This window comes from Osmerus eperlanus, chromosome 14 (assembly GCF_963692335.1).
Source record: "Osmerus eperlanus chromosome 14, fOsmEpe2.1, whole genome shotgun sequence".
Taxonomy (NCBI): domain Eukaryota; kingdom Metazoa; phylum Chordata; class Actinopteri; order Osmeriformes; family Osmeridae; genus Osmerus; species Osmerus eperlanus.
The window spans coordinates 6,621,544-6,743,439 of NC_085031.1; the positions used below are offsets into that span (position 1 = coordinate 6,621,544).

The following is a 121,896-nucleotide window of genomic DNA, read 5'->3' on the forward strand; positions in this document are numbered from 1 at the left end:
TTAGTTTCTCAACATTGTTTCCTACTGACAAAATAACAATTATATAATAAAATATCATAAATGATAGGCTAATAGAAGTTTTTGTTTATAAGACCATTTGGCTAATATCACATAATCTCAAGGAGGCCTGCACTTTCATCACGACATATAGTTTATTCAAAGCATCTCAAGTCATTCATCTGTACAAATGAATTTCCCTCATTCTTAGCAGTAGTCTTCTCGGTTTTGACTCCCTCTAGTGTTTGGTTGGTGTTCCTGTTTGAGAAATCAAGAGAAGGAGGAGGAGGTTAGATGTTAGTTTGAGGCGGGACTTGAAACTGTATTAATCAAAGCGAATCACCATCTGTCATAGACTGGTCGAAGCTACCGGAGAGAACACGGCAGTTTCTGCCATAGAGTACTTGCCTCAGTACTGGATAGCAGATGTCGCACGCGATAATGAGGGTCGGACTATTAATCTTTCTATCAGGTCTGTATAATACGGAGCCGTTTTTTAAAGGTTTGTCTATCTGCGTAATTGTGTCAAAAGAACAGTCGGTAACCAAAAGCTTGAGTAGGCTATACTTTCATTTTTAAGTATGAGTTTAATTACGAGCTTAAGTACAAGTTATTTACCGAATAAATTGTTGTTTAGATATTTATAACAATCTAATTTGTAAATGACTGATGTTATACCTGTGTTATTGAGCGTTTGTCTATTATTCTTGCAGGGTGGTTGTGTCTGGTTGTACCAGGTGTTACCAGTACATCAGAATCCCCAGAACCCCCAATTGAGACATCCTTCTTAACAGAACCCCCAATTGACACCATCTCCACACCAAAACCTCCATCTGAAACCACCTCCACACCAATCACCACCAGTGAGATTATCTCCTCAGCCACCCCTTCCTCACCCCCACCAACAACCCCAGATTCTTTATCCTCCTCCACCACCCCCAACTCCACGACTTTCTCCCCAGTCAACATCACCACCATTATTCCCCAGACCAACTCTACACAGACCACCATTCACACACCAGGCCAGGAATCAGGAGCGACCTCACCTGTAGCCACCACATCCTTGCCAACCCAGACTCCATCTGAGCAGAGCACGACACCCATCCTGACATCCCAGCCCACCCAGCCCACTCAGCCCCACCAGTCAACTGTGAACGGGTCCACAGGAACCACCAGCAGCCAGACTCCAGCCACCAGTCTGAGCAATTCTACTGGGTCCTCCACCTCTTCCTCCACCTCTTCCTCCACCTCTTCCCCCACCTCTTCCCCCACCTCTTCCCCCACCTCTTTCTCCTCCACCACCTCCTCCTCCACCTCTTCTTCTGAGCCGCAGTTCTCCACCTCTGCTGTGCTGCTGACTACTACGGCAGGATCCAAACCCACAACCTCTCAGTCAGTGTCAGGCACCATTCATCAGACCACCGCTACCGTGGACAGCAAGAGTCAATCCAGGGCTTTCAGCTCAGGTGAGATAGCACCATGTCTGGAGGCTCTGTCTGCATGGCAGACAAATTGTATTGTGTGGCTATTCACCATTCCATATGATGATCTGTGCTTTTGTGGAGTTGGTGTGTATCAAATTACTCTCCAGTACAAACCTTTGGAACCAGGGGAGAACTTGGAAAAGTGTAGGACACCAAGGAGAAATTCCACTGATAGATTTCCCATGATAGGCATAATTTTTTGTTTGCCTATGGTAGTCACCGGCCACAACTACCTGGCATGGCCTACTTTACAACTGTCAAAGTCCACCACAGACTATTTATAAGTGTATCATTAAACAGGTTACTAACTACCCTGACTTCCTATAGGGTTAATTTGTAAACATTCGATAAGTCTGTAGAGCCAGGAAATTTAGTTCACATGTTGTCCAATCCTGTTTTGCTGTAACTTCCTTGTCAGTGGATAGAGGTCAGAAGCCACAGATGGGTGATGGTTTGTCTAAAAGGTGATTTATTTGTTAGACAGGTGACCTGTTGGTCCAGTGATTAGTGTAGAATGTGTCCAGTAGCTCCCCTAAAGTTTGCCAACTCTCTCTTTCTCTTTTACCTCAGGAAAAGTCGCAGCCATCGTGCTCGCATTCATTGCTATAGTGATCCTGATGTTCGGAGGGGCCTACTACTTGAAGTGGAGGTGAGTAAGGTCAGGCAGGATAGGACACCCTCTCTTTTTCTCAATACTACCTAACTCTTTTCTTAACCCCCCCCCCCCCCCCCCTCCTCTCCAGGCGTTCCTCCTACGGCCGTCTCCTAGACGACAACGAGTATGCGTCATTCCACAACCCTCTATATGAACACTGACCTCCAACGACAGCCTGTGCTACCGCTGTTTGACCCCCGACACCCGGAGAGAATTTCTTGATGACCAGAAGGAGAGAGAGAGAGCCCACTGAGCCTCAGACAGAGCCTGTATGACCCCTTACCCTGGGCTAGCTGGACCACCTCATGGATGTCCAGATAGAAAGGTGTCCCCTAGCGGGGCTCTTGAAGGACGGTGTGTCTGGAATGACCAGGAGACTATCCAGCACGCATCAGGCCCATTCTCTGATATCCCATTCGCTTGCACTAAAGAGTATATGCACAGAGTATATGTTGATAATATATAGATCGCTCTGGAGTGATTTGAAATTGTTCACGACTGTGATTATGTTCTTGTGAAGGTTCTTTAAGCAAAGTTGTTTCTGTTCCTTGAAGCGACTGCTCACCCTGGCAGTCGACTGTTTGTTGTGATCACTGACGTGTGTTTGCAAGGAAACAGTTGTTCAGTGTGTTTTTCTAGACAAAAGCCAGTACTGTGACAATCCCTATGTGAAGGATCCTCACCTGACCTACTCTGACACACTGTTGTTGATTCGATTTTATGATTTTTGTGACCTTTCTAGAAGTTAATAAATGTTACTGCACTGTACCTATCAGTGATCACATTCTTTCCTTTTTCACAACAAGGTTCAGATATACTGGGTGTGATACTTGGTGTGTTCTACCTCTGGGGAGGGAGAATAGAAGGTGTGTGTCATGTGACCTAACACCTTTCTAATACTCATCATGACCCCCTGGCAGTTACATCTTTCACTTCTAAAAGAAAGTTGTGGGGAGGGAGGGAGGGATGTGGGAGTAGCAAGATGATAAGGAGGAGGGGGTGTGTGGAGTGACCTCATCATTGGCACTTGATTGTACCCCTGTCACTCCTCACCATCCTTCCCATCTCCATATCTCTCTCTCTTTCTCTCTGTCTCTTTCTCTCTCTCTGTCTCTCTCTCTCTCCCCCTCTCCCCATCTCTCTCTCTCTTCCTCCCGCACTCTCTACCCCTCCTTCCCAATCTCCCCCCTTTCTCCTCCTCACTTTCTCCCTCTCTCTTCCCCCTTTCTCTCTTTCTCTCTTTCTCCCTCTCTCGCCCCTCTCCCACCAGTGTGTTTGGCTCAAGAGCCTCAGAACAGCAATGTTATCCTGTAATGACAGAGGGGCAGCACTGTGTTATTAAAAGGCTTTAAATATACCAGAGGGGCCCGTGTGTGTATATGTGTGTTGGTGTGTGTGAGTGTGGGGAGCTTACAAACTGCATCTGGCTCACTCATGGTGTTCTTCAGAAACAAAGCTTTGTGTTTTGCCTCAGAGGATATGCAAACCCTGGCTTCTGTATTACCCATAGTCTTCTCAGCCCTTCACAGGCATTTGTGGTGTTTAACATTTTTTAACAGTTCAACCAGGAAACCCGAGTGGTTTACTGATCATACAGGTGGGTCAACAACTTCTGCTTCCCGCGTGCAAATCTGTGTTTGTTCTGTGTTCTCGTTCAGAGCGCTTACCTGACCACAGACACCAGTACAACAGAACAACACAAAGGCTCATTGCCCCACCCTCACCTCCACCCCTTCAAATGTCTCTCAGTGGAGATCATTCAACTGTAAGTCAATACAAAAAGCTTTGGATTTCTTTTCTGGATATTATCAAATGTGGTGTGACGTCATTCAGTTTATGAAGACAAGCAAAGGAAACACATTCCTGCTGTGAGCTGTTTGAGGTTTCAAGAGTGAGTTTTTTTCCTCACCCTGCAACACCATGACTCATATCTGTTCAATACACACTTCCTGCCACAGACAGGAGGTGTATCAGTGTCAGACAGACTTGGCCAACGCTGATATTTCAGTTGATTTGGACGCATATACTAACTGTCAAATCCAGTGAAATTAGAAAATGTTGCACATAGGGGCACCTTGGAGGGCACTTTCAACAATTCGTCACTGAATCAAAGGCATGTTCTTGGCAGCCATAAAGGGCACTTTATCATGTATTATCTACCCTAGAGGGTGACACAACCCTCTAACTTGGGTTAAACCCCCCCCCCCCCGTGTCCACCAGTGGTCAGATCACACCAACACACACACACCTTAACACACACACACCAACACACACACCTTAAGACACGGTTGACCGCCAACACTGGATGTTTACTATTTAAACACTAGATGGAGCCATCGACCAACATGTAAACCTAGTTACATCACCCAAGACACAGAGGCATCACAAGTCAACTACATTAAAACTGTACATCAACATCATTGTTGTCTTCAACTTTATTTATGACTATCAGAGCAAAATACCTCACTCTATACAGACAGGGAAATGTCCCCCCCCCCCCCCCATTCAGAGCATGCTCAATTGAGTTTGGGAAGGCTGATGACGATGGGGGGTAGGGTGTATGCACTGAGGAAGGGGTTGGTGTAGGGGGAGGAGGGGTAAGAGGGGTAAGGGTATGAAGGGTAGAGGTTGTAGGGGTTGGCGTTGGGGTTGGGGTAGTTGAACGGGTAGTTGTAGTAAGGATTGGTTGGACTGAGTGCAGTCTCTGGGCGGGGCACTGGGTAGTAGATGGTCCGAATGGTGTTACTGGCCTGGGCCTGTGGTGGACCAATTGGAGTGACTCTCTGGGAGGGAACAAGAGAACAAGCACCAATGAGATGGGACGGTTATTGCCATCAATGATATGAGAGATAAAGCAGAGTGTCCTATGTGTAGAACTACATGGCAGTACCTCTCTCTGCTTCTCTCTCTCTCTCTTCCCCTCTCTCATTTCTCTTTCTCTATCTCTCTCTCTCTATCTTCCCCTCTCTCATTTCTCTTTCTCTTACCTCATGTTCCTCAGGCATCAGAAGAACCTGCTCCACCTAAAGGAAGATAGACAGTATCTTAACACACAGTAAGAACTCGTCTCCCCCTCTCTCTACTGTCAACACATATTTGAATTGTTTTCTCTCTCCTTCCTCTCTCTCTCTCTCTCTCTCTCTCTCTCTCTCTCTCTCTCTCTCTCTCTCTCTCTCTCTCTCTCTCTCTCTCTCTCTCTCTCTCTCTCTCTCTCTCTCTCTCTCTCTCTCTCTCTCTCTCTCTCACACATACACACACACACTCCATCTCTCTGACTTACCTCAGGCATCACAGGCACCTGCTCCACCTACATAAAGATTAAAAAACATGGTTTCATCCACTGAAGGATTCAGTATAATCTGTCAACATCTGGAGTCATGTTGTAAGAAGTCACCACAAGTCACAACTCTCCCTTCTGTCCACAGATGTTATGTTGACTTCCAAACCTAGATCCAACTATTACCTGGAATCCTTTGCAGTGCTTATAAACACCTGAATGCTCTTGTTCTTGCACAAATTGAACCAATAAAGTTCCCCCAATTAAGCAAGCTCCACTGACCCTACTCACAAGACTCAAGCCAACACTAACCTAACTGAAATGATTTGGTATGTGTTTGGTATGTTTAGTGAGCATGCTGTCTTCAATAAAATCTTACAGGAGCAGCCAGACACACGCTGAGCAGAGCCATCAGGACAGCGAATGACCTCATCTTTAAACTCTGGTTCTCTGCAGAAACACCCGGACACTAGAGGCACAGAGACAACCATCCACAGTTAAAGACACGTTAAACACATATGTCCCACCTCAGCTTGACAAGACAATGAGTTAGCTCAACATCAAAGTGCAATGACCAATAACGTGCAGTGTTATAACGTATCTTGCAGCTTGGTCAGGTTCACTATACAGACATGAAAAGTAGCATAGGGCAGAGGTGTTTGGAGAGGTGGTGAAGTGTATCTTACCTTTTAGTTTGTATGCAGTCACCAATCTGAAGGATATCTTTCAGATGCTTCTTTGGCTCTGGGCTTATAAGTCTTGCTGTTGGGAGACGCTGGCGCTTTCTGGTCCAATCAACTTTCAGCTTCACCATACCAGGAAGTAACCTCGAACCACAGGGATCTGATGATGACATCTTATCATAAATCTCACCACATTTCAGGTAAACAAAATCACCAAATGTCAACATCTGACGGCGAGCGTTTATGGTTTGTGTATGAGCGGCACTCCCTCAAATTAGGTTAACGGGACTCCCTGTACAATATGGTCAGGATGAAGAGTTTGTCTAGTGCAGATAATCCAGATTGATTGCTGGATGCACCAGTGATTTTTAAATATGCTATTTGAAATGGATCTTTACCTTGATATATTCAGTCATACCAGATGTGTTCTACGTGAGGCCTTATGTCAGGAAGTCACTGTTCATTACAAACGAGATGTTCATTGGCTTGTCGGGAGAAATCCAAACATCATTGTGGAACGATGAGGCAGTTGATAAACACATTCCAACAGCACCTGCGTATGGCGCCAAACCCTGAAGACACACCATCTAGACTTGGCAGAAGTCTTGTCAACCTCAACGCCACAATCTCATCGTTCCTTAGAATCCCTCACAGTGTGTGTCTGTGTGTGTGTTTGTGTGTGTGTTTGTGTGTAGTGTTGTATCAGGATTTCTCAATAGTGACCTTAATAGATATCTCAGTGGTTGTCTGCCTGGTTGTCTGCACACCACTGGCAAAATGAGCTACTTCTTTCTGTGGGCTAGAATGGTGATAAACATATTTAATTAGATCTCATCTTTTAGACAAACTTTAACCATGCTATTTTAACATCTGATCTCCTCTAGCATCTAACATATGACATCAGAGTTTCCATTGGATTATCTAACATTCGGAGAGTTCACATTACAAAAGCATGCCATTCTGAGAGTTGACATAACATCACATAACATTCGAGCCTCCATATAATGTGGACGCAGAGACACCATGAGCCGAGAGCTTCGTTACCCTGTGGGTTGTGGATAGCTCTTCGTCACATCTGTGCTCTGATGAAACACGTGGGACACCCAGACTCTAATCCAGACGGAGACATTTAGTGGGAGATCCAACCCAGCTGTCTGAACCTGACCTTCATATCTGTGGCCACACTAATTGAACACACATGAAATGGAGATGTTTGATTGGATGATCCAGTGCAGGTTGGACCATCTATAAGGTGTCTTCGAGATGTAAGCTCACACAGTAGGAGTCACTTTATCAGGTAAGTTAACTGATAGATCAGCTTTCGGTCTTATCTGTGCTTCTTTTCGTTTGGCATGATTATTTGGGAGTAGAAACCTTCCTGTGCTTAAGGTTCAACTGTTTATCAGAAGAAGGTTGACTTGTTTGTAAGACTGACGGTAACTGCAGGAAGATAACTAGTCAGATCGTCAGTGCAAAGAAACTTTTGGAACTGACAACTCTGTGTGTCTGTGAGACCAGTTCTGATCGGGCTGGTTCTGGTTCTGAACAAAGGGAATTTGCACCACAAAGACTGCTATCCAGATGATGAAGATGATGGCGATGGCGATGGTGGTGGGGACCAGCCTTCTGAGCTTCTGTCTCGCTGCACCCGTGAGTACCCGTGTGCTAGGATGATATATCACCGTGTTTATCACATGTCACCTCTGAGGACATGAGTCTGACAGTCAACTGCCTCCTGTGTGTGGACGGCGCATCCTGATCCTGCCTTTGTACACAGGTGGTGGAGCAACAAGAGGAGGAGCCTGTTACCGTCGGGGTGAGTGTGCTCGTGAGTCAGTGTGTGTGAGTCAGTGTGTGTGGATAATAATGTGACTCTGAACACTGTGGGACCATGTACTGACAGCATTGTGATTACGCAGTCAGTGTGTGGGTGTGTGGATAATAATGTGACTCTGAACACTGTGGGACCATGTACTGACAGCACTGTGATTACGCATTGATTCCATGTCAGAGTCTGACTTTCACCCGTCGTCCCCTGGAGCAAAACTCTTCCACCAGGACCGTCTCATCCACCTACTTGTACCCACGCCCACGGCTGGAGCAGTTCCTCAACCCCAACCTGAACCCTCTCATCCACCTGAACAGACACAACTCTCTCAGTTACAACAACGTCGGTTACAATCCCCTTAGTTACAATCCCCTTAGTTACAATCCCCTTAGTTACAACCCCCATGGTTACAACCCCCTCGGTAACAACCCCTATGGTTACAGCCCCTATGGCAGCCAGTACTTCAACTCACAGTTTGGGAGCCCTCAGGTGTACACTCACTACCCCTACCTCAGCGGGCCCCAGCTGCCCCCCACCCTCATCAACCTCAGTAACATGTCATAAACTGGGGGGGGGGGGGGGGGGGGGGGGTCTCTTCACACACCCATCTCGCTCCCATCTGTGCTGAAAGCACCTCAGAAACCAAGTTAGGTGTTTTTAAAATGTGTCTGGCTTATTTTATCAGTGAAACAATAAGTGTGAATAAAGATAATCCTGGAGGGATGCAATATAATGACAACCATGTGTCTGTGTATGATTATAACCGGAAAGCAACAACATTAAGGCAGTAATTAGCGCCACAAAACACAACTCCTTTCCTTCACACCATCCTTCTCCCTTACTCACACAGAGAAAACATCAAAGCATCAAACCCAGGATACGTCATAGGGTTGGGCTTAGCACCGAATGTTTATAACGTCTGGCTCCGCGCCTCATTAACACTCGGATCGTTAAGCAGACTCAAAAATGGTAACATAATGGTAATATAAAACATTATACGATCCCTTTCCATAATCATGATACCCCCCAGAAATGTTCACTGCCCCCCCAAGCAGGCTGCATCCGGCCCTGATCTAGAGGCAAGTGTTTCTCGTTAGCCCTCTGTCGTTTTCCACTTTGGGTATTGTTTCTCCGCAACAAAACCCTCAGGATTTGAGGGTAGTGATAATTACACAAACAGGTTCAGACATTTGTTGCATTGCTTCCTATGCAACTTAGGGTGCCGCCCCTCTGCGTGGGAGAACTTACACAATGTAAGATTCCCTAAAATACACAATCCTTTTCATCCCATTGCATCATTGCGTGACAGATTTATTCGTCACTGTTGGTTTAGTTCGTTTTTCGGATAGGGCTGGGGCTGGGCCTGGGTTTGACCATTTAGAAGGCTGGGTTTTGATCTGATTTATTCTGTTTACTCTGCAACACACTAGGAAGTTTGGGAGTGATGCATTAACAGAGTGGTGTCACACGTCAGCAAGATCAGAGAAGTCGATTCACCATGCCATCTCATCCTGTGGGAACATTCCATGGTTGGGAAAAACCAACCGTCTCTCTCTCTCTCCTCTGCCTATATCTACACTCCTGTCCTGAGAGGACCTCAGACTGTGCTGGACATCCTCAGAAGCCTTGCAGAGACCTAACCATACCACAGCACCTTCCAATAACCGTGTGAAGACCATAATACAACTCCGAGATAACTTCTGTTTTAGACTACAGAAGGCAAGATAACAAGCTATCAAGGTAACACCGCTTTCTCTACTCCTCCAACAGTACCGTGAAAAGGACTGCGTATGAATGAGTAGCTAGTATTCGGAGAGTCCTGATATTTGTTGTGTTATCACTGCATCCAGGCTGATGATGTTGTTCACTATTTGTCCTTGTCGTTGTTTGTGCATCAGGCTGAGAGATGCGACTCCTGCTCTGTGGTCTCTTCGCCGTCCTTCTCACAGCGTCCTTGTGCAGCCCTGTAAGACTTCTCTGCTTATCTTTATTATGATTTCATTTTTCCTGCTGTCAACACTGATGTGTGGTGCTAGTAGGAGCTGATGTGTGGGGCTAGTAGGAGCTGATGTGTGGGGCTAGTAGGAGCTGATGTGTGGTGCTAGTAGGAGCTGATGTGTGGTGCTAGTAGGAGCTGATGTGTGGGGCTAGTAGGAGCTGATGTGTGGTGCTAGTAGGTGCTGATGTGTGGGGCTAGTAGGAGCTGATGTGTGGTGCTAGTAGGAGCTGATGTGTGGGGCTAGTAGGAGCTGATGTGTGGGGCTAGTAGGAGCTGATGTGTGGTGCTAGTAGGAGCTGATGTGTGGGGCTAGTAGGAGCTGATGTGTGGTGCTAGTAGGAGCTGATGTGTGGTGCTAGTAGGAGCTGATGTGTGGGGCTAGTAGGAGCTGATGTGTGGTGCTAGTAGGTGCTGATGTGTGGGGCTAGTAGGAGCTGATGTGTGGTGCTAGTAGGAGCTGATGTGTGGGGCTAGTAGGAGCTGATGTGTGGGGCTAGTAGGAGCTGATGTGTGGGGCTAGTAGGAGCTGATGTGTGGGGATAGTAGGAGCTGATGTGTGGTGCTAGTAGCAGCTGATGTGTGGGGCTAGTAGGAGCTGATGTGTGGTGCTAGTAGGAGCTGAGGTGTGGGGCTAGTAGGAGCTGATGTGTGGGGCTAGTAGGAGCTGATGTGTGGGGCTAGTAGGAGCTGATGTGTGGGGCTAGTAGGAGCTGAGGTGTGGGGCTACTAGGAGCTGATGTGTGGTGCTAGTAGGAGCTGAGGTGTGGGGCTAGTAGGAGCTGATGTGTGGGGCTAGTAGGAGCTGATGTGTGGGGGTAGTAGGAACTGATGTGTGGGGCTAGTAGGAGCTGATGAGGTGTGACCGAGTCTGCTGTTCCCTCCACAGGATTTTGAAGGGTCTGGGGACCAGAGTGGCTCATTGCCTGATGAGTGGCAACCCTCTGAAGTAGTCTCCAGTCACATCTATGGAAGGTCAAGGTACTGGAAATCTTCGGAATCTTCGGAATCATCCGAATCATCCGAATCATCCGAATCATCCGAATCATCCGAATCTTCGGAATCCTCAGAATCCTCAGAATCCTCAGAATCTTCAGAATCTTCAGAATCCTCAGAATCCTCAGAGATCACGGCAAAACCACTGACACCTAAACCCACAGTTCCAGTGACCCGTCCCACTGCTAACACAACTACCACTACAACAAGAACCAGGCCAGTCACAAATTCAACAACGTCACCGACCCCCACAATAACGTCACCTAATTCCACAACAATGCAAACCAAACCCACAGTTCCAGTGACCCATCCCACTGCTAACACAACAAGAACCAGGCCTGTCACCAATTCAACAATGTCACCGACCCCCACACCTTCCTCCACAACAATGTCACCTACCACTGCAAAGATGTCCACTGAGGGACCTCTAGAGACTCCCTCACCAGGGACAACAGCTGGCATGACGACCAGCGTGACAGATGAGATGCCAACATCTGCTCCTGTCACCGAGAGCAGAGGGGACAACTGACATGGGACTCATCGGGAGACCAATCAGAGATCAGGGTTAAACGACAAACTGAATATGAAGATGTCGTTTTCCTCGACAGCCTGATTGTGTCATGTTCTGCCCTACATGTCCCATATAATTGATTAAACTTGTATTCAACTGAAGTGGTCCCACAGATACTGAAGGGCCATGGCTGTTGTAACTGTATTGATTGCACTGAGGAAGGTAAAGGTGCTTCCTGTTATGAAGTATCTTATCAGTGGGTTCTATCTGATGTGATGTCGAGACCTGTTCTGATCTTCATGTTGACACAGGTTACTGGGAGATGTGTGGTGTTGTCTGGTTTGGTTTCAAACCCCCGACCACAAGAGCTAACTGCTAGAGGGGACTACTGCATCTGGGTGTTCTGTTTCCTCATGCTGCCTGCTGTGTTGTGGATGTGTTATAGGTCTGTGTTCCTCTCATCTCACCCCTGAACTACAGATAAACACACCCGGGAAGTCTTCAGTGTCTACTCTTGTTTTTACAATAAAGGATTGAAAGAAGACTGTTTGTTAATGCTGCATTTGAAAGTAAAAAAGGCGAATAAAAAACTATTTGTTTTCAAGTACGTTTTGTTCAATTGGGCATCTCAAATGTATCCTGTTGTCGAAATAGTAGTAGTCATAGAGAATATATCCTGTCTAAACCAGGCTGAGGCTGGATAGAGGCTAAACCAGGCTGAGGCAGGATAGAGGCAGCTCTGCCCTCCCACTGCAGGCACCATGCTCTGATTCAGACTGACAGTGCCCCCTAATGGCCATTAAGCCCTACTGCAATGCCCATCTCTGACTGCCCGTCTAAAACATCATGTTCTCACTCCAGGTCTGAGCTTTAAGCTCTTCATCCTGTAGACATCATCCTCCTCTTCCCCCATCTCAGGGTTCTCCCAGGAGTCATAAAGCATTCAGCCTGTGTGATCTTCACCTCTGGGGGACAGCTGCTGTCATCTCCGTCTGGAGACTGTGTCTGTCTGTGTTCAGTCTTGTCATGGAGCCAGTCAGCGTAGCTAGAAGGCACATTGTTGCACATGAAAGCAAGCAAGACACTTGGGATTCAGCAATGAATATCGGCATGGTAAAGGATTTCAATGTTTCAGAAGTTGTCATTGGACACGCTCAGCGGTAAAGTATTAGACTGTAAATCAAAAGGTTGGAATCCCCCCTATATGTTTATATATAAAAGTGTCTGCTAAAGGAGTGTACTTTTATTATTCTCCTAAATGTTTACCTTTCTGTACTGCTGTTGTTGACACACTTGGGCTTCAGATTATTGCACATGAAGAATAACGTTTTATGAAAAAAGGAACTTTATTTATTTAGAAATGTTACAATATGATACATTACAGTAAACAAACTGGGGACAAACAACATGTAGTGTAAATAAGGATTGTGCAATGAACAAGACTAACTGTTGTATGTCATGGCTGGAAAGTGAACCATTAGACCTTGCAGGGCCCTGAGTTTGGCTCTTTTACCCAGCATCCACCCTAGCATGCAACATAAGCCCTGAACTCATGTACCCACAATGCACCCTAATTCATCTACGTTGCCGTGCATGCAGAGTAGTATGATAGAGTGGACATCAGGAACTCATTCTCCCTGTTCTTAGTTTGCCTGTGACCCATCCCCTCTCACAGATGACATGTAAAGGACTCTGGGTAAAAAGGCTAAGCCACTTCCTGGTTCAGGCCTAGGATCAATATATCAAGGATGAGACACGATGATTACCCACTAGCTTTTGAGTATTTTGCATAAGTAAATTGCTCATGGACACTGACATGGGGTCAGCTTTGGCATGGGTAGAAGACAAAGTAAGCTAACTTTGACCTCAAAGTGGATTTATGTCTACAAAGTTGGTTGTCTCTATGTAGAATTTCAATTTTCATAGAGATTTTATTACAAATTGTGTGATAAGGTCCGCATATTTTGTTTGTTTTAGGGAAGGACAGTCAGCTGCCGTTAGCTCTGTTGCTATAGGGGACAAATTACAGCTGGTTCCATGAAATCCCAACTTTCATGTTGTGATGCAGTTTTTGTCTCAGCCTTGACATATTCAACCTAGGCTCAGGCGTGTGCTACTCTCTTGGCTACTTGACGAGAATGACTGTAGGGGTCACGACCTCTGCCTCCACCGGCTCCTCTGCCTCCACCGGCTCCACTGCCGCCTCAGCTGAGTCACCCTCCTGACTCTCAGCACTCTCGTCTGACTCACTGTCAGCTGCCCCGGGCGTCTCAGTGGCCTCCTCGCTGCTGTGGCTGGCATCAGACTCCTCGCTGGTGCTGGCGTTCTCGCTTTCGCCCTCTGCATCGCTGGCGCTGGAGCTCTCGTCCGGGCTGGAGCTCTCGCTGGCGCTGGCACTCTCCTCCCCCTCCTCCTCTGCCTCCTCTCCCTCCTCTGCCTCCTGCTCCAGGCTCTTGGAAGGGCCGGCCTCCTGGCTGACGGGGGCCGCGCGCAGGGCCGGCTCCTCCTGGGAGGAGCCGGATGAGGGATCCACACCCATGATCTCGTCCAGTCCCAGCCCCTGGCTCTCCACCTCTGGGGTGCTAGTGTCCTCATCCAGCAGCTGGTGGACCTGCAGGGCCTGGGGGGGGGGGGGGGGGGGGGAGGTGGAGAAAGAGGGTTGTGTGTTATGATTGAATGTGTGTGTGTGATGCATGTATGTGTACGTGTGTGTATTTGTTTGTGAGACTAACCTGTACCTTATACACCTTCATGGTCTGCTTCTCGATATCATTGCCAACGCCGTAATCAGAGGTCTTGCCCATCATCTTGCCCTCATAAGACTTGAATGGGGAGGGCACCTGTGGGCACAGAATCATGTTGGTCATTGATGTTTATCCTAACCCCTGACCATAACTCCGACCATGACCATGACCCTGACCGCGACCCCATCCCTAACTTTATTTTTGATCCTGACCCTACCCATGACCTTAACTCTGACCTTGATAGGCACTGTCTGGATTACAAGAGGAGACGGCAAAAATACAGTAAGTGTGCTATCTCTCTTTCTCTCGCACAATTTCCCCCCAGCGGATCAATAAAGTTCTCCCGTTCTCCATTCTTTACCTTTTCCACTGTGTTTGTGTCATGGTAGCTCTTCTTGTAGTCACTTGGGTACCCCATGCTGTCCCCTCGGCCGTCATCATAGATGATGGAAGGGCTGGGCTCCACAGTGGGCTCCACAGTGGGCTCCACAGCGGGCTCCACAGTGGGCTCCACAGTAGGGGGGGCCAGGGTGGACTCGGCCTCCCCTGACTCTGAGCTGTCACTGGACTCCTCCTCCTCCTCCTCCTCCTCCTCCTCCACGTCCTCCTACACACACACACACACACACACACATACTGTACTTATACTGTATACTGCATGTGACTGTATAGTGAGCATACTCAAGTGTGGATACTCTGTGGTCTGCTACTCACGTTCTTCTGAGCGTCCTCCTCGCTGTCCCCGCTGTCTGCGCTGTCATCGCTGTCCACAGAGGCTGTGTTTGAGGCTGTGTCAGAGGCTGTGTCTGAGGCTGTGTCTGAGGCTGTGTCTGAACCCTGAGACAGAGGCAGACATATGTACATGTTAGGAACAGTATGAACACAGTACAAGTACTAGTGTCAGTACACGTCTCTCTAAATAGTTAGATAGATGGCTGTTCTACATGTATGGGGGGGAGGTGGGGGCGCATTCATTATCCATGTAAACATGTTACCTTTACTTCATCAGAGTTGTCTGAACTCTCATCTGATGCTGCTGCTGCTGCTGCTGCTTCAATATTCTGGAACAAAAACACACTGTTAGACAACACCCCAAAAAAAAGAATGGATTTTCTTATGGGGGAAAGACTGTGTGCTGCTTTACAGTGTGTGTGTGTGTGTGTGTGTGTGTGTGTGTGTGTGTGTGTGTACAGCTTGCAGGCTGTTACCTGTACAGGTTCCAGCTCAAAGACAGCTTCTAACGCTTTCCTCAACACTTGGGCTGGCTTGACCTGGAGACAGGAGCAAAGGACATGTCTTTCTCTCACGTTCTCTCCCTCTCTCTCTCTTTCTCTTACTTTCTCTCTCTCGTCTTTGGTTGGTCATCGCTTCTCCCTCTCTCTACTTACCAACTCCTCAGAGCTCTCGGAGCTGCTGCTTGAGCCTTTCTTCACCTGAGGAACAGAGCACAGAGGCTGTCACTATCACGAGGCAGCTCAACGCAACTCACGTCTCACACACCAAGTTCAAACACCCCCTGCAGGACATGGAGAGGAACTCACCGGTCGGCAGAGGACCGTTACAAAGAGAAGGGTGAACAGAAAGACAGCCTTCATGGTTGCAGTTCGGGATCTGCCGACACAAACAAAACACAACGGACCACAATTCAGAACAGAACAGAAGATGACTCAGAGCAGGGCAGGACATGACTGATAGAAAACCACAATTGGTTGGACGGATATGGTTATAAATGTGTAGAACATGGTTCCATCTCCAAAACAGACATTTTAAGGAGAGGAAACCCAGACTTAAGAAAACACTCCTGTCAGCAACTCCCATCCTGAAGCAGGGCGTTTCTGTGTGACTTCAGCACTGCAGTGTAAGTGGACATGATTTAGGCCATAATTATGTTGAGGAGTAGAACCATATTCCCTTCTGAATCCAGCCCTATAGGAAGGCGCTCTGGAGGAAGGAAGCCAATTCCTTATAAGGTCGGCGCAGCCAGACGTCTGAACGTGTCTTCCCTGCGAACCTGACCTCCAACCAATCAACCATCTCCCTCCCAGCTTCAACAACATAACAGAGGGCATAGTTCTGCTTTTCCTGCTGCCTGTGTAATTCTCGTAGTTAAAAGTGGAAGCATGTAAGCCACAATGGTAGCAGCGCAGCACCAACAGCCCGTTGCCCTGAGCGGTGCTTTATTTAGGAAGCTGCTGTGCTCTCTCATTACAGCTGTGTGGGGGAGGCCTCAAATTAGGGGGGTCGATGGAAGAGAGTGGCAGGTGAAGTTGCAGGGAGGAGAGGAGGAGAGGAGAGGGATGTTTGGAATGGGAGTGTTTGAGAGGGAAATGAGAGGTTGTGGAGGGAAGGAGGGAGGTTGTGAGAGAGGGAGGAAAAGGAGGAGATGGCGAAGAGGGGGACTGGGAGGGAATCTTTGAGAGGAATCGAATGGGAGACGAGGATGCAGATGGAGGGATGGAGGAGGAGAGGAGAGGAGACAGTGGGAGGGCAGACGGTGGATGAGAGGAGAACAGGAGGAGGAAAGGGTGGTAAACAAGGGAGAGGGTACCAAGAGGAGAAAGAAAGGATGGAGAATGGAGGAGGAGAATGGGAGAGAAGGAAGAAAGGAGAGAGGGAGGAGAGGAGGTGGTTAAGGAGAGAGCGTCAACTGCATTTCAGGGTTTTGTTTGTTAGCAGAGTTCTGACAAGTCGTGGTCAGGTGGTGGTGTCACTCAGACAGAAAATTAGCCTGAGGTTTGTTTCCTGTTTCCTGTTGCCCACAGCTTCCGCTTCCTGTCCCCGTCGTGAAAATCATTTATAAAACCGCCACACTGCAGTCAGCTCAACCAAGCGAGTCTGGCATACCAATACCCTCAACCAATCAACTTTGGTTGGAGACTTAACCAGCATTGTCGGGTAGAGCCATGCTATTACTGTAACACAACCCACGGGAGCGTTGTGACATACTAGCTTAATCTAGACTCAGTTCTGTTCTCTCACTACTGAAACATAATTACATGCTGCTGAGGCAACAATAACTTCATCTAAACTGAGAGGAACACAGACTTGCAGACGCCATAGCTTTCCGAGACCCCATTCCACTCCTTGTGCTTCAGATACAGAGCTGATGGAGTGTAGATAGAGCAGAGGGCTACATGTTCTACTAATCTCTGTGCATCATCGACACACCCATAAACCCTGCTGTGCACTGTTGTATCTCTACGCATCGAGTCTCAGCCGAAGGCACCGTTGTGTATTTGACATGTCCACACAGGACAGCTTCAGCACTGGTGGAAGTACATGGTCTGTCTGTTCCTTACCTGGCTCCGGTTCTGAAAGGATCCTTCTGTGGATGGTAGCAGGAAGGTGGAGATGATCGGGATGGTTGGAGCTGCTAGTCTGAGCCCACGGCAGGCAGGAAAGATAGCGAGTGTCAGAGAGGAAGACACCGAGAGAAAGAGAGAGAGCTGCTGTGGTCCGTACGCTCCTGTCTGTCAGTCTGTCAGAGGGAGGAGGATCTGCACTGTGAGGATGCTGCTGAATCCTGCTGTTTGGTTGGCTTATAAACCCTGCTGCCTCGGGGGACAGCCAATCGGAGCCTGGGTTGTGATGTCATGAGGTCAGCCACCACAGGCCCACCTCTCCTCTCCCACTCTTCCTGTGGTCGGAGAAGCCACAAGCCTGGCACTGCCAGCACACACACACACACACACACACGCACACTCACACACATGAACTCACAGACATAGGGACTCACACACACTCACAGACACATGCATGAAGTCACAGACACATGCGTTACTAACTCACACGCGTACCCACACGCATACACAAACACGCATGAACTCACACACACATGCGTATGCACTGATTCACAAACACATGCACACTCAGACACGCATGACACACACATTAACTCATTTACACACACAAACACACACTCCTTCCGTTTTGTTTTACTGGCTGTGAACTGCCCAGCCCTGTGTGACTCAGAGACATGGTCCATGTCTAACTAGGTCCCAGGGCCATTGTCTCATAAACACCTGATGGGTGATTCAGTCAGAATAGATGAAGAGGTTTATCTGTTGAGACAGGACCGAGTCAGTGAGGAGGGACGTTAGAACGTTTTACAGTGTTCTTGAACCTCCAGACATTCAGAAGTGCATACTCTGAATTCTAGAATGTTGTTTCATCTCATTAAATGTGGGGGCTGTCTCAGAAAGGTGGTATTTTAGACAGGTACAGGAGCACTTCTGATTGCTTTATGACTCAATCACTCCCTCAACGTGCAATTAAACTGTCTGGATCTGACGCTTAATGTTTGACAGCAGTCTGACACACTGACTGACTGGCTGACTGAAAGGTTGACTGACTGACTGACTGACTGACTGGGTGGCTGACTGGCAGAATGACTGATCTCCACAAGGGTATTCAGACCTCAGAGGGAAGTTGAGAACTGTTTGTGTGTGGGTGTGGGTGTGTGTGTGTGCGTGCCAGCATGTGTGTGTGCGTGTGTGTGTATGACTGGGCGTGAAAGACTGTGTGTGACTGAGGGGGAATTTCTGCAGAGGAAGACTGAACAGCAGACATGCAACTGATAAATAGACAGTCTGAACAGCCTGTGTGTTTGTATACGTGTGTGTGTGTGTGTGTGTGTGACCATGTGAGAGAGTGTATGTGTGTGCACCTATGTGTTGCCAGACACAAGGTGGTTCCCCCAACAGGTGAACACTACGGACTCCTCAGACACCACAACATCACCACAAGCCCTTCCCTCTCACTCAGAGACGAACAACTCCTCAACCACGGCCGTCTCAATCAAGCCATTAAGTTTTGTTATTATAAAACTCTATATGAGAGTGTTAGGCTCCGAGGCTGAGGTCATACATGGTTGGACTGCTTCTCTCTGGATGCACTACTGGAATCCACACACACTCTGGATCACTGGCTGTTAACTGTGGAATCAGTGGAAGGAGGCCAAGGACTGCGTGTCTGAGTGTGTTCTCAGTTATGTAACACATTTCCAGACGGCATAGGTGTACCGTAACACATCTTGTCAGCTAACAATGCGTAGTCAAAATACATGCAGTGCCTTCACTGACAATAAGAGAGACAGAGAGAGAGAGAGAGAGAGAGAGAGAGAGAGAGAGAGAGAGAGAGAGAGAGAGAGAGAGAGAGAGAGAGAGAGAGAGAGAGAGAGAGAGAGAGAGAAAGAGAAAGAGAGAAAGAGAGAAAGAGAGAAAGAGAGAGAGAGAATAAAGTCAGATATTTGTCTGAGATGGAGCTATGCACCCAAGCCCAGACTAAGTATATCTCAAACAACAGGCAATTTCGAGGCAAAGTATGTCTGGAGGAAAGAACCATGGTAAACATTGCTGAAGAGCAGAAAGTATTAAGTACCCTCACCACCAATTCATCAACATCAGTGCCTGTTACAAAGTCTCTGTATGGCTGCATGTTACAGTGTCTCTGTATGGCTGCATGTGACAGTGTCTCTGTATGGCTGCATGTTACAGTGTCTCTGTATGGCTGCATGTGACAGTGTCTCTGTATGGCTGCATGTGACAGTGTCTCTGTATGGCTGCATGTTACAGTGTCTCTGTATGGCTGCATGTTACAGTGTCTCTGTATGGCTGCATGTGACAGTGTCTCTGTATGGCTGCATGTTACAGTGTCTCTGTATGGCTGCATGTTACAGTGTCTCTGTATGGTTGCATGTGACAGTATCTCTGTATGGCTGCATGTTACAGTGTCTCTGTATGGCTGCATGTTACAGTGTCTCTGTATGGCTGCATGTGACAGTGTCTCTGTATGGCTGCATGTGACAGTATTTCTGTCAGTGTTTAGAGGGATGCAGTATTCTTCCTGACATCATGGTTATTTTCTGACCCCGCTGGTTGTGGCTGGTAATTGTGTTGGTTAGAGGTTCATGAACACAAAATCACACACACAAACACACACACTGACAGATCTTACTGTATGTCTACTGCTTCCACCTCCAGTTTCCACAGTGACTAGACAGCCTGCGTACTTCCTGTCTCTGGTTTGAGCCCCTGTGCCTCACTTCCTGAGAACACCATGATATGAGTTTCCATGAAATCGCTGATGTGTATACCCACAAAAATAACGTTATTAGCACACATACACACATTCATTCTTAAATAAAGCAAGGAGCATGTAAGCCCCATGCACAATGTCTGGAGTCACATATCATGTGTGTTATCGAAACAACTGGATGTCAGTCAGGAACATCAGAACTTGTTGACGACTCGAAATGAGACAAAGGCAAAGTGAGAGAGCCAGCAGCAGCATCAGGTTCTCAGGCACACCCAGGGTGCCGCCCCTACCTCCACACCCAGGGTGCCGCCCCTACCTCCACACCCAGGGTGCCGCCCCTACCTCCACACCCAGGGTGCCGCCCCTACCTCCACACCCAGGGTGCCGCCCCTACCTCCACACCCAGGGTGCCGCCCCTACCTCCACACCCAGGGTGCCGCCCCTACCTCCACACCCAGGGTGCCGCCCCTACCTCCACACCCAGGGTGCCGCCCCTACCTCCACACCCAGGGTGCCGCCCCTACCTCCACACCCAGGGTGCCGCCCCTACCTCCACACCCAGGGTGCCGCCCCTACCTCCACACCCAGGGTGCCGCCCCTACCTCCACACCCAGGGTGCCGCCCCTACCTCCACACCCAGGGTGCCGCCCCTACCTCCACACCCAGGGTGCCGCCCCTACCTCCTCACCCAGGGTGCCGCCCCTACCTCCTCACCCAGGGTGCCGCCCCTACCTCCTCACCCAGGGTGCCGCCCCTACCTCCTCACCCAGGGTGCCGCCCCTACCTCCTCACCCAGGGTGCCGCCCCTACCTCCTCACCCAGGGTGCCGCCCCTACCTCCTGCTACCTGTTTGGGGCCGGCGGACCTACCTGGCTCCCTTACCATCCTCATCCAGACATTCCTGCTCTAATTGCCTGTGATGAAGACGTGTCGTAGCCCCTGATGAGGTTTGATGACGGGGCCCGTTCTCTTGTCCCAGATCACCCGTGGAACAGTGCTGCGCTGTTTGACTTGGCTTGGCTGTGTGTCTGGGGCCGCCCATGAAAGCTGCTGTTTTCCTTATGTCTGAGGATGTCATTTATGTTCCTGGAGTTGGGACATTCAGGGCGAGGTTCCCCTCCTCCTCTACGCGCCCGTGGCAACGCTACACTCTACTCCCTGAGATAAAGTTGCTCCATACAGGCTTTATAAACATAGAGACTTTATTATACAGCTCCGGTTGTTAAAAAAAACGTTTATTGCATTTGTTTGAGGTAAAGCTTTGGGGTTAAAGGAAGGCATGCTCTGGGTACCCTGCACTGAATGGGTCCTCTGGTCTAATGGAGGATGGAGGATGGTTAGGTAGACCAGGGGTTAGATCTATGCTTGCTACTATGCACTTTTGTAAAGCTCTCTCTTGGAAGTCGCTTTGGATAAAAGCGTCTGCTAAATGAATAAATGTCAAATGTAAATGCTACACGGAGACAATGAGTTGGATTGTCGTACTTCTAAAGTTTGCTGCTGGGTTGCAGTTCATTCATAAGAATGTCCTCGTTACAATGTGTACGCCCTCGTTATAGGGAGAACCCATACGTTGGTGTATTTCAGTAGTTATGTTTATATTTCATGATTATGGGTTTCTTTACTGTGCGGACTGCCCTTGGCAGTCTTTCCGCCAGACCTTGACTCCATGGCATGATGGACCTCTATACTGTATACTGCGTACTCTGTACTGTGTACTGCATACTCTGTACTGTGTACTCTGTACTGTGTACTGTTTCCTCTGTACTGTGTATTCTGTACTGTGTACTGTTTCCTCTGCATTCTGAACTCTGTACCGTGGTTAGGTCTGTGGAGGGGCCATAGTATTAGATCAACCCAGGCAGAAGTCCATGTGCTAATCCTGTCCATGTGGACGAACGCTGAGTCAACACCATCATTAAACACAAACACTGTAATGACAGCCCTCTCTGGAGGAGAGCACAGTGGAAGCATGACTGCCAATGAGGAGGCTTTACCACATCCAGAGACATGGATCTCACTGCTTCAGGAAGATGCTTACTGATCTGTCCGTTCGTCTTCGGAATCAAACATTCAACTATTTAATTGAAGCACACACACAGAACCTGTTTCCTTGACACACACCCATAATCTGTGTTCTTCAAACACACACATGGCCTGTTTTTTTTTCAAACAGACAAACAGCCTGTTTTCTTCAAATGAACAAGGGTGATCTGTACCTTCTCACCATTCCAAGGCTCCACAACTTTCCACCAGGAAGGGCCCAGTTTTTAGTTGCTTTGACCTGCCTGTCTGATCCAGCATCCAAATACCTCAATCTATGGCATTCACTCACATAAGTGAGGCATTTGACATGTATACCAGAAACCCTCTCATTCAGTCCTGTCTCAGTACTGGTGCTGGCCACTGTGCTGGAGGGTGTGATTTTGTGTTTTGGGGTATTCTAATAATATTTAACAAGTTCTCTGGTAAAACAAGTTGTTAAGTTTGCCCCGACATCGTTCCCTTGTACGGAGACGGTAAGTAGCGGGAAAGAGTTTGTGGTGATATTAAAAAGATTTCCCACTGCTGCCCCACAGCACTTCAGTCTGTTATGCAATCTTTGTGTTTACTGTTATTTGTTTTTGTAATATTTTCAATTGGAGGTCTTTGATCGTGGACAAGACGTGCTGTTTTTGAGAACTGAAGAGACCCATAAGACATGTTTTTGAAACAATAAGAAAGTACTAGAAGTAGCAGTGTTTGTCCAGGCTTGACCTGGTTCTGTTTATGCACTATGCTCCTATGCTGGGAGACACCACTACCCCCAGCTCTCATTAGAGACTGCTGGGAGACACCCCAACCCCCACCTCTCAATAAAGACTGCTGGGAGACACCCCTACCCCCACCTCTCAATAAAGACTGGAGCTTCTGGACGGAGCCTCGTCTTGATGGCTCTCACACCTCATTCTGTGCCTCACTGTTGCTTTGCTAGTCATATGTTGATAAGTAAGGGTAAAAATCTGGTCGGAGTGGTTATTCTACAGATAATAGTTGGGTATATTTTGCAATGTTATTATATATCTAATTCATTTCCCTTTACTTTGATCATTCTTGCTCTGATTTAACCTATAGAGTCAAATAACTGTAACTCCAGCATATTTGGTTGATATTAATGCACTGTCCAGTTTACCCCTCTCCCTTATAACACTGGAACCCGTACAACATGAGGACTGCTGTATGTCTAGAGCTCTATTGCTTCATATTCTATGGTCACCTGTCTATTGGTCTATATCTCTGGTCTGATATTGGTCTAAACTGGTACAATGTAAACAACTGACTGCTGGTATATCTCTGCCAGGGGTTTCCAGTGCTTGTCAGATCCTTACTCAACAAACCGCTCATTTACTGCATCATAAAGGCCTTTTACGAGCTGCTCAAACATAAACCATGTTCATTAAACATTAATGAATTAACTGGAGCAGAGCTGGAGGGGGATTTAGAACAGATGAATATCAAGCACTGCTGTGTCCCCTGTGTCTGGTCCTTCTCTGCAGCCACCAGAAGGGAATTCTGGGAAGCCAAACGTTTGCGGGCTGTACGTATGAGGACAGGATCTATACATATCTGGGACGAGGGAAAATACTCTTGGTTTGTCATTTATTAGATAAACACTTGCTAGAGTGGATCGTTAGGCTTATTTTACAAGCCTGTGTAAAGTCTCTGCAGAGAGCCAGAGAACCCAAGAACTATGTGCTGTAAAAGACACAGGCTCTGGAGCTGGATGACCTAGGATGGACCTGAGGTGGACCTAAGGGAGACCTGAGGTGGAAACAGATTCCACGGAAAGCTTCCTGCTTCATCATCCTTCACAGGAATCCAGCTCAAACTCCCTCACATAGAAAGACTACATTGCGGTTCAGTGTTGTCCAAAGTGTTGATTCATGAACCACTCAGCACTGTATGTTCCTTTGTGTCTGGCTCTTAGACGGTGACTAGATAATGATGCTCCTAAGTCAAGTTTGGTTGGTTCAGGTGACTGACCCCAGTACAAGCCCAGCATACAGACCCAGCACAGGGACCCAGGCAAGGCTGTCCTTTCCCAAGTCTGTGGTCCCAAAGCACATCCGACACAGAGTCACACAGTCTGGCTTCCTGTCATGTGTGGCTAGAGTGGTGGTAAGTGCTGCAGATTCATGTCTGGTCTGGGTCAGGTCTGTTTACGCACACTATAGAAGTTCTGCTGACTTCACTGTTATCGATAAACATCTACAACTCAGCCCTTTTCTCAGACCTAACCATCCTCCCAGCCCCAGAGGTATCCAGTCCTCCAGACCTCCACCCCCCCAGGCCTCCATCTCTCCAGTCTTCCAGACCTCCACCCGCCCCAGGCCTCCATCTCTCCAGTCTTCCAGACCTCCACCCCCCCAGGCCTCCATCTCTCCAGTCTTCCAGACCTCCACCCCCCCCAGGCCTCCATCTCTCCAGTCTTCCAGACCTCCACCCCCCCCAGGCCTCCATCTCTCCAGTCCCCTAGACCTCCACCCCCCAGGCCTCTATCTCTCCAGTCCCCCAGAGCTCCACGCCCCCCAGGCCTCCATCTCTCCAGTCCTCCAGACCTCCACCCCCCAGGCATCCCCAGGTCTCCATCCACCACTGGACTCCCTCCTGCTACATAGGCCCCAAGTACCCAGTCTCAGTCCAGCACAGCAGGCCCCATCTGACCCACTCAGACCCAACCTTGACCTGAACCACGGGCCCCTGTCTCCTGCAGACCAACAACACCAGGATATTTGAGGTCTCAGTTGACATAGAACACTGGGCTGTGTGGGTGGAGTCTTCAGCCTGTTTACAATTTCAGTTCAATTCTTTGAAAGAAGCAAACATTAAAACAGGACACGATTTCCACGGAATTGTTGCGAGCCCACTTTTATATATTTAGTCATTTGTTTTCAGACAGTCTGAGACAGAAACACATAGTTTCACAAATATGTTTTACTAGAGTCGTTTTTTCCACCAGGAGACCGTGCAACAACGTTATCCTACCCTGGTAGTGCCAGGCCTAATGACTTGACTGCTATTTCAGACTGCCATTAAAGCCACAATCCGTGATATTTCCTGCTATTTTTCTAATAGTTATTTCAAGTCTTGATATTGTTGGTCAGGCTTGGCATGGGTCACTGTTCAGGGAGAAACATCATACAGTGGACATGTGAAGACATGTTGAGTTCAACTGGCTTGTCCAAATCAGAAGATAAACCAGCCTGTACTGTTCTGGTAAAGTCTGGTGTGACCTGATCTGGTTTGATACATTCTGGCCTAGTCTGGCCCAGTCTAGTCTGTTTTGGTCTGGTCTGTACCAGTGTTTAGGCCTACTAGAGAATAAAGCGATAACTAGGAGGTATTCCTGTTTAGACTGCTATGTTAATTAACAACATGAAACACTGCAGCTGTCTAATGGCCCTAAGAAACCACACTTTGACATTTCACTGTATGTGACTCACTAGAGCTAAAATGGCTCATTCACACACACAGACGCCTACACATGAATTGTACTGCACACACACAAACTGTACTGCCCGCACACACACACATGCACACACACAAACTGTACTGCACACACACGCGCACACACAAACTGTACTGTCTGCACACACACACACACACACACACAAACTGTACTGCACACGCACACACACAAACTGTACTGCACGCTCGCACACACACACACACAAACTCTCACAGACTTTACTATAGACAAATAATAAATACACTTTACTGCCATCAGCACCATCTCACACACACTGAAATTACACTCAATATACTGTACTGCACACACACACAGTCACACTGTCAAACACACACAAGCGCACACACACACACACACACACTCTCTCTCCTCTCTCAGGGTGTTTACAGAGACTGGAGCAGTGGTAATGAGTTCAGACCCTGAGGTGGCAGAAGATATACTCTGGCAGTAATTCACCTGTCTCACAAGGTTTTATGTAGGTGTGCTTGTGTGTGTGTGTGTGTGTGTGTGTGTGTGTGTGTGTGTGTGTGTGTGTGTGTGTATGTATGTGTTTGGCATAGAGAGCTGATGTCTTTGTGGATGTGCCGCTTGTGTGTATCATAGGTGTCGTGCCTCCCGGGCCTGCCTCCCACCCAGACACACACCTCCCCATCACGGCCTTCTCCTAACAGTCACCAGATGGACTCGAGGGCAAGCAGGCTTCCTTATAAATCATCCCTGACACGTCCAGACGATTTACAGCCGCGTCTCGTCGTGTGGCGTGCGTGCGCATGTGTCCGTGTGGATGTCAAAGGGTTCGTATGTGCGTGTGTGCAGGAGCGTTCTCGCGCGTGTCCACCGCCGTCCCTGTCCCCCCGCTCACCCCAGACAGACAGAGGGGCGGCACACGACATGGCTCTTTTACGAGAGCAGCTCCAGGACGGAGCGTCTTCTCTGTCTGCTTGAAGACGCATGCAGCTCTCAGGACTATTTACGTCCCGGTACGTCACGGTGGGTCTGCTCAAGGCCTGGGCGCCGGCTTGGAACGGTGTATGTGTGTGAGTGTATCAAGTTCAAGTCTTTTATTGTCAGACGCACAGAACAACACAGGGTCAGACTGGGCACTGAAATTCTTAGGACAAGACAACGCAAAGCAACCTGGCATAACATATAAGTACGCAGAACATAGATTACATCTATGATAAGCAAAAATATAGTAAACCTCCTAATATACAATAATATACAGTATTCAATACGGTATATTAAACCTCTTACGTAATACGTGGAAGTCAGGTGGGAGTCAAGTGGCTGAGCGGTGAGGGAGTCGGGCTAGTAATCTGAAGGTTGCCAGTTCGATTCCCAGCCGTGCAAAATGACGTTGTGTCCTTGGGCAAGGCACTTCACCCTACTTGCTTCGGGGAGAATGTCCCTGTACTTACTGTAAGTCGCTCTGGATAAGAGCGTCTGCTAAATGACTAAATGTAAATGTAAACCTTATAAACCTATACAAACCTAAGACAAGTGAAGTACAATAGTGCAGTATTGCTGACAGTGCAACCAGTAGCTGACAAAACCTATACTAACCTTATAAACCTATGCTAACCTAAGTCTGTGCAAATGGGTTGAGTGTGAGTGAGTGCGTGCACGGAGGTGTGTGAAGCGACTGTGCACCTCGATGAGATCCGAATGATGGAGAGAGAGAGACGGGTCTGACCTGTCTTGCTGCACAGAGGTGCCACTGGTGGTTCTGATCTGTCTCACAGCACGGACCATCTCCACCATCCCCAACACTGCCAATGGTACAGCTCGACCAGTTCTGTAACAGTGACCACAATAAGGTCAAGCTGGGGTCCAATCCTGCCAGTCTGGGAGAACATCAGTGGGACTGAGTGAACTGGATCCTGACCAAGCCAGGTTAGAAGTGGAGATCTGATAACTTGTCAGTGGAGTGGAGAGGTCTGTAGTAGACAGGGGTCAGTTCTGTGGTCTGAGGTATGGAGCAGGAAGTTGTGTGTGTCAGTTGTGTGTTCCCTTCCAGAGGTAATTATAGACTGCTAGTGGAGGTTGATGCTGCTGGAGTCCCGGCCCAGCTCCAAGGTCCTCTGTCTGCGACGGAAGTGACCGTACATGGGCAGGCCTGGAGGCCACCTTCCCAGCCCAAATACTGACCAGTCTTACTCACACAAACACACACACACACACACAGAGGCCCAAGCACACCGGCACATACTCACACACTAGCACACACGTACACAGCCCACGCACACTGGTACAAACCCACGGCCCAGTCCTTCTCTCCAAACATGTTGTTCTCTGAGAATGAGAGTTCCTCTGCAGTCACTCTGGTCTATTTCTGGACGCTGTCCTCCTGATCCATGTTTTCCTGTTGGACCACAACCGTGGGTTCAAGAGATGTTTTCCTTGACCTGGTGCCTCTGCTCTCACCACCCGAACTTCCCCCCCACCCCCCCCACCCCCCGTCTTTGGGTGGAGGCAGGGGGCAGAATGAGGCCTGGGTGGAGCACAGTATGTTCGTGTAATCGAGGTGAGTTGGTGAAACGTACTTGGTGTAAACACCGCCCACCCATGTCACAGAATTACTGGGCATGCTGTGTTTCTGGGAGGTGGTCACATGGGTTTAAATGTCAGACGACCCTCAATCCCATGATCCGTAACATCTGGCCTGTTTCGGTCTCAGAGACCACTGTGTTTGAATATCTTGATAACGGCTCTGTCCATCCAAAATTTTGGGCAAGGGTTTGTGTGTGTGTGTGTGAGAGAGAGAAAGAGAGAGATTGTGCGTGTGTGTGTGTGAGTGCAGGCTCTATGTTTCACTGTGCCAGAGGACATACCTGAGGACATATCTCCTCTCAACCAAACTTGTTTTGGTTCCTTCCAGCATGTTTTAACCGTTGAGTGATGTGGGCCAAACCATCGAGGCCTCGTCAAGCTGCCAACCCTAATGTTGTGAGAACATAATCAGTAAATGGTTTTGTTTGTAGGAAAGCATTTACATTGCAGACGATACACAGATCAGATGAAACTGAGACTACACATCTAACTTCCACCCAAGCAGGGTGAATTGTCACACTCTCCAAGTTGAATATAAATAAACACGTACAACGTTTTGAACAGAACAGATTTGTTGTTTTATAAATGGGCAAAGCTAGTTCAGGAACTGCTCTCAAGCAGGGGACTTTATCAGCTGACATCTGGTTCACCCAATCAACTGCAGGTGTGTTCATTGAAGCTCATTGGTCGTCCTCTTCAGGTTGCATAAACGCTGTATGCTTTCACAGACACTTACATCAGGCTCACAAGTTATGCATTGCCATGTACCTGCATATCGCGCACCTGCTGCCACTCTCCACCATCACCTGATCCTCCATGCTGTCCGTATGAACCGTTCAAAAGGCTATACCTCGTTTTATTTAATTTCCTGTCCACTGGGGATTTCTGTCCTGTGTCTTGTTTGTTGTGTGTACTTGTGCAATGATAGGCCTAGCTGTTTTAAGGCAGGGAGTTTTCCCTCAGTCGACCAAAGTCAAACCTATTTCCATCGGAAGAAAGGGTTAAATCAGTACGCGAATCAGTATCACATGCATCAACTTCTCTGCTGTGCTATCTGTAAGGGTATTTCACTTTCAGAATGTTGACTTTGTTACATACAGTGTCATGCTCATTTCTGTGCATAGTCGTGCCATCAAAGTGGAGTGATATCATCCTATGAAGGGAGTTGGAGAACTTAGTGGACTAGGATCTCCCCTGACAAGTTTCAAACAAAGATATGTTTTTTTTGCCTGCTGTAATACTAATAAAAGAACAAACTTAGCATGTTAAAGTTTAAGTATAGGAATCTCTGTCCTTTTCTAAGACTTTTATATGGCTTTGTCTTTTTATTTGATGCTATACTTGTTCCCCTCAGCGTCTATTTTCTCCAGCGTTAGACTCCAATAGCTTTCTTCCATTTCCTGACCGGTTCGCGAAGCTCGTAAACTCAGTTGTAGTGTCTTTATGGAAGAGAGCGAGGGAGTGGTGCGAATCGTCTTTATGTCGGAAACAGAGACAGGGTCTCAAAGAGTCTTTTGTAAAGGGAGCGAGGGAAACACAACCACGCACAGACACATTTGCACTGCAACTTTGTGCACTGTTTAACGCACATCATTTGATGTGAGGGTCCGTTATTGCTGTCACAGTAATTCTGCTTTAATCCAATCTGAGGGTCTTTTAATGTGAAAGCTTCGAGAGCTGTTGAACAACGCTCCAGAGAAAACAACGTTACATTTCGTGCATCCACTGATTGAGGTTAACAATGTTATCAACCAGATGTGTGTCTTTAGGTTTTACATGGCAAAGACAGATAAGTCACCTGAGAAGGTTTGGTTGGTCGAAATATCAAAATGTGTGTTTCGCTGTCGTCAGAATATGTGAGTCTGACACACCAACCAAACCATCTCAGGTGACTTATCTGTCCTTGTCATGTAAAACCTAAACATGATCACCTATCTGGTAAACAGCTACACCTGGGCACAAGAGGTCACACTATCTGGATAAAATGTCAGCCTTCTGGGCACTGGCCATTCATTTGATGCTATATCTGGACAAAATGTCAGCATTCTGGACACTGGTCACATTTTTGATAGCTGCCGTCAGAATATATGACCTCCCAGTTACATGGCTTGAAATGTCTGAAGCACCAACCAAACCATCTCAGGTGACTTATCTGTCCTGCTGGACATGGGCACAAGAGGTCACTTATAAATGGATACCTCAGGTTTTTGTTTTAAAGTATTTTTTTTGTGGATTGGATTGAATGGAATTAGCTATATAAATAAACCTAGTTTTGTTCAATGTGCACTTTTGCAAAACTGTCCTGACTGGATATCCGTGGTGGTGTAGCTGGCATACGTAGCGGGGGTGTTTATAAGAGGTGGTCAGTTGCGTGCGTCAGAGGACCCAAGATCAAAGCCTGGAGAGGAAGTGAACTGACAAGTACTACAATTCCACCCATGACCCTCTCAGTATCTCTGACGGTCCACTATGTGTCACTGTTCACCACTATACTGTGGAGTGCTCTGTTAGGAGCTGGGGCCCTGGCTGATCCTGGCAGCAAAGCAGAAATCCCTCCACAGCCATGTGTCTCCACTAGGTGGCAGTGTTCCACATGCCAGTAATGGATGTCTCCTCTTTGGACCAGTCTCGATGTGTTCTTTTTAACCAAGCTGTAATGACCCCTACTTCACCATGCGTCGCAGGAGTGAGATCAAGGTTGGGGTCGAGTTCAGGGCCAGATTCTAGTGATGCAGTCAGGGTTAGGATCAGGGTTTGGAGGTTGGGGACATGGTTCAGGTTTGGTCAGAGTGATAGAGAGATGGATGTAGTGCACCAGGGCTCAATATAGAGGGACGTTCAGGAGGGTATAAGTAGCTAAAGCTATACACATATGCAAGCATTTGATGTTAGAAATGTGTCGGTGTCGTGGTAATATCTGTAACAAAATGGAATATGTCAAAATTAAGATGTGTTTATCTGTGCGGACCTGCAGAAAGGTACCTGTCTATCTTTCCAGTTTGTTTGTCTCTCTAACCTGTCTGTCTGTATAGCCTATCAGAGCCTACCTATCTCTGCAGGTTTTCCCTCAGTGTTACAGTAATACTATTTTATTCTCTGCTGCGTGGAAGGGGAGTGGCCGTGTTACCACGGTGACATGAGCCATCATTCACTAAAGAGGAAATAACTTATTCTCCGACACATGCAAACTCATTTGCGCACAAAAACAAAAAACCAAGAAGTAACCTTTCACTCAAGCAGAGTCATTTGAGGAACTGGAGCTGCACTTCCACATGTGCTTCAGCTGTTCAACAACTATTCAATTTTCTGTGAAATATTCCTCATGTAACACACCAGAAACACACATCAACTCGTGTGTTTCTGGTGTGCGAGGCAACACAACATCCGCCGGGCAGGCTGTATATCAAGTTACTCATTCACAGGAATGACAACACACATGACCTTTTGGTGAGCCGGGTTGAGTGGGTGAAATGAGACATTTGAAACATTTCTTTCCAGACTTAATGCAAAGTTGAGTGGGTTTACTGAGTAAATGTGTGAGTGATGAAGCGTGTTCGTGTGTGCAAGAGAACTGACAGGAAATACAACGGCTGCATATTCGGAACAAGGCACACAGCCCACTCTGGTCACATAGTCATTCTCTGACACTCACTGTGGCCCTCCCTACCACCTCTGGCATCTCTGCTCCCCTCTGCCTCCCTCTGCTCCCCTCTGCCTCCCTCAGCCCCCCTCTGCCTCCCTCAGCCCCCCTCTGCCTCCCTCTGCTCCCCTCTGCCTCCCTCTGCCTCCCTCTGCCTCCCTCTGCTCCCCTCTGCCTCCCTCTGCCTTCTTCTGCCTTCCTCTGCTCCCCTCTGCTCCCCTCTGCCTCCCTCTGCCTTCTTCTGCTCCCCTCTGCTCCCCTCTGCCTTCCTCTGCTCCCCTCTGCTCCCCTCTGCCTCCCTCTGCCTCCCTCTGCTCCCCTCTGCCTCCCTCTGCCTCCCTCTGCTCCCCTCTGTCTCCCTCTGCCTCCCTCTGCCTCCCTCTGCTCCCTTCTGCCTCCCTCTGCCTCCCTCTGCTCCCCTCTGCCTCCCTCTGCTCCCCTCTGCTCCCCTCTGTCTCCCTCTGCCTCTCTCTGCTCCCCTCTGCCTCCCTCTGCCTCTCTCTGCTCCCCTCTGCCTCCCTCTGCCTCCCTCTGCTCCCCTCTGCCTCCCTCTGTCTCCCTCTGCTACCCTCTGCTCCCCTCTGCTCCCCTCTGCCTCCCTCTGCCTCCCTCTGCCTCCCTCTGCTCCCCTCTGCCTCCCTCTGCCTTCTTCTGCCTTCCTCTGCTCCCCTCTGCTCCCCTCTGCCTCCCTCTGCCTTCTTCTGCTCCCCTCTGCTCCCCTCTGCCTTCCTCTGCTCCCCTCTGCTCCCCTCTGCCTCCCTCTGCCTCCCTCTGCTCCCCTCTGCCTCCCTCTGCCTCCCTCTGCTCCCCTCTGTCTCCCTCTGCCTCCCTCTGCCTCCCTCTGCTCCCTTCTGCCTCCCTCTGCCTCCCTCTGCTCCCCTCTGCCTCCCTCTGCTCCCCTCTGCTCCCCTCTGTCTCCCTCTGCCTCTCTCTGCTCCCCTCTGCCTCCCTCTGCCTCTCTCTGCTCCCCTCTGCCTCCCTCTGCCTCCCTCTGCTCCCCTCTGCCTCCCTCTGTCTCCCTCTGCTACCCTCTGCTCCCCTCTGCTCCCCTCTGCCTCCCTCTGCCTCCCTCTGCTCCCCTCTGCTCCCCTCTGCTCCCCTCTGCTCCCCTCTGCCTCCCTCTGCTCCCCTCTGCCTCCCTCTGCCTCCCTCTGCCTCCCTCTGCCCCCTCTGCCCCCCTCTGCCTCCCTCTACCCCCTTCTGCCTCCTTCTGCCTCCTTCTGCCTCCATCTGCCTCACTCTGCCCCCCTCTGCCCCCTTCTGCCTCCTTCTGCCCCCTTCTGCCTCTCTCTGCCCCACTCTGCCCCCCTCTGCCACCCTCTGCCTCCCTCTGCCCCACTTTGTTGGTCTGTTATGTGTCATCTTCCCAGATGAGTTTCCGTTTCTCCTTGCTGCAGCTCATTTCACACTACAGCCTCCACACACCATGGTGGGAGTGTCTGAAAGTATTTTCACTGTTGATTTAAAAACCACAGTCATACTTAACCCTTGTGCTGCCTTCGGGTCACATGACCCAAAGGTTCATAACGAACCATCGTTGTGTTTACCCAATTTTACCCAATACAAAAACAAATAAAAATAATTATCTTTTAACCTTCGCAATGTGGAGGGTCTGAGACAGCCCGACGGTTAAAAGAAAATGCTTCACTTTGTTTTTGTATGCAGTAAAGTTGTCGCAATACGACGGTGGGTCACAATGACTGATGGGTCAGAATGACCCGAAGAGAACACAAGGGTTAATTGATATGCATACACCAAGTGTGTGTTTGTGAGTGTGTGTATGCTTATGCAGCAACTAACCATATGCTGATGTGTTCACTATGCTATGGGGTTGAGACTGGACAACACAGGAAGTGCTTTGTGTGGGCATCTGTATCCTGTCTCTCATAGCGCAAACTGGCATAGGTCTTTATCCCACCCACCTAACTGTCCTTCATTTATGGCTGCATCATTAGATCATCATCATCCTCAACCCAATCATCCTCGTCCTCCTCGTCATCTTTGTCGCCATGTGCTCTGCAGCCTGAGGTAAACAATACAGGGGTGTACTGAGGAGCTGACCACCAAGGCTAACCATTTCTTGAGTTGCCAGGGGTCAGGGGTCAGGGATGAAGCTGACCAACACAGGATGACATCATAGGAGAGGTCACCCCTGGAGGAACGTCCTGGACGAGCCTGGACGAACTTCATGTTGGCTGTGGAAACCAAAGCGGCTTTGAGTATGAGGGGGAGAATGGGGGAGGAGAGGGCCTGGTCTTCCCCTCTTCTTCTACTTGTTGGTGAAGACCATCAACCATACATGGTTTTTCACCCACACATTTCAGCAGAAAACTGCAGCTTTTGGAACCCAGAGGTTTGTTTTGCATATCTCACCCACGGTCCTCAACAAACACTAGAGCACTACCCAGCCAAGGCTGGGTAGTGCTGTGAAACCTGTGATCAAAGGAACAATGGGAGAAAGTCCCACTGACTATGGAGATAAAATTAACAACCCCTCCGGTTTGAACCTTTCAAGGGAGGGATTTGAACAATCAACCATCTGGCATCATGTAAAGTGCCCTTCAGAAAAGTCTTCAGAAACCTTTTTCTGAAACCTTTTTCTTTCATTTTGATCTGTTAAATTTCTTTTTTTAATCTATGAAATTATTGGCCTAAGTCCCAAGTCCTGTCTGCCACTGAAAACTGATTCCGCTCCTCCCCTGAACTGCAGACAATACATTGGGCACAGCAGACATTCACACATTCATGAGTTCAAGGGAACCATACTACAATTCAAACCTTTTAGAGGTTATCTGGTTCTCTATTCTCATGGTTGTATCATATTCAGAATGCACAGAATTCAGGGAGGCGGATGGAGGAGAGAAGGAGGAAGGGGGAGGAGAGAGGGAGGTACGGGAGGAGAGAAGGAGGCAGGGGGGAGGAGAGAGGGAGGCAGGGGGGAGGAGAGAGGGAGGCAGGGGGGAGGAGAGAGGGAGGCAGGGGGGAGGAGAGAGGGAGGCAGGATGAGATGGGACATTCTACAGTGAGAGTTTTCAGTTTGAATACTCAACTAACTGCTTCCTACACCAGGGCTAGCTACACCGGCACCTGGACACACCACTGACAAGGTAGGTGAAGCACTTTTCAATCATTATGTTGTAGTGTTACCCTGTTCCTCTGTCTGTCTGTAAGTGAGTCTTCCCATTGTTATGTCCCATGAACTTATGTCTTTCTCTTAATCTTTGAAAAACGGTGCTGTCAGGTGTATTTTCATTTCTCTCTTTTAGTCCATCTGACATTGTCCTCCACTCTCTCTGGTACACCTTACACATGGGTAAACATTACCCAGGTTCTGTATTTTCAAGGATACATGTATTGTTGTGTACTGTTTCTAATTAGTTGTCTCTGCTGAGATTCTGTGTCTATTTGACTCACTGACTTACTGACAAGATATTGAAAAAAACAGCTGTTTCCTTGTTCAACCCATTCCCCATTCTCTCCGCTTTGCTCTCTCTTTCTCCTCTTTCTTTCACTCTCTTTCTACACTGTTTCAGTTTCTAAATATTCTCAGTCAAGAATAGTCAATTCTTAGTCAAGTCATAAACTCAGCGGAAACAGTTTATGCTATTTCCCCTTGTGGTGTACAAAGCAGTATTGGTCTATATAGAGCCCTGTGCAGGGCTGTTTCTTTTTGTCTCATATGTGAGCTGAAACCACACACAAGCTCTGAGTGGCTGTATGTGTTATCCCCAGACATACCCTCCACACACAACCTTTCGGCTTACTCTGCAGAGATCTGGTGGGCCACCCAGGAAGTATCTGGAGTTCATAGCTCTCCTCAGATGACAGGGAGAAGACTTCAGCTGCAAACGGGTTACCTGGGTAAGCTACCTGTTCGTGATCAGAGTGTTTTGTAAAAAAAAGAGGAAATTATGTATGCAGATTAGTTTCCCTTGGTGAAACATATTGTCTTTATTGTTTTTAGGAGGTTGAAGGTTAGTGTCGTTCGTGTGGTGTGGTGTGAACTGGAGATACATTGTTAACTTCTGATAAGTTGTGTGTGCAGTAGCCTTTAGTGCTAATCAGGGTCAGCTAGCAGCCTTTAGTACTTGCCAAGGTTAGCTAGCAATGTCTAGTGCTAGCCAAGCACTACAGCAGGGGCCAACAATGAACAGTTTAAACAGTCTGAACAACCAGAATAGTCTAAAAGGTCACAACAAATTAAACAGTTTGAACAGTATAAACCATTTCAACCAGGGCCGTAATCATAATATGTATCGGGGGGGGACACATCCCCAATATTAAAATCTGGTCAAAATGTAAATAAAATATAAATGTGCTACGCTACGACAAGCAACCACGCACGCTGTCCAAAATTATCATAAAAAATGTATTCAAACTTAAAAAGTTTTCAGGGGGGGACCCTCAGACTCCCCAGCAGATCCCCCCCAGCCCCCCCCCCCCCCAATGTTGACTCCATGGCTATGGTCTTGATTTCAACCCTTTACATTTCATTTATTTAGCAGACACAAATTTGCACACGCGTGCAAATACACAAATAGTGCATAAACTTCGGAACAGTTTAACAGTGTGAACAGTATGAACATATTAAACAGTGTGAACAGGATGCCAACCATGCCTCTCTTCAGAGAAGCCCTTCAGAGCTCAGCGGTGGCTGCTCACTGGCTGTGGTGGTGACATACTTGACTGTTGGACTTACCATGCAGAAGACTTGCTGGGAAATTACCCCTCACACTGGGGTGGACCGGGCTTTCACCTTCTTAACGGACGCTGTGTGTACGCTTGGTGGTCCCTATTGTACTAGTACTATCTGTGCTACAAAACTGTCAATGTTTCTTCTACCCTGTGAGGAACACTTTGTTTCTCCTGTCGTGTTTCTCCCAGACGTTTGCTTTTCTCCTTTCGTTCACGCGGGTTTTACTGAGGGAGGTTTTCCTCCGCCTGCCTGAGGGTCTCAGGTGCTGGCCCCTCACCCGTACCACATCTCACCCAGGGTTTCAGAAGATGACATGCTTGATCTTTAATAGTCACCTTTCTTGCTTTCAAAATTCGGCACGGATGGTGTGAACGTTTTAGCCTTCACACCTGTGTTGGAAAAAGAATCGAGTGTGTTTCACAGATAGAGACAGACAGACGGGGTAGGGGGGGGGAGAGGGGGGGTACGATGGATGTCAGCAGACAGGATGATGTGCTGCTGTGAGGTAACTGTAGGGCGACAGAGTTGTAACGTCAGGTTATTTCAACAGTAAGTCTGTGCCCCTCATTGTTCCATTGTGGAAGCGGGGGTGGGGGGTGGGGGGGGGGTGGAAAGTCCCTTCATCTCAGAGGTCTGAGACCATCGCCAATCCGTCAACCTATTTCAGAGAACAGGAAGTAGTGGTTAAGGCCCGCCGACCAATGAAAAGTGAAGGCCTGCAGTCAGAGTGCCTGGAAGCCCGCCCCCCGGAACACAATCAGACCAACAGCTCTCGGAGTAGCGGCAGCGCCACGCTTTCTCTCTCTCTCTCCATCAAATGCGAATTTATCCATTGTGGGACTAATAAAGGATTATCTTATTTTATCAATCTGATGTTCCTCCATCCGTCTGTGGGCTCCGTCTTTGTAGTAGGATGGTAGAGAGGGCTGACCTGAAGCTGCCATGGCTTTGTCACTGAGGAAGAAGAAGTTGATAGTCCTGGCTACTAAGCCCTGTGTCAGGATATGTGTCAGGAAACCCAGCCACATGTAAGTCTTTCTGACCCTGTCTCGCCGCTGGAGTTTACCTGTCTGTCTCACCACTGAACTTAACCTGTCTGTCTAACCGCTGAACTTGACCTGTCTGTCTCACCGCTGAACTCGACCTGTCTGTCCTACTGCAGGGGTACCTGTCTGCCCGCAGTTCTGGTGGAAGGCAGGTTCAAGTGAGGTTGACCGCTTGGTTGATATGTAGAGGTTTTTGCAGCATTAACATTGATTGCTTTTTAGTTGATTTGAGGTTGATTTGATGTTGATTTGAGATTTGTCAGGTGTTCAGGGTTATAAGACGTTTTGTTTTAGATCATGTGTGGCTGATGTTTAGTTTCCCGCTCTGCTCCACTCGATGTTTCATCGTTTATCTGCAGGTGTTCAGAAACAACAAACTGGCCCTAGAAACGCCTCAGACAGGAAACACCTAACCTCTCTCATCATTCCCTTCTGGACCCACACGTACACACACACACGCATGTACACACACACCCACGCAGGCATGTACACACAAACACACAGAAACACGTACGCACATACACACATACACTCACACATATAGACAAATACACACCCACCCGCCCACCCGTGCACAAACACACACACATTCAGTATATACCCCCACACACACACACACACTCACTCACATCATCTTCATCATCTTCCACCATGTCATCTAAATCTGAGAAGGAAGTCACTTGGCTGAAAGAATTCACTTGGATCTTAGTGGTTGTTTTGTTCCTGGCATAGCAGGGTGCTGGTGTAGAGGGAGCACCCCAGGTTTGCGGTTCATGGAACAGCCCCAACCATTAAATACAACCATTAAATGGCCACATGTGGTAAAAGACCATGTTAGGGTGGTGCCCTGTCACCGCAGAGAGAAACTGGAGACAGGACTGGGCCTTGGTGTTTGGTCTGCTGGGAAAGCCTTGTTTCCCTCTTTCCTGTTTGCCATGATGTAACTGTGTAATCTTTTCAACGACTTCCTGTTCACAAAAGTCATGCTCATATTAGGATGAGGGAAGTATTGCATTGTGGTGTGTGTCTACATGCAGTGTGTGTGTGTGTGTGTTTGGGGGGGGGGGGGTATCGACCAAAATACTGAAGTGAAACTGTACTTTCAGAGGTAGACAGAAAGAATGTATGAGGTGTGTGAACTTAGTTTGGAGTATGTTATTTTATGTATTTGTTGTGACAGTAACATTGCATCCCAGAGGAAAAGGAAGGCCAGTCTGTCACCTATCAAATGGGATGGGTGAAGAACAATAGGCTTGGGATTGGTGTCAAGGAAAAGGTTTACAGGAAGTTATCTTTGAAGAAAATACTTGATACTTGATACTTACAAATTGGGTGCAACTGGTTTGTCAACAAGTTGAGCTGTATGTGTGTGTGTGTGTGTGTGTGTGTGTGTGTGTGTGTGTGTGTGTGTGTGTGTGTGTGTGTGTGTGTGTGTGTGTGTGTGTGTGTGTGTGTGTGAGAGAGAGAGAGAGAGAGAGAGAGAGAGAGAGAGAGAGAGAGAGACACAGACAGACAGACAGACAGACAGACATAAACAGAGAGAGACCTGTGAAAGTAGGTTCTGAGGTTGATAAATGTGCCGGAGCTGGACCTGTGTGACTTTAAACCTCTGTTGTCATAGAAACCCATGCAGTGAAGGCTTCCATCTGGGGCTGGCAGCTATCTGGGTCGGCCTGCTAATCTGCATGCTCGAGATAGATCATGCATGACCCTGTTGGGTTCATGACGGGAACCCAACAAGAATTCTTGAGCTGGAATCTTTTGGGTTCCTTCCCTGTTCCTCCCAGAACTCTTCAGGATAAATGGCCACTTGATCACTTGCTGCTGTGTCCAGTCTACACAAGTATATTTTTGCTTGTAAATCTCATCTTGAAGGTGGTTTGTGTGTTGCAGTCACAGTGGAAACACCCACACAATACACATGTAGGTAGGCGAACACACACGCGTACACTCTCTCTCACACACACACACACACACACACAGACTCGCCATGCCACACAGAGCAGACAGGAAGCACAGATCCTGTGATCCAATCAGCAGCTTGGAGAGCGCATGCACATTCCAGAGGAAACCTTCCACTTCCTGTCATTTAGTTTGCCCTAGGGTTGAGGTCTGAGATAGTAGGTTGTGTGTGTATACTTGTGTTTGTTTGTGTGTGTGTGTCCTTTGCCCTCCATGCTCAGTCCTAGCCTCAGAAAGTTCTAGCTTTCAGACCAGGGTTCAGTAGGTAGCAGAGCAGTGCAGAGTGAGGAGGGTGCAGTCATGGACCTGTTGCCGGTGCTGCTGTCCAAGGCCAGCCAGCTGAGAGAGAACCCAGTGCTGCAGAACCTGAGGAAGAGGATAAGCAGGAGGTAGGACTGGCCCGCAGAGGACCGGCTTGGACCCCTTTAATGGAGCAGAGCAGCGGCTAGTCAGGGTAGCTCCACATCCACCGTGGCTGCAGGTGGTTTTACTGGACACTACAATGTCCAGGTTTAGAAGAGGTTGTGGTGTGGTGGTGGTCTATTTGCATTCCACTCTCTTCTCAGAAAGTACTTGAATGTTCACAGGATTCAAGCGTTGTTTGTGTGTTTCTGAACAGTATCCAAGAGATTCAGCTTGTCATGTTTCATTAGAACTCTCAATGTTTCACATCGCTGAGGGAGATGGTGCTTGTTTGTTGAACGCACGGTGCTACGGTTAATAGACTCCAGTTGTCCAGCTGTGGGTGGCATGGTGACTCAGTGCCTTTCACTGCTGCCTCAGAGCCAGAAGGTCCTTGCTTGGATTCCTGCTGCGGGGCCTGATGGGTGCTCAGGAGAGCAATCTCCGGGGCCTTTCTCTGTTAAGTTTGTATGTTGTCCTCGTCCTCACATGGGTTTCTTCCACAAAGAACCCCAACATGAAAACATGCAGAACAGATGGTCCTCCGGCCCATTTTCCAGGCAGGACATGGGGAGAACTTGGACTTGGCCCCCGGGCACTGCTGATGTGGCTGCCCTCTGCTCATAGCTGCCATAGGATAGCAGTCCAATTACTCCGGCGGAAGCTCTGTTGGACGCTATGGCGAACGCGCGTGTGTGTTTGTGTGATGATTGTTAAGACTTAATAAAGGTTTATTCGTCTTCCTGTCTAACATCTCTACTCCCTATAGACTACAACCCTCTGAGAGTGTACGATCTGAAAGTAAATCTACAGAATCCATTTCTGAACTGTGGTTGAACCTGTACCTTTCTAAACAGATCAGAGTTACAGCTTCCTTGAAGATCAAATCTTAAAGATGTGATCACAGTTTTGGCCTTGTTTTGAGATAGGAGCTTTGAGGCTGATAAAACGGAGTAACAAGATACGACGTGAAGATGTCTCTTGAGGCCTGGATGAGGCTCTGAACTTCACTAATCATTTATCCTCCTCTCATCTCCTCTCATCGCCTCTCTTCTCCTCTCTTTTCCTCTCCCATCCTCCAGCACCATGGCTGCGGTGGAGGTGTCATGGCCGATCCCCATGAGGGCTATTGGGGCCCAGAACCTGCTGACCATGCCTGGGGGAGTGTCCTGCTCCGGGTACATGCACAAGAAGGGAGGCAGCCAGTTCAGCCTCAGGAAATGTGAGTTCACACCAAACGTCTCTCTCCAGTCCATTGACGCCTTGGACACACTGCTCGTTCTCGTTAAGATGATAGAGTGGCTAACTCACCTCTTCACAGGGCCCCTGCGTTACATCATCTTGCACAAGGGGTGTCTGTACTACTTCAAGAGCAGTACCTCTGCTGCACCACAGGGGGCCTTCTCCCTCAACGGGTACAACAGGTCAGTGCACCCCAAAACCTAACCATAAGCCTTACACCACCCCACTCCATTTCAAACCTAACCCAACCTCCCCCATTACACACGTACACAGACCCACCCCCCCATTACACACACACCCTTCCAACCTAAACTCAACCCCCCCCCCCGCACTCCTAAACATAACAGACACCCCCCTCACTGACTCAGAAAACCCCCTGACCTAAATGTCAATTCAACAGACAGTCATAGCACTCTCTTCCTGGGCCTCCTTCCACCCATCTCATCTTCTCACAGCAAGACACGATCAAACCACTTCCTGGTACAACAAGGTCGCCCTCACACCCAGCGGTGGGGACTGTGTCTTCATAGTTACTGTACGCTGCTCTAAGCCCAATGAGCAAAGAGAGCGGTAAACAGCCCCAGACATGTCCCACGATCTCTCAATCACCCTGGGATCTGCAACGGTGACCCCTTCATCCTCTGCCAGGAACCTTGGGGTTACCATGGACGACGAGCTCTCCCTCACGGCCCACATTGCTGCGGTCTCCCGGTCGTGTAGATTCACCCTCTACAACATCCGGAAGATCAGGAGATACCTGTCTGAGCACTCCACCCAGCTGCTAGTCCAAGCACTTGTCCTCTCCAAGTTGGACTATTGCAACTCGCTGCTCGCTGATCTCCCAGCATGTGCAACCCACCCTCTTCAGAGGATTCAGAACGCAGCGGCCCGCCTGGTCTACAATCTACCCAGACGCTCCCATGTTACCCCGCTCCTCATCTCTCTCCACTGGCTACCTATCATGGCCCGTATCAGATTCAAGACCCTGGTATTGACCTTCCGAGCAGTGAACGGGACTGCACCCGTCTACATCAAGTCTCTCCTGCAGCCTTACACCCCCACCCGTCACCTACGGTCTTCTTCAGACAACCGCCTGGTGGTCCCACCGCTCAAGACCGCCCGGTCCCAACACAAGCTCTTCTCCTGTCTGGCCCCCCAGTGGTGGAATCAACTCCCCGCCTCCATCAGAGACACTGACTGTCTCTCCACCTTCAAGAAAAGGCTCAAGACGCACTTGTTCCGGGAGTACAACGGTACTTAGGAATGGTTCGCTTGACCCGATGTTAGTTTCCTCAAGGATCACAATGACTCTTGCTTAGAGACTTGTTGCTCTTGTGGTTAGTGGTAACTGACTTAAATTTTTGTACTCGCTGTGATATATTGTTTTTATTATTGTTGCTTGCTTTTTCCACAGGTACACTTGCACTTATAGCAGTTCATGTTGTTTAATTGTAACTTGTTTAACTACATGCTCTTATGGTTCTTCCCTTTGGCACTTATTTTGGTTGTTCACAATGTGTGCTTCATGTTTTGGCTACTCGCAATGTTTTGTGGCTATCTCGTTGTTATGATCAGTGACCTATGCACTTTGTAAAGCTCTCTCTTGGAAGTAGCTTTGGATAAAAGCGTCTGCTAAATGAATAAATGTAAATGTGAGCGTCCCAGCGTCAGCGTCCGTGTCTCTCTGGTCTCCAGGGTGATGCGAGCGGCCGAGGAAACCACCTCCAGCAACGTGTTCCCCTTCAAGGTCGTCCACTTCAGCAAGAAGCATCGCACCTGGCTGTTCTCCGCCGCCAGCGAGGACGAGAGGAGGGTGAGGACCCTTCTGCCTTTGGTCCACTCCATCGGTCTGCTCGCTCTGCTTTGCCTTGTGAAGACGGGGCCCTGCTCTGCTCCCAGCTCGAGGCGTTCCACCTGCCGTATAGCCCCTGACTGTGGTCTGTGTTTGCCCCCCCCCCCCTCTAGAAGTGGATGAGGACCCTGCGCAGAGAGATCGACTACTACAACGACAGGACGGACTCCTTCACTTCCAGGTAACCCTGACCCCTGACCCTTAGCCTGACTGTTACCCTAGATTGGGTTTTGGAGAACAAAAAAGTGTTTTGGTGTTTCTCCAGAGCTTGTGCACGGCTCTTTCACTTACTGAATAAAGTTTTTTTGGAAATTGGAAATACTTCCTGCATGTCACCGTCACAGTGTCTTTCACACACGCACGTACACACACTCCTCTTTGTATCTCTCACTCCCTTCACCCTTCCTTCCTAGAATCCACTGTCTTTGTGTTCAGTATATTTCCAACTTCCTCATTCTCATAAACTCACTCAGTTATTGTAGCCAGTACCATGGTTGAGGGTGATTTATGGACTGATATGGTATGACAGGTCTCTCTTACTGGCAAACAGGGTGACAGCTGCTGACACGTCTAACTGCTTGGTCAGTGGAGCACTGGGGCAGGAGGCTGACTGTGTGCTTATACAGAGGTTCTGGTCAGCCATGACAGCAGTTTTGTCCTGCAGTCTGGCCCTCACTTATGACCCTAGAAAGGACGTTGCAGAGGTGGTTTGGGTCAACACTGTTGTGATGATTATCCCTGTCCACAACTGAAAGAAGCTATCTAGGTTACCATGTTAGGCAGAGGTGGGTTGTTCCCTAACTCACCCCACTGTTTGCAGTCAACTTCCTGTCAGAGTTTGATAACAACTCGTCCATTGTGAGTTATTCATCATTAAAGTCACATTGTTGATTTCATAATGTAATGACAGCCTTTTCTGTTGCCATAGCGATCCAGACTCTGATGCAGACAGTTTCTATGGGTCAGTTGAGCAGCCGCTGAATATAAACCACACCCCCCACAACCCTGAGGACGGTGAGACACACCAGCCAATCTCTGCAGTGCAAACAGCAGCATGTGGTTGCATCAACCAATCACATGGGTGCAAACAGTGACACTGTCAGCCAAGTGACTTCCTTCTCTGATTTAGATTACATGGTGGACGATGATGATGATGAGGACGATGATTATGAAAAACCAGACGATTCACCTACTTCTTCAGGTATGGGCGGGTTCTCAGGTACACACACACACACACACATGCACACACACATGTTCCTGTTCTTACCATGTTTGAACTTCCTGTTGTTGTTGCAGGCAAGCCGACTGCTCCGCCCCCCTCCTACCCTCCTCCGCCAGTCCCAGGCCAGAATAGACAAGACTCAGCCTCTTCTTACCTCTTACATAAGTCCCTCCCCCCTCCCGTGCCCTTACCCAACAGGACCTCCACCAGCACTGTGTTCAAGAAACCCCCCCCACCCAAGCACACAGAAACACCCATCAGCAAAGGTCCCCCGCCACCTCTGCCCTTTGCCCCCCATCTCCCTAAGCCCTGTTTGGACAGGAGTCCCCCCTCGCTCTCGCCCAGCCCCGCCCCCCCTCCGCCCCCCCCGGCCAGTCTCAAGAAGCCAGCCTTGGGGAGAATGTCAAGCACCTTGCCTGTTGGGGGCGATCAACGGGACCGGGTCGCTGTGAGCGTGAGCCTCAAGTCCCCCGCCACCCTCCCCATCTGCAATGACCTGAAGAACAGGATGGTCCTCGACGACCTCGCCCCCACCCCCGGTTACCACGGCAACAACCACCGAAGCTCCCCGGCGCCGTCGCCCCAGTTCTGCTATCCAACCCACCTCCCGCCTCTTACCCCCTCTCGGCACACCCTCGCTGTCCCCAGGATCAAGCCTCCCGGGAGCCCCAAGCCCCCCCTGCCCTCAAACAAGACCAGGGGATCCTCCATGCAGTAAGTGATCTTCATTCTTGTTCTTCATTTACTCCCCCCCACCCAAGTGTTGGCCTGTTCCCCTGAGACTGTTTCTCCCCCCAGAAGAGCTTCTCCTGAAGGGCAGAGCTTCAGAGCCTCCATAGAGGAGAAGCCTTCCTGCAGCCCAAGCCCCAGGATCCAGCCCGACTCTGATGAAGACTATGAGAATGTAAGCCCACGAGAAGCCCACGAGGAATACTGGTGTGTGTGTGTGAGTGTGTGTGTGTGTTTCTGTGCTTGTGTGTTTTGACTGGTCTGTCTTTTCCTGTTACGGTTTCTGTCTGCAGGTCCAGCTGCCGGACTCTGTATTTGTGGACACCACAGAGACTGGCAGTGTTGAAAGGTGAGACACACACAGGGCTCTCTAATCTCACACATTCGCAGTGAGACTCACACATTCCACCCATTTCTCACGCTCTCACACAACATCTTGTATTTTGTTCTTCAACTTGTTCTTACTCCTGATATATAGTGACAGTATACCTGCCTCCTTCAGGGGAAATTCCAGAACAAGTTTTCTTGTGCGTTTCTGGTAGTTTAGCACAGCCCCCTGGTGTCGTGTTGGGGTACTGCAATCAGAGGAATTCCCAATATCACAGAAGAGATCCTTAACACATAATCCTGTCCTTAATTTTTTTTATTTGTATTATATCATTAAACAACTTTGTCTCATAACAGGATGTTTAAAGAAAATTGTGGATTTCCATCGGATGGTCTCTACTGTATCAGAAACTCTGGAACAAAAACTTCAAAGGTAGACACACACAAACACATTTACAGCAAACACGCACACACAAACGCATACCTGTACAGACACACACACAGACACTTTTATTATCATTGTGAAATTATTACTTCCAGGAAGATGTTCATTAGATAGGGGTCTGAGTTATAAATCATTTTGATGTTGGTGGTATGAATCCTGTTGCTGTGCTTTAGGTTCTAGTGGTGTGGGACGTCAGTCTGAAAAAGGCCAGAAACTACCGTGTGTTTGAAGAGGTAAAACCACACTGGTCCTGTGTGTGTGTGTGTGTGTGTGTTGATTTAGGATTATGTCCCCCAGATCACACTGTGTTCAATTATATTTGTTATTATGTCACATTACATCTGTGTTCTTGATGTTGGCATTATAGTGCCTCTGTGTGTGTGTGTGTGTGTGTGTGTGTGTGTGTGTGTGTGTGTGTAGATGTCACGCGTGTTCCTGGAGACAGACATGACCTTCCCATCTCTGGCAGCCCTAGTGGAGCACTACTACATTCACCCACTGCCCAACCACGGCTCCCTGTGCCTGCAGCAGCCCTACGGATACACTGTCCCCAGGTGACCCGGACCCCGGATCCTCCATCCATCCCAACCACGGCTCCCTGTGTCTGCAGCAACCTTGCAGATACAATGTTCCCAGGATACACTGACCCTTGACCCCACACCAGGTGTTGCCCTGCGCTATCGACCCCAAATCCGGAGGACCAACCTGGCATGAGGGCGTGTGGACTGTGAGAAGTAAATGACTACTTCCACACCAAGCCTGAAAGTGCCTTGCTCAAACACAGCAAAGGTCCCACACATTTCACATCATTGAAGTCCAAACACATTTCGCTTGGAGAGTAATCACACACACCAACAGGACCAGTCAAATCTTGCAGTGTGGATGGCGCCTCACCAGGGGGACCTTGGGTCTTACGGGATAGTCTTCAAACCACCTCAGCTACCTGTGCTGACAGCAGCCAGCCCCGGACTTGCTGGCAGTGCAGCAGGGAACCACCAGGGAGCAGCCTGGAGCTACAGTAAACACAACTCCAAACACAACTCCAGTGACTGATTGATACACCTCACCTTGGTTTGTTATGGAAACAAACCCTATAGAAGTCGATGCTGTTAAACCAACTAGGGCTGTAGAACACAACAGAGCTAAATGGACTCTACTGGACTTCTACAGAAACACTGTTTCAAATTATATCTGTATTCACACATTTACTGTTGCACTGTATACTGCTGTATATCTTTGACAAACTGTTCCTGTACATGCTGTAAAATGACATCTGTAAAGTTGTAAATATACACTTTTTATATTCAGTGTGTAGTTTCATTATCCGAGTGAGTGAGGTTCAAATCACAGAACAACAATCAGTTAAAGGTCTATGTGCTCCACCATCCCTGTGCAGGTAAAGGTCTATGTGCTCCACCATGCCTGTGCAGTTAAAGGTCTATGTGCAGATAAAGGTCTATGTGCTCCACCATGCCTGTACAGGTAAAGGTCTATGTGCTCCACCATGCCTGTGCAGGTAAAGGTCTATGTGCTCCACCATGCCTGTGCAGGTAAAGGTCTATGTGCTCCACCATGCCTGTGCAGATAAAGGTCTATGTGCTCCACCATGCCTGTACAGGTAAAGGTCTATGTGCTCCACCATGCCTGTGCAGATAAAGGTCTATGTGCTCCACCATGCCTGTACAGGTAAAGGTCTATGTGCTCCACCATGCCTGTGCAGATAAAGGTCTATGTGCTCCACCATGCCTGTGCAGGTAAAGGTCTATGTGCTCCACCATGCCTGTGCAGGTAAAGGTCTATGTGCTCCACCATGCCTGTGCAGGTCAATTACACTCATCTCTTCTGCTCTGTCCCTTTCCTCACTACCGCAACACTCCTTCCCCCTCTCTCCCCTCTCTTATCTATCATGGATAGATGGATAGATGGATGGATGGATGGATCGATAGATGGATGGATAGACGGACTCACGCACACACACACACACATACACACACATACACACACACACACACACACATACATACATACATACATACATACATACATACATACATACATCTGCCCTGTTTGATGATTTTGTACAGCACTTTGGTCGGCATTGGCTGTTTTAAAATGTGCTCTATAAATAAAACTGACTTGACTTGACATACACACATACATACATGTACATACATACATACATACATACATACATACATACATACATACATACATACATACATACATACATACATACAAAGTGAGAGAAAGAGTTAGCATGACAGACAGAAAGTTAGAGAACATTGTGTAATGTAGTCTATGTGTGAGAGACAGACAGTAGCAGAGAAAGAGGATGTGTATCTTGTTTTTGGGGTGATGAAATCTAGGACAGAGAATGCCTCAGGTCTGAATCACCGGTATGTACACAATACAGCCAATGACTGCTCCTTTCCTTCCCTCTCCTTTCTTCTCTTCTCTTCTCTCCTCCCCACACTTCCCAGTCCAGATACCCTCCATCTTGGTAACAGGGGCGTCATTCTATCACAGAGGTGGTTTGTACCCACAGGTGACTGTCTCTCTCCCCTCTCTCTCTCTGTCTCTCTCTCTAGGTCTCTCTCTCTGACTCTGAGTAAGAAGAATGCTGCTGGAGTAATCTCACACCTGGTCAAGAGGTTATGCATTGTCACCATCTCTGAACCTATCCTACAACTGGCACTGTAATCTCTCATGGTGCTCTGCCTTTCGATTCTAAGGACTATCCCTATATCCTGATACAATAAGACATTCAGCGTTATTGCTGCATTTTATTTCATTCATTCACATGGCAGAAACTCTGGAATTATAACACCCATCTCTGGTATTGCTGTGGTGTGCAACTGTTCGGCAGTGGAAGAGTTAACATTGTGTTAATGACATGTTGAAGCAGGGGGGAAAACGCTCCGTGCCGCCCCAGCCAACTAGCGTGCGGATATTCGCTGCAGGTTTACGCTATCAGTAAATTAGGACATGGCAGCCTCGCGAGCAGCTTGAGAGGTGGACGAGCGACGGACGGCGTTGCCTAAATGAGATAAAAGCGCGTGATAGTGGCGGTTTCTGTTTGCTCTCCGTTGACGGAGGTTGTCGGTACAGACAGAAATACCAACGAGGAAAGACGAGGCTAGCACAGTAATAGTAGTCTGCTCCGCTACACCGCGAAATGCTCTCTTCTATGCTGAGGATCTGTATCCTACTAATATGTCTGCAACAGTGCGGTTATGTTCACGGTAAGTAGTCGAAGAAATCAGTTTCGTTTGCTGTATTAATACTCTTCTTATGAGTAAGACAGCAAGACCCAAGGGGTTTTGTTTTCACTACACCTGCAGTTGCCTCTCCCTGGGAATCTCATCGTTAATTCCCACTTCAACCTTGATATCTTTCTGTAGGGATCCGCACAGTGGCAACATGTAGGCTATTGTCAAGGCAATTCTGTATGGTGCGTATAATGCTTTATTAATAGGCTCAGATGATCATTTGGCCTACATTTGTCCCGTCACTTTAATATAGCTTTCTATACGCGGGGAAGGAAGGCGACTGGGCCTATGTTTGTCAAGGCTTTAGCGGGACAAATTATTGCATAATTGGCTATTTAAATAGTCAGCGTTAAAGCCATAGGAAAAACCGTGGCTCGTGAAGCACCGTTTTTGTATTCGGTGTGTTCACAAGCAGCCAGCCGCAGTAAGTAGACTGGATTTGTCATTGCATTTAAAGTAGGGTATGGATGTATTCCTTAGCTGTAGGCCAAGGCTTCTCTGGTTTAGTGTGGTCTATGAAACAACTGGACGAGGCCGTGCAGCACTGCATCCCCCGCTGTGGTGACAGGGAAAGGAGTGGGGGTAGGGGTAGGCAGCAGTGAATTTACCCGAAGCAGGTGAAATCAATTATTGGCGGAGTAGCGGTGTCCTAGTCTGTAGGCTACGACATGTATCCCATAGTAACCGGGTCCGAGATAGCTCAAGCTTATCTACTAGATGTGCTTCCAGAGCGAATTGGGACATTTTCTAAAAGCCGTGAAAAGGACATTGGTTACAGCGTCATGATGAGATGCGCTTTTTGTTATGGTCTGGCTCACACGGACTGCAGCCTTGTTGGTGAATTGAGGGAGACGCTACGCAGATTACATCCCATTCCCGCTGCTCAGCTGGTTCGAATGGAGATGTAGAGGCTGTTCCTCCTGGTGTATTGTTGTGATGCTCCGCTCCAGGCTTGCCGCTGTGGAGGAGGTGCGCTCCCAGCCCCGGCTCGTTGTCTGCGGGCCCGGGGCTGAGGGAGGGAGGGAGAGGGGCGGGTGAAAGGGGAGGGGGAAAGTTACAAGCGAGTAGCCACTGTGACTGGAGAGGGTAAAATGTCAAATGGTTGCTTTGACCCCTAATATAAAGTCATAGCCTACAAACAATTTATATTCGTTTTATTAGGCCCATTAAACGGACATAAACCGTTTTGAAAACTGCTGTGATCAAAAGCAGGCAGCCATAAAAGCATCAATGGAGCTAGAATCCACTGATAGACGGCATAGTCTCTCTTTTCCTCCCAGTCACTGTCAATTATACTCTATTGCCCTCGTGTCTTTCCCATTTTGATTTGACCAAAAAAACAATACCCCTGAGGTTGTCAATACCCCCCCCCCCCGCCCACACCCCCACACAGTGATGTGGGGGTGGGGAGGGGGCATGGTCAGGGGGGCTGGCCGGCATGTTCTCCTCTCTGTAGCAAGCACAGCAGCACAGGAGATGTGATGAGTCGTCTCTTTTGACTGTGCGAACATGCCTGCTTGCACAACACACAAGTCCCACAACACACACACACACACTCCACCACACAGCAGCCCCACTCCCTCCCCTGTAACACCCACCCCATCCTCATGCTATCCTCACCGTCCTAACAGCTGCGGAGGAATTCGGAAGTTTCACATCAGGTTGTGTGTGTTGGTGGGGGGTAGGGGTGGTTGGCAACACACATGTTTCAGGGTGAATTTGTCCACATCAGCACCTTGGCCTGTGGGCCCTCAGGACCTGTGCCTGTCTTCATTACCCAACTCGTGTGAACGTGGTGACCTCAGTGTAGGACCACTCGCCGTCAGGTGGGAACTGGTCAGGTTCTGGCTGCATCTGTCCTCCTGTGTGCGTGTGTCTGGACCACCTCTGCTGCAGGGGTCTAACCCGGGTCTCTGTGTGTCTATCAGGCTCCAGGGCAGAATGTGACCCCAGCCAGTTCCAGTGTGGGAACGGCCGCTGCATCCCCTCCGTGTGGCAGTGCGACGGGGACGAGGACTGCTCCGACGGCAGCGACGAGAACACGTGTGGTGAGGGGAGCGCCCAATGGCTTTCTCTTACACCATCTTTCCAATTGAGAACGTTTCCCTCACACACACACACACACGTTCCAATCTCAGTACACCTTTTAAATGTCAGATATTATTACCATGGAGACACACCACTGGCAGCATTTTCAACCAATGTTAAAGCTCTTGTGATTGGCTGTGTTACCTCCTCGTACTGTATATCCCAGCATGCCTCAGTTCTGTGTGACCTGGCACGGCGGAGGTTTCCAGAGCTAAATATGGCTGTGACACAGACCTGTCTCTGGAGGTGTCTGTGCCCCCTCCTCTACACCATCGCTCCCTCTCTTTTTTCCTCTTCCTCTTCCTCCCATTCTCTTCCTTCTCCTTTTCTGCCTGTATCTGGGTCATGTGAGACTGGATGGATAGATGGAGGGAGAGAGTCAGAGAGGGGAGGACTTGGCACAGAAAATGTATGCACACTCTTCCTGCAGGACTAACAGAATGATGTGTTTGGTAACAGTTGGATTAACTGCCCATTTGATTGGACCATGTCATCTCCCTCTACTGCCTCACCTCAACACATCCACTTAGGACCCTAGGTTTGGGTTTAATTGCACTGGATTGTCTCCTGAACCCTCTGCACTGTGAGGGGAAGGACATGAGGATGCAAGGGAGGGGGACATGGTTTTGGTTTGGAACACAGGCTATCTGTCTGATTGTGCTGCATGCTGTGTCATCCTAACGCGCGTGTGTGTGTATGTGTGTGTGTGTTGCGTTGCCTAGTGAGAAAGACGTGTGCAGAGATGGACTTTGTGTGCCAGAATGGCCAGTGTGTCCCCAAGAGGTGGCACTGCGACGGCGAACCGGACTGTGAAGATGGATCGGACGAGAGCGTGGAAGTCTGCCGTAAGTTCTCCCGGAACATTCCTTTTGAACTCTGTCCTTCAGTCAGACCCTCTACCATGTTATACTGTTCTAAATCTGATCCTGCCTAAAGTGCCAAGTATCTCTCTCAGACAGATGGTTCCAGAGCTGGCAGTTATACTTTCTGTGGTGTATGTGCTTCTCTGGTGTACACACACACACACACACCCACACGTACACATCGGTCAGCCCACACATTCTGATAATTCAGCTTTGTTTGACCAGCTGTTGGAACCGTTCTGTCAGCTGTGTGTGTGTGTGTGGGTAACCTTTATAGTAAGTTGCACTTTCTATGAACTCTGAGCTGTGCTGTGTGCACTGCCTGTGGCCACTTGTCACCATGTCCCTCATAACTCATTCATAGTGTGTGTCCATGTCCTGTCTGGGAAGGAGACTTCATGTCAGAAGCTGACCCCTTCTGACTGGATCCTGGAGGAGACGGGGAGAGACACGGGTCTGGTTCAGTGAGCTTCCGAGCTGTTTCTCTAGTGTTCCCCCTCTCCCTCCAGCCCTGTCATGTCGAAGGCCTTCCAGACCATCAGTCCTTGTCCTGTCTGAAGGCTAACTACCAGGGATGGTGTGGAGGATCAATAGATCCATACCCCTCATCTGGGAGAGGGGATCTGATGCTCCTCTGAGCATGCTCCTCTGGGGTCTAATGGTCTGGCACTGGTGGATGTAGCCGTACCAAAATCTATAACACACACACACACAATCACTGTAGGGATTGAGAGCGCTCTACCATCTCAGTCAAGACCTTGGTGAAAGCATATACATCAATCAGCATGCCCACTGCTGTATTGATCCTGTAATGTATCACATTGGCTTGATAACATGCGTTTGCTGGATTTCTTGGAGTGGATGTCCAACTCGATGCATTAACTCTGTGCTCAGCTTGCCTGGAACACGCTCTCAGACCAGTGATTCAGTACTTCCTGTCCCTGTGTTGCGATCAGATGCCAGGACGTGTCGTGTGAATGAGTTCAGCTGCGGCGCAGGCTCCACCCAGTGCATCCCCGTGTTCTGGAAGTGTGACGGAGAGAAGGACTGTGACAACGGAGAGGACGAGTTTAACTGTGGTGAGTCTCTGGTCTGTGCCTGTGGACTGTCTCTGACCCTACGACTTCACCCCCTTATCTCTTTCTGGGTCGTTTTGGTAGGAAACCTTGTGGCTGAATGGAATGTGCCGGTGAATGTTTCTCCTTTTCTGAGTTGCTCCTATTTTTCGTCCCCCTCTCCTTCCCCCCCCTCCTCCTCCTCTCCAGGTAACATCACCTGTGCTCCCCTGGAGTTCACCTGCGCCAGCGGCCGCTGCATCTCCCGCAACTTCGTGTGCAACGCCGAGGACGACTGCGGGGACGGCAGTGACGAGCAGGACTGCTCGCCGTCCTCCTGCGCGCCCTCCGAGTTCCAGTGCGGCAACGCCACCTGCATCCCCGCCAGCTGGGTGTGCGACGACGACGTGGACTGTCAGGACCAATCGGACGAGTCCCCTCAGCGCTGCGGCCGCCACCCCACGCCGCCGGCCAAGTGCTCGTCCAGCGAGACGCAGTGCGGCTCCGGGGAGTGTATACACAGGAAGTGGCGTTGCGACGGCGATCCGGACTGCAAGGATAGCAGCGACGAGGCCAACTGTCGTAAGTTTGCTTGTGGCTGCTCCTCGCTCGGATAAGGTGATCTGCATTCATGGAATTCATGCAAAGGATGGGTTAAATGGGTAGTTGGTTACAACCAGGTGAACTAGCGTTGCTGTTTCTCTCCCCAGCTGTGCGTACCTGCAGGTCAGACCAGTTCAAGTGCGAGGACAGCAACTGTATTCATGGCAGCAGACAGTGTAATGGTCTGCGAGACTGTGCAGACGGATCAGATGAAGTGAATTGTAAAAACTGTGAGTGGCATGTTTAGGACGGTTCTCATGTTCAGGGGCATTTGCATGCACTTGCATCATTTCACTGTGTGCGCGCACACACACACACACACACCATATTCCTAGTGATTCTCAGACACTCTGCTTAGACCCTGCCCACCCATGTCTCCCCCCTCAGTGACCCAGTGTAACGGACCAGATAAATTCAAGTGCCGTAGTGGAGAGTGTATTGAGATGAGCAAGGTGTGCAACAAGGCCCGGGACTGTCCTGACTGGAGCGATGAGCCTATTAAAGAGTGCAGTAAGTACCAGTCACTAATGACATACAACTGGATACCATGTCTGTAACCGTGTGTGAGGGGGGGTGTAACCGTGTGTGAGGGGGGGTGTAACCGTGTGTGAGGGGGGTGTAACCGTGTGTGAGGGGGGTGTAACCGTGTGTGAGGGGGGTGTAACCGTGTGTGAGGGGGGGTGTAACCGTGTGTGAGGGGGGTGTAACCGTGTGTGAGGGGGGGTGTAACCGTGTGTGAGGGGGGGTGTAACCGTGTGTGAGGGGGGTGTAACCGTGTGTGAGGGGGGTGTAACCGTGTGTGAGGGGGGTGTAACCGCGTGTGAGGGGGGGGGTGTAACCGCGTGTGAGGGGGGGGGTGTAACCGCGTGTGAGGGGGTTGTGGGGATGACTCCTGCGTTGCTCTGCTGCAGACCTAAACGAGTGTCTCCTGAACAACGGAGGCTGCTCACACATCTGCAGGGACATGGTGATTGGCTACGAGTGTGACTGCACCCCCGGATTGCAGCTCATCGACCGCAAGACCTGTGGGGGTGAGGGGGACATAAACAAATATATACTGTACATGTATACCCATGCTCCTATATATAAACCCAGTACGAGGCAAGTGAGACGAGGGGAACCTATAAGAGAAAATGCACTAAATAGGCTTCATCATTCATCTTCTGTCCCTCCTTCCTTACCTCCCGCTCTCCATGTCCCCCCTCTCTATTCCTGCCCTCCCTCCCTCCTCTGCAGACATTAACGAATGTCTGAACCCCGGCATCTGCAGTCAGATCTGCATAAACCTGAAGGGGGGCTACAAGTGCGAGTGTCACAACGGCTACCAGATGGACCCCACCACCGGAGTCTGCAAGGCCGTGGGTACGCTGACCTTTCACCTCTCTAGGTGCAGAAAAGTCTGTGGCTTCCTGTCGCAGGGTCCCGCGCCCAGCCTGGACAGCTGGGTTGCTGTTCTGGACCGAGGCTGCCGGAGGATGAGGGTGAAGGGGGGGGGGTTGGGGGGAGGAGGGCCAGAGAGAGGTCAACAACACTGCCACTGTTTCTCATGATAATAAAAGACTTGTGTTCATCTGTATCAGTGACTGTCTTTGTTGACCGTTTCGTTAACTCCCCCCCCCCCCCCCCTCCCTTATCTATCTCTCACGCACCCCTCCCACCAGGTAAGGAACCCTGTCTGATTTTCACCAACCGCCGGGACATCAGGAAGCTGGGTCTGGAGCGGAGGGAGTACACCCAGATTGTGGAACAGCTCAGGAACACGGTGGCCTTGGACGCCGACTTCAACCAACAGAGGATCTTCTGGGCCGACCTGGGACAGCGCGCCATCTACAGGTGCTTGCACGTCACTGCGGGTTGCTAACGGGTAGAAACCTCGACCAGCGGTCCATAGAGCTGACCTTCTGCTCGCTCGCCCCTGTTCCCTCCCATCCCCCCCGTCCTGCGCAGCTCGGCCCTGGACAGGCGGGGAGACGTGCGAGCGGTTGGAAACCACACCAAGGTCATCGACAACATCCAGACGCCGGTCGGCATCGCCGTGGACTGGATCTACAAGAACATCTACTGGTCCGACCTTGGGACGAAGAGCATCGCCGTGGCCAACTTCAACGGAACCAAGCGAAAGGTCCTCTTCAACAAAGGCTTGAAGGAACCAGCCTCCATCGCCGTGGACCCGCTCTCTGGGTAGGACTAAAGTCATAGCAGGAGACCCGTCACCTTCCTAACTGGGGGGTGATTTGCTTTGTGTATGGTGGTAACGCATTTCTGCCTTGGGATATTTACTTCCTCTATGGTGATGCTTACCTCCTGTCTGGTTATGATTCAGCTTCCTGTACTGGTCGGACTGGGGTGAGCCTGCCAAGATAGAAAAGTCTGGCATGAATGGAGTGGACCGCCAGGTTCTGGTGGACACAGACATCCAGTGGCCCAATGGCATTACCCTGGGTAAGTCAGAACAAGGAAGGCTGAGGAAGTTAACCGTTTAATATGACAAGGCTTGGTTTATTAGTGTCAAGGAAAAGGTTTACAGGAAGTTATCTTTGATTCATAGTTGAGTTGAAGTGGTGCAACTGGTTTGTCAACTGTGTGTGTGGGAGGACCTATTATAGGCCAGTCTCTAGCCCTTCCTAGTAAATCCCTGTCGCACAGTTCTATTCCCCTCAAGGTGTGTGTGTGTTTCAGGAGTCACCCCTGCTCTGTGATGAAGCGTTGTGAGGGCCTGTCTCCACAGCTTGCTCAGAAGAACTGACTGATCTGATCATGAGTGTAATCTGTGTTGCTCTGTCCTCTCCCAGACCTGATCAAGAGCCGTCTGTACTGGGTTGACTCCAAGCTGCACATGCTCTGTAGCGTGGACCTGAACGGGGACAACAGGAGGAGAGTGCTCCAGTCGTCAGACTACCTGGCTCACCCCTTCGCTCTCACGGTCTTCGAGGTACGACCTCCTGGGTCAGGGTTGAATTGCAGAGCTCTCTGGAGTCACTCTAAATCTGCTGTGCTCCAGGATCCTGCTCAATAGTGTGCGTGTGCGTGTTCCAGGACCGTGTGTTCTGGACGGACGGGGAGAACGAGGCCATCTACGGAGCCAACAAGTTCACAGGGTCAGACGTGGTGACTCTGGCCAGCAACCTGAACGAGCCCCAGGACATTATAGTCTACCATGAACTCATCCAGCTGTCTGGTAAGCACACTGCACACTACTCTGGAGCTGTGTGGTAAACATTACACATCAGCATCTTTTAGGATGAGTTCTGAGGTGGGGAATTGGTGCCTCGTGCTCCCTTCTCCCCCCCGCCCCTCCCACAGGTACCAACTGGTGCAGTGAGAAGGGGGAGAACGGGGGCTGTAGCTTCATGTGCCTGCCGGCCCCCCAGATCAACAAACACTCTCCCAAGTTCACCTGTGTGTGTCCCGGGGACCAGGACCTGTCTGCAGACAGCCTCCGCTGCCGGCCAGGTGAGACGCGCCCACACACCCCGCCTCCCACCCTGGAGTGTGGCTGGGCAGGATAGGGGTTACACCGGTCAACGGGGGGTTGAACTTTGGTTAAACTGTGTCCTTGTGTTTCAAACTGGAAATTTGAGGTGTTGTGCTGGGCTGCTTGGAGAGGGCTTTTGTTTCCATTTGGTTTACCCGAGTGTGTATGGGAAGCTGCACTGCTCTCTCCTCCTCTTGGCTCCTCTGCTCCTGTCTGCTCCTCTCTGGTCATGGGTTCCTCATTTAGAAGTCCTCAGATGTCACCAGGCTTTTACACTCGCTAACTGCTCAACGTTCCACCCAGGCACAGAATGGAGTTTGTGTGTGTGTGCGCGAGGTGTGTGTGTGTGTGTGTGTGAGATGTGGTGAAGAGGAGGGTGTTGGAGAAGGGAGAGGGACGGCTGTCAGTTGGATGAATACTGAATAGTTTTGTTCAAAGCTTTCAGCTGTGATCCTGAGGGGTAGCCTCGGCCTCAGACTAAAGGGTGAATGGTGCCCTTTTCAGGGAGGGCAGGGGGGAGGGGTTGACATTGGATCATTGTGTGTGGTGTTCGTAAAGTATCCAGGATTTGAGAGGATAAGCTGGCGAGCTGGGTGGCACTGGGCAGAACTATTCATCTTGATCTCTGGACCTGCATGGACTCCAGCCCGTAGCTGCTCAGCCTGGGAAAGGGGGTTTCAGCGATGGGGAGGGTGGGGGCATTTGGAGAAGAAGGACCACTTTCTAGATGTGAGCCGACATGTTTTGACTCGTCCAATCATCTCCTCTCGCTGCTTGTCCAGCTCCTCTCACTCTTTGATGCTCGTCCAATCATCATCATCTCTCCTTGCGGAGTCCTCGTGCTAATGGCCTGGGTGTGCTGCTTGGTCTGGTTGGTCTGCTTGGCTGCACATTTACCTGCTTCTAACTAGGATACAGCATAGTCCTATGACATCAGCGGTTGCATGGCAGGTGAAGGCTGGTTCTGTCTCTAGTTGTCTAGTTAGTACAGTGGTTCCCAACCCTGGTCCTCAGGGCACCCCTGTCCTGCATGTTTTAGATGTTTCCCTGCTCACACACCTGATTCAAATGAATGGGTCGTTATCCAGCTCTGCAGAACCCTGCTAACGACCATTCATTTGAATCAGTTGTGTTGGCGCAGGGAAACATCTAAGACATGCAGGACAGGGGTGCCCTGAGGACCAGGGTTGGGACCCACTGGTCTAGTATGTCAGATATTACCCTGCCAAAGCATTCCTCTGCTCTCTTACGACAGTGGCCTCTCCCCCTCCCGCAGAGGATGCTGGGAAGGCGCTGATGCGTCCGGCAGCTGGTAATCCCCTACACCTGCATAAACCCAGGCTGTGGAATGGGAAGCACTGGGAGTTGTAGTCCTTTAAGCAGAGGCTGTACTGGTCATTGTAGTCTTTTATCCATGTTGTGTAGGCCTTCTGGCAGTTGTAGTCTTAAGCAGTGATTTTACTGGTAGTTGTATTGTCTATTTTTACTAGGAGTTGAACTGATTTGTTGTCCATTCACCACAATCACCTCTTCTAAACTACTGATGAGATGTTCATTTTGGCCCTGGTGAGGGTTCCTATACCAGTTTGGTATTCAGCCATACCGTCCTATTGCACAGGGCCAAGTTGGCAGTGCCAGGATGTAGAATGCCTCTGGGCAGAGACAGGTGCCAGGCTATGGTGGCAGGGAACAGAGGCAGCTCTAGAGGCAGAATAGAGCTTACACAAAACTTGTTTATTTGTCTTTCCCTCCCTCTCTTCCATTTAACTACTGATTACCAGTCATGTCACTCCCTGTCACACTCTGAAACTCTCTCTTACTGGTCTGTGTGAGCTACACTAGTGTGTGTTTGTGTGCGTGTTTGCTAGCTCTGACGTCTGGTCTGTGTGCTAGCTCTGTTCACATCTGATCTGGGATAACTATTGTGTTGCAGAGGCCAACGTGAGCACATCCATCCATGAGGTCGACTCTACAGCTAGAGGGTCTGCTGCTGCGTGGGCCATCCTACCTGTCTGTGAGTGTCTCGCTTTCTCTCTCTCTTCCCTCCACCTGCACTGTATAATCACCATTCCCCTCCCTCTCCTCACCCCCAGTGTTGCTGGCCATGGCGGCGGCCGGAGGATACCTCATGTGGAGGAACTGGCAGCTGAAGAACCAGAAGAGCATGAACTTCGACAACCCCGTCTACCTGAAGACCACCGAGGAGGACCTGAACATCGACATCACCCGCCACAGCTCCACTGTGGGCCACACATATCCTGCCGTGAGTAGCCTGTCAGCTCCACCTACCCTGCCGTGAGTAGCCTGTCAGCTCCACCTACCCTGCCTTGAGTAGCCTGTCAGCTCCACCTACCCTGCCTTGAGTAGCCTGTCAGCTCCACCTACCCTGCCTTGAGTAGCCTGTCAGCTCCACCTACCCTGCCTTGAGTAGCCTGTTAGCTCCACCTACCCTGCCTTGAGTAGCCTGTTAGCTCCACCTACCCTGTCTTGAGTAGCCTGTTAGCTCCACCTACCCTGCCTTGAGTAGCCTGTTAGCTCCACCTACCCTGTCTTGAGTAGCCTGTTAGCTCCACCTACCCTGTCTTGAGTAGCCTGTTAGCTCCACCTACCCTGCCTTGAGTAGCCTGTTAGCTCCACCTACCCTGTCTTGAGTAGCCTGTTACCTCCACCTATCCTGCAAGGACTACCCTGTTAGCTCCACCTACCCTGCCGTGAGTAGGTATTATTATGGTCTAGATTGGTTGCCATAGCACCACAGTGAGGTGACTGGAGTCCACAGTTATGGATGGCCTTGTGACCTGGTAATGGTCATGCTCAGTGACCCTGCTCTAATGCCAGACACCAGTCGCCCTGTAATCGGCTTAGCTTAAGGGACTCTGTCAGTCCCCTGCTCCCTTGTCACCCAGACAGACCACCCTAAGCCTCTAATTGGTTAATAGGTTGATTCTCTTATCCCTTATTGCGCTCTCACTAACTGTGGTTCTCAATCCTGGTGAAACGTGCAGGGCAGGGGGGCACGAGGACCAGGATTGAGAATCATGTGCACTAACCCTCTCTTTTGCTCTCTCCCTGCAGATCTCAGTGGTTAACACAGATGATGACCTCACCTAACTGATTTCTTCAACACTCCCTGGCAGTTTACTGCACCTCTGGTTACTGTGCCAACGGTTGCTCCAGCGACCATATGCCTTCAGAAGTGCATTAGCTTGTTGTTGTTCATCAGGGGTAGCGGACTTGTCTGTCATGTGTGAATGTGCTAATGATCTGTATCTGAATCACACACGGTATGTCCAAAGTTTGTTGGGATCCTGGGGGTGTGGCCTCTCAAATCCTCACCTCTTCCTGCCCCGTCCCCAAATCATGTGTCAAAGATTCTATTCCGGCCTTCTCTTAAGGTCTCATAGGTCAACCTGGTTGCTAGGTGATGCGGGGGGGGGGTCTACCAAGCGAAGCAGTCTTTGTGAATATTTGAATATTTATCAAAGACACATTTTAGACTGAATTGTCTTTAAAGATGTACGTTTCTTTTCTATTTAAGTGCATTACCTCCAGACCTGCTTCTCCAGCTTGTCTCTGTGCTGAGGCCTAAGCAGGGGAGCAGTGGTACACTACAGCATTTGTAAACATTGTACAGCCCCCCCACCACCAAGACCAGAATCAGGACTCTGATGCACTTTGATCTAACGCTCCTCCACTGTAAATAAGATTGTATACATTTGACTGAAATCAATTTTTGCAATGGTTGGTCATAGTACCATGGGTAGACTAAGATGTATTTAAAAAAAGAAAATTGAAAAAGAAAAACAATTTGTTAAACTATTTTCTATGTGTGCCGTCTGTGTGACTTTTCTAGCCTTGTACAGGGGGGGTTGAAACGCTCTGTATCGTGAAGAAACTGATTTGCAATCACTTCAAATTAAAAACTAGATCCACAGTTATTCAGCCCTTGAGTCCTGTCTGTTTTCAAAACTAGAGACCTATGGACACATGCTATTCCAATTTATATTGTGCTATGCTACATTATGCGATGCTATTCAAATGTATATTGTGCTATGCTAGTCAACAGATTCTCCAAGAGTAAGGGAGAGCAAAGGCAGGTGGCAGTATTCATCTTTTGATAAACTCTTAATCCCCCAGGAACGCTGCTGCTCTGGTGACAGACTGGTGCCCCATGTACACAAGAATGAATGGGTGTACACATCATGCTGACCCCAACTCTGGTCTTCATCCATTCAATATAGACGCATTGAAAGCCAACTGACATACTTTGAAGTAATGGTCATGCAAATTCGGACCAGGATAGCTGGATTAGGTACTGTAGATGGTGCTCTGCTACATTTCCCCACACACCGTCACAAAATATGTGCCACACGCACACTAAGGCAAGGAGGGTTGAAGATGTTAGCACCTGTATAATGAGTGGATACGTCTATTTGGTAACAATAGATTGGATTAAAGGTTCCTTGTGAAGTTTACATTGCAGCAGGAGAACCAGACCGAGACAGGTGGTACTTCCATGGACCACACAGCCAGGTTGTCGGCAAAACAGGATCCATAGGGATGGTCCTGGGTCAGTGCTCTGTTGAGCACTCCAGTGGGTTTGGGGTCAGAATTCGGACCAGGGCTGAGGTCAGGACTGAGAGGCCAATGTCACCCTGGAGCAACCAGATTGTGCATGTATTTTAGAATACACACACTCACAAGCACATACGGTAAACACTCTCCCTCTCTCTCTCTCTCTCGTGTGTTATTGCTGCTGGAGATATGCTTCTTGTGTTTCCCAGATTATACTAATCCCTGAGTGACGAGCCAGCTGTTTTAAGATATTCACCAGCTGCACATCTCGTGTCCTAAGCCTAGCACATCACAGGGAAGCAGCTTTGTGCGTGTGTGTTTGGGTGGGTGTGTGCATGGGGTGGGGGGGGTTAGCATCTCACTAAGAGAGCCATGAGGATTTGTGGTTGAACTAGGAAGTGGTTAAGGTTAATGCACATGGACCAGTACCGATGGAGCAGAAAAGCAAGAGGCACGAGGAGACTATGGAACTCCACTGGTTAAAAAACGCTGTTTGCTGGAGAACTTCAAACTGTCTCCCAAATACAGGACTCAGGATTGTACAGGTCACAAACACAGTCCCACATGATTGTACAGATCACAAACACAGTCCTAGAGGATTATTTTATAGTAGGTCAACACAAAAAGATCAGGAGCTGAAGGAATCGTTTTGAAGAATCAAAATCTAATCATCCTCATACTGTTTATTAATACTCTTTACTGGCAGCAGGATGGAGGAAGAGTATTATAGGAACGCCCTCGACATGATAGGTGGAGAGGACGCGAGGGGAGGAGAGAGGGATAATAGTACATAAAACTTTAAGCGACCACATCCTCTCAGTCAGCAACATTAGACGGTCACAGCTGCATCTCTCTGTGAGTCATTCTTTGTGTTGTGTTTGTCATACCTGTGTGTGTGTGTGTGTATATGTGTGTGTGTATGTGTCACTGTGAGGGGTTATCAAACCTGCGGAATGCCTCCCCACAGGCAGTGAGCCGCGGCCGGGCCGGCAGGCGGACACACATACTCTCACATACTCTCACACACTCTCACACACTCACACAACCAACACAGACGCCATGCTGAAACGGAACAACAGAAGTCAGAGCCTCTTTCCCAACTACAAGCTGGGGGGTCCTACTATCACCACCAAGGAGCCTGACGAGGACCTGGCCTTTGGACAGAACCACTGGCTGAAGCCATGGAACAGCATGCAGGAGCTGAGCAAGGATATCTACGACATCTACGCAGAGTACGAGGATGAGGAAGAGGATGGTGTCCTGGCCTCTCCTAGGATGCCCTGCTCGCCCTCCAAGAACTACATGCTGAATATCAACGTTGGAGGGAAGGTCTACCAGATTTCCTATAGGTCGGCCGCCAAGTACCCCAAGACCCGGATTGGCCGGCTGGCCACTTACACGGACCACAACAGGAAGCTGGACCTGTGTGATGACTATGTGGTCCAAAAGAACGAGTTCTTCTTCGACAGAGACCCGGACATCTTCCACAACATCTTCAACTTCTACAGGACAGGGGTGCTCTGGATCAAAGGTAGGAATTGTTGCTAAACCTTATCACAGACCTGATCTTGTGTCTGACTCACAAAATTAATTGTGAAATTAAATGAATCTGAATTGATTCCTGAATCTGATTCCATTTATGAATCTGATTCCGATTCTGATATCCAACCTGATTTGCATTCTTATGTTGAATCTGAATCTAACCCTAACCTTGATCCCCCCGAACCTAACCTAACCGTTGTCCAGACGAGTTGTGTCCCCGTCACTTCCTGGAGGAGATCAACTACTGGGGCGTGAGGATCAAGAACACCCACCGCTGCTGCCGGATCTCCTTCGAGGAGCGTCAGGACGAGCTGAACGAGCAGCTGAAGATCCAGAGGCAGCTGGAGGCCGAAGTGGAGCTGGAGGAGAACGAGGAGCTGTTCCTGGGCCGGGCGCTGGGCCGTGCCCGCCGCCTCCTCTGGAATCTGATGGAGAAGCCCTTCTCCTCCGTCCCCGCCAAGCTCATGGCGGTGGCCTCCAGCTTCTTCGTGCTGGCCTCGCTGGTCGCCATGACGCTCAACACGGTGGAGGAGATGCAGTACAGGACGGCGGCGGGCGAGCTGAGCGGGAGGACCCACGGGGAGGGCGTGGAGACCTTGTGCATCGCCTTCTTCACCGTGGAGTACCTACTCCGTCTGGCCTCCGCCCCCGACCTGTGGCGCTTCGGACGCAGCATGCTCAACGCCGTGGACCTGATCGCCATCCTGCCGCTCTACATGCAGATGCTCCTGGAGCTTTTCGAGCACCAGGAGCAGAGCAAGCACAGCGACGTGGAGACAGTGGGGCGCGTGGGCAAGCTGGGCCAGGTGCTCAGGATCATGAGGCTCATGAGGATCTTCAGGATCCTGAAGCTGGCCAGACACTCCACGGGACTGAGGGCCTTCGGGTTCACACTGAGACAGTGCTACCACCAGGTGAGGAGGAGTAGTCGAGTAGAGTTGAGTAGAGTCGAGTCAGGTAAAGTCAAGTAGAGTTGAGTAGACAATAGAAATGTGGTGTACAGTGGGGTAGAGGCATAGAATGGAGTAGAATGATGATGATGATGATTGTAATTGTTGTTGATGTCAGGTGGGATGTCTGTTCCTGTTCATCGCCATGGGGATCTTCACGTTCTCTGCCATGGTGTACACGGTGGAGCACGACGTTCCCCACACCAACTTCACCTCCATCCCCCATGCATGGTGGTGGGCTGCGGTAAGACCCCTGTCCCCTGACCCTAGCTCTGACCCCCACACACCCTGACAAGGAAATGACCCCTCTAGTAATCCTTTCACATCACAAAAACAGCAAATGGATGTGAGCTATAAGTTTTCGATTTGCTTTTCAACATATTTGCTCCCCCACCCCCCACCCCACCCCCACCCCCACCCCACCCCCACCCTCCACCCCACTCCACCCCAGGTCAGCATCTCCACAGTGGGCTACGGGGACATGTACCCAGAAACACACCTGGGCCGGCTATTCGCCTTCGCCTGCATCTCCTTCGGCATCATCCTGAACGGGATGCCCATCTCCATCCTCTACAACAAGTTCTCAGACTACTACACCAAGCTGAAGGCCAACGAGTACACATCTGTGATGAAGGCCCGGGGAAAGATCCGCTTCGCTACGAGGGCTGCCCGCAGGCTGGCGGAATGCCGCGAGGAACACCACCACTAACCTAACCTACTGCTCCCATGGCGAAGAGTCGCCTGTTCTTGGTTTGCCAGGAGAGTTGGCCTTTGCTTTGGTGCTGGTCCAGGATAAGCCTTTCCTTCCCCTGTCCCCGCCTGAGCCTTTGGAGAGAAACATTACACTGACTTCAGGACTGTTCCTTGGGGAAGAATATCCTTTATGAACCCATATGCTTGGACATGCTTTCTAGTAGATGAGGGCAGCCATGATCGCAAATTACTGCTCAGTTAAATTATATATCATAAAAATTATCTGCCTTGACTATTTGTAAATCTGTTGTAAAACCAAGGTCTTTGAGAATGCATGGACCAGAAAGGGCAGACGATTATTACTTTTCTTAAAATTAAAGATAATTGAAAATCCTAAAAATCATAATTTTGTGTTTTTCCAACACGTCATCCGTCCTCTCCAGCTATGTTGTTTTTGTTTGTGTTCCTAAACCATGACATGTAATCCACCACTGCGGACATCCACAATTAATACATTCAATATGCAACATCTGGATGAATATGAGGCCGTATCCTCCTCCCCGCCTCCCCCTGCTCTGCCTACGTACTGGCATCTGTGGAAGATTGAATCTTCTAAAGCCGATTTGTAATATGGAAGGAGTGGCAGTGTGTTTCTGTGTCAGATTAGAGAACTGACGCAGGTTTACTGAGACCACGCGGGGCCCAGGTGGACTGAGACCACGCGTGGCCCAGGTGGACTGAGACCACGCGTGGCCCAGGTGGACTGAGACCACGCGTGGCCCAGGTGGACTGAGACCACGCGTGGCCCAGGTGGACTGAGACCACGCGTGGCCCAGGTGGACTGAGACCACGCGTGGCCCAGGTGGACTGAGACCACGCGGGGCCCAGGTGGACTGAGGGCTGTTTCTCATGACATCCTGTGCAAAACCAGAGACAGATGGAACCTGAGAAAAAGCAGGACACTCAGTTCTATGGAATAATCCTGTGTGTGTGCTTTCCAAGGAACTAAGCACCACACCGGAACAGATGTATGGAGGTGAAACCAGACAGACCTCTACTTACAAATATTTTGACACTGAGATCACATGATTAAATAAAAAATGTAGTGAAACGGGGCAGTCTCACAAAACATTATAATGATGTCAGATATACAATGCCGGTGGGAGGATGTGATGGACATGAAGAGCAGGCTGTACAAACTAAAACCTTTGACGTTGTGTTTAATTCAATAGTTTAGCACAATTGTTTCAACAATGCTTCCAAGTTCATTGACCATCAGCAAGCACTTCATCAGTATTAACCACAGTTACAAAGTCATACAAAAACAGAGTCTGCGTGTCCAGAGTATTTGAACAGAGAATCTTTACATTTAAATACTGTAACCACAGCTGGCCATCGACGATGGTCAGTATCTTAGCGATGAGCGCTCCTGTTCCTCTACTGACCGGAGATCATCATCAGGCAGGTCAGGATGGACAGATAGGCTCCAAACACACACACACACACACATCGTAATCATCATCATCATCATCATGGCCGAGGGTCATCATCAATATTTCTTTTTGTCATTTTTGTCATCAAGAGTCAGAACAACCAACCCATTCAGCAGGACCGTTCTTTGCTGAAACAGAACAGAACTGGAGGGTCCATGAGGTTGCAGTGGTGTGTGTGTGTGTGTCCAGACAGGTGAAGGGGAAGTCAGGGCGTCCAGCTATGCAGCCAGCTTCTCCAAGAGGATCTCAACTCCTTTGCTGTTCTTGATCTTCTTAAGGTCAGAGGTCATGGACATCAGCCCTTCCTTCACCTCCGCGGCCACGTCCACATCGGCACTCTTCAGAAGACTAAGGGGAGGGGGAGAGAGTGATTCTTCTAGAACATCAAGACAAAGAAAGAACATTGTGTGTGCATATTCCGACCCATGTGGGTGTGAGTGCCCTGACCTGCACAGCACCATGGCTCCTCTGTTGACATGCACCCAGGTCTGCATCTGCTCCAGCCCCACCTTCTCCAGCAGCACTCTGGAGAACCGCTCTGAGGGAGCAGGAAGTCAACACACACGCCCAACACACATACAGGATACACACACACATATAGGATACACAGGTGAGGTCATGTGACCTACCTTCTCTGCCAGCCTCCTGAATCTTGGCGTCCTGCTCGATCAGCCACTTCAGGACCAGGTGACCGGCAGCATGTTCACACATGTGCAGCTAAAGCAAAAAGAACACATTACACACACACACACACAGCGGCTGGCACAAACGGAAGATTTCACACACAGCCCACCTCGCACATCATCACCACACTAGTTACACACACACACCTGTCCGTCCGTGCCTCCCGGAGTGAAGTCAGGTGCAGCCAGCTCAGCCACAGCCTCCATGGCGGGCCGCAAGTCCCCCACCGCCGCGCCCAGGATGTCACTGATCGTGACGCTCACGGCCTTGTCCGTCGCCATGGAGGCGGCGTTGTCGCACAGGTGCTGCAGCAGGGGCGGCGACACGGCCTCCAGGAGCTCCTGACGACGCAGAGCTGCATCTTTCTTACTGGAGGAGAGGGGGAGAGAGGGAGGCTCAGCACCAATCAGAGAGCGGAGGGTGGAGCGGGGCGGGGCTAGCACGCAGGAAGCCTTGGAGGAGGGGAAGGGGGCGTGGGCCTCACCTGTGGGCGTTGCCGTCGCCACGCTGCAGCACCTGGAGGATCTCGGGCAGCAGGTGGGCGCGGTCTCTGGGGCTCAGCAGGTACAGCAGGACCTTCCTGCCGTACTTGTTAGTGATCACATCGTCAAGAGAGGACAGGATCTCCTGCAGTGGAGAGGGGACTGAGTGAGTGAGTGTGAGGGATTGGGGGGGGGGGATGAGAGAGAGCGCGACAAAGAAAGATCCAAGTGGATCTGGGCGAGGGAATTATGATCCAAGTGGATCTGCAGTATCAGTGCAGGCAGAGAGAACTATAGCGAGCCAGAGACACAAAGAAAGAGAGTGATAGAAAGGCGGACAGAGATTGATCTTACCAAGAGGACGGCCTGTTTGACCAGCTTGGTGTCGTCTACACAGTCAAACACTGCCAACAGGACCAGGTGGCCAAACTCCCCCTGTAGAGAACACACACGGTGCACTGAAGTCACGTCACTCAACAAGATGTATAGTCATGATTGTCTGCGATCAGATCGACTCCTACCGTTGCAAACTTGACCATGTACGTCTTCATGGTTTTAATGATGACCTTCCTATCCTGAAACACAGAACACATTCATCAGTCCACACACACACACACAAGCTTAATATACACATACACCCCCCACTCCTCCCTGTCCCTCTCCGCCGGCGTGGTCACCTTGGGTGTCCCGTGCCAGAGGCAGTGCATGGCGACGCGGGCACCGTCGTGTGTGTGAGCCATGTACACCACAGCCTCGCGGATGGACTCGATCATCTCCGTCCTCAGCTTGGCCGGGGCGTGCAGGAAGAAGTCCAGGAACACCTTGTGGACCAGCGAGTGTTTGACCACCGCCTCTCTGAGGGGACGCACACACACACACATCAGAGGCGGGAGTGTGTGTAGCGTGTGCATGGGGGGGTGTGCGGCGTGTGTTTTCGCGCTTACTTTTGAGCCATCGGGGTGAGGTTCTGCTTCATCTCATCCAGGATAGTGTTGTTCTTCGTTGGGTGAGTCTCCAGAACCTTCTCCAGAGTGGGACACTCGGAAGACTGGAGGGAGGGAACGACCGCGCGCGAAACACACACACACAGGCTAGTCACACACGGAAGAACAAGCGCCTCGCGGACAATTAGAGAGCGCTACAAATGAGAACCACCCGTGTGTGTGTGTGTGTGCGCGAGCAGACCTTGCAGACGGTGAAGGTGTTTCCGTAGAGCTCTTCGGTCAGCATGAGTCTCTGAGCGAGGACCGCCTTCTCGTCGTAGGCGTACTCCACCACGGACGACGCCTCCGAGTGACGCAGCATCTGCTTGACCTTCCCCTTGAACGCCAGCATCACGCTCTGCACCTGCTCCTTGTTGCTGCCGCACACACACACACACACACACACACACACACACACACGTTAACAGACTGGTCCTATGGGAGTGGGTGCAGTAGGGACCCCGCAGTGTTCCACTCACCCATACATGAGGAACTTCTTGACGATGTTCTTGGCGTATTTCGACTTGCTCAGCTCCACCATGTGTTCTGGCGGGCAAAACACAAAAAACGCATGATCAGGCACACGGGACTCGCACTCGCCTCACACACACACACACCGAGCCCTGACAATCACAGGCTGTGAGACCGACGGGGGGATTGTTTTGAAGAGACCGTGGCTGACCTTGAAGTTCGGCGAGCACTTCCTGCCTTTGCTGGTCGTTCCCAAACTGGATGTAGCACTGCAGCACACGTGTGGAATCATGGGCAAACGCAATCTGGAACGGGAGGGACGCGTAGCTACATCATTACAGTGCCAGCAGACAGGTGTTAAACAGCATGACATCACTAGAGGGGGACACTTACAGACTTGACCTTTCCCTGGATCAGATCATGGAGCTCCTTAACGAGTTCTGCTCTCTTTGCCTTGCTACAATCCTTCCTGCAGACAAAACAACAGTCACATCAATCTGTGTGTGTGTATAGAAGAACATAAGTTCTTTGGTTCAGCCCTAGTGTGTACTGAACAAAAAGGAACAAGCAAAGTGAAACGTGTTGATTGGCTGGCTTACTTCCTGAGGATCTCCCAGACTTGCTTGGCCCTGCTGATGATCTGGAACCTCTCCTTCCCCTCCAACTGCTGCCGAGACACCTTCAGATCCTTCTTCTTCTGCTTGAACTCATCCCACTTGGGCTTTTTAGCCTCTGAACCTGCGTTTGCGCGCGCGCACACACACAGAGTTAGACAGATGAATTTAAACGCAAACAAAAAGGCAGGCAGACAAGCATATAGACAGACAGGTGATTGACTGAAACGATATAAGACAAATAGACAAGTACATTATTTGATTGACTAGTCTGAGAACAGAAATATGTCCTACCCTCCTCGTTCCCTTCTCCAGGAGTGAACTTCCTCTTCTTGGAGAACTTTCCATCTGTTGGCTTCTTCAGGAATTTCTTTGGAGTTCCATTCCCTTCTGACTTCACAAACTTCTTACCCTTCTCTGCATTGTGGGGCTTGAACGGCCTTTTTCCTGTCGGTTTTCCGGCTGGTTTACCTGTCCATTGACCGCTTGGTTTACCTGTCCGTTGACCGCTTGGTTTACCAGTCCGTTGAACACCAGGTTTACCAGTCCCATGACCTCCTGGTTTATCAGTTTGTTTGGTCCCAGGTTTCCCTATGGAATATAAGTAAGATGGTTGCTTATTACTGAAGACGTTACACTGTTTACAATCTATTTGCCATGTGTAGTAAGTTCGTTCAGACACAAACTTCAGTAACTTAACTATTATCGACTCACCTTTTCTTTTCGGTGCGAATTTTTTTCCACCTTTGGGGGAGAACGCTTTCTTGGGTTTTACATCCATGGTTAAGTTCTGTTTGCAACAGACCAGATTGTTTCATGATCTTGTCTCATAATTACGTTTGCCATTAATGTTTGCCAGTTTGCCATTAACATCGATCTCTGAGTGAGTCATAGCACGTCATCCCAACAAATAAACTTCTAATTATACGACTTTAGAGGCAATATAACTCATCTGACATCATTTGCGAGCTAACTAGCTAACACGACAACAAAACATCATAAGTCACCTAGCTAACATGATCACACACACACAACTGTTTATTATGTGCTGTGCAAAACGCAATAAGAGAGCTAGCTAAAGATTTTCAATGACACAGGATCAAGGGCAATACTTTTATTTTAATAATAAATCCGAAGAGTTGGGTAGAACTGAAAACACGTTTACATACCTTCCCATGCGTCCTGGACGTTTTGCTTAACGGCAGAACGCATCAGACCGAGCGTCACGCACGGACGTAAAATGCCTTGTATATTGTTGTTTGCGACTGTGGTAGAGTATTACGGAAGATGTTTTCCTTTGTGTTCTATGAAAACCTTTTTCCAAAGTGAATATGACCACAAGTATAATGTACAGTATTGCCAACTCTCACGCATTGGCCGTGAGACACACGCATTTCAACCAGTTCACACGCTCTCACGCCACACATTGTACTTCTCACTCTGAGAAGTCAACGGCAACCAACTAGTCCTGCTAACGTTGTAAACAGTAGCGTTAATGGACGAGGCGCAGGCACACTGAGTGTGAAGCAACATAGACGCGCAAACACCCGTGAAATGTCTCACTCCAAGGTTTTTGGAAAAGTTGGCAGCCCTGTTATCTGCTTTCATACTTATGATCTCTGAAACCATCTTCCAGCTCATGCTAAGTTGTCAAGAGTCAGCCTTAAAATTGAAACGTAAAGATGTGTTCATAAAGTTTGGACTATACACAGCAGTATCCTGTTTCAGCCTGTTCTGCCCACCCCTGGTATTTGGAACTTGTTAGTCTGTTAGCTGGTAGCTGTGTGTCCCCTGGAACAGCCTCTGGGCCTCCTTCAAGGCTCATCCCATCCTGTGTTCAGACTGTGTGTCCCCCATGCCTACCTCAAACCGTCCATGCCCCAGACCCCCCCTGTAGCTGAATGGGGGGTCAAGGGGGGGCATATACAGCTAATACCAGGGGAGGTATTTGTATGTGTGTGTGTATGTGAGTGTGTGTGAGTGTGTGTAAGACCACTCCCTTTGCCCTGCTTCTGACACCCTAACATGAGCTGGAAGATGGCTCCAGAGATATTAAGTATGAAAGCAGACAAGCTGGACGAGATGTGGAAATGCATCACAGGAAACTGAAGATACATAACTGATAGGAGTGAAGCAGCAGTTTGTGTCCTCGGGCCTCAATCCACTCCCCAGTCAGAAGTTTTCTACAGCCCAGTGGAGACCCAGTCTGAGAGAGAGATGCTCCCTGTCCTGATACTGGTGGTCATGTTCTGGAGCACAGGTAGGGCTCTGTTGTATCTGTACACATGTTTGTATTAGTAATGTATAAAAACTGCCCTATACTGGTAAATACTTGTGGTACTGCATATATAACTGCAGGGCTCCAGACTAACTTGTTGCCTTGGTTGCACTGGTGCGCCTAACTTTTTTATTTAGGTGCACCAGCACAAAATTTAGGTGCACCCAAATTTTTCCTTGCGTCGCCACAATTTCAAGGTCACCTTTTTATCACGCTCCATATACATTCATATATATTATGTAAATGATCTTAAACAAGAATAAGGTGTAGGTAAATATAGGCCTATTTTTTTTATTTGAAGCACAATCATACTGTAGCCTATATATATATATATATAAAAACATATTTTAAGTGCTTCACTGAGCTACCAAACTAAAACATTTTAAGCAAAATAAAACATTTCAAAATAGAAAGTGCTACTGTTTAAAAGTGCTTCCCTGAACTGAGACCTAACATGTCATGGCTCAAAGTCTTATAGCGGGTCCCACCTTGCTGTCGCATGCCCTTCAGATGGCCAACACCTGTAATTTGGCCTTCTTGCCCTATGGCCTTGGCTAAATCATCTTGCCACACTCTCCCTAGATCAACATCCTAGCTCCATGGGTTAGCTCCATGGCCCAGCTTCGTAACTCAGGGGTCCGCAATTCATTTTTACAAGGGGCCACATGAGAAACCTGAAATGTGTTGGAGGGCCTCATCAATTTGCTCACTATTCATTTTCTCCCATTGTAAAAAGCAGTAAAGTATATATTTTGATTAGCTGCTACTGGTTATCAGAAGAATAAGGATATTCTGTAAATATTTATATAAATATTTTCGATTTTGGTGTAGGTAAAATAGGAAAGATTATAGAAGTAATAAACAGTATAAACAGCAACAACAGTGTTTCATTTTATTTGTAACCAGTTAATCTTCACAAACACTGAAAAGTTGTTTTGCAGTATGTTAAAGATGTGGAATTGATCAACTTTATACAAAAAGCAATACGTTTTTTCAGTTCATTTTGTTCTGTGAGAGAAATCCAGTGGGCTTGAACAAGTGCATCGAAATCTGAATGTTTGAGGTGGATATGCGAAGGACAGCTGACAGGTAATGATCAGGGTCTGCAGTTCAACTAGCAAACCATCAGCCCGCGCCCACTGAATCAGTCAAGTTCTTATTATGTCCGCGTTAGTTTTTTTTCTTCACAGCTTTCACTTTAACCTCAGTAAACAGATACTTAGAAGTCCATGTCTTGTTAAAAGTTAATCAGTGGCAAAGTTTTTCATTTTCGAGGGCTAACCAACAGCTAACTCTCCTGTCGGTGAAGTTGCGCAAGCGCACATATGTAAATCGCCTGATCACTGTAGTCTTTCAGGACTACATATTTACTACCGCTCAACACATTTATTGGGTGTGCTCAAGCCTTCGGCGAGAGCACAACCTTTGTTCTCTCACATATATATTATTATTATTATTTTTATTTCTTTTTGCCCCCCTAAAACTCAGTCAATATTTGGCCTACATAGACAACGTAGGTGTCAAAAGTTTCGTCTTGGTAGCGATTGAGTTGCTTCTATTGGAATTTACGTTCCGTTGTATGGTTTAAAACCCTTGTGTTATCTTCGGGTCATTCTGACCCATCAGTCATTGTGACCCACCGTCATATTGCGACAAATTTACCGCATACAAAGACAAAGTGAAGCATTTTCTTTTAACAGCTAGGCTGTCTCAGACCCCCCACATTGCAAAGGTTAAAAGAAAATTATTTTAATTTGTTTTTGTATTGGGTAAAATTGGGTAAACACAACGATGGTTCGTTATGAACCTTTGGGTCATGTGACCCGAAGGCAGCACGAGGGTTAAGTGGAAATTAAGTTTTTGTGGCGAAAAGTGAAGCTAACGGTGGCTAATTTGCTAGCCACAGTCACTGACGTTACTAACGTCTCCACGTCACTAACGTCACGAAAACACGCGTGACTACCTTTGGCAGAACATTCGTTTCGCATCTGTTAACTTGGGAGATAGCTAGGCTAACTATAGCTTTACTGGAAGGCAGCTGCAGAAACGCCACAAGCAAAGAGGCCAGGGTGATAACTATTTATTACTTTGTGATATGACACACAATTGTGATGTGTAATGTACAGTATAAGATGATATTATTAAGGAAGTACATCTACTTTCGGAAACAGTAGTCTACTATTTCACTGACGTATTAGCATCATGACGTTAGCCTGTGTTGCCCGGGCAACACATACTACAGTAGTCTATGATGTAGCGTTATCTGTTTTCAATCGTTAAAATAAACATTCCTCACATATATTTTCGTTGTAGGATTTATTCTGACATTAGTAAACGATTTGTTGGTGAAATTACCATTACCTGTGGTTTCAAACCAGTGTTGCTCACTGCAACGCTGTAGCCTACGCGAGACACACTACAAAAACATCTACAGTACACAGCTGTTTAGGAAATCAAACGGCGACAGAACATGTTCGGCACTCCCCTTACTTAAATCAAAAGTCTCTGACCACTAACCTGAACTTCATTGCCACAGCCTAAACTTTGTCAATCTGTTCATGAAAATAACTAATTTCAGCCTAAACCTTACAACGGAACGTTAAATCGAATTCAACCAACGCAATCGCTACCAAGACGAACACAGTAATCTAGTACTGTACCGTAGTAGAATTTACCGGGGCAGCTTCTCCACACAGGGCTATATCGCATTTTGCGTTGTTACTGACAATGATCGCTACCAGTGAGCTTTTTATGAATGAGCGATTTTCCACTAAATAAATGTCAAGCTTATTTACGTTTTTGAGGGCATTTTTTCAGTTAGCAGATGGTACTGTTTGAATCGCGATTCCATCTTCTACTGCCGGTAACGTCGTAGAATAATCTTCAAAGGGGGTTCTTTATTCATGAATGAATGCAATATGAGTAGGCTAAATGCCTGAAAATATCATGAGAAGGGAAAACTTAAAAGGACGTTTAAGTCATAGAGATTAGGTCAATTTTTACACCGGTCTGCCAAATGTATTCGTTGATTCAGCTATGAGGCTGCCTCTTGCAGGGGAAATGAGAAGACATCATATTTCATTCTACACTTAACTCGTATTTTGAGTTGTAAATGAGCAGCAAAAAAAAGATGCTTTTAAATCTATGTAATCTTTATAAATAATAAGTAGTCCCTATGCATTTTTAGATAAAATATACAGAAATATCAGTTGTAAAAATGTCATTAAAAAACGGACCCCTGTGCAACCGACGCAAGCAAGCACACCCTACAATTTCCCCAGAAATTGTACCCTCTCTAGTTTATTTTAAATTTTTGATTTACCTCACGCGGGCCGGATTGAGACAGCCTGTGGCCGGTTATGGCCCGCGGTCCATACAATGCCCAGGTCTGCTAAACTGACTCTCTGGTGCTCAGGTCGTAATTTCAATCACACAGCACGGAGCTACAGGAATATCTGGACCACAGCCAATCAGAGGCAAAGACCCGCCCCATCTCTGTCTCTGATTGGTTTAGACCACGATATGATCCAACCATGAGTGTCAGTTCCGTCTTAGGATAACAAACGCTTCGTTTGTGGAGAGACAGCGGATGCGAGGAGGTTAGGTGCACCGGTGCGACCTAGGAAAAAATTCAGTCGCACCCGTACACATTTTGTGTACAATGTATAACAGTTATAACAGATCTCTCTCTAGAGAGAGATGCGACCAACTTTAGAGCCCTGAACTGTTATACATTGTATTGGGAGAGGGTAAGAGCAGAGAGGGGGGAGGGAAGAGGGGGAAGGAGGGCGTGGGTGAGGAGGACGGAAGGAGAAGGTTTCAGATAAAAAGGTTGCGGGTTCAAATACCCCCTGTACTTCATCATGTTGTGGAAAAAAGTGTCTGCTACATTTACATTTAGTCATTTAGCAGACGCTCTTATCCAGAGCGACTTACAGTAAGTACAGGGACATTCCCCAGAGGCAAGTAGGGTGAAGTGCCTTGCCCAAGGACACAACGTCAGTTGGCATGACCGGGAATCGAACTGGCAACCTTCGGATTACTAGCCCGATTCCCTCACCGCTCAGCCACCTGACTGCTAACTGAAAAGGTTATGATGAGAGAAGGGCCGAGAAAGGACATGGCGAGAGAGAGAGACAGTGATAGAGAGAGATACAGAGAGAGAGAGAGAGAGATACAGCGATAGAGAGCTACAGACATACAGAGACAGAGAGATACAGTGAGAGACAGAGAGAAAGATGACTGGATTAATGCACCCCCTGCTAACCCTGACTAGGAAAGTGTTACATGCCTGAAACTTACTGTGCTTACTCATACTAGTGCCCTCAGTGTACAGTAAGAATCATTTGATGCTGGGATATACAGAACAGACAATAGAGGGGGGTGTATTTAACGACAGGGTTGTTGTATTCCTTCATGCCATGAAATGCACCCCCTGCTAACCCTGACTAGGAAAGTGTTACATGCCTGAAACTTACTGTGCTTACTCATACTAGTGCCCTCAGTGTACAGTAAGAATCATTTGATGCTGGGATATACAGAACAGACAATAGAGGGGGGTGCAATTCACGACAGGCTTAATGCACCCCCTGCTAACCCTGACTAGGAAAGTGTCACATGCCTGAAACTTACTGTGCTTACTCATACTAGTGCCCTCAGTGTACAGTAAGAATCATTTGATGCTGGGATATATAGAACAGACAATAGAGGGGGGTGTATTTAACGACAGGCTTGTTGTATTCCTTCTTGCCATGAAATGCACCCCCTGCTAACCCTGACTAGGAAAGTGTTACATGCCTGAAACTTACTGTGCTTACTCATACTAGTGCCCTCAGTGTACAGTAAGAATCATTTGATGCTGGGATATACAGAACAGACAATAGAGGGGGGTGTATTTCACGACAGGCTTGTTATATTCCTTCTTGCCATGAACTGCACCCCCTGCTAACCCTGAGTAGGAAAGTGTCACATGCCTGAAACTTACTGTGCTTACTCATACTAGTGCCCTCAGTGTACATTAAGAATAATTTAATGCTGGGATATACAGAACAGACAATAGAGGGGGTGTATTTAACGACAGGGTTGTTGTATTCCTTCATGCCATGAAATGCACCCCCTGCTAACCCTGACTAGGAAAGTGTTACATGCCTGAAACTTACTGTGCTTACTCATACTAGTGCCCTCAGTGTACAGTAAGAATCATTTGATGCTGGGATATACAGAACAGACAATAGAGGGGGGTGCATTTCACAACAGGCTTAATGAATGAATGAATAAATGAAGGTAAAGTCATGTTGAAGTTATTTATAGTACACACATATACAACTGAGGGAGAGGGAGGGAGGGAGGGAGGGAGGCTGGACTAGTTAGTGACAGATGAGTGGATGGATGACAGATAAGTGGATGAATGACAGATAAATGAATAAATGAAGGTAAAGTCATGTTGAAGTTCTTTTCTCTCCTCAGGTTTCCAGGCTCCAGTCACTGATGAACCTCCAGGTTGGTAGAACATGGAGCCTTCTACCATGACAACTAACTAGGCACTACTGGTTGTTGAGTTATAAAGTTGTATTTGTTGTGTCAGTCTAGGGAAACACAACTGTGTTTCTGGTGTGATAAGATTAGAGGTTGTTTCTGGACAGGACTGTACAGACAGTTAGAGGACCTGACTGTCTCCTGTCTCTCAAGGTTAGGGTTAGGGTTAGGTTCTGATGTGAGGTTGGTGGGTGGAAGTAGTCGCTGTGCTGGTAGAGTGGAGATGAAACACCAGAAAAAGTGGAGACAACTATACAGTAGGTCTACCTGGAGCATTAAGCATGCTGCTGTAGTGTGCAGAGAGCTGGACTGTGGATCTGCTGTTTCAACAAGAGGTCATGATGGTGATGAATATCTTCCTGCATGGGAGTTTGGATTTAACTGTGCTGGGACTGAGTCTGCTCTGAGGGAGTGTGGACACATGAGCAACAGGTTAATCACTTCCTCTGTCACAGAAGTGGTCTGCTCAGGTAACACACACAGTGTTATATTCACCTGGTGATGTTGATAGTCAAACGTTACTTAATCTGAACCTTTCAAATTAGCTGTTTGTACATTACCACAGAGCACTTCTTCAGATTGTTATTAGGTACTGTATAAAGGTGTCCTTTTCTGAAGAAATGTAAGCAAGTTAATTTCTTGATAGATTCACCTCACGTAAAATAATTTTGAACTGTTTTAATTATTCTTGAAGCACGTAAAACATGTTTATTGGTGGTTTTCTGTCTCCATGTCCATACTGACCTTCTCTCTTCCTCCAGAGTCTGTGAGGCTTGTGGAGGGAGCTGGTCTGTGTTCTGGCAGAGTGGAGGTGAGGTATGATCAGTCGTGGGTCTCAGTGTGTGAAGCTGACTTTGACAGGCTGGATGCAGAGGTGGTCTGTCGGCAGCTTGGCTGTGGGGCTCCTTCAGCCCTCCAGGAGGCGCTCTATGGAGAAGGGAAAGGTCCACTCTGGGATAAAGAGTTCCAGTGTGGAGGCAAGGAGTCCCGTCTCCTGGCCTGTGACACCTCAGACTCGGCTAGAAACACCTGCTCACCTGGCAATGCTGTTGGACTCACCTGCTCAGGTACAATAAGAACAAGTTTGTCTCTCAACATCAGTTACTCACAGAGAGATTATGGGAAAGATGAGAGCAGTGTTTTATTAGGATGCAGAGAGTCAGAGGACCTGACTGTCTCTTGTCTCTCCAGGTTTTGATGTGAGGTTGGTGGATGGAGGTAGTCGCTGTGTTGGCAGAGTGGAGATCAAACACCAGGAAGAGTGGAGACTACTGTACAGTTTAATTTGGAATGTAAAGCATGCAGCTGTAGTATGCAGACAGCTGGACTGTGGATCTGGAATTTCAACAAAAATTTATGTTGGTGATGGAGATCTTCCTGCATGGGGGTTTACATCTTACTGTGCTGGGACTGAGTCTTCTCTGAGGGAGTGTGGAACAGTAAAAGATTATGTCAGCACTTATGCTGTCATGGAGGTGATCTGCTCAGGTAACACACGCCTAGTGTTGTTACATTCACCTGGTGATCTTAGTAGTCACACATTACTTAGTTTGAACCTGTCAGTAGCTATCTGTACATTACCAAAGACTACATCAATAGATCATTAAAGATCTCATGACATGCTGTTTTGGATGCTTTTATATATGCCTTAGTGGTCCCCTAATACTGAATCTGTAGTCTCTTTCCCGAAATTCAGCCTTGTTGCAGAATTACAGCCACTACGAGCAGTCCCACAATGAGCTTTCCTCAGGACGTGCCATTTCTGTGTCTGTAGCTTTAAATGCTATGAGGAAGAAAGAGGCGGGGCTAACTGCCATGCTTTGGTCGTTTGCAAGCCATGATGTCTCGAGGAAAAAACAATGTCGCGCTTGCACGGTCGTAGCTCATTTTTTCATTGGTGGGTCAAATTCTCTCTGCAGGCAAAGCAGAGAAAGGGGAGGTAACCCCCTGTTGTGACGTCACAATAGGGGGATTTTCAAAACCGAGCGTTTGAGCTCTCATTTTCTCAAAGGTGGAGAAGAATACCCAGGACTTGGTTTACACCTATCGAAATTTCTAGCCACCGGGGGACCAAAGGCAGGCTACGGGAACTCATATTAATGTTAAATAACCTCTTAAAGTGAAGTTTTCATGTCATGGGACCTTTGACAAAGGTTTACAACAGCCTTGTGCTCCCTACAGGTGTATTCAGGAACAAACACAATGATCCAGTCAAAAGCTGTCAGAACATTACCATAGATTACAGTCTATAACTATTATTTGTATGTTGGGTTGTTCTTGTTTTAATAAATTCAAGGATGATGTCTTGTCAAAACATTAATCTTGCATAAAAAAAGAATATGAATGGAACAAGTACTGTTTATTAAGCACATACGTTTATTGGCGGTTTTCTGTCTCCATGTCCTTACTGACCTTCTCTCTTCCTCCAGAGTCTGTGAGGCTTGTGGAGGGAGCTGGTCTGTGTTCTGGCAGAGTGGAGGTGAGGTCTGATCAGTCGTGGGTCTCAGTGTGTGAAGCTGACTTTGACAGGCTGGATGCAGAGGTGGTCTGTCGGCAGCTTGGCTGTGGGGCTCCTTTAGCCCTCCAGGGGGCGCTCTATGGAGAAGGGAAAGGTCCACTCTGGGATATAAAGTTCCAGTGTGGAGGCAAGGAGTCCCGTCTCCTTGACTGTGACACCTCAGACTCAGCTAGAAACACCTGCTCACCTGGCAATGCTGTTGGACTCACCTGCTCAGGTACTGGAAGAACAAGTTTGTCTCTCAACATCAGTTTCTCACTCACAGATAGATTATGGGAAAGATGAGAGCAGTGTTTTATTAGGATGCAGAGTCATAGGACCTGACTGTCTCCTGTCTCTCCAGGTTCGGATGTGAGGTTGGTGGATGGAGGTAGTCGCTGTGCTGGCAGAGTGGAGATCAAACACCAGGAAGAGTGGAGACAACTGAAAATTAGTTCTATCTGGAGCATTAATCATGCAGCTGTAGTCTGCAGAGAGCTGGACTGTGGATCTGCTGTTTCAACAAGACAATATCGTGGTGATGAAGATCGTCCTTTATGGGAGTTTTCATCTCACTGTGCTGGGACTGAGTCTGCTCTGAGGGAGTGTGAATACTGGAGGAACAAGTTCAACACTTCCTCTGTCACAGAAGTGATCTGCTCAGGTAATACACACAATGTTGTCACATTCACCTGGGGATCTTGGAAGTCAAACCAAGTCACTATTTCTTTCAGTACATTCCAAGAAACTATACCTTTATAGAATGTTTCTAAGGTTTTCAACAGACTACTGCCCCTTACAGGTGTAATCCGGAACTACCGCAGGTGTCGTGACACTGTTGTACATGGTTGCCATGCAGATGTTATCATCGCAGCTAAATAAGAGAAGTACTTCACCTGCTTTTCTGTTTTCCCCTTCCACTTTCCCTTTGTTTGCAGATCTCCTGTTGCAGCCTGGTGTCTCCCTGTCTTCCTCCATGCTAGGGGTCTCCCAGGACCAGCAGCAGGGGCTGCAGGTGTTGAGGGACCACAGCTTCACCATCACCTGCTCCATCCAGCCACAGTACTCAGGAGGCTCCTTCCACCTCACCTTCACTGGCTCCAACAAAACCCTGACACACACCCTCACAGCTGCCAGTCACTCTGCCAACTTCCTGTTTCCTGCTGCAGACCACGCCCACCAAGGGAACTACAGCTGTGTTTATGAAGTCTATGTTTTCTCTCATAACTTCACCTCTGAGAGTCAGCTCCTCTCTCTCACTGTTGCAGGTAAGTGAGAATAGATTTTCAGAACCACAATCTGCAACGTTTAAGTCTGTTCATCTCAACACTCTAAAAACAAGTAGCTGCACTTTAGACTGGAGATGGAAGGTACAGGATGTGTCTTTACCTTGGTAGTTGATCTGATCTGATGATTATATATCTCTTGATTCGCTGTGTTTCTGTTCCAGCCAATCCTCTGCCAGCTTTCATCATCAGAGTGGTGTTGGTGTTGGTGTTGCTGACTCTGCTGACGTCCAGCACTGCCCTCTATCTGTACTTCAAGGTACTGTAGTTTGTTCACAAGTGACATTTGTCCTTCCTCCCCCTGTTCCCTGACTCTGTTGTGTCTCTCCAGACCACCAAGAAGCCTGCAGAGAGGGGGAGCATGGAGCTGGCCTCCCTGCATTGCAGTGCTGAAGCTGGGCCAGGAGAGGAGAGAGCAGCCCCAGAGGATGGAGCAGGAGGAGAGTGCTGTCTAGACGCTGATCTGAGGTCAGTCATGGAGTCCCTGCCAATGGTGACTGACAGCACTGAGGGAAGCTAGTCTGCTCCTAGATCTGCTAGCAACACCATTTAAAAAAAAGATTCTAATTCCTTTATTTTTCAAATGATCATTTTATGAATCAAACCTTTTCTTCACTTATCAACACATTTTAGTGTGATAACAGTTAATTTTGTTATGATTGTTTTTATTGTAAAAGTGTAAAAAAAAAGAGTCATTTTTTCCCCCACTGCTTTTTTTAATCGCAATTGTCATGGCAACAGCAGTTGAGTGTTTAATACTTCATTTTTTGTACCTTACTGATATTTTTCTTCTCTTAAGTGTTTTTTGATGTCGTTTTTAATAGGAATAAGATTTTCGGTTTTCGGTTCAGAATAAGATTACGAGGGGTGGTGTGTTAAGAGGGCAAATAGTTATGAGGAAGCTATGAGGGAGCTAGTCTGATCCTGGATCTGCTAGCGACACCATTTACAAATTCCTTTATTTTTACAATTATTTTATGAATAAAGCTTGTTTTGTTTTTATTGTTTTTATTGTAAAAGTGTAAAAAAAAATGTTTTTTTTAATCGCAATTGTCATGGCAACAGCAGTTGAGTGTTTAATACTTAATTTTTTGTACCTTGTTTTTTGATGTAGTTTTTAATAGGAATAAGATTTTCGGTTCAGAATAAGATTACGAGGGGTGGTGTGTTAAGAGGTCAAATAGTTATGAGGATTTGAATTTGTTCTCCTGGCCTCCTGACAATTTTAATAAATCAAGTTAAAATGAATAACTATTCAGTGTTTTCATTGTACAACTGTCATTTACTCACCAGCAGTGGTTGCCTTGGAGACTCCTGACAACAGAACACATCGTCATGGGAACACAAAACTGACCTGCACCACAGGAAACATCCAAGCTATCTATCTATCATGCATCAAAAGCAAGTTTGAACTTTATTTGTCCACTGCAATAAGGACAAGTTAAGCTACAAGCTTGCTAGTGTATTGACGACTCGTCTTTAGAGAAACCGCGCATGTTCTTCAGAGGACAGCCTGTGGTAATTTGTTATGTTGCTGTGCTGTTGTAGTCCAGTATTTTTCTTTTTTCGTCCTAGTGTTTGTGAAACTGTTCATCTTCACTTGCATTGAGAAATAGGAGACTTTGGTTTTCTAATTTTTTTCCATCTTTATTAATCTTTTTTATTCCTTTTTTGCATATAGAAAATTCGTACTTTGTGTTAACTTAAGTTTAGTTTAAGAGAAATTATGGGGAGTGGGGGGGGGGTATGGGGTAGGGGGGTGCGAACACACGTGAAATGTGGTCTCGGGGGGGTTGGGGGATTGCTTTGTACGCAGCAGAGATTTGGTTGGCCCTACCAAGTCTCACTCCAAGGTTTTTGGAAAAGTTGGCAGCTCTGAATGTATAATGTACTACAATGGTTAACTGAAATAGCCTATATAGTACGAATCCAAGGACTGAGGTTTGCTGTCACGCTGCCACTGACTGAAAGGGGGCAGTGATGAGCAGAGATTAAAGTTACTTACTTACTTTATGCGTTCAGCTCCAGATGTTTCCAGTCGTAAGACACGCCCCGTGTCTATCCTTCTTCTCCCATTCCTCCCTCTCCTGCTCCCTCCCTCTATTCCTCCCCTCTTGTGCTCCCTCCTTCCCTCAATATTTATAAACCAAACTCACTAGACTGACTGAGCATTGCTGTCACTACACATGGAGCTATGGACAGAGAAGCAGAGAACAAGCTACTGCAGGATGGGAGGGCGGAGGAGAGGACAGTGGAGGAGCGGAGTTTCTATGTCCGCGTGTTTGGTGTGGAGGAGGGTGTGGTGAGGGGGGGTGAGGTGGTGGGCAGGTGTGAGGTGGGGCTGAAAGAGCAGAGACCACACCAGGAACTGTCTCTTCACATCACACGGCAGGGGGGTCCCCTGCTCAACATTTATGATGGTGAGTAGAAGGTAGTACACACACACACACACACACACACACACACTGCACACGGACACATGGATGTAGTACACACACAGACAAACACACTCCTACATGCACGGACAATCACACACACTGACGCACAGCTAGACAGAAAATACATAGCGATATTATTGTGTGGATAACAGTACCTCTGTGACAGAGTGTCTTTGTAAGTCCACCTGAGAGATGGCGATGCTTTGAGTTGTGGGTAAAACAATCAAGTCCACCAGGAGGGCGTGCTTCCAGTGTGCATGAGCTGACTGAGAGCAGGCCTCCCAGATGTGGTGAGGCTGTTGGTGCTGAGGTGGTAGAGGCAGGCCAGATCAGAGCTCTGAATCTGTTACCAGACAGCCTTACTCCCCCACACATTCCTCCATTCTATGAGCATGCCCCTGTGTGTGTCTGTGTGTCTGTGTGTGTGTTTGTCTGTGTGTGTGTGTGTACTGTATCTGTGTGAGTGGATGTGTTTTCTATGTGCACGTGTGCATGACATTTTCCTATTTCCTGCATTGCAAATTTCCTCTCCTCACTGTGTGGTCTCCTGACCCGCTGACAACTTTGGGTGATTTACTGCCCTGTGTGCATGTGTGCATGTGTGTGTGTGCAGCATGCAGTGTTATATTTTTCTGGTACACTGGTCCTGCTGTTGTAGAGAGCCTTCCAGAGCCTTCCAGAGCAGCAGAAGCCATAGCTGCTCCACTAACGCTGTCTGTGTGAGCCGCTCAAACAAGCCCCTCACGGCTGTGTGTTCCCGTACAGGCGTTGGAGCCTGTGTGTTCAGGTTCGCAGTCACCACGGAGACCGAACGCTGCATTGTCGGAAGCTGTTCCTTCTTATTAACCATTGGCAACCTGAGTGTCCTGCTACAGTTTAGAACACCCAGAGGTGAGGACTTTTGAAGTGTATCGACATTGCGAACACAGCCGGTTCATACTTAATATAACTTTATAATAACACTGGTGGTGATGTTACCTGGAAAGCATGTTGTTTGTTTCCTGTTCCCCCCAGAGCTGCAGGACTTCCTGGACCAACTGATGGGAAGAGCCAGCTGCAGGAGGCAGACATCCCAAGACTCATCCCCCCTGCGCGGTCACGTAGGTTACCATTAGCCACCATCCCATAATCTCATCTCCAGGTGGGTAAAAGCTTTGCTGACCTGACTTCTCTCCCCTCCCCTCCTCTCCTCTCCCCTCCTCTCCTCTCCTCTCCTCTCCTCTCCTCTCCTCTCCTCTCCCCTCCCCTCCCCTCCCCTCCCCTCCTCTTCTCTCCAGTTTCATGGGCATTTATCACAGCAGCAGAACATGCTACAGGACTACCTGAGGACAGCCACATACCAGAAGGCCATCCTGCTCAACGAGGCTGACTTCAGAGACAAGGTGACCCCTCAGACACCTGTGTTAACTGGCCTCTAGCTGGCCTCACAAGAGTTCTACCCCTAGGGGTTCTACCTTAGGTTGTCTACTTAGTCTCTAGTTGAACATGACAGGTTCTGTACCTGCTCTGTGTGGGATGACGATGATGATGATACTGTGCGTTCTCCAGGTGGTTCTGGAGGTGGGCTCTGGTTCTGGGATCCTGTCCTTATTCGCACTGCAGGCAGGAGCCCGGCGGGTGTACACTGTCCAGACCAGCCCCGCTGTAAAGTACACTCAGGTACCCACTATCTACTAGACAAGTAGCAAGTAGACAAGTAGGTCTAGCAAGTCTAGAGTCGAGTCTTCCTTCATACCTTCCCTCCTACCCTTATAACCAGTTCTCCCTCCCTCCCTCCCTCCCTCCCTCCCTCTAGAAAAAACGGTTTGGGCCAGAATAAGCCTCAAGTCATTTCTCCTTAAGAATGTCAAGCCATGCAAAATAACAGGAGGGGGTATGGTGTGTGTGTGTGCGTTTAGGGACTATGTGGGCTGTCATCCAGGGTTCTGTGGTTTTCTTCTCGCTTCTAGGAGACACACCATGAGGGCGAGGGTAGGTGAGGGTAAGGGTGGATGCTTGGGCAGACATTAGTCAGATCAGTCACTAGATGTGGTCTCCTCTCGTGTCTTCTCCTCCCTGCAGCTCCTGATGAGCAGTAACAGTGTGTCAGACAGGGTGTGTGTGCTGAGGGGCGGGGTGGAGGAGGTGTGCTGCCCCGAGCAGGTCGACGTCATCATCTCTGAGCCAATCGGATACATGCTGCTCAACGACAGGATGTTGGAGAGCTACGTCCATGCCAGGAAGTGGCTCCAACCCACCGGTCAGTCACCCCTCCCCCCCTCCCCCACCACCCCACACCACCACCCCCCACCCCACCCCACACCACTACCACTCTCCCCACACCATACACCAAAACCTCTCACACACACACTAAGAACTTGAGTACCAAGGTCTTATAAACTAAAAGCATGCTCTGATGATGATGATGCCTTATAGGATTCATGTGTGTGTGTGCGTGTGAGTGTGTATGTGTGCGTATGTGTGTGTGTGTATGTGTGCAGGTCTCATGTTCCCCTCCTACAGTGACCTTCACCTGGCCCCCTTCACAGACGAGCAGCTCTACATAGAACACTACGCTCGTGCTAGCTTCTGGTGGGACACACACACACACACTGACAGATATGCCATTTCTTTCCTCATCCCCCATCTCATCTCCCTCCTTTCTCTTCTCTCCCTCCCTCGCCCTCTCCTCCCCCCCCCCCCTCTCTCCTGAGGAAAGCTGAACTGAATGCCAGTGTGTTAACGGAGCATGATGACCCTTCCTCTCCCTCCCTCCCTCTTCTATCTCTCCTCTTCCCCTCTTCTCTCCCTTTTCTCTTCCTCCCCTCTTCCTCTCCTGCGCTCCCCTAGTCTCATGTTCCACCACCTTCATGTTGTTGCATCTCACTCAGCAGACTAGGGGTAGTGCTGCCAGGGTATTTAGTGTGTGTGTGTGTGTTTGAGTGTGACAGGCCCCCCCCAAACCCCTGCTCTATGTAGGTTAGCATCGGGCCGTGACCTCAGCCGAGCATATTTCCTGTCAGCATAAGACGCTGGCTGCTACAGCCCAACCCTGATGTGTCTGCCTCCTCAGACCAGACTAGACCCTCTCAGTCCCCTCTCAGTCCCCTCTCAGTCCCCTCTCAGTCCCTCTCTGTCCATCACCCCTCCACCCCCCCCACCCCCTACACCCCCACCCAACCTGGTCCCTTTTTGTCTCTCTCCGCCTCCTCACATCCCCTCCTGCTCCTCCCTGTTCTCCTTTTCCTCGTAAACAAGCACCAAACTGTACCCCCTGTGTGCACGCTCCCCCAGGCGCCAGAGGTGTTTCTATGGCATCAACCTGAGTGGGCTGCACAGCGCTGCAGTAGAGGAGGTCTTCAGGCAGCCCATCGTGGTGAGGGGGGGGAGGCTGACAGGGTCTGGAGGGCCCGGGGGGGGGGGGGGGGGGGGGGGGGGGAGAGGGGGGGTCTAGTGGGACAGCTCCTCCTCACTGTGTCTGTGTTCTAGGATACGTTTGACATGCAGATTCTGATGGCCAAGTCCGTCAAGCACTCCATCAGCTTCACCGAGACCAAGGAGAAGGACCTCCTCAGGTACGAGCTGTGTGCTGTGTGCTCGGACTCTCACTGTGAAGGCTGAACTTGCACCAGCCGTCGTGCCATCTAGGTGTCACTGTTCTCCAGGCAGCTGTGTGTGTGTGTGTTCTGTCAGGATGGAGATTCCCTTTGTGTTCCCACTCCTCCAATCTGGGCTGGTCCATGGGATCGCCTTCTGGTTCGACGTGGCCTTCGTTGGATCCAAGTAAGAGCTACTGGTCAACAACAACTATTAAATCCGGTGTTGGTTGAAAGCAGAGTTTGTCCGCTTGTGGTGTCTGTCAAGCAAACAAGAACGACTAATAATCACTGCACTTTCCATTCAAAAAGGGTCAAAACGACTCCAAACTTCACTTCAAACTTAAATTGGTACTCATATAAAGACACCAAAACCCAACATCTACAGCTTTGTGGATGTGGAGATAAACGACAGACAGACAAGAGCTTGCTGACCTTGCAGAAGTGTGCCAACCTAAACGAGGCTTCCATCTCCTTCCATCTCCATCTTCCATCGCTTCCCTTCTCCCTCCCTCTCTCTCTCTCTCTCTCTCTCTCTCTCTCTCTCTCTCTCTCTCTCTCTCTCTCTCTCTCTCTCTCTCTCTCTCTCTCTCTCTCTCTCTCTCTCTCTCTCTCTCCCCCCTCTCTCTCTCTCTCTCTCTCTCTCTATCTCTCTCTCTCTCTCTCTCTCTCTCTCTCTCTCTCCTCCTCCTGTCCAGGGCGACGGTGTGGTTGTCCACCTCGCCCTCGGAGCCTCTGACCCACTGGTACCAGGTCCGCTGCCTGCTGCAGACTCCTCTGTTTGCCAAGATGGGTCAGACGCTGTCTGGCACTGTGCTGCTCACTGCCAACATGAGGTATGGACGGAACTGGGGACTAAGACAATAGAAGAACAGAAGGGCGTTGGTGGGGATAAGGGACTGAAGAGGGACTCGGGGAATAGAAAGCAATGGACTAGGACTAAAAGGACGAGGAGACAAGGGGTTTGGAGACTAGGAGACGAGTCGCAAAGGGATGAGGAGATAAGGGATATAAGGATGTGCTAGGAGATATGGTGTGTATGGAGCTGTATAGGTGGGTAGTCTGAAACGTAACCTCCGACCCCTCTGCCTCTTCCCCGGTCCCTGCCAGGCAGAGCTATGACATCGACATCTCAGCAGTCGTGGACCAATCAGGCTTCAGGTCTGGTAACAGCCTGGATCTCAAGAACCTCTTCTTCAGGTCAGCTGATACCTCTGCCGGCCTCTCCAGCGGCTGTTCCTGCGTCCCCCCCCCCATCCCCCCCCCCCCCCCCCTGTTCTCTCTCTAGTACCAGCACTGATTCACATTTACATTTGACATGTTATTCATTTAGCAGACGCTTTTATCCAAAGAGTCATGTAAATCGTGCGGGGAGGATTTCAAACCGTTTGAAATGTGTCTCTCCTCTGCAGGTATGCCTAAGGGGACGCCCTCCACAGATGGCTACACCATACCTGTCCTGTCACTCTCAATGCATCAGTGTTCTCAGACAATTAAACCATATATCCATGCTGCAAAGGTCTGTATTGCACATGTCTTGTTGAGGAATTCAAATGAATCGAATCTGCAGTATCAATGCAAGTGGAGAGAGTAAGACACAGAGAGAGGAAATTGTGTGAGAGCAAAAAATAAACGACGTCAAGCAGAGTGTTTCTTGTCAAGTCTACTTTCCTGTTAAAACAGGTCCGGGCGTAGGATGTTATAATCGAGACATCTGCAAGAGGGTTCCACACATGTACACGATCTTCCCAGTGCTTTTAACACCACACAGCCCCTGCTCCTGAGAGACAAGCTACTGTCAATGCAGGTGGATGCTCTACTGGCTGCCTGCAATGGCAGACTGCAGCGTGTGAGGCCTCGGTACTGTGTGTCAGCAGCGTAGGTGGGTGTTATCTTCCATGTGGTTGTCCACTCGGGCATCAGAGTGGCAGATTGTAATAGACTAGAAACATTGATTAGGAGGGCAGGTTTTGCCTTAAGGGCCAGACCTGACTCTATCAATGAGGCGGCAGGGAGGAAAATGGTAGCCACCTATCGGCCATTTTTATTATTAGCTGAGCAGAATAAAGTTCTATCTTATTCATGACAGGAATGACATTCATGAAGTACTTTCAAGAAGACTCCAATCCTTACAGAATACGCCTTGGACGCTGATGCCCTCCTGAGCCAGACTGTGGAACTCTTCCAGCGTGTTCTGGAATGAACCCAGCATGTTCTGGAACTCCACTAGTGTGTTCTGCAACTCCTTAAAATGACTAGGATGACAATGTGCTGCCCTCTTGTGGAGATTAATTAACAATAACTTTGTGACGAAGTTGGTGAAGATGAGTGCTGAAATGACTTCCAGACTTCCAGAACTGACTGGCACATCTCTGTAATTCTCTAGCTAAGACATTCTGTTTCTAGATAATGCACCAAAGCCTTGATTTGTGTGTCACTTTAGCTGTTTAGCATCTGATTAATGAATGCATATAAATGTAAGCTCGTACTGAGCTGCAACAAGTTGTGTAATAGAAATATCATAAACACTCACAGGCAAAGCTTTTTTTTTAAAGATTTATTGTTTTAAGATGAAGGTGCAAAAATGCATAATTTAATTTAATCTACAGATCACAGTGTTTATCAAACTGTACAAAAATAACTTTTAGACAGATGCAGGTGTTCAGTCTTTCTTGGTCTCGTTCTCCACAGGGATGGGGATGTGGCCTTCAGCTCCAGAGCTCTGAGGGGATGGGGCGGGGGCGATGGCAGGGGCCAAGCTGATGGGCACCACCCTCTCTTTCCCATTGGTCACTGCCTGCTGTGGTGCATGGATGCGGAGCTGCCCATTGGTCAGGGAGCAGGTGACCTGCTCGGCGTTGACCCCGTCAGGAAGGTCAAACTCCTGCCTGAACTCCTGACATCTGTAAGAGTAGGAGCCTTTCCCATCGTCCTGCTTCTTCTCCGTCTTCCCACTGACTCTCAGCTTCCTGCCCACCTGCTTGACAGACAGGTCCTCTGGGGAGAAGTCCTTAGTGTCCAGGGTCAGGGCGAAGAGATCACTGTCCTTCCCCATCTGGAAAGAGATTGGCTGGAAGACGGAGGAGGAGGAGGACACCGACTGGTCGATCTCCTCAAAGATCTTCTGGTGCAGGCGCTCCATGTACTCCATGTTGTGCCTCATCTCCTGCATGTGTCTCATCATCTCCTGCTCCATGTGGTAAACGAGGGGGCGGGTCTCGGGCCACAGGCTGCGGACAGGCCAGTGCAGGTCCATGAAGGGGCTGGTGGGGTGCTGGAATACACTGGGGCAGAGCATCTTCACTGGTGGTCTCTCTTCTGCTCTCGACTGGGGTTGCACTGGTCTCTACTGGTCTCTCCTCGGTTACACTGGTCTCTACCGGTCTCTCCTCGGTTCCGCGGGTCTCCTCTGGTTTTCCTTTGGTCTCTGCTGGTATTAGCCTCTCGATGTCGGTTGTTGTGGCTGTCTTGTTTTGCTCTTCTCCTCTCGTCTTGATGTTGGTGCCTGTGTGATCGTCTCTGAGTCCGAATGAGCTTATGACTGATCAGAGACGGCCGGCCTCCTTTTATGCTGGGCTGGAAACTTCCAGCAGCATTCCAGTGACGGTGGCTTTTTCTGTTATGACTACGTAACTTTACTCATAGGCCAAAACAGCATTTGGCTGTTACTTCAGCCCTGCTGCCACATGCCATGATCACGGAGCTCTAGTCTATTTAGGGGTTTAGGCTCAGTGGCCGGTCACTTGGACGGGACACACAAGAGGGGGTTGATAAGCAGAGGGAAAGAGAGAAAGAGAAAGAGACAGAGGGAGAGAGAGAGAGAGAGAGAGAGAGAGAGAGAGAGAGAGAGAGAGAGAGAGAGAGAGAGAGAGAGAGAGAGAGAGAGAGAGAGAGAGAGAGAGAGAGAGAGAGAGAGAGAGAGAGAGAGAGAGAGAGAGAGAGAGAGAAAATAGAGAGAGAGGAAGAGAGAGGAAGAGAGAGAAAGAGAGAGAAAGAGAGAGAAAGACAGACAGACAGACAGAGACAGAGATAGAGACAGAAAGGGGAATTTGTGACAGCTGCCTGACAGGTCATTCACACCCTGAGATAAACTATTTTCTTCATGACAACAAGCCTAAAGATATCCCTGATGCCACTGTCCTAGCAGTTAGACTACTGAAGGTTAGGAAACAATGATCTGGTATGAAAGCATAAACAAACATTTTAGAATACTAAATGGTAAATATCAAGGAGAAATATACTTCCAGCACAATCTATATTAGGTGGTTATATTTAACTATTGTCACTATTCCAAGTCTTTTTCCGTAAGAGAAAATCTGAATATGACACCGGTGACAACATTGTTTCTGCACTCGGTTCTATTTCAATCAGATGGTTAAGTTGTGAATAGACCGTCAGCTAATGAAACATGCTCACTTACAGTATGGAGTATTCTGACTCATGAACCCAATACAAACGAACCAGCCCTGAACACCTCAGACTCGCAGGGTCTGTTCATTTAAGGGCATTTTTGCTCAATTGACTGTCATTTCTATTACTGGTCAGTATCAAGTAATTGTTCCAATCCAGGAAGTGAGGGAAGTTGGTCTTGTCTGTGAGGGAATTGGTCATGTTTGACCACAGGTAAGAGTGACTCATGAACAGAGGCAAATATAGTTGTTTTAATTTTATTTTTTATAGCATATTTAAAATGCATTATTGAAATGTAAATACATTTCATTGTAGATAGAACATGAGTAAATGCAATTGCCACAAACGATTTATGAAAGTATAAAATTATATTAACTGGCATAGAGAATCATATCAGTCCAACTTGTCAGCGGTCTCCTTATGGTTGCTGTGTGAGTCTGTGCTGCCCCCTGTGGGTGAGCTGAGGCACTGCGGGGACTGTGTCTGCTCCAGGCTCGAGCTGATGGGCACCACTCTCTCAGCCTCCTCTGGACACTCCGCCTTTGGAGCCTGGATGTGGAGCTTCCCGTCTTGAGCCAACGAGCAGGTGACCTGCTCAGGGTTGACCCCGTCAGGAAGGTCAAACTCCTGCCTGAACTCCTGACATCTGTAAGAGTAGGAGCCTTTCCCATCGTCCTGCTTCTTCTCCGTCTTCCCACTGACTCTCAGCTTCCTGCCCACCTGCTTGACAGACAGGTCCTCTGGGGAGAAGTCCTTAGTGTCCAGGGTCAGGGCGAAGCGTCCTCCCTCTCTTTCCAGCTGGTAGGAGACTGGCTGGATGGCCACCGAGGCTGCTGCTGGGACGTGGTCCATCTCCTGGAAGATGGTGTGTTGGAGCTTTTCAATCATCTCCAGACTGCTGTCGAGCTCCTTCATGTGTCTCTGCAGCAGGTCCTGCTGGAGTAGAATAGGGCGCAGCTGTGGCCAGAGACTGTGTACAGGCCAGTAGAGATCCATGGCTGGTCTGAGGGAAGACTGGAGTACTTTGAGGCGTAGCATCGTCACTGGAGGGTTTTGTGTTGAGTCCTCTTGCTTTGAGATCACACAGTGTGTTCAGCGTTGCTTGTAGCTTTCTGTCTGAGCCCTAGGATTTTCCCAGTTTTATATCCTGCCACTAGGAGCTCCAGCACATTCAGGAACTTTCCAGTACTTACCACACTTCTCCACAGGGAGGCAAATTGCCTGGAAGTGAGTAAACAGTGTTGTATGTTATAAAATGGGAAGTTTAGTCATGCTGTCTCAGTCTAATGTTGTCTTGTCTCTAAATGTGTGTTTGTGTCCACCTTGATTGTTCAGATCTATAATACTTTCCCCAAAAGAAAGTAGATAACGTAATTTTGATACGTTTTTTTTTTAAACCATATTGTTGTAATTACTATAAAACTCTCCACTACATAAAAAAAAACACAACTCCCACAATGAAAATCGCGATTTAATGTATAGGTTGCATTAGCACAACCTTTTTTTCTCATAAATATCTAGGGAAATTGTGGGGAAGGAAAATCGGGTCTTGTGGTTCCGATTAAAATGCGTCCAAGCTTAGAGGAATTGGACAATACAATGGAAGAGAGAGAGAGACATGGCTGTGTCTGCTCCTACTAGCCCCTCAAAGCCAAGGGGACACAACAACTGACAGCAACTGACAGTAGCAACCGGAAGCTGGAGATTTCCAGTGCCAGGAAGTTGGTCCTGGCTTAACTGGTTGCTAGTGGGACTGTTGTGAAAATGGCGACGTCTCGTCGCTCTTCCCAGCAGCAGCAACAGAGCCTCTCTTCGCCACCCCGCAGTAACTCCCTCTCTCCCCCTCCAGCTGGACCTCCCTCGGCAACTGTCGACGGTTCTATATCGCCTCCAGCCGGTTCTGAGCCTGAAAGTGCGGGTGATCCAGAGCTATCCCCAGTCTCTCCCGACATCCCCACCCCGGCTCTGAGCAGTAGCAGCAGCACCAGTTCCACATCTACGACCACCGGGGGTGGCAGCAGCGCTGGCTCGACTCCGGACTCCGGCAGCTCTAGCCCGGGCAGCAGCGGGGGAGGCTGTGGCTCAAGCGGAGCATTCAGGGAGCTCTTTGAAGCCTGTCGGAATGGAGATGTATTGCGGGTGAAGAGGTTGGTGGATTCCGTCAACGTGAATGCCAAGGACATGGCTGGACGAAAATCGACCCCGCTCCACTTCGCTGCAGGTAGCATTGGCTCGCTAGTTTGTAAACAGCTCGATAGTTGTAGTTAGCATTGTTACAGTGTAGATACATTGTTAAAGTAACAAAACAGCTGGCTTGTTAGGCGGACATGGTCTGTATCGTGCAACTTTCTCTACAAACTTTTTTTTTCAGGACCAACTTGTGTGTTGTTTGTTTGCTGGTTCGCTGGGTTTGCTAGCCAGAGAGGCTAGAGCTAGCTTTAGTTTTAGGGTGGGGGATGGGTTACTTTGGGTGGGATGTCAACAACAAGAACACAGCTTGTTGAGTTTCCTTAACCGTTATGCACATCGTTAGCTAGCAACATCATAACAGACACATACTGACACAGCAAAGTTAGTTTATCAAAACAAATCATTATCTCAAAACTAAAATATTTATATGTTCCGCCACTAAAAAGCAATACAATAGGCTCCACCTAACACTAATAGTTTTGGTCGTAGATTTAATTTGGCGCTTGTCGTAGCATATATTTTGTGTGGTGTGGGTGCTTGTTAACCAGATTCCTCACAATAAACATGGCTTTTACATTTACATTTTAGTCATTTAGCAGACGCTCTTATCCAGAGTGACTTACAGTAAGTAGCTACAGGGACATTCTCCCCGAGGCAAGTGCCTTGCCCAAGGACACAACGTCATTTTGCGTGGCCGGGAATCGAACCAACAACCTTCTGATTAATAGCCCGACTCCCTAACCGCTCGGCCATCTGATCCCGCTTTTCCTCATCTCCTCTCACTGTATCCTTCCAAAAATGTTTGCCATGCCCTATCCCACCACACTCCACACACCCACTGTCTTACCTACCTCTCCTTATTTGTTCAGGCTTCGGTAGGAAGGATGTGGTGGAGCACCTTCTCCAGACAGGCGCAAACGTGCACGCCCGTGACGACGGGGGCCTGATCCCACTCCACAATGCCTGCTCCTTCGGCCATGCAGAGGTGGTCGGCCTACTGCTGTGCCAGGGGGCGGACCCCAATGCCAGGGACAACTGGAACTACACTCCTCTGCACGAGGCTGCAATCAAGGGCAAGATAGATGTCTGCATAGGTAGGGCTTCATTTATTTACTCAGACCTCATCATGGCAAGTGCTGTGGAATAGCAGTGTGGAATACCTCCTCTCCCCCTGTGTCCTCCTACCCCTGCCTCTATTTGTCTCCTTGCCTCTCCCTGTCCCTCTCTCTGCCTCCCTACTTTTTCAGTGGCATAGATGGCTATAGCGGTGTTTATGAGAGGCTGTCGTTGCGTTCGGGAGTCGGGAGTCCCTCATGTTTGAACCCTGATGTGGGCGAGAGAGGAAGGAAAAATGTGTTCTGAAGAGCGATGCGATTACACACTTGTGACACCTGCTTGACCCTCCTGTCCACAGTGACCCTAGAGTCTGGATGCGGGCGTCCTTTTGCATCTAGTCTATTCTGGGGCTCCATTCCACCAGTCTGTAAACACCTTTGTGGCTATTATTATGATAGAACAACCTGAATAAAGGTGTTCTGTACGATACTGCTTCAGTAGCTGTGCTGGTCTGTCTGTAGACCAGTAGTTCTCAACCCTGGTCCTCAGAGAACCCCTGTCCTGCATGTTTTGGACGTTTCCCTGCTCCAGCACACCTGATTCAAATTAATGGGTCGTTATCTAGCTCTGTAAAAGCCTGGTAACAAACATGCATTTGAATCAGGTGTGTTGGAGCCAAGAAACATATACATTTGCAGGACAGGAGTTCCCTGGGGACCAGGGTTGAGAACCACTGCTGTAGACTGAATCAAGGCCATTCATGTAAATTGTGCATATTTCTGTGTGCATATTTCTTTCCACGTCAACATGAATATAAATGGTCCATGTTCCTGTTGTCCCGTGTTGCCCCTGAGCTAGCCCTACACAGTACTGTTTCTGTTCTGGTCTGGAACTCATATATAGTAGCCTATGACAGTTATAGACTGGCCACAGGCCTCTGTAATAAAAGAGGCAGAGAGAGAGAGAGAGAGAGCAGAGAGACAGAGAGATATTAGTGGACAGTGTGTTTTTACACAATGGAGAGAGAGAAGTGTAAAGTGTGTGCTCTACCTTCTTGCATTCATTATCAGCTTTGATTACAGTAACTATTCCACTTGGGAAGAGGCTGGTTTGCATAGGCATGCCAGGGTTGAGGGAGATGGGGCGAGAGAGTGCACATGGCTGTCAGCATTTCAAAAGCGACCAGAGCCCTCCCACTCGCATCTGATAAATAAGAAAGCCTACGAATTTTGAGTCAATCACTCTTGAGTCTTCGCTGTCGCTCGCTATCTCTCCATCTCATACACACACACGCCCGCGCACACAGGCTATCCTGTCACTCATCTCCCTGCCTCGAGTCTTGTGTGCATATTCATTTTGAACCCTAACGTTAGCAAGTTAACGCTGCTGCAACGTTGAGCAATCAGAATTTGGTTTATTCGCCATGTTTGTTACACAAACACGGAAATTTACTGTGGCAGGAAGGTGCAGACAATAAACATATACGGATCTTCAATTAAGTAAAAAAAATACAATAGTTAAACTAATTCTAAGAACTAAACAATTGAAAAAATGAAACAATTGAAAAAATACAAAATAAAATATTTATAAGAATAATAATTTGAATGAGCAGCATGAGTGGGCAAAAGGTGGCTTGTGCGTAGTGCATAGTTAATGTCAGTAGGAGTCCTTGGCCTTGTTGAAGAGGCCAGTAGCAGATGGAAAGAAACTGTTCTTATGGCGTGAGGTTTTGGTCCTGATGGACTGCAGCCTTCTGCCAGAGGGGAGTAGCTGGAACAGGGAGTGACAAGGGTGGGAGGAGTCGGCCACAATCTTCCTCGCTTGCCTCGGTCCTCAGGGTGTGCAGGTCCTCGAGGGTAGGCAAATTGCAGCCAATCACCTTCTCAGCAGCGCGGATGATACGCTGCAGTCTGCTCTTGTCCTTGGCAGTGGCAGCAGCGTACCAGATGGTGATGGAGGAGGTGAGGATGGACTCAATAATGGCTGTGTAAAAGTGCACCATCATTGTCCTTGGCAGGTTGAATTTCTTCAGCTGCCGTAGGAAGTACATCCTATGTTGTGCTTTCTTGGTGAGGGGAGCTGATGTTCAGCTCCCACTTGAGGTCCTGGGAGAGGATAGTCCCCAGGAAGCGGAAGGACTTCACAGTGTTGACTGGGGAGTCGCACAGGGTGATGGGGGTGAGTGGGGCTGTATTCTTCCTGAAGTCCACAAGTCCCTGGTAGTTTGCAGTGACAGTTAGGCGGGTATACTCAGTAGCGTTAGCGTCTGAAGCTAGCTTGCGTCCGCTTCAGAAGAGCTGTTAGATTGTGACGTTTAATGAGGTTTCTTACAATCTTGCATTGTGTTTCTAAATTTACATTTAGTCATTTAGCAGACACTCTTATCCAGAGCGACTTACAGTAAGTACAGGGACATTCTCCCGGAGGCAAGTAGGGTTAAGTGCCTTGCCCAAGGACACAACGTCATTGGGCACACCCGGGATTCGAACCAACAGCCTTCTGATTAATAGCCCGACTCCCTAATCGCTCAGCCATCTGACCCTCAATACATTTTAAAGTTTCTAAATCAAACAGTCGAGGACAATGTCGTGTGAAGAGATTACTTCATGGATGTTACAGATGCTAGCAATGTCAATGATGTTAGTGAAAACGGTGCCTAGCGAAGCTACCGCTATGATCTCAAAACATCATCACTCAGTGGCCTGGTGCTTATCAGAAGGCACTGCATGCACCCTGCTGTGCTACACATTCTCAACAACTCGACCTTGTTCACGCCTCACTGTATACATTCATCTGAACTGCTCTTCCTCTAAGTTGACAAAACAGATACAAAACTGGCCAGATTCCACACTAACATAAATGGAGCTGTTGAACAGCTAGCTTGCTAGGATTGAAATGAACAGCTTGGTAGTTTGCGTCTATAGAGAAAATGAACAGCTAATGAACCTAACGGACCACAAACTAGATAGAAAGAGCTATAGAACAGCTACATGGCTAGCATCAATATAGTTATTGAACCGCTAACTGGCTACCAGCAGGGCTACCGAAGCTGAAACTAGCATCTGTCACTTCAGATGATTTGAAAAATGGATTTAATGGATTTGAAAATCTGCTCTCCCTGACTCCTCAATCTCCTAGCGCTAAGAGTACTCTCTGTGTGTGTAGAGCTCAATCATATTTGTGTTAAAAGATGTGCGTCACAGCGCTGGGTAGAATGACAAATAGACCGTTGGGCAGAGGGAGAGAGAGAGACAGACAGGTTGGCAGAGAGAGAAAGAGACAGGCAGGTGGGCAAAGGCAGAGGGAGGGAGAGAAAGAGAGAGGGGATTAAGAGAGGCCAGCGCTGTCGATCCATGTCACCATTTGAGAGTGTTCTTTGTCTGCCTTGGGACAAGACATGAACATTGAGTCTGAAATCGGTGTAGCACACATGACAAGACACAGGTGCCGCACGCTGACACACACACTCAGCTACACACCCACACAGACACACACACAGGTCAGCAAATGTCATGTTACATGTGCTAAATGTTTTTGTGTTCTAACACACACATGGATTGAGTTGGTTTAGGGCCGCCCTTTTAAAATGCTTGTGTCTTTCTGTTTACCTCCCCTTCATTCAACATCTGTCATGTGTCTCTGTCTATGTGTCCTAAAGTGCTGAAACCGTTCCACTCCAACAGTCACTCAGTGGCTGGAGATTAAAAAGATGCTTCTTCTCTCCTTTCCCATCTCATGTCCTCTCCCTCCATCTCTCCTTTACCTCTCTTTACCTCCTCTCCTCCTTTATAGATTTGCTCCCTTCTTTTTCTGCTCCTATCTCTCCTTTATGTCCCCGCTTCTCTTCCTTCGTTACTCTGAAGCCCTCTCCTGTTTTATTGCTCCCTTACTGCCCCCCCCAACCCTCTCTCTCTCTCTCTCTCTCTCTCTCTCTCTCTCTCTCTCTCTCTCTCTCTCTCTCTGCTTATGAACCCCCCCCCTGTGTGTCCCATCCACGGTTCTCCCCCCCCTCTCTCTCGCTCTCTCTCTCCCTCTCAGGGTGTCATGGTTTGATATTCAGCTCTCATACCAGGCAGGAGTCACATGGTCGTGCCCTAGCTGAGCAGCCAGCCTTCCTGTTTTCATAACGTGCCTCTCCTCCTTTCTCCACCTCTTCTTTCTCTCCTCCTTCCTCTCCCCCTCTTTCTTTTCCCTCCTCTGCTCTCCTCTGTCACCCTCTCTCTTTCTCTCTCTCTCCCTTCCCTCCAATTCTCTCACCTCTTCTCCCCGCCCCTTCTCTCCCCTCCTTTCCCTCCCCTCCTCTCTGGCAGCCTGTTCAGCACTGTGTTAGAGAGCGTCGTCACAACCGTGCCATGCATGTTTACGTCTGCGGCATGGCACGCAGGGGGGCGACGGCGGGCAGCAGTCCCGGCATCACCAGGACGGGGGTAGCAGGTGGAGCCGAAGGCGGAGTAGGGGGCCTGGGGTTGTGCCTCTACCTGCCCGAGTTGAGCTACTGTCTGTGTCTCCCCTGTGCAGTCCTCCTCCAGCACGGAGCAGACCCCAACATCCGCAACACGGACGGGAAGAGTGCTCTGGAGCTGTCCGAACCCTCCGCCAAGGCTGTCCTCACGGGTCAGTACTCTGCACGCCGGTCCTGGTCATCTCTCTACCATCACTCTCTGTGTGTGTGTGTGTCTCTCTCTCTCTTTCTCTGTCCATTTCTCGGTCTCTCTAACTCTCTCTCTCTCCACCTCTCTGTCTCTCTCCACCTCTCTGTCTCTCTCTCTGTCTCTCTCTCTTTCTCTCTCTCTCCACCTCTATTTCTCTCTCTGTCTCAGTGTGTTTGGGTTGTCTCTGTGTTATTATGTATTCACCCTGCTAGCTGTCTTATGCCTATGTTCCTGCCTGCTGCTACTGTTATGCTCCTTGGCTGGGTGTGTGGTGGTGTGTTTGCAGAGCTCTCTCTCCCTCTTTCCATCTTCCTCCCCCTCTCTCCTCCCCTCCTCCCTCCTTTTCTGGGCATGATTGTCAGGTTTCTCCTTTGCTTCACAATTTCATCATGTTTCCTCTGAGGTAAACAAAGTAGCTAAGCAACACTTGACAACAGTGTTCTGTGTGTGTGACAGTGGGGTTTGAGTTGATCACTGTCTGTCTTGCTTGCTGTCCCCAGCCTCTGGCTTGTTCTGTCCTGTGCTGCTACTGAATATCATAGATATATGAGCTGTCCCTCTTCACATCTCCAGCCCTGGGACACACACACGCCCACACACACACACAGTTTGATTAAAGATTATATTGGCCTATAAATTACCTCAGGATGGGAAACAAACACCCCACTGACAAGTTTAGATCTCCCACACTCGGCTCATCTCTTTCCCTCTCGCTCCCTCTTTCTTCTCCTGTTCTAGAGTGGAACTCCAGTCCTCCTCCTCCCTCCTTTCTTGCTGTTTGTGTCCTTGGAAAATCATTTCCTTTCACTCTTTCTTGAGTTAAAGACCTGCCTGAAGGGCCTGACAAAAGTCTCTGATTTTTCTCCCCCCCCCCCCCGTTGTTGACCAGCCAGAAGCCTGTCTAGGTTGTGATTGGTTTGGGTGCAGGCTGGGGTGGGGAAGGGTAACCTTGACAGCAAACTCGGGCCACACCCTTTATATTTATAGACTCCGCTAATCAGCCAGGTGATACAGTAGGCTCTACACACACACACACACACACACACACACATGTGTAAGGAGAGGTCAGGTGTGAAAGCATATCCTTGTCGGTGACTTGCTTATTGATGACCGTGGCAACTGCCTTTTCAAATATACCCAAGGGATGAATCATCCTCCCGTCGCACCCGCGCACACACACACATAAACACACACACATAAACACACACTCGGTGTTGAGCAGCCATGTGGAAAACTAGGCAATTACAGTCGGACGATGATGGCCACCAAGGCCAACACAACCTGGGGATGAGTACGCACAAACAGAAATACACACACACACACACACACATCAGCATACAATAGAAAATGTTGTAAACGCCCTTAGCTTTACCCTGTCCTCCTCTCCCTTCCTGTCCGAGTCAGCAGTATTGCAGGGCATCAAACACCCACATGCATGCACACACACATGCTAGCCCACCAATCACACTGCAGAATCAGACCGTCTGGGACCTCACTCTTAAATAACGTGTGTGCAGGGGTCTGTAAATAATGGGCTAGATGTGTGTTTGAATATCATGTTTGTACATGACCAGACTATGGTCCACAGTAGACTAATCCTAGTCCGCTCCTCCATAACACCCATGCCCTAATCCTTTGTTCCTCTGCTCCCTCCTTCCCTCACCTCAGTTTCCTCCTCCTTTCCCTCCTCTCCCTTTTCTTTATCCGCTGTTGTGTTCCCCCTCTTTCTCTTAATCCTGCCTCCTCTCCCTCCCTCCTGCCTGTCCCCTGCCTCCCCCCCCCTGCTCTGTGTGTGTGTTTCCTCCTGGCTGAGACAGAAGGATGGGGGGATGGGTTGCGGGGGGGGGGGGGGGACTGGGGGGGGGGGGGGGCGGTTGTTGTGACTGTAGCAAAGGGGGCAGGGCCATGGGAGGAGGAGGAGAGATTGGAGGAGGGGAGGGGTTTGTTTATGATTTATCTCCCTCCACTGTTATCACAGCAACCGCTCCCGAGCACACAGACAGGGAGAGAGAGAGAACGAGGGAGCGAGAGAACCCAACAACAGGAGGGCTAGCATGCAAGCGTTAGCATGCAAGCGTTAGCCGCGTGTAGGGATAGATTCCCGCTTCATGACAATGCTGGTGGAGGAAATGCGTCAATTTACCATCTGTCTCCACGGCGCTGCTGATGTTGTGGTCACCGGCGGCAACACAGCATCACGGCAACATCAGGTGGAGGGGGGCGCTTGGAGGGACAGAGGAGCGAGGGAGGGGGACCGCAGGAAGAAAGACACAGAGGCAGAGAAAGAGTGATAGAGATCTAGCGAGATAGAAAAAGTGACTGGCAGGCATTGAAGCAAGCTCTGTCTGTGTGTGTGTTTGTGTGTGCGCGTGTGTGTGATCTGCTGTGTGGCGTGAATGCGTGCGTGCGTGTGTGTGTCTGGGCGGTAGGGGCTCCCCGGAGTTGAGTCTGGCTCTGTGTTGCTGCTGTGTGTCCCTGCCTCTCTCCCTACCCCCCCGACCCCCCCGGCCCCCCCACCTCTCTGACACTATGATCTTCTGTAACCATCTAGGGGACTACAAGAAGGACGAGCTCCTGGAGGCTGCCAGGTCAGTACACTCTCTCTCTCTTTCTCTCTCCCTCCCACTCCTTCTTTGTCTCTCTCTCTCAATCCCTCACTCCTCTGTGACTGTTGTGTGAAACTCTGTGCACGTGGGCTGAGAAGCTGTTGTGTGTACATGTAGGTTGTTTGCTTTTGACTTGTGAATGATTATTGGCCTGGTAAAGACTGGCCTGGACCAGTCAAGTAGCCTGACCTGGTCTGATCCAGTCTGGTATACCTGGCAGGTATGCAGGTTTATCCGTGATGGTCTACAGGACATACACACTAACCCGCACCCCAGACTAGCTTCAATCGCATGGTCTCGCCTAAGAGCTGACCTGTGGACGCTGTTTGCATTTAAATGAACTTCCTTTTCTCACCATTTGTCTACCAGCGGAAGGAGAGAGGAGGGGAGAGGTGGGAAGGAAAGGAAAGATGGAAGAGAGAAGAATACCAGAGAACGTTGGCAGAGCGGGATAGAGTAGAGGGGGGGTGGGGGGGGGGGGCGGGGCAAATAGACCAGGATAGACTGAGAGAAGAATCACCGCTTTATTCTCTGACAGCCCTTTAGCTCCGCCTGTCACCAGGGGAAGGGTCCAATTGGAGGCTGCCATGGTAACACTTCCTGACTGGCTGGCCAATGCCAGGGCAGTAGGAAGACTACATGTCCCAGGAAGCAGCATATGGCCTCTGGGAGCTGGGCCATCAGACTATGCCAACTCACACACACACACACACATATACACACACTGTAAGGATGCTCAGCCCTGCATGTTTGTGACGACGGCATTGGGGTTAACTTTGGTTGACCCCTAACAGGGTAGGCGGGCTCTGGACTTGAGTAGCATTTTTATCTTTCTGTCTGAGGCTGCTGATTGGACACATCTGTTACTCTCATCACATTAGCCATCTATTCCTGCCATGCTAAATTGCGTGTGTGTGTGTTGCTGCAGGGGTGGAAATGAAGAGAAGCTCATGGCCCTTCTCACACCGCTAAATGTCAACTGTCATGCCAGTGATGGGCGCAAGGTAAGACCACACACACATCACCACTCTCCCACACACCCCGACACACTCTCTCTGTCTCAAACACACACACAGTGGCACACACACACAGTGGCACACACACACACCAACTTTCTCTCTCCCTCTCTCTTTCACACACACACACACACACACACACACACACACACACGCGCGCAATGGTTTCATTCAGATGAAAGCTCTCTGAAATATTTTCTTAAAGTGCGGCTTTGTCACTGAATTCAAATAAAGGGTACCAGCTGTGCATGTGTCTGCCCTCAGTCCCAGCTTACTGAACGATGGCATCCACATTATAATAGATTTCCGTGAGGGTATGATGGCAGCCACATTTGTAATCGACACAATGATGCATATTAAAATTCTAATGAAGCTTTCCCATAAGATTATCTGCCCGTCAGTCTTTCCTCCTCTCCTCTCCCCCCCATACCCTCCTCTCCTTGACTCTCCTCTACCCTCCTCGCCCCTCCTTTCCTCTCCTCCTCTCCCCTCCTACTGTCCTTTACTATACTCTCCCCTCCTATACTCTACTCTACTCTCCTTCCCCCTCATATAGTATAATGTCCTCAACACTACTCTACTCTCCTTTCCTATAGCATCCTGTCCTCTTTCAGCTTTTCATCAACCTCTCCTTGCTTTTACCCCTCTCTTTCTCCCTCTCTTCTCTTTCCCTCCCTCTTTCTCTTCTTCTGTCCCTCTCTCTCTCCCCCCCCTTTCCCTCCCCCCTTCTCTTTCAGCATTGAAAATGGAAAGAAACTGAAAGGCTTTTGTGGTTATTGAACCAGTAGAGTGGAGTGATTCAAGACCGTGTGTGTGTGTGTGTGTGTGTGTGTGTGTGTGTGTGTGTGTGTGTGTGTGTGTGTGTGTGTGTGTGTGTGTGTAAGTGTAGTAGAGTAAGTGATTGCTTTCTGTGAAGGCAGCTTGATAATACTCTGCTGTGTTAATAATATCCTCCTTTGCAAGGTTTTCAATCATACTGACACATACACAAACACACCCACACGCACAAACCCATACTTGTGCACCAACAGTAATGTACAGGATTCAGTAGCAGTACAGCAGTAGTGGTGTGGGGGGGTCAGCAGACTACAGAAGCTCTAATGTGATATTGATCCCCTCCTGGCTCCCTGCAAACAGGGGGGCTCCCCCCCCACCCCCACAATACAACCATCTATCATGCCTCTCCTGCCTCTCCTGCCTACTGAAGACCCAGACGTGACTGGACCCTCTAAACACCTACCTGTTTGTGTGTCTGTCTGTCTGTCTATGTGTGTGTGTGTGTGTGTGTGTGTGTGTGTCGCAGAGCAACTGTACTCCTCATTTCATGGTAGTTATTATAGTTCGCTCTGCCGCCATGGCAACTGCTGACAGCTAGCAGTCAACGTTGGCATGGTTACTGGTTCACCATCCCATAACGAGAGAAGGAAGGGGAAAAAACAGCAAAGAACAGGAACAAAGACAAGAACATCCTCCCTTTCCCTTTCATCCTCCCCCCTCATCCTCCCCCCTCATCCCTCCCTCCCTCCCTCCCTCCCTCCCTTGTACAGGCGGTGTTTTTTTACATGATTAAAAACACAAGCCTTTATTCAGCTCACAAAACACTCTTCTCCCCCCCCCCCCCTCTCTCTCTCTCTCTCTCTCTCTCTCTCTCTCTCTCTCTCTCTCTCTCTCTCTCTCTCTCTCTCTCTCTCTCCCTTTCCCTCTCTCACCCTTCTTCTCCCTTTCTCTTCCTCTCTCTCTTTGTCCATCTCTCTCACTTTCTCCTTCTCTCATCATTCCATTCGTCCCCAGAGACCAGGTGACAACATGTTCCCTTCTTCGACTCAGTGACTTCTAGTGTTTGTCTGTGTGTTTTTGTTTTTGTCATCAGGGTTTGTTATTGTATGGCCCCCTCCCCCACCCCTCCGGGCTGACAGATTGAGGGGTGGAGTCTAAGTGAGGCCCATACCCCCTTACAATGGTGTCTCCATGGTGACGGAGTCCTGGGCTGCATTTATATACACGCACATAAAACCTGTTAAACACACATACTGTCAACCTGCAGCAAATTCGTTGTCAGACACTGAGACAGAGAGACAGCTAGTCATTCTGCCAGTCTGATGCTGATGACGACCTCATCTCCTGCTCTGCTACACAGCTACCCCCTGCTTCTCCCTCTTCCCCTGTCCCTGCCTGTCTGTCTGCCTGTCTGCCTGTCTGCCTGCCTGCCTGCCTGTCTGTCTTCCTGTCTGTCTGTCTGCCTTTCTGTCTCCCTCCTCACATTCAGAAGGTAGAGGGTTAAGAGTTCAGATTGAAATCTAACTAGGGTCTCCTCTCATTAGTGTACTGATGTTCTGTTGTTTTGGCTGTGTTGTCCGTCAGTCAACAGCTCACACAATGCTGGTAAGTTGTTTTAATGAGAAGCTCCCTGATTGGTGCACCCGTTTTGTTCCCCCTGGACTGTGATTGGTTGATGATGTTGGCTGGCTCCGCCTTCTCCCCCGTGCACATGCCTGATCTCGGCCTTGTTCTGATCACATAACACATGACATGACCCTCCACCTCCAAATCATCGTAACTGTGTTTTGACTGGATGGGAGGGGCTTAAACCTGCCCCCGCCCTACCTGGAATGGAAGCATAGTTGCCCCCCCGTCGCTGTCCAACCCACCACTGCACATGCCCCCGCACCTGTATGACATCATCAACCTGCAGCTGGCCTGCCCCAACTGTCCTTGTAGCGTGAGTCACTGCATCTCACACACTGTGACATCACCAGCCTGCTACGGGAATCCAGCCTTGAGCCACATGTCTGATACTGTGACATCATCAGTGTGAGCCAGGTCTCTGATCCGGACAGGCTAAGGTGGTTATTAGCTGCATGAGGAGGAAGGGCTTGTGTTGCATCGTGTTTTGCTGGGCTGAAGGAGAGGGGGAGGAGGGACGGGGGAGGGAGGGAGGGAGGAGGGGAGGAGGGAGACATCTGCTCCATGGAGCTCAGCTGTCGGTGTTCTCGCTGCCCTGTGACCTCTGCAGGGATACCTACATGACTCTCTCACACACACACACACACACACACACACACACACACACACACACACACACACTGAGGGGAACTTATTGCTGTGCTGTAATTCCTCCCTCTCCTCCTTCCTCCAGTCCACTCCGCTCCACCTGGCTGCAGGTTACAACAGGGTCAGGATCGTCCAGCTGCTGCTCCAGCACGGTGGCGATGTCCACGCCAAGGACAAGGGGTAAGTCTGGGGGGGCGGGGGTGAGGCTTGGGTGGGGGGGCCGAGGGATGATGTTTGGGCATGGGGACGGAGGCTAGGGAGGGGACGGTGAGGCTGGGGGACGGGGGTGAGGCTGGGCCTCTCTGATGGTTCATGTCTGTGTCTCTCTGCCGCAGGGGTCTGGTACCGCTCCACAACGCCTGTTCCTATGGACACTACGAAGTCTCTGAGCTGCTGCTTAAGGTAGCACACACACACACACACACACAGCATGCACACTAGGCGGTACATCGTTGTATGCGAGACCTTTATGATAATCCTCACTCTCTCCCCCCTCCCAGCATGGGGCTTGTGTCAACGCCACGGACCTGTGGCAGTTCACGCCGCTCCACGAGGCCGCCTCCAAGAACCGTGTGGAGGTGTGCTCCCTGCTGCTGGCCCACGCCGCCGACCCCACCCTCGTCAACTGCCACGGCAAGAGCGCCGTGGACATGGCGCCCACGCCGGAGCTCAAGGAGAGGCTCACCTGTGAGAGGAGTGCACACGCACACACGCACACGCATGATGCATGACCCGAGAACATCGACCATGATCCCCTCAACTTTCCTCGTCGTGATGAGGTTGGGTGAAGACGGACCGTTTCTGTGGTGTGTGTCTGTGCAGATGAGTTCAAGGGTCACTCCCTCCTCCAGGCCGCGAGGGAAGCAGACATGGCCAAGGCCAAGAAGAGCCTGGCTCTAGAGATCATCAACTTCAAACACCCTCAGACCCATGACACGGCACTGGTGAGACAAAGTGCAAACCCACGCACATACACACAGGTGAACCTATACACATATGCAATCCTGTACACACACACACATATATAGGCATATGCTGAGTGTGTGTGTGTGTGTGTGTGTGTGTGTGTGCGGGCCTGCAGCACTGTGTGGTGGCCTCGCCACACCCTAAGAGGAAGCAGGTGACAGAGCTGCTGCTGAGGAAGGGAGCCAACGTCAACGAGAAGAACAAGGAGTGAGTGACTGACCTACAAACACAAAATGTCTCCTCTGCCCTAGCTTCCTATCTCCTCTGCCCTAGCTTCCTATCTCCTCTGCCCTAGCTTCCTATCTCCTCTGCCCTAGCTTCCTATCTCCTCTGCCCTAGTTTCCTGTCTCCTCTGTCCTAGCTTCCTGTCTCCTCTGCCCTAGCTTCCTGTCTCCTCTGCCCTAGCTTCCTGTCTCCTCTGTCCTAGCTTCCTGTCTCCTCTGTCCTAGCTTCATGACTCCTGTCTCCTCTGTCCTATCTTCCTGTCTCCTCTGTCCTAGCTTCCTGTCTCCTCTGTCCTAGCTTCATGACTCCTGTCTCCTCTGTCCTAGATTTCTGTCTCCTCTGTCCTAGCTTCATGACTCCTGTCTCCTCTGTCCTAGCTTCATGACTCCTGTCTCCTCTGTCCTAGCTTCATGACGCCCCTCCATGTAGCAGCTGAGAGATCCCACAACGACATCCTGGAGGTCCTGCAGAAGCACGGAGCAAAGGTGCCATGTCTCTCTACCTCTCTCTACCTGCCCTGTCTCTCTCTACCTCTCTCTACCTGCCCTGTCTCTCTCTACCTCTCTCTACCTGCCCTGTCTCTCTCTACCTCTCTCTACCTGCCCTGTCTCTCTCTACCTCTCTCTACCTGCCCTGTCTCTCTCTACCTCTCTCTACCTCTCTCTTCCAATCTCTACCTGCCCTGTCCCTCTCACCTTCTCTCTCTACCTCTCTCGCTCTGGCTCTCTGGTTGTTAATCACTCCCCCTCCCTAGGTGAATGCCCTGGACTCTCTGGGTCAGACGGCCCTCCACAGGGCAGCCATGGCTGGACACCTCCAGACCTGCCGACAGTTACTAAGCTACGGGGCCGACGCCTCCATCTTGTCACTCCAGGGCTTCACCGCCTCCCAGATGGGCAACGAGGCCGTGCAGCAGATCCTCAACGGTGTGTGTCTCTGTGTGTGTGTCTCTGTGTGTGTGTCTCTGTGTGTGTGTGTCTCTGTGTGTGCGTGTGTCTCTGTGTGTGCGTGTGTCTCTGTGTGTGCGTGTGTCTCTGTGTGTGCGTGTGTCTCTGTGTGTGCGTGTGTCTCTGTGTGTGCATGTGTCTCTGTGTGTGCGTGTGTCTCTGTGTGTGCGTGTGTCTCTGTGTGTGCGTGTGTCTCTGTGTGTGCGTGTGTCTCTGTGTGTGTGTCTCTGTGTGTGCGTGTGTCTCTGTGTGTGCGTGTGTCTCTGTGTGTGCGTGTGTCTCTGTGTGTGCGTGTGTCTCTGTGTGTGCGTGTGTCTCTGTGTGTGCGTGTGTCTCTGTGTGTGTGTCTCTGTGTGTGTGTCTCTGTGTGTGTGTGTGTGTCTCTGTGTGTGTGTGTGTGTGTGTGTGTGTCTCTGTGTGTGTGTCTCTGTGTGTGTGTCTCTGTGTGTGCGTGTGTCTCTGTGTGTGCGTGTGTCTCTGTGTGTGCGTGTGTCTCTGTGTGTGTGTCTCTGTGTGTGTGTCTCTGTGTGTGTGTCTCTGTGTGTGTATCTCTGTGTGTGTGTCTCTGTGTGTGTGTGTGTGTCTCTGTGTGTGTGTCTCTGTGTGTGTGTGTGTGTGTTTGTGTGTGTCTCTGTGTGTGTGTGTGTGTGCGTGTGTCTCTGTGTGCGTGTGTCTCTGTGTGTGTGTGTGTGTGTGTGTGTGTGCACACATGGTGTCTGGTGTTACTGCTGCTTTACTCACGTTCTCCTGTGTGCTCTCCAGAGAACGTTCCAGTACGGAACTCTGACGTAGACTACCGCCTCCTCGAGGCGGCCAAGGCTGGAGACCTGGACACTGTAAAGGTGAGCCAGTCGAGACCTGCACACGGTCAGTGTGGGAGAGTAGAGGTGAGGAGAGAGTACCCAGGTAGCTACAGGAAGGCAGCGGTGTGTTGACATCCCATCCCCCCCCTCCCTCCCCCCCCCCTCCCTCCCCCTCCCAGTCTCTGTGTTCGGCTCAGAACGTTAACTGCAGGGATCTGGAGGGACGCCACTCCACGCCACTCCACTTTGCCGCCGGCTACAACCGTGTCACCGTGGTGGAGTACCTGCTGCATCACGGAGCCGACGTGCACGCCAAGGACAAGGGGTGAGCTACACGCTGGTTACCGTGGTTACATGCTAGTTACACGCTAGCTACATGCCAGGTACATTCTAAGTACAGGCTAGGTCTACAGCGTGTCATATAGCGTGTTAACCTCCACCCCCCCCCTCCAGGGGTCTGGTGCCGCTCCACAACGCCTGCTCCTACGGACACTACGAGGTGGCCGAGCTGCTGGTCCGACACGGGGCGTCGGTCAACGTGGCCGACCTGTGGAAGTTCACCCCTCTCCACGAGGCCGCCGCCAAGGGCAAATACGAGATCTGCAAGCTGCTGCTGAAGGTACCGCCTGCACCTCCCTCTTGCAGGCCCGCACACACACACACACACACACACACACACACACACACACCCTCTTCTTCCTCACTCTCTCCCTCCATTGCCCTTGCTCGCGCTTTCCTTTCTCCCTCTCGTTCCATATTCCACCGGGGGGCTAGACGCTGGGTCTGGAGGCACGAGGCTGGAAGTGAGTCTTACCACCCTAGTGTGCCCCCTCCCTCCTCTCTCCCAGCACGGCGCAGACCCCACCAAGAAGAACCGGGATGGGAACACGCCCCTGGACCTGGTGAAGGAGGGCGACACGGACATCCAGGACCTGCTGCGGGGCGACGCCGCCCTGCTCGACGCTGCCAAGAAGGGCTGCCTGGCCCGCGTCCAGAAGCTCTGCAGCCCCGAGAACATCAACTGCAGAGACACGCAGGGGCGCAACTCCACCCCCCTGCACCTGGCAGGTAACCACCCCCCACCCCCACCCCCACCCCCCTGAACCTAACACCCCCTCCACTCCATCCCCCCAGGCATCAGGATGTGTAGACAGGTGTGTATTAATGCTGACACCCCCCCATCCACCACCAGCTGGCTACAACAACCTGGAGGTGGCAGAGTACCTGCTGGAGCATGGAGCTGACGTCAACGCCCAGGACAAGGGGGGGCTCATCCCCCTCCACAACGCTGCCTCCTACGGGGTAATGACACACACACACACACACACACACCATGCTGACACGTCCCCCCCAAGTGGGAGGTTGTATTAACACCTTAGTAACATGTTCATTCTCCTCCCCTCCTCTTTCCTCCCCTCCCTCCTCTCCCCTCCCTCCTCTCCCCTCCTTTCCTCTCCCCTCCCTCCTCTCCCCTCCTTTCCTCTCCCCTCCCCTCCTCTCCCCTCCTCTCCCCTCCCCCCTCCTCTTTCCTCCTCTCCCCTCCTCTCCCCTCCCCCCTCCTCTCCCCTCCTCTCCCCTCCTCTCCCCTCCAGCACGTGGACATCGCCGCCCTGCTGATCAAGTACAACACGTGTGTCAACGCCACCGATAAGTGGGCCTTCACGCCGCTGCACGAGGCCGCCCAGAAGGGCCGCACGCAGCTCTGCGCTCTGCTATTGGCTCACGGAGCGGACCCCACCATGAAGAACCAGGAAGGACAGACGCCCCTCGACCTGGCCACGGTAGGCGCTCCCAAAACACACACACACACTGTATTTGGCCACGGTACAAGCGCGCCTAACTGGGTGTGACCTCTGTCCCAGGCGGATGACATCAGAGCCTTGCTGATAGACGCCATGCCGCCCGACGCCCTCCCCAGCTGCTTGAAATCCCAGGCCACGGTCGTCAGCGCTGCCGCGGTCGCCGCCGCCACGGCGACCGTCATCTCCCCCACCTCCACCCCCTCCTGCCTGTCGGCGGCCAGCAGCATCGACAACCTGGCCACGTCCCTCGGTGACCTCACAGTGGGCGGAGCCACGGGGCCCGCCGACGGAGCCTGTGGGTCGGACAGGAAGGAAGGAGAGAGTGCGTCATGTAACCGCCAATCATATATTAGTATTTGTCGACCATCACCTGTAGAATAGGAAGCACAATTTGTCTCCTGGTTCTGTCCTTCTGATGGTGTGTGTGTGTGTGCGTGTGCGTGTGTGTGCGTGCGCGCGCACTTCCTTCCACAGCATTGCTGGACATGACCATCAGCCAGTTCCTGAAGAGTCTGGGGCTGGACCACCTCAGGGACATTTTTGAGAGGGAACAGGTACACACACACACAATGCAACACATTCACATCTGTGGGAGTCAGATGGCTGAGCGGTTAGGGAGTCGGGCTATTAATCAGAAGGTTGTTGGTTCGATTCTTGGCCGTGCAAAATGATGTTGTGTCCTTGGGCAAGGCACTTGCCTCGGGGAGAATGTCCCTGTACTTACTGTAAGTCGCTCTGGATAAGAGCGTCTGCTAAATGTAATTCACCCCAATCTGGCTAGCAATTAACCGCTGAATCTTGTATTGACAGACTGTCCTGGACTGATTTTTTGGGGATTGGCTGAAGTCTTGTCTGTACTGTTTCTGATTGGCTGTGCGGTCTCCACGGCAGATAACGCTGGACGTGCTGGCAGACATGGGGCACGAGGAGCTGAAGGAGATCGGCATCAACGCCTACGGACACCGCCACAAGCTGATCAAGGGCATCGAGAGACTGCTGGGGGGACAGCAAGGTCAGGGGTCACGCCAGGGACACGTGGGGGGGGTCAACCCATTGTAACGTTTAGGGGAATCCGTCCTAATGCTGTGTTGTCGCACGCTAGGAGGAAACCCGTACCTGGCGTTCCACTGTGCCAGTCAGGGAACTGTCCTCATAGACCTGGCGCCAGATGATAAGGAGTTTCAGTCTGTGGAGGAGGAGGTACACACACACACACATTCTTTCCCCCTTTCTCTCCCTCTCCCTCTCCCTCTCCCTCTCCCTCTCCCTCTCCCTCTCCCTCTCTCTCTCTCTCTCTCTCTCTCTCTCTCTGTGTCTCTCTCTCTCTCTGTCTCTCTGTTGTTCTCTCGATCTTTTTCCCGCCCCAGCGCCACCGTGTCGGTTGCTCTTGTGTTTGTGACCGGTCGCTTGCTCTGTGTGCGTCTCCAGCTGCAGAACACAATCAGGGAGCACCGTGATGGAGGGAACGCCGGAGGGGTGTTCAGCCGCTACAACATCCTCAAGGTGAAGACCGGGGCTCACCGCTGGGTCTCCCCTCACTTCTCTTCCAGCTTTTCCAGTGACAAGCTGCTGCTATGTCCCAGTGTCAGGCTGCCAGCGCTAACCCTCCCTGTCCCCTCCCGTAGATCCAGAAGGTGGTCAATAAGAAGCTGAGGGAGAGGTACTCCCACAGGCAGAAGGAGATCGCCGACGAGAACCACAACCACCACAATGAGCGCATGCTCTTCCATGGTACAGACCCCCGACCCTGTCCCGAATCCTAACCCTGTCCCCCCCACCCTGGCCGTAGAACGTAACTCCCCCGACCCCTCACCCCAACCATCACCGTGGCCCTAACCTGCCCCCGACCCTGTCGCCAACTCTGGTCGCACCGTGACGGTCTCTCTCTCCCTCTCCTCCCTAGGCTCCCCCTTCATCAACGCCATCATCCATAAGGGCTTCGACGAGCGCCACGCCTACATCGGGGGCATGTTCGGGGCGGGGATCTACTTTGCCGAGAACTCCTCCAAGAGCAACCAGTACGTGTACGGCATCGGAGGAGGCACCGGATGTCCCACCCACAAGGACCGCTCCTGCTACATCTGCCACAGGTCAGAGAGAGGGACGACAGCGGGGCGAGGGAGGGGTTAGAAAGTAAAGTGTGTGCAGTGTTCTAATGTGTGTGTGTGTGTGTGCGTGCGCCCGGTGCAGGCAGATGTTGTTCTGCCGGGTGACCCTGGGGAAGTCCTTCCTCCAGTTCAGCGCCATGAAGATGGCCCACGCCCCCCCCGGACACCACTCTGTGATTGGCCGGCCCAGCGTCAACGGCCTGGCCTACGCCGAGTACGTCATCTACAGGGGAGAGCAGGTGAGAAACACACACACACGCAGAAGCACAACACACACAGACATATGGACACAGATGCAAGTATTCACACCTTACCCCTCCACCTTGCCCAGGCCTACCCAGAGTACCTGATCACCTACCAGATCCTGAAACCAGAGACCTGCCCTGCACCCATAGCCCCTGGTGAGCAGAAGTCCTAGGACCAGAACCGGGACCAGAACTAGGACCAGGACCACACACACTGTTACCCTCGTCTCTCCTTTTTAAACTTGACACATTCTGGGCTTAGCTAACCCAATACAACCTACTGGACCAGAACCAGGACCATGACAACTCAGAGACAAGACTGATCCAAGACCACAACCCCCCCCATGGACACTCAGTTCTATTGAATTGACTGTAAACCCCACCCCCCTCCTCCTCCTCCTCACTCTACATCACCGAAACTAAATCACCCTCACTGTTCCCTCACACCTTCATCATCCCTGCAGTGTTTGTTATTATTATTATTATTGTTTACAATTGTTTATTGTTGTTTATCCCACTTTGGTGTTACTACAACAGTGCTGCCTTCACCTGACACTATGTACATCACAACACTCCATAGCAGATGAAGCTGCTCTCTAATTGGCTGTGCTGAGGGGAGAGGTCGGTCTACTGGTCCAAATAGACAGAGGTGATTGGTAAAGGTTTGGGACTGGAAATTCAAACTCGTTCGTTAAAGACTGAAGTGCTCAATGGAAAACTACATTTATAATAATGTAGGGCTCGGATGAAGTCTTATTGAGGCCTCACACTCTGGAACAGTGGAGTTCCAGGCGAGCGTTGAATCTCTCCAACACACACACGCGTGCAAACACGTACACACAACAGTGTGTTTTCTAAACCACACCAACGCCCAGATCTGCCCTCCTCACTGACTTTCATCATCATGTCTTAGTGACTGTTTTTGACCCTGTCGTGGTTTTGAATATGTTGTAATGTACACTATGACGGGACCATGTTTCCATGGCAATTGATCGTGGAGACCAGTGTGTTTGCAGACAACAGCAACCTTGGCTACTAGGTCAGCTCCTAGCCCTACCCTGGGCTTGTCTGGGTCCTCTCTGACTGCAGGGTTCTGTAAGTGCTGGGGATGGGGTATGGATCAAGAACAGCACCAGGATGTTTGTGTGTGACCAGCTCATTTTAAACAAGCTAATAATTTTAAACAAGCTAATAAACGGTTTGATGGACCTGACTTTGCACAAGAAAACCGGAACCTTCTGCTTCCTCCTGTCTCCAGACTGGGGAGGTGGCCTACACCCAGTCAAACTCATCATGTCATGGATTTGCACTTTCTGGTGGGTGGAGGAGGGGAGGTGTAGGAGACTGGGGGGTGGGGGGGGGGGGTAAAGATGTCTAGTATTGTATAAGCAGATGATGATGCCTTTGTAAAGCTCACCTTGTCGTTTAATGAAGAGAGAGCTTTTATTGATACTGTAAATAACTTATTGTTGTTGTTGTGAATCTTTGATTTTGTTTTAATTTTTTTCTCGGAAGAAAGGCATCTTCATATGAGATGTTCCGCTACTGATATAAGGTGTGTGTGTGTGTTTGTGAGAGAGTGTGAGAGAATCTTACTACATAACGGACTATCACCCTAAGCCTGATCTGGTTTATTTGTTCATTTGTTTCCCCACTTCCTTCCTGTATGAACCATGTGACCAGAGTGAGCTGACCAATGAAATGCCACTCCTCTTCATTCCTCTACAGGTGTCTTAATAAAGAACTGTTCATATCTGACGACACAGCCCGCTGCTCCTTCTATGCTTCCCTGCTGTCTCTCCTCTTCCCTCACCCCACCCCCCCTCTCCTGGTTCTGTCCGAATGCTTGTCACGTCTACTCAGCCTGGAGGTGAGCTGCCAGGGGGGGACGTCCTGGGGGACAGAGAGAGAGGGGAGAAGAGAGGAAAGGGTGGAGGGAGGGCATAATGAAAGATGAGTTGAAGGCTTCACTGGTTGTGAAGGCGGTTCTGGCGAGGCGCCAGCTTCCTGTGTAGGAGGGTATTGATTTCCTGTGAGGCGAAAGATGAATCGCATTGATGACAGAGGGCCATTTACTCAGCCGTCAAACCTTGGAAAAGGAAACCAGGATGGTTCATCAATGCATACATTCAGGAGGCTTAATCAACCCACGCATCCAGGATGGGCATTAGAACCCACTTCATCAGAGATACAGTCCAGCCTCAATTAATCACTCGGCATTCCGCTAGCTGTCCTGTTGGGGGACAGACAGCTGAGTAGAGAACAACAGCAGCGGTATGTTTATAGTGGAAAACAAAATGATGTTTAGTTGAATAGAAATCCATGTCCATCTCTCTGTGTCAACAGACACACCCGCTCTGGAGGTTGTGTGGTGAAGTGCGTTGCTCAAGAGGGCGCTCTGGAGGTTGTGTGGTGTAGTGTCCACTAGTCTGCAGAGCAGGCTGTGTGTGTGCAGTACTGCACTCGGTCACCAGGGGGAGCTAAAGGCCCAGTCTTGGGAGCCAAGTGCTGAGTTGTAGAGATGACTGCCTCTGAGGTTAACAGGACCAGGCATCTGGACATGTCACTTAAATATCATGAACTCATTCATTTATTTACTCATTTATTTATATACTTTATGTATTTATCCACAGTAGATATGTTTCCACTGTATTTTTATTGTACTGACTTCAGTTCTGATTCCATGCATGTTAGATTTGTGTCTGTTCTATAATTTTGGTGATGGAGAGTCAGTTTAGAATGGAGTCAGAGTTATGTGTCCTTATGCCGAAATCAGAATCACAATAAACTCTAATCTTATATAAACTGTGTGGAATAGCCTATAACATCAAATATTTATAAACCATAATCTTACGACCGCAAAACAACAGATGACCAGAAACACGTGTAAAGAACATTGTTTTAATGGAATCTTAGAAATAAATTAATGAGGCTAACGGCTCCCCGTCACTAAGACAGTTTTCTCTGTTTGGTCTGGAGGGATGATATTGCCTTGATGACGCAGGACTGGAAACAGACACTGGACACTGGTAGAAAGTATTGCATTGATTACTGATTGTTCCCCTACAGTACCATCTCTCTCTGATGATCTAGACATTGTGTTTCTATGAAGCTCTTTCTCTACTTGCTATAGTCCCTGTGTTTTCATCACCTCTTACTCACAGCTAAACCCCAGTATGGCATCACTTCAAAGTGCTGTAGAAGGGGGAGGGGGCATTTTAATCAGACAGGAAGTGGGAGGGATCCAAACCATGGGTTTACCCAGAAGCCTTTGCCCCCTGGGGCTTCCTGTTCCGTATGGGTTTACATGAACAGGAAGTCAAAGATATTCCCCTGTTTTTCTGCCATTTGTCTGCACTCGCCTGCCTGCCTGTCTGAGGGGTTATTTGTGCGTAGGTCACTATTTTGTGAAGAGACCATTGATTGGTTGCTGTGCATTTGGCCAGTTTCTACAAAATATGGGTATTGAGCTTGAGGCAAAACACAACCTAGAAATACCGTTTTGTTCATCAATCCCAAAACGTAGACCACCAGTACCACATGTATGTCTACAACAACAGAACATAATATGCTGGCCCACAGAGAAGTGAAAGAACATTCTTCATAGAGAACCAGACAGACACAACACACACACATGCTCACAGGCACACACGCGTGCGCTCTCTTATAAGGCAAACAGCTCTGTCTGAGTCATACTCTGTATTCCTGGGCACCATCTACTACTAAGGAGAGACAGGCCACTACAGCAGTGCTTTGGTGAGTGAGAGGAGGAGGAGAGGGGAAGGCATTATTGCTCTAATTTAGGCAGAGAAACAGACACAAGCAGAGAGGATTCCACTGTTGGTATTGCAGAGTCCAAATGCTTAGTTGTGGATTTGGCAGTTCACTGTCCAGTTTCGAGAGAGACACACACGGGCACATCCAGGGACTGTTACTGAGGACCAGGACAACCCTGTCAGGACCACGCAGGGAGGGAGAGCTAGGGGTCTCCTGGGCCGTGCTGCAGGGGCAGAGGGTTTTCAGGTCTCTCACTCTGTCACTCATCAAATAAATTGGAGGGGGAGGAAGAGAGGATGTGGAGGAGGATGAAGGGATATAAAAGCATGAAAGGCTAAGAGGACAGGAAGAGGATGTGGGGACTGGAAGCAGGACAGGATGCCAGCAGAGAACACCTGTCACACTGGAGAGGCTGCTGCTCTGTGTCACAGCCCTGCAGAGTGACAGGCCTCATTCCTCTCCTCTCGTCTCCCCTCCCTCTGTCTCCTCCTCACGCTCTCTTCCCCCCGTCCCCCCCACCTCCTTCTTCTTCCTCGTCTCTGTCTTATCTCTCTCCCCCCTCTCGGCCTGCTGTTCTTTATCCCTCCCTCCCTCCTATCCTCCTCCTCTCCCCCTCTTTCTCTCTAGCAGCAAGGGGAGATCTAGAATGACAGAGTGGTGGAGACGTGTTGACCCCTCCCTCCGTCCTACCTCCGCACTCACACTCAAACACAGGAAGAGCCGTATCCATGGAAACAGGATCTCTGCCCTGCAGCCTGTTTTCCCCACCACGAAGCCCGTTCATTGGCCGCCACGCCAGTCTGTCAAGGACGGCGGTCCTTGGCACCCGAAAGGCTTCCACAGCCAGTGAGACAATGAGAAACGCCCCCCCCCCCCCCCCCGGACCAGTACCTAGAAGTCTATATGGAGGGAGGGGAGGATGGATCTCAGCAGCCAATGGCAGTTCAGTGTCTGATTGGGAGGGGCGGGCCATCAGCAACTGGGGGAGGTCGTGATCGGACTGTGGCGGTAGGCGAGGCCGCTGGACGTGGCCACCACGGAGACGGGAAAGCTGAAGATGAACGGGGAGGTGGGTGTGACGGAGGACGTGGAAGACTTGGGCCCCAGCGTGGCCAGCGGGCTGCAGGCCTCGGCGGCACAGGAAGTGGCGAGCACCTGGGACTCGAACTGCAGCAGTTGCCCCATGAAGCTGAAGTTGGGGGAGATGATGCTGCGGCGCTGGCGCACAAACTCAAAGGCCTCGTCCAGGCGCACGCGCTTCCGCATCATCAGGTACGCCAGGCAGATGGTGGCGGAGCGGGAGATGCCAGCCTGGCAGTGCACCAAGACACGCCCACTGGACTCCTTCACCGAGTCTGGGGGGGGGGGGGAGGGGGGGGGGAGGGGAGAGAGAAAGAAAGAGAGAAGTCAGAAATGTAACCCATTGGTCAACAGCTCCGGAAGCGCACGCCCGCACACGCTCAGACACACACAGTCACCGTTTCCTGAGGCAAACAGACATGCAAATTGACATCCTGCACCAAAGATACACAGACGACACCAGTCAGTCTGTATGTGTGTTCAGTTTCACCCGAAGCCAGCATAAAATGGTTCACTCAAACATACCGACACACACACGCCCACTCAGTTTGGAAATAACACCGAGCAAGTAGCACCCAAGAACAGTGTATGAGTCAGACTCTGGTCCCTCAGCTGCTAACTCTGATGCTGTCAAACACACACACACAAGCGTCACACACACTTATACACGTACACACATGCTTGTGAAACAAGCATACATGTCTGTTAGTCTGTCCCCTTCATACTGGTGTTTCCCTGCTCCATCACAGTGTGTGTGTGTGCGTGTGTGTTTGTGTTTATCACTAGACACAGAGACACGCACACACTACTTCTCAGTCACTAACGTCAATACCTCTTAGCAAAGAACTGATAGCTATCTGAGGTACTCAGGAACAAAACTAGACCATCAGGCTCCACTGAGACAACTGGGCAATCAGGATCATTTAACCAGCCCGCGGGCTCTGGTATGGAAGCTTCCCTTTTCGCAAACATCACATAGATCCATATAAGGAACTAGACCAAATGTCTGAATGCAAATACAAATTCTCCTCCTCCACCCTCCCAGACCCCTCCTCTTGTCCTCCTCAGCTGACTCACCTATGAACTCAATGGCCTCCAGGAACCAGGAGCTGATGTCCTCTTTGTGGTTGTCCTCCACTGGGATGCACTTGTACTGGTAGGTCCCCTCGAAGTGATTGGGGCAGTTGGAGGAGACGTTGAGCAGGGCTGTGATGCCCAGGCTGTCCAGCGTCTCCTTCCTGGAGGCATGGAGGGCACTGCCCAGGTAGAGGAAGGGCAGGATCTCCACTGGACCTCCCTGGGGACAGGGGAGGAGAGGAGATTGTATTATATATTTCATGTGTATACTCCACAACTAGAATTTGACAGTGCATTTACTGAGTAGGATTTGTGGATATTAATAAAAACATATTTAGTCAATTGTAGTTGACTAAATATTATAGCTCACTGGTAGAGAACTGGATATCAGATCAATAAGTTGCAGGTTAAAATCCCCCCCTACGTCACTTTGGATAAAAGCGTCTGATAAATTATTACATTATAATTATTTTTTAAATAGAACGAATTGCGGAACTATCTAGGTCATTGGTGTGATTTCCCAGGCCGTCACGGTGATCGATCACTGGACACATTATTGATCCGGACGCCGTTATGTCACTACTGCTGAGGGCTTCTGCTCGCGCAGGCAGGAAATGATCGATACTCCTAACAGATGTGCTCCACGAGAGGAAGGGTGCAATGTTCGTCAATCATCAGACATCCCACCCACTCGAGGACAGAGGGAGGGCCAAACTCATATCGGCAAATGGCCGGAATCCTGTTTTATGCAACGTCTAAATAGGCCAGTCTGCAGGTAGACCACGTCCAAGCAATCCAGTGTAAATAACCGTTGTCCTACCTGGTCGGGGTGCGGTGTGCCGCACGAGGAGCATGTGGAGTCCAGACTGGACTGGGAGGTAAACGAGGGCAGGGACTTGGTCTTTACACACAACTCTGGGAACTCTGCGTAAAACCTGTCGTAGCCTCCTGCAATGAAAAACATGACATGTCGAGGATTAGCACATACAAGATAGAGTGCCAGTCCGACTAACTTGGTAAAGAGATGGCTAAATAAGCACCAGTTTTTTGTTTAAATAATAAATACTACAATAAATAGGACACGCACGACAAAACGTATTATTGCATTATTTTGTTCTTTTATATTTAGGCCTCAGCCATGTGACAACAGTGCGCATTATTTTCCTCAATAAAATCAAATAAAACCTATATAGGATTAGAAACAGGATTCACGGTGCTTTATGCTACAGTGCAACTGCGTCACAAGAATCCCCTGGCAATAAAGACCCATGATACGCCATAATTATCGATAGTAACATTAACACCACCAGTCTTGTGGCGGGATGTCGAGCATGTGTGGCGCCTGTCTGGGTTGGGGTGAATCAGAGCTGGAAACACTGCAGCACATCGACGTCGAGCCCCAGATGTGCGCATCAGCTTTGGTTGGCATTACCTCATTGATATAAAGCTCGTGCCCATTCGGTCTGTGTGTAGCTCTTGTTGTGGTGCGCGCACGGCGCACCAGCACAATTACACACAATGGACTATTTGTTATTTTTAAACGACAAATAAACGACAAGAATGATATAGGGGCTACATGACGTATAATACACTGTACAAATATTACTATTATCACAGTTGTATTACCAACGGTGTTGTTTTAACCTGTTCATATAGCCTACACTGGTTGATGTTAGTAAACAAAGATCAAGACAAGCTAAATGTTCGTATAGCTTCATGTGAATGATGGAGCGTTACCTTTCAGTAGGTAGGTCTCCGTTCCAACCGTGTCCCGGTAGAGCGCGTTCATCACCAGTGTAATTGTACTATCGTCTTTCACCGCGTCCGAGTCGGGCGTCCTCTCGTCGTAAAGGACCACAGCGGAGTACAGTCCTGAACTCAGCCGGGACCGGACCTCCTCATCCCCGGGTAGTATCTGATCCAGGCTTACAGAGCCCTTGGCTCTGCGCCGGACTATCGTGTTGCAGCGGACATTGACGGCGTCCCGGATATGCCCCGCGCTGAAGGCCAGGAACGACCTACAGTCCAGCAGCAGGCACTTCGCGTGGTCTTCCTTCAGCAGTCTCTTCAGAACATTACAGCTCATCTCGCAGAGGTCATCCATCATCACCATGTTCTCCCCCATAACTGAAGGGAAAGCTTCAGCTCGGTGCGCAACGAATCTGGACAGGCAGCAAATGTTCTGTGACGTTTAATCCTGTGCGGTTTCCTGTGTGTGTTGTTGCACTGTGGGGCTCTCTATTCTCCCAAGAGCATTACTATCACGCGCAGCCAGTCACCTTCCTTTCCGTTTTATGAATGGGGCTTGCGCTGCAGCGAGCGCTCTACCATGGCTGGGTGGCGTCACAATGGGGCTGACGTCACAGCACAAGCACCATTCACTAGCCTCCCTCCTTTCCTCATTCATAAAAAAGTTGACTATAAATGCAAGGCGCGGAGTCTGCGGAGATCAAACGTAGCATATCAAGTAGTAGCATATCAAGTCGAATATGTATTCTGGTCTGCTTCACTCTTAAAAAGGCATCGTGCTTGTATTGGACAATAGGCTATGCGGATGACGCCTATATGACTAATAGGTTATTCAGACATTTTTTGATTAATGTAGTA

At 49.4% G+C, this 121,896-nt stretch overlaps 13 protein-coding genes and 1 long non-coding RNA gene across 23 annotated transcripts in view; 8 read left to right on the plus strand and 6 right to left on the minus strand.

Annotated features, from left to right (window-relative positions):
* parm1 (prostate androgen-regulated mucin-like protein 1) overlaps nucleotides 1-2,904 on the plus strand; it is a 3,255-nt gene extending 351 nt beyond the window's left edge. Inside the window, exons 2-6 of one of the 3 annotated variants that reach the window (XM_062478638.1) lie at nucleotides 353-469; nucleotides 711-1,245; nucleotides 1,312-1,458; nucleotides 2,047-2,130; nucleotides 2,225-2,904. In XM_062478638.1, coding sequence (XP_062334622.1) covers nucleotides 424-469; nucleotides 711-1,245; nucleotides 1,312-1,458; nucleotides 2,047-2,130; nucleotides 2,225-2,297 — 885 coding nt within the window. In that variant the 5' untranslated portion in view covers nucleotides 353-423 and the 3' untranslated portion in view covers nucleotides 2,298-2,904. Of the gene's footprint in view, nucleotides 1-352; nucleotides 470-710; nucleotides 1,459-2,046; nucleotides 2,131-2,224 lie in introns of all 3 variants that reach the window. The other 2 variants (XM_062478637.1, XM_062478636.1) reach the window with 2 other exon arrangements.
* A 1,619-nt stretch (nucleotides 2,905-4,523) lies between these two features.
* Nucleotides 4,524-6,217, minus strand: wu:fk95d07 (uncharacterized). Its single transcript, XM_062478170.1, has 5 exons — nucleotides 6,100-6,217; nucleotides 5,793-5,882; nucleotides 5,417-5,443; nucleotides 5,124-5,159; nucleotides 4,524-4,919 (listed from the first exon to the last, which is right to left on the minus strand). Exons 2-5 carry the CDS (start codon nucleotides 5,844-5,846, stop codon nucleotides 4,653-4,655), a joined length of 384 nt encoding a protein of 127 aa, XP_062334154.1. The 5' UTR covers nucleotides 5,847-5,882; nucleotides 6,100-6,217; the 3' UTR covers nucleotides 4,524-4,652.
* A 3,094-nt stretch (nucleotides 6,218-9,311) lies between these two features.
* LOC134034274 (uncharacterized) lies at nucleotides 9,312-12,031 on the plus strand. The gene is made up of 3 exons (XR_009932217.1): nucleotides 9,312-9,664; nucleotides 9,823-9,890; nucleotides 10,810-12,031. It is a non-coding gene; the product is annotated as an uncharacterized LOC134034274 (long non-coding RNA).
* A 723-nt stretch (nucleotides 12,032-12,754) lies between these two features.
* Nucleotides 12,755-17,676, minus strand: spp1 (secreted phosphoprotein 1). Of its 2 annotated transcripts, none has more exons than XM_062478486.1 (9): nucleotides 17,471-17,676; nucleotides 15,713-15,782; nucleotides 15,560-15,604; nucleotides 15,380-15,442; nucleotides 15,167-15,232; nucleotides 14,886-15,008; nucleotides 14,533-14,778; nucleotides 14,166-14,267; nucleotides 12,755-14,047 (listed from the first exon to the last, which is right to left on the minus strand). In XM_062478486.1, the coding sequence occupies exons 2-9, from the start codon at nucleotides 15,764-15,766 to the stop codon at nucleotides 13,553-13,555; spliced, it is 1,194 nt and encodes a 397-aa protein (XP_062334470.1). In that variant the 5' UTR covers nucleotides 15,767-15,782; nucleotides 17,471-17,676; the 3' UTR covers nucleotides 12,755-13,552. The 2 variants fall into 2 exon arrangements, with proteins under 2 accessions (XP_062334470.1, XP_062334469.1); XM_062478485.1 differs by having other exon boundaries at nucleotides 14,160-14,267.
* Nucleotides 17,677-35,654: 17,978 nt separating this feature from the next.
* sh3bp2 (SH3-domain binding protein 2) lies at nucleotides 35,655-47,136 on the plus strand. 4 transcript variants are annotated; one of them, XM_062477882.1, is made up of 13 exons: nucleotides 35,655-35,767; nucleotides 41,095-41,234; nucleotides 41,334-41,436; nucleotides 42,950-43,067; nucleotides 43,220-43,287; nucleotides 44,035-44,120; nucleotides 44,236-44,307; nucleotides 44,403-45,042; nucleotides 45,127-45,232; nucleotides 45,351-45,406; nucleotides 45,742-45,817; nucleotides 46,003-46,062; nucleotides 46,250-47,136. In XM_062477882.1, exons 2-13 carry the CDS (start codon nucleotides 41,099-41,101, stop codon nucleotides 46,385-46,387), a joined length of 1,659 nt encoding a protein of 552 aa, XP_062333866.1. In that variant the 5' UTR covers nucleotides 35,655-35,767; nucleotides 41,095-41,098; the 3' UTR covers nucleotides 46,388-47,136. The 4 variants fall into 4 exon arrangements, with proteins under 4 accessions (XP_062333866.1, XP_062333864.1, XP_062333865.1 ...); XM_062477880.1 differs by lacking the exon at nucleotides 35,655-35,767 and adding an exon at nucleotides 37,367-37,630; XM_062477881.1 differs by lacking the exon at nucleotides 35,655-35,767 and adding an exon at nucleotides 39,650-39,999 and having other exon boundaries at nucleotides 45,130-45,232.
* Nucleotides 47,137-48,759: 1,623 nt separating this feature from the next.
* vldlr (very low density lipoprotein receptor) lies at nucleotides 48,760-61,124 on the plus strand. 2 transcript variants are annotated; one of them, XM_062477761.1, is made up of 19 exons: nucleotides 48,760-49,071; nucleotides 51,027-51,146; nucleotides 51,909-52,031; nucleotides 53,006-53,128; nucleotides 53,315-53,686; nucleotides 53,815-53,937; nucleotides 54,095-54,217; nucleotides 54,619-54,738; nucleotides 54,944-55,069; nucleotides 55,369-55,540; nucleotides 55,655-55,888; nucleotides 56,031-56,149; nucleotides 56,500-56,639; nucleotides 56,744-56,885; nucleotides 57,011-57,160; nucleotides 58,438-58,494; nucleotides 59,116-59,196; nucleotides 59,276-59,445; nucleotides 60,258-61,124. In XM_062477761.1, the coding sequence occupies exons 1-19, from the start codon at nucleotides 49,005-49,007 to the stop codon at nucleotides 60,291-60,293; spliced, it is 2,598 nt and encodes an 865-aa protein (XP_062333745.1). In that variant the 5' UTR covers nucleotides 48,760-49,004; the 3' UTR covers nucleotides 60,294-61,124. The 2 variants fall into 2 exon arrangements, with proteins under 2 accessions (XP_062333745.1, XP_062333746.1); XM_062477762.1 differs by lacking the exon at nucleotides 58,438-58,494 and having other exon boundaries at nucleotides 48,761-49,071.
* A 1,476-nt stretch (nucleotides 61,125-62,600) lies between these two features.
* Nucleotides 62,601-64,958, plus strand: kcnv2a (potassium channel, subfamily V, member 2a). Its single transcript, XM_062478162.1, has 4 exons — nucleotides 62,601-63,288; nucleotides 63,504-64,213; nucleotides 64,368-64,493; nucleotides 64,701-64,958. Exons 1-4 carry the CDS (start codon nucleotides 62,817-62,819, stop codon nucleotides 64,956-64,958), a joined length of 1,566 nt encoding a protein of 521 aa, XP_062334146.1. The 5' UTR covers nucleotides 62,601-62,816.
* Nucleotides 64,959-66,145: 1,187 nt separating this feature from the next.
* On the minus strand, nucleotides 66,146-70,774 carry pum3 (pumilio RNA-binding family member 3). 2 transcript variants are annotated; one of them, XM_062477877.1, is made up of 16 exons: nucleotides 70,384-70,774; nucleotides 69,964-70,269; nucleotides 69,655-69,793; nucleotides 69,449-69,524; nucleotides 69,267-69,360; nucleotides 69,064-69,130; nucleotides 68,787-68,961; nucleotides 68,546-68,649; nucleotides 68,279-68,456; nucleotides 68,123-68,176; nucleotides 67,956-68,036; nucleotides 67,604-67,746; nucleotides 67,266-67,488; nucleotides 67,065-67,152; nucleotides 66,883-66,973; nucleotides 66,146-66,783 (listed from the first exon to the last, which is right to left on the minus strand). In XM_062477877.1, exons 1-16 carry the CDS (start codon nucleotides 70,448-70,450, stop codon nucleotides 66,654-66,656), a joined length of 2,016 nt encoding a protein of 671 aa, XP_062333861.1. In that variant the 5' UTR covers nucleotides 70,451-70,774; the 3' UTR covers nucleotides 66,146-66,653. The 2 variants fall into 2 exon arrangements, with proteins under 2 accessions (XP_062333861.1, XP_062333862.1); XM_062477878.1 differs by having other exon boundaries at nucleotides 69,964-70,260; nucleotides 70,384-70,773.
* Nucleotides 70,775-77,963: 7,189 nt separating this feature from the next.
* Nucleotides 77,964-82,437, plus strand: LOC134033754 (scavenger receptor cysteine-rich type 1 protein M130-like). Its single transcript, XM_062478031.1, has 7 exons — nucleotides 77,964-78,549; nucleotides 78,674-78,970; nucleotides 79,912-80,217; nucleotides 80,344-80,643; nucleotides 80,918-81,247; nucleotides 81,430-81,524; nucleotides 81,597-82,437. The coding sequence occupies exons 1-7, from the start codon at nucleotides 78,213-78,215 to the stop codon at nucleotides 81,783-81,785; spliced, it is 1,854 nt and encodes a 617-aa protein (XP_062334015.1). The 5' UTR covers nucleotides 77,964-78,212; the 3' UTR covers nucleotides 81,786-82,437.
* Nucleotides 82,438-83,459: 1,022 nt separating this feature from the next.
* Nucleotides 83,460-88,925, plus strand: carm1l (coactivator-associated arginine methyltransferase 1, like). Its single transcript, XM_062478163.1, has 13 exons — nucleotides 83,460-83,685; nucleotides 84,469-84,594; nucleotides 84,718-84,803; nucleotides 84,981-85,085; nucleotides 85,252-85,362; nucleotides 85,765-85,942; nucleotides 86,184-86,274; nucleotides 86,977-87,058; nucleotides 87,172-87,257; nucleotides 87,376-87,465; nucleotides 87,977-88,114; nucleotides 88,389-88,478; nucleotides 88,691-88,925. Exons 1-13 carry the CDS (start codon nucleotides 83,460-83,462, stop codon nucleotides 88,698-88,700), a joined length of 1,419 nt encoding a protein of 472 aa, XP_062334147.1. The 3' UTR covers nucleotides 88,701-88,925.
* A 909-nt stretch (nucleotides 88,926-89,834) lies between these two features.
* On the minus strand, nucleotides 89,835-90,834 carry LOC134034132 (heat shock protein beta-11-like). Its single transcript, XM_062478496.1, has one exon. The coding sequence runs from the start codon at nucleotides 90,574-90,576 to the stop codon at nucleotides 89,941-89,943; it is 636 nt and encodes a 211-aa protein (XP_062334480.1). The 5' UTR covers nucleotides 90,577-90,834; the 3' UTR covers nucleotides 89,835-89,940.
* A 1,104-nt stretch (nucleotides 90,835-91,938) lies between these two features.
* Nucleotides 91,939-92,870, minus strand: LOC134034265 (heat shock protein 30-like). The gene has a single exon (XM_062478675.1). The coding sequence runs from the start codon at nucleotides 92,724-92,726 to the stop codon at nucleotides 92,082-92,084; it is 645 nt and encodes a 214-aa protein (XP_062334659.1). The 5' UTR covers nucleotides 92,727-92,870; the 3' UTR covers nucleotides 91,939-92,081.
* A 532-nt stretch (nucleotides 92,871-93,402) lies between these two features.
* On the plus strand, nucleotides 93,403-115,113 carry tnksa (tankyrase, TRF1-interacting ankyrin-related ADP-ribose polymerase a). 2 transcript variants are annotated; one of them, XM_062478669.1, is made up of 27 exons: nucleotides 93,403-93,909; nucleotides 94,748-94,972; nucleotides 99,453-99,548; nucleotides 102,138-102,174; nucleotides 103,121-103,196; nucleotides 106,345-106,439; nucleotides 106,595-106,661; nucleotides 106,760-106,946; nucleotides 107,082-107,203; nucleotides 107,341-107,432; nucleotides 107,857-107,935; nucleotides 108,205-108,376; nucleotides 109,160-109,239; nucleotides 109,380-109,525; nucleotides 109,654-109,819; nucleotides 110,049-110,268; nucleotides 110,393-110,502; nucleotides 110,793-110,981; nucleotides 111,063-111,333; nucleotides 111,477-111,556; nucleotides 111,894-112,014; nucleotides 112,105-112,202; nucleotides 112,431-112,505; nucleotides 112,628-112,733; nucleotides 112,906-113,092; nucleotides 113,193-113,349; nucleotides 113,442-115,113. In XM_062478669.1, exons 1-27 carry the CDS (start codon nucleotides 93,453-93,455, stop codon nucleotides 113,526-113,528), a joined length of 3,798 nt encoding a protein of 1,265 aa, XP_062334653.1. In that variant the 5' UTR covers nucleotides 93,403-93,452; the 3' UTR covers nucleotides 113,529-115,113. The 2 variants fall into 2 exon arrangements, with proteins under 2 accessions (XP_062334653.1, XP_062334654.1); XM_062478670.1 differs by having other exon boundaries at nucleotides 111,063-111,324.
* Nucleotides 115,114-117,717: 2,604 nt separating this feature from the next.
* dusp4 (dual specificity phosphatase 4) lies at nucleotides 117,718-121,594 on the minus strand. Its single transcript, XM_062477876.1, has 4 exons — nucleotides 121,027-121,594; nucleotides 120,110-120,237; nucleotides 119,290-119,509; nucleotides 117,718-118,487 (listed from the first exon to the last, which is right to left on the minus strand). The coding sequence occupies exons 1-4, from the start codon at nucleotides 121,412-121,414 to the stop codon at nucleotides 118,105-118,107; spliced, it is 1,119 nt and encodes a 372-aa protein (XP_062333860.1). The 5' UTR covers nucleotides 121,415-121,594; the 3' UTR covers nucleotides 117,718-118,104.
* Nucleotides 121,595-121,896: the final 302 nt, after the last annotated feature.

Excerpts from the sequence above, each read along its gene's own strand:
- wu:fk95d07 (XM_062478170.1), bottom strand. The coding sequence starts at position 5,846 with ATGAGGTCATTCGCTGTCCTGATGGCTCTGCTCAGCGTGTGTCTGGCT. Across the intron at positions 5,444-5,792 it reads GCGTGTGTCTGGCTGCTCCT|GTGGAGCAGGTGCCTGTGAT; the intron begins GTAAGATTTTAT and ends ATCTTTATGTAG. Across the intron at positions 4,920-5,123 it reads TGATGCCTGAGGAACATGAG|AGAGTCACTCCAATTGGTCC; the intron begins GTAAGAGAAAGA and ends GTTCCCTCCCAG.
- spp1 (XM_062478485.1), bottom strand. The coding sequence starts at position 15,766 with ATGAAGGCTGTCTTTCTGTTCACCCTTCTCTTTGTAACGGTCCTCTGC. Across the intron at positions 15,009-15,166 it reads ACAACTCTGATGAAGTAAAG|GGTTCAGACACAGCCTCAGA; the intron begins GTAACATGTTTA and ends CCTCTGTCTCAG. Across the intron at positions 14,048-14,159 it reads TGAAGGTGTATAAGGTACAG|GCCCTGCAGGTCCACCAGCT; the intron begins GTTAGTCTCACA and ends CCCCCCCCCCAG.
- sh3bp2 (XM_062477879.1), top strand. The coding sequence starts at position 39,911 with ATGGACCTGTTGCCGGTGCTGCTGTCCAAGGCCAGCCAGCTGAGAGAG. Across the intron at positions 45,233-45,350 it reads CTGATGAAGACTATGAGAAT|GTCCAGCTGCCGGACTCTGT; the intron begins GTAAGCCCACGA and ends TTCTGTCTGCAG. Across the intron at positions 46,063-46,249 it reads ACTACCGTGTGTTTGAAGAG|ATGTCACGCGTGTTCCTGGA; the intron begins GTAAAACCACAC and ends GTGTGTGTGTAG.
- vldlr (XM_062477761.1), top strand. The coding sequence starts at position 49,005 with ATGCTCTCTTCTATGCTGAGGATCTGTATCCTACTAATATGTCTGCAA. Across the intron at positions 54,739-54,943 it reads CGACCGCAAGACCTGTGGGG|ACATTAACGAATGTCTGAAC; the intron begins GTGAGGGGGACA and ends CCTCCTCTGCAG. Across the intron at positions 55,541-55,654 it reads GGACAGCGCGCCATCTACAG|CTCGGCCCTGGACAGGCGGG; the intron begins GTGCTTGCACGT and ends CGTCCTGCGCAG.
- kcnv2a (XM_062478162.1), top strand. The coding sequence starts at position 62,817 with ATGCTGAAACGGAACAACAGAAGTCAGAGCCTCTTTCCCAACTACAAG. Across the intron at positions 64,214-64,367 it reads TGAGACAGTGCTACCACCAG|GTGGGATGTCTGTTCCTGTT; the intron begins GTGAGGAGGAGT and ends TGTTGATGTCAG. Across the intron at positions 64,494-64,700 it reads ATGCATGGTGGTGGGCTGCG|GTCAGCATCTCCACAGTGGG; the intron begins GTAAGACCCCTG and ends ACTCCACCCCAG.
- pum3 (XM_062477877.1), bottom strand. The coding sequence starts at position 70,450 with ATGGATGTAAAACCCAAGAAAGCGTTCTCCCCCAAAGGTGGAAAAAAA. Across the intron at positions 69,361-69,448 it reads TCCAGGGAAAGGTCAAGTCT|ATTGCGTTTGCCCATGATTC; the intron begins GTAAGTGTCCCC and ends CTCCCGTTCCAG. Across the intron at positions 68,650-68,786 it reads ACACCTTCACCGTCTGCAAG|TCTTCCGAGTGTCCCACTCT; the intron begins GTCTGCTCGCGC and ends CCCTCCCTCCAG.
- LOC134033754 (XM_062478031.1), top strand. The coding sequence starts at position 78,213 with ATGTCCATACTGACCTTCTCTCTTCCTCCAGAGTCTGTGAGGCTTGTG. Across the intron at positions 80,218-80,343 it reads TGTTGGACTCACCTGCTCAG|GTTCGGATGTGAGGTTGGTG; the intron begins GTACTGGAAGAA and ends CTGTCTCTCCAG. Across the intron at positions 81,248-81,429 it reads CCTCTCTCTCACTGTTGCAG|CCAATCCTCTGCCAGCTTTC; the intron begins GTAAGTGAGAAT and ends TTTCTGTTCCAG.
- carm1l (XM_062478163.1), top strand. The coding sequence starts at position 83,460 with ATGGACAGAGAAGCAGAGAACAAGCTACTGCAGGATGGGAGGGCGGAG. Across the intron at positions 84,595-84,717 it reads ACAGTTTAGAACACCCAGAG|AGCTGCAGGACTTCCTGGAC; the intron begins GTGAGGACTTTT and ends TGTTCCCCCCAG. Across the intron at positions 87,258-87,375 it reads AAGGAGAAGGACCTCCTCAG|GATGGAGATTCCCTTTGTGT; the intron begins GTACGAGCTGTG and ends GTGTTCTGTCAG.
- LOC134034132 (XM_062478496.1), bottom strand. The coding sequence starts at position 90,576 with ATGCTCTGCCCCAGTGTATTCCAGCACCCCACCAGCCCCTTCATGGAC.
- LOC134034265 (XM_062478675.1), bottom strand. The coding sequence starts at position 92,726 with ATGCTACGCCTCAAAGTACTCCAGTCTTCCCTCAGACCAGCCATGGAT.
- tnksa (XM_062478669.1), top strand. The coding sequence starts at position 93,453 with ATGGCGACGTCTCGTCGCTCTTCCCAGCAGCAGCAACAGAGCCTCTCT. Across the intron at positions 111,557-111,893 it reads ACATTTTTGAGAGGGAACAG|ATAACGCTGGACGTGCTGGC; the intron begins GTACACACACAC and ends TCTCCACGGCAG. Across the intron at positions 112,506-112,627 it reads GCCGCTACAACATCCTCAAG|ATCCAGAAGGTGGTCAATAA; the intron begins GTGAAGACCGGG and ends CCCCTCCCGTAG.
- dusp4 (XM_062477876.1), bottom strand. The coding sequence starts at position 121,414 with ATGGGGGAGAACATGGTGATGATGGATGACCTCTGCGAGATGAGCTGT. Across the intron at positions 120,238-121,026 it reads GGAGACCTACCTACTGAAAG|GAGGCTACGACAGGTTTTAC; the intron begins GTAACGCTCCAT and ends TTTTCATTGCAG. Across the intron at positions 119,510-120,109 it reads GCACACCGCACCCCGACCAG|GGAGGTCCAGTGGAGATCCT; the intron begins GTAGGACAACGG and ends CCCTGTCCCCAG.